General features: G+C 52.9%; 4 protein-coding genes across 4 annotated transcripts; all 4 read right to left on the bottom strand.

Moving 5' to 3' along the window:
• Nucleotides 1-8,988: 8,988 nt before the first annotated feature.
• On the bottom strand, nucleotides 8,989-43,758 carry BAHD1 (bromo adjacent homology domain containing 1). Its single transcript, XM_086749509.1, has 7 exons — nucleotides 43,657-43,758; nucleotides 21,952-23,604; nucleotides 18,697-19,058; nucleotides 16,879-17,038; nucleotides 15,863-15,939; nucleotides 13,437-13,528; nucleotides 8,989-12,244 (listed from the first exon to the last, which is right to left on the bottom strand). The coding sequence occupies exons 2-7, from the start codon at nucleotides 23,585-23,587 to the stop codon at nucleotides 12,055-12,057; spliced, it is 2,517 nt and encodes an 838-aa protein (XP_086605635.1). The 5' UTR covers nucleotides 23,588-23,604; nucleotides 43,657-43,758; the 3' UTR covers nucleotides 8,989-12,054.
• Nucleotides 43,759-59,162: 15,404 nt separating this feature from the next.
• IVD (isovaleryl-CoA dehydrogenase) lies at nucleotides 59,163-75,487 on the bottom strand. The gene is made up of 12 exons (XM_086749818.1): nucleotides 75,341-75,487; nucleotides 73,236-73,325; nucleotides 71,365-71,416; nucleotides 68,446-68,615; nucleotides 66,897-66,990; nucleotides 66,295-66,431; nucleotides 65,128-65,224; nucleotides 62,549-62,642; nucleotides 61,807-61,888; nucleotides 61,304-61,408; nucleotides 60,560-60,632; nucleotides 59,163-60,419 (listed from the first exon to the last, which is right to left on the bottom strand). Exons 1-12 carry the CDS (start codon nucleotides 75,485-75,487, stop codon nucleotides 60,286-60,288), a joined length of 1,275 nt encoding a protein of 424 aa, XP_086605944.1. The 3' UTR covers nucleotides 59,163-60,285.
• A 122-nt stretch (nucleotides 75,488-75,609) lies between these two features.
• On the bottom strand, nucleotides 75,610-81,110 carry KNSTRN (kinetochore localized astrin (SPAG5) binding protein). The gene is made up of 8 exons (XM_086749354.1): nucleotides 81,010-81,110; nucleotides 79,831-79,963; nucleotides 79,623-79,679; nucleotides 79,294-79,393; nucleotides 77,564-77,678; nucleotides 77,182-77,243; nucleotides 76,961-77,035; nucleotides 75,610-76,010 (listed from the first exon to the last, which is right to left on the bottom strand). Exons 1-8 carry the CDS (start codon nucleotides 81,071-81,073, stop codon nucleotides 75,879-75,881), a joined length of 738 nt encoding a protein of 245 aa, XP_086605480.1. The 5' UTR covers nucleotides 81,074-81,110; the 3' UTR covers nucleotides 75,610-75,878.
• A 1,173-nt stretch (nucleotides 81,111-82,283) lies between these two features.
• On the bottom strand, nucleotides 82,284-101,424 carry DISP2 (dispatched RND transporter family member 2). The gene is made up of 8 exons (XM_086749200.1): nucleotides 101,339-101,424; nucleotides 94,567-95,013; nucleotides 92,164-92,193; nucleotides 90,043-90,166; nucleotides 88,955-89,070; nucleotides 88,360-88,478; nucleotides 87,319-87,416; nucleotides 82,284-86,689 (listed from the first exon to the last, which is right to left on the bottom strand). Exons 1-8 carry the CDS (start codon nucleotides 101,416-101,418, stop codon nucleotides 83,270-83,272), a joined length of 4,434 nt encoding a protein of 1,477 aa, XP_086605326.1. The 5' UTR covers nucleotides 101,419-101,424; the 3' UTR covers nucleotides 82,284-83,269.
• Between the last annotated feature and the right edge of the window lie 4,188 nt (nucleotides 101,425-105,612).

Here is a 105,612-nt window from a genome sequence, read left to right as displayed (position 1 = left end):
GCCGTGAGCAGCGGCTTGTCCTTGGAGCCAGCATCCAGCAGCATCTCTTTCTACACGCAGCCCTTTCCGCAGCACAAACCATTTCAAACCGGCCTTGTGCTGCATATTTTTCCTTCCGTGCGTTTTCAGAGCGTACCCCAGGGCTTGTCTGTCTTCACTAGCCTCGCCGGGACTCCCTCTGTCAGAAGCTTTCTTAACATCAAGAAAAAAACAGCTTCCACTTAAGTTTTCTTTGATCAAAAGCCAAGAGCGTTTTGTCAGCCAAGGCAGACAAAGCATTTGTAGTGAAGTGCGAGAGCCTGCAGCTAGATGATTTTACATTTTACCGTTTTATTTTGATGTAAATACAGCATTAGCTCTAGGAATAGCCAGTACGTTCCGCCCCACCACCAGCGGCACGGCTGTACCTCCGCACGCTCTGTAGCGTCACCAGATTCCTGCTCTCATTTCGGAGGACGGGCCCAGGGATCTGACCTTGGTCTCAACTGAAGCTGCACCAACGGACATAATCTGTGGCGCCGAGATGAGACTCAAGCCTCCTCGGAAAGCCCTCGTCTCAGGGAAAGAGGCTCTGCTCACAGCACACTCCGGTACGGGCACTAATGCTAGTGCCAAAGCAGCCAAGGGAAAGGTCTGTTTCTTCGAAGGCACGTTAGCCTGGCACTGCCTGTCCTCTGTTCTCCCCTGACATCTGTGGGTCTAGAGCAGTTAGGTATCATAGCAGAGTGGTTCTGAAAGTACATTCCAGACTGCTAGCAGCAGAAGGCTGCCCACGAGGTCAGTGGGTTTCCTTTTCTCCTAGGTGTGCAAGGTGAGGGCTGCTCTGAATAGCACAGACAGCTGGCAGGACGCAAAGTCTCTACAGGAACAAGACAGCCAGGCAAATACATGGTTCAGGGGCTGTTTTGTTCATTTGCAAGGCTAAACTCCCCAAATAAGCTGTGCCTGTTGCTCACTCTGGACGTTAGTTAATTCGATTTTCAAAACAGTTAAAAGGAGCCTTGTGTTCACATTGCACACATCTACAGGAATACGTATTTACAGACAGATCCGTTTCTGCGGAAAAGGTACATCTGGAAAGTACCAACTTTAGGCCACTGTGGTTGCCCTGCAAGTTTATACCACGAAGCACAAGTGACGGAAGTGTTCAGTTCTTACAGATACACAAGGAGGATTTTTGCCATTCACAGCCCTTTTCAAACCCTGCTGTTTGTCACTTGGTTCCAAGTAGCTAAAGGCAAAACCCCCTTGTTTTGGCCGAGTCAATGCCCACCGTGCCTCTGCCACAGCTGCAGGAACCACGCAGGAGATGCACGTGGAGACAGAGGGCCCGGTGATGACAGCACCCGCGAGCGTCTCGCCCATCCTGGCGAGGAGCTGGGCGCCTGGGGAGGAAGAGGTTTGCAGATGTGCCGTTTCATCTACCCGATCGGCTGCCTTCGCGGTGCTGGCGCACTCTGGACAAACTTCCGTGCCTGTTTCTCTACCACGGGTAGGTATTTCTGCTGTAGCCATCACCCGGCTGCCAAGCCCAGGCCAGCGCTATCCACAGCAAACTCATGTTCTCGCTGGAGCTTGCCGGAGCCTGTTAAGAAACTACCTTCAACACGGCCTGAAATAAAGCGTACTGCGTTACTCAGCTGGAAAACTTCAGTCTGTCCCTTTCCTTTTCCGCATTTACCATGACACCCACAGCAGCTGTAAAGTCCTCGGGCAGCGCACGTGGCTGTCTGTGCCCCCACCAGCAGCACTTGCAGCTCTGCCCAGAGCAGCCTTCTCTGTTCACCGCGCTGCGAGTGCCCAGGAAAGCGGGCGGGCTCTGCAGCGTGCCCGACAGGTTAACCGACCCCGCTGTCAGACTGCGTACGGTAAGTCACAGCCCGCACTCAAACTGCGCCTTTCCTCCGTGGGACCCGTAAAAACGGTGCAGAAGAGAGGCCCTTTCACCAGCCCCAAGCCACAGCAAATTGTTTGCGTCCGTGGCGATACGCAGCTCCGTGGGAGAAGGAAAACCCGCGCAGCCCTGCCGTGGAGATGCCGTGCCAGATCTCAGAGCGATCCTCATCTACCCAGGGGTGTAGCAGCAGCCTGTTCCCCACAATTACTTCTTACAGGTCTGTGAGGAGGATTTTTAGAACTCACAGCACTTTTCAGGATGCTTTCAAACCCCATAAGAGCAGCAGAGCAGCAGCAGCCCTCCATCCCCAGGTACCCACCGGCTGGCGTCCGGTGATCCTCAGGCGTTCTCCTCCCTGTAACTCGCCTGAGCAGAAAAGCTGCACTAAGACGCGTTACCTTACATGCGTTACAGCATCACGTGCGTTACGCTGAGCTGGCCTCCCAGCGTCGTTTACCCGGGACACGCTCGGGTTTAGAGCAGGCTGCAGAATTTGGCTTTGGCTATCAGCAACGCTGGTTTAGTAAGGAAAGCGCCAATTCCTAGAGAGGTGCCAACTTTCCAAACGAGCAGCGCGGTGCTGCGCAGCGCGGCAGGACAGGGACTCCCGGTGTGGGCAAACGGGACCCCTCGGACCGATCGCGGCAGCTCCAGAGGAAAAAGCAAAACCAGCAAAGGACGAAGAGATCTGCTGCTGTGGCTGCGTGTCTAGGGATTAGCCAGAAATTTGGTGTAACGGAGCCTCTTCGCCGAGCGGGAAGCTCGTGGAAGCCATTTCACAGCCAGCTCACTGTGTGAGGCAGAGTTTCTTATCTCTAGGGAAAAAAAAAAAAAAAAAGTCTTTTTAAACGAGTTAAAGATGCTGGATGAATGTGCTAAATAATTCAGAGGAGATCGTTACGATAGGTTCAGTCTATCTCCCTCATAACAAAAATCACTGTTTTCAAGGAAAACATAGCGCTGAAGGATCTGCTGTCTCACAACGGCAAATTCGTTGGTAAGCAGCTGGCTGAACTGGCAAAGGCCTTACGCCGAGCTCAGTGTCGGTTTTCCCTGCTCCGTTGCGCGTAACTATGGAATTGCATTTGAACCGAGCCATTCCAGGAGGTTCGGTCCCTGCGTGCAAGGAAAACCGCCACGCTCCTACGTGGCCCGCAGAAGCCGTAACAGCTGCTCCCACCGTGGCTTTTTCCGGCTTCCCAGCACGGGGGTGGGATGCTGAGGCGCGGGGGTGGGATGCTGAGGCGCGGGAGGAGCGGGGCAGCGCGTGCGCGTCCCTGGGGCTCGCAGGGACCGCGATCTGTGGGACGAGACGCGGAGGCTGGCAGAAGCTGCACGGCTATACGTTCCCCCCGAGGGCTACACGCGTTGTGTAGGAGCCCGCGCCGTACGCTCCAACGCGCTCCAGCTGGGCAGGGGGTCAGAGAAAGTTCAGAAATACCGCAGGCGCCAGCACAGCGGGGCCGGCGTTTCGGCAGCCGGGTCTCCGCGAGTCACAGCTTTCCTGGCGCTGCCACCGGCAGCTGCTCCCGGGTCTTCCCCAGAGGACGTGCAGAAGCCGTTCCCAGGCTGAGCAAATTCAATTTTAGCAGGCAGTAACAACCACAGCTCCCTTTTTCTGCCCTTACCTCCTCGCACGCTTAAATCCCGCCGAAGCGCAGGGCAGCCGCAGCGATCTGCGCGAGCGGCGGCACTCCCCGGCTTCCCACGCGCGGCAGGGATGCTGTGGTGCCGGGGCGCGTCCGTGGAAGTGGCATCCCAATGGCATCCCAGTGACATCCTCCTGTGCTGGGAAGGGCCGCGTCACTGTCCCCGCAGGGCAAACGGACCACTGCCCCGAAAAGGGACGCGGGACAAGGCCAGCGAGCAAGGGCTGACTTCTACGGGGTCTGGTTTTAAAATGAATAAACACGTACAAAAAATCCTAACGTTCCTATAAATACAGCACATTTGGAAAGACGTTTCCAATGTTTTCAAGCCTTAAATGTATCAGTGTATGGGTGGTTTTGAGAAGGAGCATTGCAGAGAAGAAAATTAGGGAGGAAACTCGGGATCTCGGTAAAAGGAAACAGAAAAAGGTAAGCCAACTCCATCCCTCGTGAAAAATGAATTCTTATAAAACATACACCGCTATTAATGAGATCAAGTAGTGAAAGCGGCTCGAGCAAGAATTCCAGTCTGATGCCTGTCCCAATGGGATTAATTTAAAATAAACATTAAGAGGAATAAGTAAGTAAGTCTGCCTCCTCTTGCTTCCTTACCATGAGAAATGAGTCTTTCTGCAGAAAAGCCTCAAAATGTATTTTTTCCCCCCAATCTATAAATAACGTTGCATTCTCTCCAGCTCGTAGAAGAAAACTCACGAGGAATCTGTCCCAGGTGTCACATTCTCCCAGCAGATGACCAAGGGCTGCGGTTTTGACCCTTTAACAACAAACTCCTCTCCCCCAGCTCTGCGACACGGTCGTACCCGTACCCGTACCCTCCCCGCAGCTCACACGGGACGACCGGGGCAGAGCCTGCACCCAGCACCGCGGCCCCGGGAGCCCCGCGGGTCGCTCTGGGCGCGTAATCCCCACCACCGCCCTCCCCAGGACCTGGAGGTAGCGGAAAAGCGGTTTGTTCTCCAGCCGGGCCCACAATCGTCCTCCTGAGATCACAATTCCAACGGATACCCCTTCGAAAGGAGCAAACAAGAAAACTTTCAAGTATTAGGAAAGGAAAAAAAAAATCACCAGTTGGGAGCAAGCGGTCTCTTGTCACCGGGTGAAGTCCCTGGAAATACGGCCACCGCTTTCCCAGATCCCAGTGTCCCAGCCCACCCACCTGTGCGGGGTCGCTGTCGGCGGACGTTGAGGCGACTCCCGGCGTTCCCGAGACAGGGAGATCCCTGCGGGAGATCAATTCCCACGGGGCGCCCCAGCTTCCGTCTCGCGGGGAGGCGAGCACAAAGCCCGGCCACGCTCGTTTGCCTGCACGGAAACGGCTAACGCGGCAAAACAAACGGCGCTAACACGCCATATAATTCCCTTTTTACAGGCTAATTACGCAACGCGCTGTTAATTCAGCCCTACTTAGGCACTGCGCTTCCTTGCTGCGTGGCAAACCCCTCAGGAACCTCGCACGTCTGACAGCGTGAAGTCTGTGGGGTTGCAGGCACCGGCTGCCGCCGGACCCCGGCGCTCCCAGCCCTGTTTGCTCGACGCCCTTTTAAAAAATCCCTCTCCGCGAGAACAGTTTGTCCGTTCTCTCACAGGCCTATCCCAGCGCTCCCGCCGCTACGGAGAGCGGAAAAATATTCGAGATGCAGGGTTGGATTTTTTTTTTTTTCCAGCACCATTAAACTGATTTGCTTTTAAGAATTACTGGGCGGTGGAACCCGCTCCGACTGCAGCTTGCTTCTGCAGAAGGCTCTGGAGAGGTTTATAGAGATATTAAACACGACGCCGCAGAATAAACGGAGCTTCCACCCAGCGTATCTTGTAAATGCAGGTTAAATGGTTTCCTTTATTAAATATCCTCTCCCCTTACAAAGGGATTAACCGCTCTCGCCGGAGGGCTGTGGCGGAAGAGCCACCTCCTCTCCACAGCAACAAGTGACACCAGGCCCCCTCGCTCCCCGGCACGCCGCTCGCCTTCGGAGGAGCCGCCCGCCGTCGCATTCCCGATGCCCCCATCGTTCCTGGCGCGGATCCCCTGCGGGGCGGCGAGGCAGGCGGATGCCAACCGGAGCTCTCTCCCGTTCTCCTGCCTTCGGGCTCATCGCTGTCCTTTTCCTCGACAACCGCCCTTGATTTTTCCACGCCGGCATCGCCGTGGCCCTTGGATTGCCCTCGCTGGCGGCCGGACGCAAAGCTTTGCCCGGGGGGATTTAAAGCTGGGGCCCTGCACAGCTCTTGCCCTGCGTTGGAAAGAATTTACCATCAACCCTGCGGTTAAACACGCCCGCGGCATCACGGGGAGAACTCTCCTACAAAAGGCTGATTTAGGCGGATTGGGGGGGTTTATCGGCCACGCCTTTTTCCTTCGAAAAGGGAAAAATGGGGAATCGCCCGCGTTTCAGGTCCTCGGGGACACCAGGTTAACGCGGGGACGCGCGTCCCTTCCCGGGGGCCGATGCTGCCCCCTCGACGCGCCAAACCTCACTGCTCCGGCGCAGCTCGTTTATCAGCAGCCGCTTACAAGGAACGGAGCCGGGAGAGCGACGGAGCGTTCCGTCGCGTTAACGTGACAGCCTGGATTGCTGCCGTCTCTTGGCTGGGATGAGTTTTGGCACAATTACAGGCAATTATATCCAGCGGCATTAAAGCAGCAGCTAAACGTCACCGAGAGCTCGCGGCTTTCGCGTCGCGTGGGACGAGACCTCGGCAACCGGAGCGAGCCCCGAACGCCGCTTCGCGTTTGCTCGGCTGGGAGCGAGGTGCGCGGTGGGAGAGCCGCTGGGAAGGGCCCTGCCGCAGCGTGTGCCGGGAGCCCGGCTGGCACCTTCCCTGGCAAATGGAGCCGCGCCGACACAAAGCGCTGAGCCACACAGCCAAGATCCGTGCCAGCACCTCCGAGGCCGCGGGGAACCGCAGCAACGGGCCTCTCTGCCCTACGGCCAGGGGAGGCCACCTTGCCGATGCGCGGCGTCACCTCCGGGGGCGGCAGGGACCCGGTGGGATCCACCAACGCGGTGGTGAAAGTCGCTGGCAGCACCAGCCCCGGTCCAAGAGCAGGAGTTTGTCAGATGTCAGATGCTGGAGAGCCGGATACCGCTCAGCGCAGCTCCCTCGGGTCGCAGATTTCAGCAGTAAATCCAATTTTCTTTGACGTTAATCCCAATTTTTCAGCCCGCCACAGCTTATCCTTTTGACGATGGCTTGCCACGTGGGAAGAGCTGGGACAGAAAAGCTTTTTCTCAGTTTTTGTTGTTAGTTGACCCTACACGAGAGCGGCCGGGCGCTGGAGCTGGCCGGAGGCGCGGGGCGCGCACAGGGCGCAGGTTTCCGCTCCGTGTCTGGCACCCACGTTGCCGATGGCTCTGGGCAGTCGAGTTGCATGAAATACAACTGGGAAATTTCAAATTGGTTCTTCAGCAAAAATCCAAGGCCCTGGGGCCAGGAATGTCTGCCCATTGACCCCACACCGGCTTACAAATTCACGTGTCCCAGGACGAGCTCTTCACTCCCTTTGGGAAGGGAATTCACAGCTTAACGCACGTCATTATCAGCATGGTTTCCTTTTTGAGCCTGAATTCTCTCGTTTTCATCACTTCTCCAGGTTTGTGCCTGACCTGCCCGCGTTCCCCGTGAGGAGCTGTGCTGCAACCAGGCTCCTCGTTAAACGTGACGGGCGCAGAAAGCAAGAGGCCAGGATCCTCCAGCAAAAACCCGAATCCCATGAAGAAATCCAACCAGGAGCTTAAAACCAGGCTGTGACGCTGGCAGGGCTGTAAGGGGACAGCGACCAAAGCCGCCCGGCAGCGGCGGTCCCTGCCCCGCTCCCCTGATGGGACCGTCTCCAAATCTCCTGCTCAAGGCGACCCGGGCGGGAAAGATGCTGCAGTTCTGCTGCTGCACCGCTGCCCGCGTTGCGGAGGCAGCAGCCTGGGGGCCGCGTCGCGGGAAGGACGCCGTTACCACGCCCAGCCCGTCCGCGTTCATCCCACAAACCGCGCTGGCCGCCCGCTCCCCTCTGTAATTAGGAGCTAATTCAGCGTCGGTAGCAGACGTTACTTTCTCTTCCCGCTCATTTTGTTCCCAGAACTCATTCTCTCCCTCCGCAGGCGCGCAAGGGTCCAGCTCTAACTAAAACACACCATTAATTATAGAAACAGCCAACTCCAAGGGCCAAGAACCCAGCCGAGAACCAAACCGCGTTGCCTCCCCGCCCCTCGGCGCCCACCCGTACCTGGCTGCTCAGCACAGCTTGGTCCCGGACAGGGCACCGAGCCCTCGCCGAGCTCACCGCGGTTTTAGGGTGAATTCCCCCAGGTCCCAGTGGAGCAGCCTGCCCTGGGACCCTTCCCTGCCCGTGCTGAGCATCCCCGGCCTGAGCACAGGCAACACCAGGAGAAAACAGGCCGCAGCCCCAGGAAGGGGCAAGCAGCTCAGCAGGAAGGGAAAAACCATGAAAGCCGAAGAGGAGCCTTTCCTGGAAACCGGGAGGCAGCTAGACATCGTTAGGCGTTCAGTTAGCGCTGCAGAGACCAAAGCGATCAACGCACAAGGGCAACTGCAGCCACGGGAGCCAGGCTGGAGCAGAGGGCTCCCAGACACGCCGGGAGCTCTACGGGAGCCGTTTTACCGCGAGGAGAATTCCCCTGCGGGCGGTGAACTCCCCGCGCTCACCCAGTGCCGTGAAGGAAACCTCGGGAAGGCCTTTCTGCTCCTGGAGCAGGAGCGCAGAGCCTGGGAGCTGCAGCGGAGCCACAGCCGGGACCGTGCGGGAAAGAGCCGTGCCGCCAGCCGGGGACGCGAGGGGCGGCTCAGCGTTTGAGCGCGCAGACGTTTCCATGGGGCATCCCGCATCCCGCCCCTCGCAGGGGCGCTGGCCCCCATTTGGAGCAGGTTGTTTCATTCCTCTCCGCTCCTGCTCCCACCTGGGCTCCTCCCGGCCTTTTCGGGACAGCCCTGCAGCTGCACGGCCCGACTTCAGCCGTGCCCGGAGCCACGGGGCCGGGACACTCGCCCGCGGGCTTCCAGGGGCGGCGCTCCCAGGGAGAGGCTTTTGGAAAAGCACCGTTTCCAAACGCTGCCTTCCAGGGCTCCTCCAGCACGGGCTGGTACACCAGGCTTTGCAGAGACACAGGCTTTGCCACCAACATCTTCCCCCTATTCCCACGGCAGCAGCTGTCAAGAGCAGATTGGAAAAAGAAAAAAATATAAAAAGAGTAAAAGCCGACCTGGCAGCCGATGCTCCTTCCGCTTGCTCCGTGCTCACTGCCCGCCTCAGCGGCTCCTCGCCTCTGGGCCGCGTCCACACCGCTCACCCCAAGACCCCGGGCTCCCAAGTCCGCTCCCGCACCGGCACCTTCCTCGCGCTCGACTCCTGCGCCCCGCGGGCCCGAGGGGACAGTCCAGGCAGGGAAGAGAAGAGCACAGCACCGGTTTGTTTTCTAAATCAATACCATTTTTCAAATTTATTTTTTAAGAATTACTTCTAATATATCTTTCTCACAGAAGGAGGGCATAGGGAATGTTCTCATTCCGTCTGTAAACACTGAAATACAGATCCGGGAAACCAGGGAAGAGACACAAAAAAAGTGCATTTTACAAAATTATCAACTAAAATATATTTTACATGTATTACGTTTCAATTTAAATTCTACCGACTGCATTTTCAGTTTCAAAAAATATTTCCATATCTAATAGATTAAAAAAGCATGAAATATTCTCGCTGTGGATAAGACATTTCCATTCATTTCCATGCTGTCTGCACAACAGCATCGCAGCCACGGGAACCCCCAGCGACCTTCTCGGCCCGGAGCAGGTCCTAACGCGGGAGGAGCCGGGCTTTGGCTCTCCGGGCAGGGCTGGAGCCCCGTCCAGGCGCAGGGCAAGCGCGATGCCTCTTCTCCCCGGAGAGGAGCCAGGACAGAGGTGGGAGGCGGGGAAGAGGGGCGAGGAGAAGGCGCTCCGGCGAGTTACTGTGGTTTCTGGGGCGTGGGGGTGTCAGCCCCCTCCCCGACTGCGCGGCCACGCTCAGGGATTGCCTGGCAGGGGGGTCTTCAAGCATCCCGCGTCCGATGGCGTCTTCGCTGGAGGACCTCCCTGCCTCGGGCTGGCTGCCACGGGAGTCCCGACCCACACAAGCGTTCGCATTTAGGGGGATGGCCACAATCGTGGGCCACGGCCCCGGGGCGCAGCCGCTCCGGCCCCGTCCTGCGCCAGGCAGCTCTGCTTCTCCAGCAGCCTCCCTCCTCGCCAAGGAGGGCAGCCATGCAATATCCTCTCCCAGCAGGGTCAGGGGCCACTTTCTCCATCACCTCCTCGCACCCCCATGGTATTTCCATCCGACAGCCGCGGAGGCGCTCCCGACTCCCACCCCAATGCCGCATGGCCGATCAGCGGCCCAACCGCACCGTTCCAAGAGACCACCAGTGCCCAAGCTAATTGTTAAGGAGAAATCTGAGCAATTACTTTGACACCAACAGTATCTTGAGGTATAAGTGAGACAGGATGCTTCACCCGCGAATCCTTGCTCGCACATCTAGGATCAAACCCCCCGGAGCTGGGTGCTTCCCCCCGGGCTACGCAGGCAGGAACGGCGGGGCTTCTCCAGCATCCTCTGCAACACTGAGGGGGAATCATCCACCGACAGCCGGGAGACGCGTGCCCTGCTCACCCGCTGTGGCGGGCGCCGGATCTTGTCATCTCCCGTCAAGTCATCTCCTCCTAGACGCGCTCCCCTCTTTGGTATGTAGGGCAGACCTCTGGAGAACTCCCGCGTTACCGAGCTGCCTCCGCGTTACGGATTGGATGCCGTGGGGCTCTCTCTCCAGGCCAGGCAGGTGTGCAGCCAGCGCTGCTTCCACTGACAGGACGACACTAAAGCAGTAGGAACACTTCCACCGCTGGATATGGGCTCGGAAGCCCCAGCAGGCTGGGGAGGTGCAATTCCCTGGTTTCGAGGAGCGGCTCCGGCCAGCAGGAACGTGGGCTGAGATGATGTCGGTTCTCCTTCTTTAGTTAGTGCAATCTAGAAACGGATTCCCAGCTTGTGTGAGTGACTCAAGGGACTGTTACGCTGTCCTTTGGTTTGCTTTAGGATTAACTCAAACAGTCCGCGTGAAGATAAACCAACGTCTATCTAGGATCTGTACACGTAAGGCAAGAGGCAACAGTATCTGTGGGGCTCGGGTCGCTCTCGTCGATGCGAGCCTTTCCCAATGCTCAGTTCCTTTCCGGAGCCGCGAAGCCACTTTGGTGAGCTTGCTCGGAGGCCAGGACAGGGCTGGAGGGCGAGGCTGCAAGGCAGCGCAGAGGCAGTGCCGCGATGGCTTCAGCAGTGCCCGGGGCAGGACAGTCACACGTGGGGAGGGTCGAATTTAAAAAAGCCAAAACCACTCAAGAAAACGGTTTGCCATTTCACCTGCCAGCCTCGAGCTTCTTCACGCTGAAAGATGTATGGGGTTAAATGGGAGACTGTCGACGACGTTACAGGAAAACAAACTGGGAAGAAAGAGTAAACCCACTTCTGTCGCTACGGCCCCTAAGCCGTCAGAGGAAGAGCAATACTCAGAAGAGAAAACCTGGTTCTCACCAGCAGAGCCCACTTCGTGAGATCCCAGCTTCAGAGGGACACACGCCTGCTGGCGCTGCGCTTTCCGGGCACAAGATCCTTGGCGGCCAGGTCAGGGCACCTGCGACAGGCACAGCTCTCGTAACGCCGCGCCGGGACGCGGCGCCTACCATCCTGCCTCCGCGCTCTGCCGTGGAGCGGATCTCCCAGCCCGGCTGCCGAGCCCCGGTCCAGGCGGTGAATCGCCAAACAGCGAGGGGAGGGGAAGAGAAGGACGAGGGAAGAGAGCGGGGACCTCTTCCCCCACGGAGTGAAACCTATTCAAGCACGACACAAGGCCGCTCTGCATCCAGGCAGCTTCCCGAGCCACGGCTGTGTTTTGCAGCAGCTCTCACCCACCGGGAATCCTCACAGTCTGTCCTGTGGGACCAAAGGAGACTCCTGTGCCCAGCCAAGGAGCCGCTCTCAGTCCTCACGCTTCACATCAGGGCAGGAGAACCCGCAGAACTGTCACAGCTTGGCTCACACAACGCGCCACGGCGCCCCTCCCGCACCTTTCCCCCATCCCCACCAGCAATGGCTCTGGACTCAGTTTACTGGCTTTTATCCCCTGCAAATCCCTCCCGATATATGCATCTCTAGATACATATATAGATATAGATTTACATATGCAAGTACCTATATCTATATACATATATTTATTTTATACGTATATATTTTCATTTATGCTTTTAACGAAGTGCTGTGCTTTCAACCGCTGCCTTCCTCCCTGGGGATCCGCTCCCGCGCACGCTTTTCAGTCCCAGGAAAGAGCGCTGGGCGCTCTCGGCTGCAAGCAGCACAAGGTGACGTCGAGACTGCACAGATGTCCCAGACCGGCCGCCGGCTCTCCGGTGCCATCATCCTCACCGCGGTCCGACCGAAGGACGGTGCTACTGCGGGTTCTTCAGGATGCGCCCGTGTCTGAAGTCGTAGACGTGACGACAGAGGAAAACCAGATCGGGGTCAGTGTCCTCGGGCACCTTGCGGTGCAGAGGTGTGGAGTACTCTTCCGAGGGAGGAACCATAATGGTTTTCCTGCCCGGGATCCCTTCGACACGACGCTTTGCCAAGGCACAAAATCTGCAACGCAATTACGTTAGAGGAGTTAGCACGGACTCGTTCGCGTCAGGCTGTCTCGCCGTGGCTGCCCAAGGACGAGGGCTGGGAGGGGAAGGGTAGGAGTGCAGAGAATTCAGCTTTGCTCAAGAGGAGGACACTGCTTTTGGTCCCAGCCCGAGCTGTAGGAAGCAGCACAACGGGTTATGTTTCTGTACTGGTGGGTGCCACAGAGTACACAAGATGACTGCAATCAATCCACCTTGCTTTTACTGCTTCGGCCTCGTTTTTGTTAATTAGCCCCAGAAAAGGCTTATCCATCAGGCTGTTGTTTAGGCAAATGAACGGTTTGGGTTTTTTTTCCTCATTTTTAGAGTTTTCAAGAGAAAGAGCAAAATCCAGCTTACAATGAGTCTGTAAAGCAGTGCGTTTCAGAAATCCAATGAGCAGAGGAGGACTGAGGAGAGTGCATGAGGGGTTAAGCATCCCCTCGGCGGTAAGACTGCACCATCAACACAATGCGTCTCGCAAAACTGAGGAGATCGAAAGGACTGCTCTGCGTTATGGATTTGTGTGCGCACTCAACCCCATCCTCATCCTGCCCTGCGCACCCATCCGTCAAAGGACGCAGCCGTGGACACGGATGCTCGGAAGCTCTTACTGACAGCTTCAATGGAATCAGCAAGAGCTTACCAGCAAAAGCCTTAGTCACCCTTGTGAGCCACGCTGCTGCCAAACTCCCCCCAGATCCGCGAGCGGACACGCTCGTGTCTCGGAGCGGCGCTGACAGACGCCTATCGGCGGGCGCTGTGGCTAGCTGCGGCACCCCTGTGACAGCGGAAGGGACGACTCCCTGCCCTGCCGCGCTTTTAGCTCCAAGTTACGGGGTTTCCTGCACTGTCCTCCACCGCTGTCCTCGTGCTGCGGTGCCAAGGTCACACAAGTACAGACATTTGTGAGCCCCGTAAAGCAGATCTGCCACACAAACAGACCCGTAACGAATCCAGAGCGGAAGAGGAGCTCACAGACTGCGGTACCAAACCTGCACGCAGAGCGAACATCGCTCGCCCAGCTCCAGCTGGAGCCACGTCTGCAGGGCCAGGACAGCTCTGCTGGGAGATGGCTGGAAATGGGAAGGGCTGGAAGTGGGAAGAGCGAGAAGAGCTGGAGACAGCCAAGGCCTGGCGAACAGCAGCAAGTGAAGAGCACCACCTACCTGCAGTACTCTGCAAAGGTCAGCACGTAGCACTTCTCCTCTATGCAGGCAACGCTGTTTTCGTCCTGATGCCGGGATGCAAAGATCTCATTCTGGAAGAGAAGGAAGGAGGAGGTCACCCAGCTGGCCAGGAGCCCCAGGGAGGCAAGGCCAGCTCCACACCTTCACCACCACCAGAGCCAGCATTTCACACGATCCAGACACCTTCCAGGTGGTGTGTGACCTACAGTGTGCACCAGGATTTATCCAGTGACATGTGAGCAAAGCATTAGGAGTTCTCCCATCACTGAACACTGCCCCGCGCACTCTGTGAGGCCAAGCATCCAAATCCCCACACACAGTGCCAAGGTTACAAAAGCACTTCAGCAGCACGGCCGCTACCAGCTACACCAGCCTCCTCTCTCCTCCTGGCATGGCAGACAGCTCGTGGCCAGCGCTGAGAAACGTCCAAGGAGATGAGCTTTTGCAATGCTGCACTGGAAAAAATAAAAGCAGCATTTTGAAAGCGCTATTGCAATGCCTGGGAACGACAACAAGCCACACAGAGGGAAGAAGGCCGAGATCATCACGGGAGGCAAACCCCTCAGAAAACCCCTGCACGACGTGCCTTTGCCCCAGCTTATCTGCGATCTGACTGTGCGCAGACTCCACGTGGAAGGAGCCCTCAGACCACAGCCAGCAAACCCAGCGAGCCACGCTCCCGCGGGCAGCGGGTCGGAGCACTCCCCACCCGCAGGCTCCTCCGAGCTCCTAGCGATGTTCTTCATTGTTCTCCCTTCCCTGTGCTGGAAGCCTTCCAATTTCCACAGCCAAGAACTGGAGGCTGAACAGCACTTTGCTGTCTTTACTACTATGCCACGACACACGACCAGTCTTCCTGACCCATCTCTGTATCAAAGCTAAAGGCACTCCTCCTTTTCCAAGCCTTTCCTCATGCCAATTCAATTAAAAAAGCTGGTTTAGTGAGGGAAGCAGCAATAGCCTTTTTTCCCAGGGTAATTTAGGAAACTTGGCTCCACAGCAGGCAGGATTGGTTAGATATGGGGCAACCCAGATGGAGCGATCTGAAAGAATTTCAGGTGTGGTTAGATCAGCGGAGATGATCTTTGAGAATAAGGATGCTCTGCCCAAGTCTGGCAGCATTACCCGCGGGCTTTGTTTCTGCTCACAGCCCCGAGGAAGCAGGCTGGAAGGAAAGGCTCCAAAAAGGGTCACCGTTTGTGGGCACGCTTCATCAGAGAAACCGAAAACGCCACACCTTCCTTCTGCGCGTTGGGGTTTTGGTCTACTCCTTAAATGAGAACTCTGAGTCATCTCTGGCAAGCCCTTCCCAGCTACTCAGCCCAAACGGCACTCTCTCATTTGAAGTCTTGTGTAATTAAGCAGGTGTGCAAAAAACTGGCTTAATTCCTCCCGGCCAGACTACTGGTGCTCTCTCTACACTAAAGTGCAACTGGATCCAGTCACGCTTCGTTTATGGACCAGAAAACCATAAGGGACCAGGCTGTGGTTTAGGAACTCACGCGTGCCCTGCGAGTCAGGCAGGTACAACTGCCCGGCTGTTCCCAGTCCTGCTCTCACCGCCTCCCTCCCCTTTTATTTAAAAAAAGTAGGAAAAGGAAAAATGCACCGGGTATTCTGGTGGGTTGAAAACAGCAGTAAATTCCCCATTTTTGGTTTAAAAACAGCTTGTTCTGTCACCCAGCACAAGCCCATGCAAAGCAGAGCAAGGCGTGAAGTCATCATGATTCACACGTTTTTCTCTTTAAAAAGCAAACTCGATTACACGGGCACAACATCCTCAAGCCAGTTTTTAATTCCCATCATAAATCTGCAGAGGGGAAGGAGGATGCATGTGCGTTTCTGCACAACCCAAACCAGTTTCTGGGGTTTAAGAGGCAGACGAAGGGATTTACGCTCCAAAGGCGGCACACGATGCAGGTACCCCAGCATCTCTACAAAAGCTCCTGGAGCCTTTGCGCTGGGCGCTGCGTTTCTGGGTGAGGTAGAACGCCCGCTCCGGGAAGGCGGCCGATCTCGATTCGGTATAAACTCACACCTCCTTACTACTAACGCGGCAGTCAAAACTTTTCCCTTAGCGCAGGATTTTCTTAGCACAGATGAAAGGGAGAAACATTAAAACTCAACAGAGGCGGCGAGGCAAAGAACGCAGCAGCTTCTGTCAGAGCCCAGAGGCTGTGCACACGACAATAAACTGGGGAAAAGCCCATCTGTAGGACACCAGCCAGCACTCCTCACATCTGGCAACAGCTGCGTCACAGCCAGGAGGCAGCTCCGTTTCACTCAGACTAGGAGCTCAGCCCCCTGGCTCTGAGGCCACCCAGGAACGCAGGAAGGTACTGGGGCTAATCCTGCAGGAAAAGCGGCGCAGCAGGACGCCCTCGCGCCGCGTTCGGACGGCTCACCTGGTGCATACTGGGATTGCGGCCGCCCTGCGTGTGCTCCGGTCTGTAATACCACAGGAGGCTCATCATCAGCTCCCCTGCGAGAAGATTTATTAAAATACGTCAAGCCTTGGTTTTCTCCTCGTGTCTTCCCTCTAATAGCCAGCTTCCCACCCCCCCCGTGCCTTTCATTCCCCCAGCGCTCGCGTGGAGGCAGCTGTGCGGTGATAAATATTTCATGCTGAACTAGGTGTCCTTTTGTTACAGCAGGGAGCTGTCTGAACTCAGTCACGTCACTATTCCATTATACCTTCACCCCCTTCTACTTGTCTACATCGTCACACAGAGGTCCAATAAGCACAAAAAAAACCCCACCCCAAAATCTAACATTTCCATCTGAAAAAAGTATCCATCCAGATCTGCAGCATTAACGCCCAGGTTAACATCAGAATTGCTGTCACAGGATGACGTGACGAAGATGGGCCTCACTGCACGCTCACACTCATCACTTCTTTTACACGGCACTGTATTTTTTTTTTTCTTTCACTTTTAAGCAAGACCTGTACTTCGCAACACATGGCACAGCTCCTTGGCTCAGGTACCGCTGGCCAGACACGGGACCTTGACATCAAACCCACACGACTCCAATCGCCGCCTGTGCTGGGGTCCCCCCAGGAGCTCCTGCAGATAAGCCCCCTGCTCCACACCAGCTCCAGCCCAGACGCTGGATAGAGCCAACAGCGGCTCCCGAGACGTCTGCTGCACTGAAATAACGCAGGAGATGGTTGCCAAGAGGGGCACTTGGCAGACACTGTGTGCTTTCACGACCAGGAGGATTTTGATGACCAGTCCCAGGCTAGCGACTAAAGAGCATTCCAGTTCCAGTTCCTGGCACAATCTGAAGGAAAGCCACAGAGCTAGTCTCTGCCCCTCCAGCACCCTTGGCTGCAGCTCTCCCGACACCCATCACCGCCCCGGTCCCAGCCCGCCCTCACCCGCCACGCACAGAGGCGAGACGTCCTCTTTTGGCACGGTACCTGTTTTGGGGTCTTCCCACAGTGCCGATATTTTCGCGACGTACGGCATGGATTTCTTCCGGGGTCCTGATTTCAAGAGGACAGTGTCCCGTACCCGGATGATCTCCCCATCTCTCTCCACAGCCTGGTAGCTCTTGCGAACAGCTGGCTCCGGTTCGTTCTACACCACGAGAACACAAACAGAAAACAAAGCAACCTGAGCAACGGGCAAAGAGTCAGTTTATTGGTCGCTGCCCCAACCCAAGGCTCCTTCGGTCCTGCTGCGAATGAAAAACTTCCCTAAGCCTACTCAGAGCAAAGTGCTTCCTTATTTCAATCTGAAAAAAATTGTTCCTTCAATTCTGCATGCAAAAAACCCCAGCCTTCGGAAAAGCCACCATTTTGCCTGCCTGCAGGTGTGCATTTCCTTCAGGTTCACAGGCGAGGAAAACTAGGCATGTTCTGAATGCTCCGCGTTTCTCCGATACACACATTGTAAGAACACAAATAAAACACGAGACATTTCAGGTGAACAGGGCAGGGAGGCCGTGGCATAAAGCTTTCCTTAACGAGACTGCTCACATTTAATTTGCACCCTGCAACATCACAAAATGATGACTTTCTGGACTATGAACTGGGGGGGGGGTATTCTATTTTTGCTCTGGAAACTTGTCCCAGAACGGCTGGGCAGGACGGGTTTAGCCTCCTGCCAGATCGCCCAGGCGAAATGGGGAGCGTTACGCGCCAGGACTGCAGGAGGTGAACGGCGCGCTGCTCCTTCCCAAGCGTCCAGGTCTGAGCAAGGGATGCAAGAGGCGGGCTTTGAGGGCTCCAGCCCTGCGCAGCCCTGGGTGCCCATGCACCCAGGAGCCACAAACCCACTCCGGGCGACGCTCTCAGCTGCTCACGGAGACACCGCTGTGCCCAGGGCGGCACAGGCGAGCCCACCTGGAGCGCCGCTCCCCTTGCCGCTGACATTTACCGCACGCGGTTCAATGCCGTGTCCCACCTTCCCCGACAATACACAGGTCTGGATTTCAAGTCCTCAGCTCTCGTGTTTAATAACATGAAGGATATTGCCTTCTCTCTCAATTGAAGTGGACTTTGCTGCAGTTAATTAAATTTCCTGACAGGAAATCTCTCATCTTGCAGGAGACAGTCTCTGCCCCTGAACACAACAAATGGGAAAGCACAGACAAGAAATCCTTGAAGGAGTGACTGGCCACGACACCACATAAACTACACGAAGCGGAATACTGCATGCTAGGAAAATTCCATCTGGGAGCCAGGATACCGCCTCAGTGCTCACCGGCTACAGACACCACCAGCGAGAAGAACCGCCTTACGAGAGCCACCTTTAGACAACGGCTCCTTACGCACGGCTAAAACCCCTCTTGTTTCTCAAACAGGTTTGCCCTATGCCGGGAGGAAGGAGCTGGAGGACGACCTCTCCGCAGGATGGACTCAACCGCGCGCCGGGTGCCACCCTTGCAAACGCCAAGGCCAGAAGCACTCATCATCACGGCGTTCCAGCTGACGCTAGCAGAGGAGCGGCAGGTTCTCCTTCCTGCCCAAGCAGCCTGTCGTGCTGCACGAGGTCGTACCAGGGCGCAGGAGAAAAAACAAGCCGGCAGCAGACCGGCCTCAAAGCCCAGCCAGAAGGCACTCCTTGCTGCTCCGATCCGCCATCTGTCCCAGAGGTTCTGGACGGCACCCAGTGACCATCACCACCTCAAAGCAAGACCCAAAACGCTCTCAGGACTCCACGAGCGTAGCCCCTGAAGGGGCACAAACGGGGGGAGCCGCACGCACCAACACCAGCCCTCCGCAGACACCTACCACGACGTAGACGGCCTTCTCGCAGGCGGTGCCCACGGGGATCCAGCCGTTGGTAGCTCTGCGCCGGCTGATGCGCTGCTGCTTTGGATGGGAATGGCCTCCCGCCGCTTTGCTGTCGGAGGCGTGGAGACAGCCCGTGGTGTTTCGCAGACCGGATTTGGAGCCGCTGGGAGGCTTCGAGCTCTGCGGACATTCTCGGGCCATGGTCTGAGGGTCAGAGTTGGGGGTCTGCAGGTGAGGAACGGGTTCCGCAGCCGGCGGCACGCTGGGTACAGGACATCCTGAGAGCGGGTGGGCAGGTGACGCGGGGTGCCCTGCCACGGGGATTGTGAGGTTCAGCTGGTCCAGAGACTTGCAGCCTTCTAACAGAAGGGAAGAAGACAGACATGTATCTCATCTGAAACGTAAGAGGGCTGCACAACCATGACTGTCCCAAACTGCCACCGCTTTTCCCCAAAATTCCCTTTATTGCATAATAGCAGCAAAGACTGGTGGTGTAATTTCATTTTGCACCGTCACTGCATTCTACAGGCACGGACGTTTCTAAGCCCGCAACGCTCCAGTACATTGCTGCCGATGACACCACGCTACAAACTCGTCCGAAATCCCCCAAAGTGATGCCAGCCAGTAACACGCACGTGAGGCTGCCCAGGGTCCAAAGCAGTTCCAGCCTGCCGACACGTATAAAAGAAGTAAAGGGCTTATCAAAACGATGGGAAGGATTAAACCATACTAGCAGAAGCAGCCAGCTTCTTTCAAAAAGGCAAATTCTGCTCTTCAGGGAAAATTGAGAAGATTCTCCAAATAAGCTCCAGAAACGTGAAACAACGTGGAACAAAACGATGTAAGACGATGCACGCTGCTGCCCTCAGCAAACCACGGCCCCAGCGCAGACGCGTTCACCACAACGGGGCAGCAAGGCGGCCGACGCTGCCTCTCAGAAGCAGCCCAGAACGCCTCGCACCGCTCCGGGAGCCGCGAAACGAGCCCTCAACCAGCGCCTCCGACCGAAGAGCACATCGGATGTGAATTACCTCCCGTCAGCGGGATGACAGCTCCCAGGCCGATATGAGACGCACCCCTGTTTCCTAAATGTGAAAGCGGGCTTTTGGGGGCACCAAGGGCAGCTTCAGGCAACCTCCAGGAGACGCCCCCGGGCTGGAGCACGGCCTAGCAGATCTGTGGGACCGCACTGCTGCAGAGCTGCTACAAAAAAATTAATCTAAAAGTGAGAAAACAGCTGAAGTCACTGAGCTCCAGCTGAGTAACCGCTGCGATCCCCTCGCAGTTAACAGGAAATCACTGCCTCCGGTCTCCCACTTGACCCTCCCCGAGCGGGCAGCGAGAAAGCCGCCGCTGAGCCGCGCGGGCCGCTACGGAGCGTCACCAGGCGCTGCCGACGCCGCTGCAACTCCCCGCGCGAGCCGCGACGCGAGGTCAGGTGTCCCGCCTGGCCCCGGCGGGCCCGGTGAATCACCCCTGCAGTATTCTGCTTACAAAAGCAGTTTTTCAAGCCCTGTTAACATCTAGGAGACCTCCTTATACACTCCAATCCGCAAAACAAAGTCTAAATTATTCCAGTGTTGTAAGCTTTTGGGGAAGAGCTGCTCACAGGCAGGAAATCCGAATCACTGCGGCATTTATGCTCAGAGCCAGCTTTAACCCAGAACGCATCGCATCCAAAAAATGTGCTAGAAAAAGATTATCCTGCCACTTACAAACCTACGCCGGGGAAGGTCTTCGCAGGGGGGTGACGCATGGCTAGTAAATCCATGCCCCTGCAGCCACAACCGCCCCTGCCCGCACCATGGGGAATTCCTGAGTTTGCGGGGAGGGCTGAACCCCAAAAACGCTCCCTGCACCCTTCTGCCCGCACAATGTCAGAGGCGCTGGCGTGCAGAGCATCAGGAACAAAGCCGACCGGCAGGACCTCAGGGCACTGTCAGGCAGGAACACGCTGCTGAGCTGGTCGTCTTGCAAGCATTCGCTTCCAAGAGCGCCGGAGCCACCAGCCAACGCTGCCGAGCTGCTGCTGCGGGAAGCGGCACCGTGACACCGGGGATATTTAGGGAAAACGGAAATCACGCTTCAGCGAAACGCTCCCAAGGCTCAGCAGCTTCCTACAACGGAAGATGACAAAGCTTCGCTCACACCAAGTGCCGAACCAAGACCTCGCCCACCCGAGGAGCTGTTTGAAGCGGCTGCACCGCTCCTCCTTTGGGCTGCAACACGTGGTTACCTGACAGCCCGACCTTCACGCTCCCGAGTGGCGGCCTCCTCCACAGACCGTGCCGGTCGCAAACGGCAGCGCTGCCTAGCCCGACGGCTTTCACACAAAGTACCGGTGTCTGATAACCCCGCACAACAATCCAGTTTTACATATTTCAAAGGCTATTTTTCAATAGCAAAGCTCCAAGATAAAGCACGCTGGAGGAGAAAATCTGAAAGACAGGGGACAGAAGAGAGCCAGGGAAATAACTGCATCACCTCTTACGCCGTCACCCGCTCTCACTTTCAGACTTTGAAGACCAAAGATGGGACCACTAGTCACCAAACTAACAGCTGCACTTCAATCGCCGCAGGGAAATCCAAGCATCTGCCTGAGCAGCAGACTGGAACTGACCTGCTCCACAGCCCTGCCAGAGCCCATCTATAAAATCCTGGCTGTCTGCATCCCCCGTACGGCTCGCACCAGCGAGAGGCTACCGACCGAGGCACCGCCTGCTTCCCCACACGCTCCGCAAGGATACTTCGGTCCCGAGAGCCAGCTTTTGGGAACTGCTTCCCCACGCGCTACGCGAGGATGCTTCAGTCCCGAGAGCCAGCTTTTGGGATCAGAGGAGCCACTCGGCCCGATGCGCTCTAGACCCTCGCTCAGAGCGGCACAGCGGGACGCGAGAAGCCTCGCGGAGCACGCAGGAACTCAAAACCACTCATTTTCCACAGATCAAAGCGAAGCGGTTAGCTCCAGCATGACAAGTCATGAGTCACCTTCTCACTGCCCAAATCCTTTCAGCGATTCTCTGCTTTCCACACCAATAGGACCTTTCAGTGGGAAAAACCCTCAGGGCTAAAAACGCGGGAAGGGGAGGTGAAACGCGGATTCTTTCCGAGCCGCAGCTCTGCCAGGCTGAGAGCACCAGGCGCGGAGGGAGCTGGCCTCCTGGCAACCAGGCGCCCTCATTAGCCACCGCGCGAGCCAGCCCTCCTCTCCTAGGAACGCCGAAGGAGACCTGCTCGCACTTTGCACCTTACCTGCTGCAAAAGGCATTTTGTAGGGGTAGCTGTTCCGTCCGGCGCGCACGCCGCCGATCCTGCCCTCCGGCACGTGCAGCACCCCGCAGACGCTGTAACTGTTAATGGCCGTTCCTTCCCCGCAACAGTACGGGGAGTTACACCAGTGCAGTGGCTGGAAACGAGCACCTGACTGCAAGGAACCGGGCGACACCAAGAGCCCCTCGCAGGCAGCGGGTTGCGAAAGCTCGTCCTTGGGGTAAACAGAGCAGTGAGAGTAGCCACTGTATCCGCTTTGGCCGTAATAAACGTAAAACCCGTTCAAGGGAGTCAGGTCGGAGGATTCGTAGAGACAGCCGCAATCCGTGTGGTTTCCGGGCACCGGCAAGGGAGGGAACTGCTGCACGGGGAAGGAAGGCTGATGAAACTCCTGCTTGGGCGTCGGGGATTTTTCTCCGGGTCTTCCGTACTCTGGCTTCATGGAAGCTTGCCCACCCATAAGCAAAGGCAGTCTGTGGTAGAAGCTCTCCGTGCTAGCGTAGGAGCTAGACAGCGACTCGTAAGGGACGGGTTCTGCCGGCCCGTAGAGCCTAGAGGAGTCCCGCGGCTCCCCTTTCCCGAAAGCGCCCAGCGCGAGGCCTCGCCAGCCGTGCCCACCTTCCATTTTTAAGCTGTTCGTTTCCTTCTTGGATTTGACACAATTCTTCCTACCGGCTTTGGCCCACTTGAGCGTGGATTTTGAACAGTGGTTCTCAGACTTGCCCTCTCCGTCCGATTTACTCCTCTGCTTCAGGGGCTGGTCTTTCTCGTGGGTCAGCTTCAGGAAGGCCACGGCGTTCAGGCTGGCCAGTCTCTTTGGGGTGGGATGATAGGAGACGGCACCGTCCTCCCTCTTTGTCCCGTCGTCAAATACCTCGTCCAGTGAATGGTCACAGCTATTGCATTTCTGACCGGGCTCGTGCCGGTTTTTGCCTTTACCTGTTTTCACAGCTGTCTTTTCCAGCGCAGGCCAGTTGTCACCAGCTTTGCAAGGCAAGCTCTTAACAGTACAGTCTCCACCGGCTTTCACGGAGTCCCTCCGAAAGCGCCTGCCGGATAACAAGCCATCGTCCCGTTCAAAAAGCAGATTGTTCACGGCCTCCGCGTTCAGCGAGGCCAGCCTGCGTTTCCGGGGCTCCGACGGAGCCGTATCAAGGTCTTGCTCCGTCCCCGGATAAGTTATTGTGCACTTTTCCCCAGAAGAATCACTCTTCCCCGCTCCCCCGGGCTGAGCCTGCTCGGAGAACAAAGCAGGTCCCAGCCCCTCCATCCAGCTGGGAAGGTCCTTTTTTTTACAGCTCTGGGTCTGTTTTGACAGAGACCCAGCCACATCCTCCAGCCGGGTGAGGAGCACCTTGCAGGTCTTCTTGTTCACCGAGGGCAGCAGACGTCTCCGCAGCGGGTAAGTCTTTCGCACTTCACGCAAATTCTTGCTTTTGTTCGTCCCCGCAAACCCGCTCGGACAGCTGGGCGCCTCGGCGGCGTCTCCATCTCTCCGCTCGCCGCCCTCCGCGTCGGCCCTGTCCATCCTCCTGCTGCCCGGTGGTGACGAAGCTCGGCCAGCAGAACCAGCTGGATGTTTCAGAAGGAAAAGTTGTTTCTTCCGGGCATGCGTCATAGGATCAATGTCCAATCCTGGGAACGAAGAGAAGAAAACATCTATTAATATCGCTGAGAGGGACCGCTCCTCACAACGCACCAACTGCCAATTAGGAAATATTTGGAGAAGCTTGTTTCTATACACAGCAGAGTCTTTTTGGGTGGCGGCCAGTTAAGCCAATTAAGAGAGAGGATGCAATGAGATGCGGTTTAATATTAAGCCACAGAACACGACAGCAACTAAAAGCAAGGCGGTGACAGCAAATGCCACAGCAGCTGCGAAAACCAGGGTACGGCCAGAAAGCTGTTTCACCCAGCTCCCGGCGCCGCCGCCGCCGTTTCGCACGCGGTACAAACTCCCATCCCATCTACCAAAGCCGCGCTGAACGCTGGTCCGGGGCACGCGGCAGAAATACGTCCCAGGTATCTGACTGCCTGCGTGTCGATACAGGCAGGCTGGTTTATCGTCGTTTTCTGAAACAATTAGACAAAAGAAAAACAAGAAGTCCACCTACTCATGTGAAAAGTCAACTCTGTCTACCAAGCAGAGATGTGCCAACATTAATAAATTAAATACATGCAAATCCCCGTGCAGGTTGCAACCTGGCTACCCGCTGCTGTTCCCTATGGTTGCGTTTTATAAAGGCTGTGGACATTAAACCACCAAATCGTCACGTTCGGCAGAGACATCCTAAAAATACGTTTAAGGGAGGAATAAGAGTTACTCATCCGTATGTCATGCCTGACTTTTCACCTAGATGCTATGTCAAGTCACTGTTCAAAACCAACACAAATTACTAGAGTATAAAAAGAAAGTGATAAGAATCTGCACCCGGAGCAGGCACCGCCTCGCCGAAGGCACGGCTGAGCAAACCGCCGCCCAACGCCCTCGCAAAGCTGCTGGCAGGCCGGCCAGCCTCAGCACATCTGGGCTCTCCGGGCCGGGCAGAGCGTTACAGGAACCATCCCGCACCGATCCACCGTCAGAGGGAACTTCCCTGCAAAGGCACACGGCATGCCAGCCTCGGCAGGAGGACGGCTCGCTCCGAGCAACACGTCGCAAGAGGTCTCCGTGGAAAGGAACGGAGGAAGCGTCAAACTCAGAAGAAATGGAGGCAACCGCAGATTGCCTTCACCCAAAACATCAGTAGCAGAGGCTGGCTGCTCACCTACAGATGTGAGACGCACAATGAGAAGATCCCAGGCTTTCTGGCCACACCACGAGCAGGAGCTTGCTACTAAAAGGCCTCTATGTAGTTCACACGCAAGCGATACGAGAGGAACCGCGCCATTCGGAGAGCCCCTTCAGCCAGGCGTTGGCTCCCCCTGTGATCCAACCTAAACCTGATTTTTAGTTCTCCTGTTCCGTTTCCAGCAGATGGGTCGCCACATCTCGCATCTCAACTTCAGCAAGCGAGCTGCGGCAGGCTGGCGTCAGGTATTTGAGGAACTCAGTGATTTTGCGGTCTGGAGGAGCACACACTCACGTAAGAAGCTGTAGGGCTGATGCTAAAGGAGGGTACAGGCCGGTGACCCCAACTTACACGCACGTAAATAAAGTCAGCCTACCTGAGCGGTACTGGAACAGATCGAATTAAGCCTGCACCCGAGCATCAGAAGCAGCAGGAAAGGACAACTGCTTGCATTTAACGGTATTTAATAAACAGTCAGCTTGCCTTTATTGGCACCAGGGAGTTGGTCTTCACATCAGCAGCCTGGGAGCGGCTCGATCCTCCCTGCAGCCAGGTACGTGCCGGATCCCCCCTCAGTCGACACAACCGACGCTGCTCTGCCACTTCTGAGGCGCTTAATTAAAGCCACTACTGCTTCTGCAGTGATTAGAACAAAGCTACCGAATTACAAGAAGCGTTCGCTTGATATGGTTTAATCAAGCTGATAATTAGATTATCTATTTGAAATAAGCCCAATGTGTTTTAATTGGCTTGCTTATATATGCATTAACTAAAGGAAACTTTGGAACGAAAACCACAGTGGTTTGCACATCGCTCTCCCAGATGCCAGGCTCCTGCCGCCACGTTTTGGGGTAACCGAGCCCTTACACCTCGTTACAGACGGGGTATCTCCCATGGCTAGTGCCCAAACGGGAGCGCTCCGGGGAGTAAATTTACGTATATTCACGTTTTTCTGATAAGACAGACAGGTTCTGGAAACGAGGAGGACGCTTACCAAGCCAGCCAGCCAATCTCCCTCAAAATGGCAACTCTTCTTGCACCAGAGGCCAGCCTGACCACACAACCCCTGGAGTCTGCAAGAGGACTGTAATTTAAGAAAATAAACCCGGCAGAGCGGGGTTTGGCAGCGGCAGACCAGGCATCCCATACAGCCATGCCCTGGGGAGGAGACCTTCTCCCAGGCTCTGTGGACCAGCAGTTTCCTCACAACCCTCACCCTGTTTTCTGTTGTCCCCACCCAGAGACCGAGCCTCTGGCAGCAGTGCTCAGCAGAGGTGACAAACCCCAAATAAACCACCGTGGCTGGCTTTCAAAACCAGGCCCGGCCGCCCCTTCCCCCTCAGGGTCTCACCAGCAGCAGCTGGCCTGGCCGCTCACCACACGTCCCTGGCTCGCCGGGGCTTCGCAGCCCGGCCGTGTTCGGGTGGGTTAGAGATCTGCTGGAAAGTGAGCTTCAGCCGTGACCTCGTTCGTACCGCACCTGCCGTAAGGTTTCTGGGAGAGACCAAAAGGAAGGGGATTTTTCCAGCAGGAGAGCAGAGTCATTAACAGCACAGCGGCCGCCTTCCCTGTTTGACCCCACGGGGAACGCCAAGACAAACGATAGCTCACATAAAATATCTTTTCTGGAACCTAAGTTGGCTCCATATCCCGCAGAAGCCAAGTACAACGTTTTAGATCTGTTCCTCAACATCTCTTTTGGAGAAACTCGCTCACCCCACCACAGAAGTCTCTCTCAGCCTGGAGAATTTCCTGCCTTTTTCTGTTCTCCATGATTTCTCATACACATAAAGAGAGCCAGCACAAGACCTGCAGAAAGGAGTGGTTGCTACAGGACCACTATGGCGATGCCACTGCCAGTTTTGGAGAGGTGTTGTGAAAGGCATGAAGAAAAAAAAACAAACAACCAACCAAACAAAAAAACCCACAACTAGGAAGGGAGAACATCAGGGCTCCTCAGCCTCCATCCGCCTCTGTATTGCCTCACAAAGCAAGGAAGAAAAACCAGCTGTGCCCAGAAGTCTCCAAGAAATCACAAGATAAGCTGAAGAACTGCAAGCAAAGATATTTAAGCTGGAACTGCCCATTCACCGCTTGCAGCTAGGAACCGGGTTGACGGCGAGAAGACGTTTAGGTGTAACTATCGGAAACAAGAGTTCCACACGGTAGTTCAGTCTGGCGGCACCCAGAGCCCACCACGCATCTCAAAGCTAGCTGGAACTGCTGCCTCCTTCCTCAAGCGGGACTAGCTCTGAAAAACTGTCTTGACAGCTGTTGAACCCGAACCAGACTGGAGCAAAGAAAAACTAAAAACCCCAACACCAGTCCAAATTTCTGCTAAAACAAAACCACTACCCCAACAGCAAAATCAGAAGAGAGTTGACGCCTCATCAGTAGGAAAATAAGCAAGTGTGTTAACAGCTGCATCTTCTGTAATCACGCAGCTGCAGCATCTGTCTCTCCCTCTCCACCACTCGATTGCAGCGAAATGAGAAGGAACTAGCCTGGGACTGCCTGTCCAAGCACCGTTTCCTTTCCAAGGCTTCACTGCGGAGACGCGCTCGTTCCAAGGAGGCGATGCCAAAAGCACAGAAATTGAAAGCTTTTAAAGCTCCTAATCCACTTGGCACTTCAGTAACACACAACGAGTGACGACAACACGGCTCTTCCTCTCCGTGCACAGCATCATTCTGTCGGCTTCCAGCCCCGGTCTGTTTGAAGAAGCTCTATCCATGTCAATTGGCGCAGCTTCTGCTATGACAACAGCCCTGGAACTGTAAGTGTCTGGAGGATTGGCTCCTTTCTCCCCGCTGCTTTCACAGTCGAATAACTCTCGGTGCTGCAAGGAGCGCGTTGCACGAAGGAAGCCTCCCAGGAGCTCTGGGAAATCCGGATAAATCACAGCAGTGTTAGGTATCCCAGGCTGAATTACCTAAACGCTGCACGAGTCCCACAAGCGGAAGCATCGTTTCCATCTCAAACATTTAGAAAAACTGTAATTGTTGCAGGCTGCAATTTGTCTTCCCGGGGTCCAGCCCCGGTTTTTCTCCAGAGGGCTATCGAGAGCTCCATCATCCACATGCTCCAGAGAAAACTGTTTATACAGAGCTCATTAGTCTGCAGAAAAGGCTCGTTTCCCTCTCTCATCAACACAACCCGAACCATTCGCCAGCACTTCCCAAAAACCAGGTGAATACCGCACCGGAGGACGCAGCCTGTGCCTCCTCCGCTTCAGAACGGCTTGGGAAAAGGGGACGTGGGGCAGCTCTGGCACAGTGGAGAGAGGAGCTCCGGAGGCTGTTCGGGACTGCGCTCTGCTCCACTCCCTGCTCCAACACCAGCAATTACAACTTCGTTGCGAAAGCCTGCGCTCCAGCCGCATAGCAGGGAGCGCTGCAGAAACACGCGGCGGTGATAAACGACAGCGCTCAAAGAGCGGCGATTATAACGTGATGCTTTAAAAACAGAAGGGCTGCACCTGTCTGAAAGCGACGGCAAGCCGAGAACGAAACACGCTGGGGTGCCGTCCCTACCTGCACGGCTGGCCGCTCGCACAAACACCAGCCCGACCTGCTAACGCCCCGGCAGAGGCTCCTCAGCTGGCTTCTGCGGAGGGCCTGTCCCAGCCTCGATGATCTGGTTTCAGATCCTGCCCAGTGGCAGAGCTCTGAAGTGCTTTGCAGGGAAGCCAAAATTAAATTTCTCCGGCTGTTTTCACACTTTCCACAGCCCCAGCGCGCAGCATTCACAAGGAAATAAAAATGACCAGTGCCGCCATACACAGTTCGCCAGCCCCGGGGGAAAGCGGCCCTTTTAAAGCCTGAAACACGGAAAGCAGAATTCAAAATTCCCCGGCCGAGATGATCTGAGGAGCCCGGGGAGGCTGCGCGGGCAGGGAAGGCACCCCGTATCCACTGGCTCTCCCCCGCCGTGCCGACGCGGCAGCGATGCCCGTGCCACACGGCAACGCCTGCAGCCACAGCGAGGTGTAGGTTCGGACTTTCACGTCTGTCAGCAGAGGCAGGCGCAGGCTTTCAGGTCCGGAGAAGAGATGGTATCAAGATCGGCTCAACTAATTCACTTGCTGAGTAAGTTTTTTCTCTTTGGAGCAAAACTGCTTAAGTCAACTCACGTCCCGTTGAGAGAAGCCAGCTCTGTCAATACCAGCGGGAAAGAACGACGTACCAGTTTGGGGGAGAGTGGGAAAACGCTTCCTCAAAAGCGATGACAAGGTGCGTGGTTCGGGGGACTAATGCGACACCTGGAAAAAGCAGATTCCTTCGTGGAAAGGCACCAGCTTTCCTTTCCCCATGGCTGATGCTAGGAAGCCACATCGTGGTTAGGCTCTCAGTGAAAGGCTGCCACTTAGGCGGAATATTCTGTAAATGCTATAGTAAAAAATAAACGTGGGACGTAATATCTGACCACTTAGGCTGCATATTCTGTAAATACTACAGGAAAAAAAATAAGTGTGGGACATAATAGGTGACCTCAGCAACTCAAACATCCGTCACCAAACCCAGACCCGGCTCCACAGCCACAGCCTGCTCACACGTGTGTGTTACAGTACAACCAAAGTCTCTGTACGCGGAGCCTTGGCTGAACACCGATTTGTGCAGCCGCGACCAACGCTTGCAAAACCCACTTCCTCTGGCCTAGGAGAGCTGAGGGTTTCCACAAGCCGCCTGCCTGTGACCCCACCACAAAGCAGAGCCGTTCCGCGCGCCTGTGGGCAGTGCCGGTGCTGCTGCTCCCAGCCCTGCCAGGCAGCACCGTGAAGTCGGTTTGGTGAGTTCAGAGCTCCAGGGGCAGCGGCACAGCCACGGCTTCACACTCGCTGTCCGGAGAGGAGATGGCAAAGCGGTGCTCATCTGCACGCAAAGCCACCCTCGTCCCCCCAGAACTCCAAACCCACGGAAAACTGGAAGCAAGCCGAGATGAGGATTTTGTTCTGCGCCCTTAGTTTGCTCAGGAACAGACAAAATGACCGTCTTTCCTCACCCAGAGAGGACCGCTTCTCCTGCCTTTCAGCAGGATGAAAGCAAAACACCGAGCTAACAGGCATCTTACGGGTGTACAGCAATTCCTGCACAGCGTTTTAATCCCGCACTCATTGCACGTTCCTCCTTCCAGTAGCCACCAGCTTTGGATGTTCTTCTCTAAACTCTGTTTGCACACTGAGCAGCTCTGGGGAAAAATAACACGCAACCGTGTCATTAAAGACGCGAGCAAACAAGCGTACACGCAGAAAGCCAACCCCCTCCTCGCGCAGAAACCGCTCCTTTGCCAATGCAAACACCGTAATTATTCCCGCAGCGCAAAGCCCACCATCAGCTTCTCACCTCTCAGAACCAATCTGAAAAAATAAAATAAAATAAAGAACGAGAGCCGTGGGTAACCAGACCTAACCAGGCTGCTGCAGCGAAAGCCAGGGTGAGGCAGAGGAAATCCCCGGCGCCTGCGAGCGCAGGAGATGAGTACATGGAGGCGAGGATGAAAATCAGGCTCAACTTGTCTCCAGGCCGACAACTTTGAAGAGAAGCACTCGCGCTTACGAGACGCTTTGACACGCAGCCTTTGCTATTATCACTCCCCAGTCAGCCAGTCATTAGTGTTTCCTTTTAACGAAGACGGGCAGAGGGGAGAGACCAGGGCAGCACCGGAAGGGCCGGGAGGTGCACAGACTGGATCACCTGAGGAACGGGAAGGCTAGAGTTTACAGGGATTTTGCAATTCTTCTGAAACATCCCAGAGAGCATCAGCAGCAACGACTGCTACACACGAAATACCAGATACCTCACACGTTTACAAAGTGTTGCCTATTTGAGCTTTAAATAAGCTCCGCGGAAAGCTGCCCACGTGCCGGCTACGCTAAAAACGCCCCGTAAGACGCCTGTAAGTAGTCTGAAACATCAAGTCAAAAATATCTCGGGACAGCTTTGACAGCCGTGTTTTTAGAAGGAGCGCAGGCTTTGCCAATCAAGTTAATCAAGGTTTAAAAAACAACCGAAGCCCTGCTCATCTGATTTTCCATATATGCAGAATGCAAACTCAATTCCTTCGCGGCAGAAGGCTGAGTCTGGGAAAATATCAATCATGTGTCACTCTGCTCAGATAGCTCTGGCACCATTCCTGCTTAGACGGACAAAACGGAATAAGAAATTATTTCCAAGGCTTTATTTTGAAGAAGAAGGTGCAAGATTTTCCTATAGTAAATATTAAAGCTCTTCTATATATGATAACCACGCTCTTCCACAACCGCTTTAGGAACTTCCTCCAAGCTGCTCAGCCTAAATAATTCAGGATGCACTGCGGTTTCATGTATTACACGTGCAGCTGCAAAACTCTGCTGCCTTTGGGAATTTCAAGGGCAGGCGCACCCCTGCCAGCTCCTCTCCATATCGCGAAGCTGTCGCTGCCATCCTATCTCTGGGTCTGGACGTCCCTTCTCCTCGCTCCGGTACGTCTGCCTCCACAAAGGTCTCCGTTCACTCGCAACTCTTTCGACTAGAAACTGTCAGCGCAGCACCCTTGAGATCCAAAGACAACATGTTACTGCTCAACAAGCTCAAAAGTTGCTTTAGGGGAAAAAAGAAAAACGACAGCGCAGGAAATTCAGGGCAAGGCGTTCCTTCAATATAACATTTAATAAACCATCCTCAAATCTGACCCAAAATGTAACTTCAGGAACTTTTTTTACCTTTTAACCTTATTTTCCTCACCGCAGAGCATCCCTCAAAACTGTCTGACAGCGGGGAGCCCCACCTCAGTGTCTGAATCCTTGGCACTGCAGCTCCAGGCACCGACTCCATCAGTTATCCTCTCTGAGAGGAACGCCAAAGAATGCCTGGATTTCAAAATTTAACAGGCACACAAGTTTACAACTCCAACTTAAATTTACAGAAGCCTTAAACTCAGGCAGGCAAAGAAAAAGTCCGCGTAATATTTTCGAGGATTCCTGTGTTCTGACTCATCCCCAGCTGAAACACATCGACCAGAACTACCTCTTCAGACTACAACTATAATCTGAAGGTATTTTCAGTTCTAGAATAAGTACTTAAGTCAGTATTGTCTTTCATTTGGAAATACCTACTGCTTGTACGCAGTTTTAAAAGTAGCATCATGTTACTTTAACCTCAGCTTGGTCTACACAAAGCAAGCTGTCCGTAAAGCAGAACACCCTTCTGGGATTTCTAGTTTCCTCCATCATTGGTTTTGATTCCTCTTTATATTCAAAGGGCAACAGAAATTTCAAAAGAAAATAGACTTTCTAGTTCTTTATTCTCACTTCTCTACCACCACTTGAAATACCACGAGGACAAATACAAATGAGGACACGGCTGAGAGGACGACTCACGCTGAGCGGTTTTCCATGTGAGAGCTTCAATCCCAATCCAGAATTCAGGCCAAAGACAGGCTTTACAGAACTCCTGCATTCCCACGAGAATCCCTGAAAACACACACCCTCCTTCCCTGGATGTCTTCTCAACCACCGCGCTGCACTGAACGCTAAGCGGAGCTTAAATTTGAAGCAGACCAGCCTGAGCCTCCACCAGCCACTAAGGGTTGCCAGCGGTCCCAAGAGCTGGGAGAGAATTTCTAGCAACCAGCAGCCGGCACAATGTTGTCATCAGAAACCTGATGAGAGAAAACTCTGGAGCAAGACAGTTGGATGCCGTACGTCTCCGCAGAAGAGCCGTGAAGTGGTATCAAAACAGAGACCACAAGCCAAACGTAGGCAATTCAGGCACTTTCGACAGCTAGAAGCCCAAGCACTGGAACACCGCTTCCAGGAGAGCCCATTTAACTCCCATTAGAGGCTGGCCCAGCTCTTCCATCCCTTACCCATATCATTAGGGGGATATTTGAATGCACACCCTTGCTTGCACCCGGGGTTTGATCAGTCGTGGCAGCCAATATCACCGCTAAACAGAGCGGACGGCACTCGCAGAGCCGTGCGGGGAGCGATTTGTTTTACATCCACTCATTAACCTGCACTTACCTACCCACACGTGCGTGACGCTGTCAGGCTGTTCAGAAAGGGAGCGATTAAACAACTCTGCTTTCAAGCAACACGTTTGCAATGAGGTGAGCCATTTAAACCGCATCACGCTAAAGTACCGCTTAGATTTGGCCACATCTTGCGCAGCTGGAAGGAAAAATATACTTGAAAAACAAATCAGGAACAATGAATAAGTTACACACTCAGTCCCGAGAGTGCTGGATCGAATTATTTCGGTTGAAGAAGGCGCCCCGTGAGGTGCCAGCGCAGACACCCCTCTCTCCAACACGACCTGCTGCAGAAAGCGTGCCCTGAGAGCGACACAGGAGCAGGCCCTGCGAACGGCAGCTGTCTACGAGGAGAAATGTTTTAGAATCACCTACTAAACCTGCCTGGTTACCGCTGCTTAGTACGCCTAGTGCTGTGCCGGAGGAGCAAGACATCGGATTTTAATCCTCAGTGATTCTGAGGCTGCTCCCCAGGACGTCCCCGGGAGCCAGCGAGGGATAGACGGCCTGAAGAAAACTGCTGTAAGGTAGGGTCACACGTGGCCCTTCCCCAGCCCTAGCGATTCAGGGACAAAACACAACAGAGTCCCGGGGCAGGCCTGCCACTATTCAGTATTTAATTAGCAACTCAGAAAATATTTTATTAGCAAGTCACAGAGGCACCTGCAGGTAACGCTCGGCAGACAGCAAGGAAGGAGAAGACCACGCGATGGGTTCACAGATGATCTTGATGGACCAGAGAAGCATAAAAAACAAACAAACAAAAAATAATCGAAGAGCCCACCAAAAGGGACAAACACACCGTCCAGGCAGGAGTCATCGGTCGCACAAACGCAACAGGGGCAGCAGCCAGCAAGGTACCACTCTGCAGAGAGCAGCTGAGGTTCATCGAGGAGCACAAGCTGGATGAGTCAACGACATCCCGCTGTCGTGGAAAAAACAAACAAAAAAAACCCAAAAACCAAAAAATCAAACCTCATCCTGGGGCAGATGCCCAGGAGCACTGTGTGTCAGAGATGGCATACGCAGCGTGGACGGCGTCCAGAGGGGAGCAGGCTCCAGCTGGCCCAGGTCCTTCCACGCCATGCGCAATGCTGGACGGGCGGCCAGGGCGAGGGCCTTGGAGGTGACCAGCAAGGAGGGGGCGTAGGGGCTTCGTCATGCGATTAAAAATAAAAATAATAAAAAAAAAAAAAATAGGGTGGAGAAAAAAAAGTTCCTAACATGTAGGAAGATGGTGATACGGCATTCTTTAGGGGCTGAGAGGAGAAGGAAAGGACTGAAACTGCACTTAGGGAGATCAGAAGTCTCTTTCTACATCTTTCCTTCCTGCCAGGCTGGAAAAAGCATGAGATTACCCGAGGAAGTTGAGCTTAAAAACAAAACAAAACAAACAAACAAACCAAACAGTTAGAAGAACACCCATCACCAATGTTTTGGTACAGTTCACCCCCCACCCCACAGCAGGGCTGACTACAACCACTCCGAGTTCCTCCTCCGAGTGCAGCTGGCAAAGGTGCCCCAGTGCTCGACGGCCATTGCCACCGTTTATTGTGAAGAGCCTGCACGTGCAGTATTCCATCCCTCCCCACTGCCACATCCGCCTAGCACTGCGCTGTCGGGCCAGCAGCACGTCTCCCAAGGCTGCACTCGAAGAGGCTGGCCAACCCAAACAAGCGCCGCGCTACCTCAGTACCGCACGTTACAGGAGAATCGCCAGAAGCAGTTCTGCTCACGGAATAATGCCGATTTTCTGCTTTGAGACTCAACCGGTTTCATCACGTGATTCCACCTTCAACGCAAACCTCACCTGCAGTTACACTGCCTTGACTCAACCCGGACATTCCACGAGCAAACCCGCAGCTACAAGAGGAGCCCATTTAGACGTCTGCTCCCCAAGCAGAGGCACCGTCTCAGCTCAAGGGGAACCCAGCAGCAACAAGTCTTTGAAGACTTCCATTTCCACATCAACGCAAGGTCACCGCAAAGCCAGTGTGAACTCCAGAGGATAAACCATCAGCTCTATGCCAGAGTAGCACAATTACAAGTTCCTCCTGGGAACCACAAAGCTTTTCAACAGCTCAGCCTAGTTTTATGGAGGAGTCATGGGTGCCTTCAACTGGATTTTCAAGAAGGTCCCTTGAAGTCAGGCTGTGGCTTCAAAACAGCTAAGTGTGTTGAGTAGTGGGGACAAGAGTCCTACAAGTCCTACGCTAGCTGTTCTTCACAAATGATGCTTCAAAGACACCCCTCCATGCTTCCTCCAGCTCAGGCTTCAAGGAGAATTTATTCAAAACAAGGAAGAAAAGAGCAAAATTTTTGAGGAACTCCTAGCACCGACGAGTGGAGAAACAAAAATAATCAGTATTACCCCTTGTCAGCTACAGGCTCTGAGAACACCGTGATGTTCAACACATGGAATAGATGGATGGGGAAGAGAAAAATTCCCTCACACACTCAAGCCACCGGTTCAACAGCACCAGGGTAAAAGATGCAAACGGTTTAGAGCTCCAGACTCCAGCGGGCTGGTGTACCAGTGGACAAAGTCTGGAGCCAGACCATCGTAAATCTGGCCAGAGAGGCAGAGAGGGATGCCCGCAGCTGCGAGAGCCGCCAGCTGAAACGGAGCCAGAGTGGCAGCGGGAGACGCTCGCAGCTACCGGCCGAACAGCGGAAGAACGGGTAGAAAGTTCCCAGAGCCGCTGGAAGATAGAAGCGAGCCGCAGCGAGCTCTGCTTTCCCAGGCTGCGCGCAGACGGGGAAGGGTAAACAGCCGATAAGGAGGTACGCGCCGCAAAGCCCCCTCCGCGGCCAGAGCCGCGCTCCCACCCACCCGACCCCCAGCGCCCGCGCCGCGACCCCACCTGCCCGCAGCCGGCTTTGCCAGGGGCAGCCGAATCTCTGGAGATTTCGTCCAGAGAGGATCTGACGCTGGACAACAGCTGCGAGGAGCTTTGAGCCGAGGAGTTTCTGTACGGCAGTTCCAACGCACGAGGACACAATATACCCACGCAGGATATCCCAGATAGCAGAATGCCAGCCTCCGCTTCGGCTCTTTGTCTCAGTAAAACATTTTAAGCCCAAGCGCGCTAGCAGCATTCTTTAAACGAAAATGACAGATAATACTCTGCTTTAGAGCTCCAAAGCCAGAACCTCGCTGCTCATTTCAATAACCAAGATAAACATTTTATTTAATGGCTGTATTAACAGGCAGAAACACACTTCTCTCTGGAAAGCAAGGCAGACTTACAGTTCTGGCTTCTGCAGAACTTGAACTCTCAATTTAAGAAAAATTCCTTTAAATGGAGAAAAAAACCCTCATTTCTTCTCAACAGAAAGCAAGCATCAATTCTGCCTTCCAGTCTCCAGACCACTCCCGGGCTTCCCACCCCGCTCACACGGCTGCCACGCGGGAGCGCTGAGCGATGATGCTCAGGGCCCCACGGGCACACACACGTCACGTCCTGTCGGTTCTCTGCTGTGGTGGCCACAGCCCGCTGGCAGGGTCTGCCAAACGTAACCAACACCACAAACCCACGCGGCCTCGTGCTCAGTCCACCCTTACAGGTTTCCTTTCACAACTGGGAAAGGCCAAGCGTGCTTGACCTGGCACGCGTCTTGGAAATCCTCACGCCTTAGGTCACAGACGAGCCCTCGGGGTGCAGCAGCACCTTCAGTTGGGCTGAGCGATCAGAAGCAAATCTCCGAATGTTTGTCCGCTTTCCTGCTCCTCGGGCAGCACACTGCCCTCCAAACCAGCGCAGAAACACACCGGCGTGCAGCATGGAGATGCTTTGTCGCTCTTTTAGCACGACCAGGACACTGATCTTTAACCTTCCTAAAGACTGCCAACTTGTATTTCTTTGGAGGGTCTAAACATACTTTGGGGGGGGACAGGGAGAAAGCATTTACAGCTTGCTTTGTTCAGCTGAGGGGCTGGACAGGTTTTTACACAGCTGCAGGAGTTTTCCAGCCTTCTAAAAATGAAAAAAAAAAAAAAAATTAGGACTGCACCATGCAAAACCATCATCTATATGGGAAAGCGCAAAGCTCTAAGAGCTGGAACGAGACTGAGGGGTAGCACACGAAGCCACTTCCCCCTTTTTTTAATTTTTAAATTGGCAATGTTTCATTTACACACAAGGCAGACTCCTCCAGGAGGAACCATCTGACCTTGAAGCACTCCCCACACTGCCGTGGGCAGGGTGGTTTCAGCTAACCAGGTTCCATTCACGTTTAAGTACCGAAAAGCAAAAGCGCTGCTGTTGCGCTTGCTTCCCTGCCCCTCCGCGGTCCATTTCTCACCACTGCCTCTGATGGTTTCCGTGGAAACATATGCAAGCTTAAATTGGATTGACGCTCACTTAGCGGACAGATGGAGTTTGGAACAGCCCAGCGCCGGAAACTCGAGGCCAAGTCTTGAGATAAGTCATGTTATCAGTATAAAACCACCCCCCAAGCTCCCCAAACCCCCAAACTTTGTGGAGAGGTTAAGGACCACCTAATTATTCAGTAATGAGCTTCGAGGTGGCATCTCAGGCAAGGTCAGCGATCACCCATTGTGCTTGCGTGAAAGCGTCGGGCCAGGCACGCGACAACATTTTTGTTGGGAGGGAAGGATTTAATTTTTGTTAAGCGCCGAGAAAACAGAAGAGTTCCTAAGCTCATTAGCGGTTTCAGGCAGGACAGCCGACGCAGATCACACGTACCCCGAGCGCAGACGAGAGCCTCGCGCAGGTAACGACACGCCGTCCACGCTGCAATTACGCTACCTGCATCAAAACCTGCGGCGCAGGCTGAAGTTATTCCCCATGACTGACGCTGACCCTTCCTCCCCGGCAGCACGAGGGGCAGGTTTTTTATCACGCCTCCATAGCCCCGGCGGCGTCAGAACTGCGGTTTCAGCAAAGCTGGTAATTTATTCTGAAGTGGGAAATATTCCCCGGCTCTTCTTCCACTCTATGGGAAGAAACGGCAGTGGCAAGAAATGAAAATAGCTTTTTTTTTTTTTTTTGGAAGGCTGGTTAAACAGTGCTGTCCCAGTCACGCTGTCTGTCCTCACCAATACGATTTGAAAGGATTCACCTCTTTGCAACCAGAATGCAAGGAGGACAGTAGAAATCCCAAATAACTGTGTTCCTAGAGATCTTCCAGGAAATCCAGCATCTCAGTAAGGGAGAAACAAGACGCCGGGGCTCCGGCGAGGGAAAAGGTGGGCAGACCACAGCCGTTACACACTGCCTCGCCGCACACGGGCTCGGCTGCTGTCCGTACTCCTCCGGGATGTGCGAGAGCGCTCGGCTTACCACGCGGCTGTTCAGGGCACCGACCCCCCAAATGCCCGGGTCGCTTCCAACGCTCCTGCAGCTTGCTGCCTCCTCACCCTGAACACCTCTGGCTTACCTGGACTAGTTTTGACTGAGCTAGACAAAGAAACACAACCAAACATGTCTCTTGCATCGGTTTGGGTTTTTTTTTTTTTTAATTAAAAAAAAAAACCCAAACCTCCCGCTGCCCACTAGTTTCCTTCGCAAGCCTGCGCTTTCCTCCTCCTTCCAAATGTCCCCCGTTTATCAATACGTGATTATTGTCACTTATTCCTCGCTGCCCGCTTTCCCCCGTGCCTCTCCACCCTCCCTCCGCAGAGGGAGATGCCTCAGTGCCCCTCTCCACCCCCCCCGCCAACCAAATTCTGTCCCTTTTTACGGCATTCCTAAACCTAAATCGCCGAGAACGCGCTCGATCTACCGGCTGCCCTACTACTCACAGCAAACGACCGCGTAACGCGAAGCGCCGAGCCCCCCCGGCTCCGTTCCGGGGTCTCTTCAGTCGGCACAACTTCCCCGGCCAGGATTCGGCGCGCGAGGGTGCTCGCCGGCGCGGGCAGCGTCCGCCTGCTCTGCCAGCGACGTGCTGCTGCAGCTGCTCGGCCCCGCGGCAGCGCCGTCTCCCTCCCAGCCTGCGAAAGTCAACTCCACCACCACCTCCTCGCCCGCCCGCAGCTCCCCGTTTCTCCTCCTCGCCGCCGGTCTGAGCCTTTCCCGGGTATCCCGCAGACCCGGGGAAGACGGGCGGCGGCGGATGATGCCGCGCCGCGCGAAGGCTGGCTCCCGCTCGCTATTTTCAGCGCTTTGCACAGGCCACAGCCGGGAACAATAGAAGGCCACGCACGGTGTACGTTTGAAGCAGCACAGTTCAGCGGTGCCCGCGGATCTCGATGCTTCTCCAGCGCTGCTATTTTATTTCAAGGATGATAATTCAGACATTGAAAAATAAGCCGCCAGCGAAGCTGTTTCATTCAAATCAATGCTAGGAAAATGCCTTCTTTGTATTTCTAAGAGCATCGTAAATAATTTGAAATATTGATACACTTGCAGTCACTAGAAGCCAAGATACTTATTTAAAAAATAAATACATAAAATCAAGCCTGCTGAGCTGGGCAAGCCGTACAGTTTCAAAGCTGAGCAAGCCCTTCAGAAAAACTGCTTGAAGAACAATGGGTGCCAGCAAGCACTCCTGTGATGTGGCTTACAGAGGGGGAGAAAAGAAAAAAAAAATAAAAATCCTAATTCTCTTGGTTAGTCACACCTTTGTTCGAGAGAACTGGGACACGAGGAATACAGCAACCGGCAGCTCCGAGCGGAAACGTTATCTTATTCCTGAGCACGATGCATGTAACAGAGATGCCACGCTCTCCGACGCCAAAACCGCTCCCGCTCGGCCACGCAGGAGCCCACCTGCTTCGCCGGCAGTTTCCAGAAGCCGTTACATCCACCACACCCGGACAGCGCCCACATTGGCAACACACACACACACAAAAATTAAAAAATCCCACCCGGGGTTCACAAGACCCCTCGCGGCAGGGAAGCTTCACCGAGCGTCGTTAACGGAGACGTGCCTACCATCCAAGCCCGAAGTTCAGAAAGGTGACAAAAGCAGCACCCCCGGCCACGCCGCGCGCGAAAGGCGCGGGCGCGAGGCCCCCGCCGGGCTCTGCTCCCCGAGGGCCCGCGTGCGCCGGGGCGCGTTCCCGGGGGGTTGGTTGGCTGCACCCCAGGGCTGAGGGCCCAGCTCGGCCACTTCACTCAGCCGGCCGCTCTCTGCGCCCCTCGCCAGCTCCCCGCTCCCCTGCTTTGGATTTATAACTGCATGTATTTACGTGGGTTTTCACCCGCGCTGCGGCAGAAATAACACGGACCAGACCAATTCAACTCCCGTGCCACAAGTACTGACAGGGGACAGAGAGCAGTGCAAAATTAATTCACTCAAATCAGATTTACCTTTATTCTTCTTAATGACATCCTTTGGTTTAACTTCTTAATGACAACATCGGTCCCTCATTTCGCTTTCCATAAGTCAAAGATTGCCATTCTCCTGTTCTTCTAATGGAAGATTTGGGTTTTTACGCTCACGTGAAGCGTCACTGCGACTCTTACTGTTTTACACTAAAGCCCCGTGCTAGAACCCCACGTCTGGACAGTGACTGGATAAAGGCCTATCGCACGGCCCCACGCAGTCACGTTTCCTTCTGCCGTAAGAAACAAAACCAGCAGCACTACCTCTAAGCGCATTTTCCCCATTTAAAGAATACCAGCTGCCAGGACGGGGGTCACAGGTGCAAAAGTAAGAGGGTTCAATCGCCACGGTCTTGTTGCAGGTAACACATTCGCTCACAGTAGCGGTCTGGCCATGAATTTTAATTTTTTTTTTAATCACTAAAAGCACGCCTTTGGTCCGAGTGAGAAGGGAGGTTGCTGCACTGGACAGCTATGAGCATCCCTGAAAAAACCCACCCACCCCGACGCTGAGCGGCCTCCGCGCTGGGGCGAGGGGCACGATCCCTCCCTTTTTTCCCCCCTTCGGCGCAGTTTGCGCGCAGAAGCTACGAACGCTGCCCAGCCTTCACGCTGCCAGCAAATACCTGACGGCAGGCACAATTCCGCAGCCGCAAATACAGCCCGTTCACCCGGAGCCCGCCCGTAAGCCGGACCGGAGGGCGGGAGAGCCCTCCGGATTGGGAGGGGAGCCCCCGGTACACGCAGCATTCCCCAGCCGTCGCACCCAAGGCCACCCTGGCCCGCGACGGCGCGGCTTGCCTTTGAGGCTATTTTTAGTTTTACGACTTCTTTGGGGCGCTTATATTTTTGGTTTTTGTATTTCCCAGTTACGGGAACTGCCGTTTCATGCGTTATCAACGCTACGATCGTTGCGACTTAATTAGTTCGACCGGTTGGGCGCGAAGCGGGGGCCGTTCCCCTCGCTGTTCCCCGGGGTGTATGGCCGCGGTCAGCCGAGCATTAGATCAGACGGGGCAGGAAGGGCCCGCGCAGCTCCTTTTGGACGCGATATTTGCACATCCGAGCACACCCTCCTATTTTTGCACCACCAGATATAACCACTCATTCACTCTCGCGTGATCCGAGCCTAATGCCAAACAGCGAGTGCGCTTTTCCCGACGATTTCTAATTATTTTTCAGTTGTTTATTTTGGATAGATTCGCTGCTAAGGGCTTATTTCCAGCGCTGCCGTAGCATTAGAAAAGCATTTGCTGAGGGGTGTACTTCCCCCAAAACAATCACCAAGCGCTATCCAAATCGGATATCCACAGACCGCACCAGCCCGCGCGTCCCGCGGTGCGTACGGCCCCCAAATCACACAGTAGCAATTAACACCAGCACAGCAAACAAAATTAGCTTAGGTATTCTGCCCAGAGAGGTTAAAAACCCACATAAATAACATGCTGTCAGACAGGAGACAGAAAGGTGACGCAGGTGACCGGCGAGAAGGACAGAGTGCCGGCGCTGGGCTCGTTTTAGCTGGATGAGAAAACCTCAGGGGCTTCTGAAATATCAACATTTCTGCCACGGGACCAAGGCTGCACCTGTTTTTCCCCCAAACGCTCAATTTCTCAGCGGTGCTATACTGTTCTGTGCGACCGTCATCGTCAGCCTGCCACAAACGCAGCGTCCAGAAAGGATTTGCTCTCACAGAGTTGAGGGAATCCTTTTCGCCGGCAGGTTTGGCGCTTTCCAGCTGGTTTTACACCCCTAAGCGACGCTACGCTTCGCCGCGGCAGCGACTCTGTCCTCGAGAACAGCGGCTGGAAAGCCCGTGCTGCCGCTGCTCCATTTAAAGTGCTGCGCTGAATTCATTAGGAAAACAAACAGAAATCAATGTTTAAATCCAAAACGTCCTGCTAAATCAGACTAACGCGCAGTTTCCTATCGCAGGCAAATATTTAGACAGCTCCAGCCGAAGCCGGAGAGCGATTCAGGTAGCCGGGACATGACAAACGTGAAGGATGGTTTGGGATGAATACGTTAGCAGGGTATTTCTGCTAGAGCGATCAGCAGCGTGCCAGTATTTAAACCACATTAAGATTTCAAAAGCGCCGGTCTATCACGCAGCTCGTGTCACCCTGCCTCTCACAACCCTCAGGACTGGAAACCTTAAAATTAAAAACCCGGGACCCCGCCACCGCAGCCCCAAAGATCGCGCGGAGCCCGCCCGTCTGGAGCGAGCGCTCTCTAATTGCGGCCAACTGACGGACAGATCAATTAACCAGGCGAGCAAAAGCCCAGAAAAGCCTTTCGCTGGGAGGTTCGCCCGCTCCCGACAACGATGACTTCAGACGGAGAGCGAGCACCAGGGGCAGCTGTATTCTTTAAAACAAAACAAAACCAGAACCCCGTTCAGATCAGCACTCGCGGAAAGAGAAAGGGCAGGAGGTAAACCCAGCAGATCCCAAACGCTCGTATTTTTACAAGTTTTTGCGGCTGCTCTTTTGAACGAGAGCGGGGTCCCCGGGACTCCCTGTGCCGGGGCGCGGGCATCCCCGCCCGGGCGGCCGTCTGTCCGTCCGTCCGCCGAGCCGTTTCTCTCTGTCTGCCCGGAGAATCTGCCCAGTCACAGGCGCTGGCTCCCGCGCCTCGTAGAAGCAGCTGGAAAAGCGGGAGCCGGCGAAGCCGCCTCCATTAGGAGCCACCGCCACACAAAAGGAGAAGAGGAAATACGCTCGCAGCTACCGACGGGAAGAGAGAGATGTCCAGGGCTGCGGGAAACGCGCGGCAAGTGCAGCCGGGAGGCCGGGGGGGTCGGAAGAGGAGGAAACCCCAAAGTCGGCCGCCGTCGCCCCGAAGAGGCCGGGTGCCACCTGCGCCCGGGCAGGCGACGCCGCGTGCCATCGCCGACGCCTCGCAGCCAGCGGCGGGACAGCCGAGGAGCTCGCCCCGGCCGGGCCGGGGGTTTTATTTCCGCGCTCACGAGTGGGGACCCCCCCCTACCCCAAAACCACCCACCCGCCGCCGCGCCCGCCCGGAGCAAACTTTGGCTGGGCAGAGCCGGTTCCGCTGCGGGCTGCCGCCCCGAAACACACCCCCCCCCTGCCCCGGGAGGGGGTTTTTCCCTAGGAATCGCCTCAAATCTTCCCGCTGCGCGCACCCCCCTCCGCCGTTAAACCCCCGCACCGGCTCCGGCTCCCGCAACTTCCCCGGCGCGGGAGGCCCGGGCCCCGCACCGCCTGTCAGGCGCCCGCCGGCCCCGCCGCCTTTGTCCTGCCGGGACCGGACGGGCTCGCTCCCCACCCCGCACCGAGGAGGGGGCGGCGGGATCGTGGCGGGGGGCGGGGGGACGGGGAGGGGGGGTGCGGCTCGGCCTGGCACCGCCGGGACCGGGCAAGTTAACGGCCGCCCGCACTCGGGGGCGGCCCGGCCCGGCCCACCTGCCGCCGAGGCCGCTGCCGCCACCGGAGCCGCCCACCCCTCCGGCCAGAAAAGTTCCCGGTGACCCCACACTCCCCCCCCGCCGCCTCCCACCTGCTCCCGGCCCGCCCGCAGTTACCGGACGGGACCCACGGCTGCGGCGGGCGGCCGCCTCGGGGACTCACCGGGGCTCACCGGAGCAACCGCAGGCCCCCGGCTGGGGCGAGATCCAGCGACGGGAGCCCTCCCGGGCTGCCCGGTTCCCGGGCTGCACGCTGCTGCGTCAGCGCCGCCGCCGCCGCCGCCGCCGCCTCCTCCTCCTCCTCCTCCTCCTCCTCCTCCTCCTCCGCCGCCCGGCTGCGGGATGGGGATGAGGCGCCCCCGCCGCCGCCGCCCGCCCGCCCTCGCCGCAGGGGCGTCGCGATCCGGCGCGGCCCGGGCGGGCAGAGGCCGGGGGCGGGCGCCGGGGAGGAGCAGCGGGGGGGGGGGGGGGGAGCGGGGGGGAGGCACCGCCGCCGCCGCCGCCGCGAGCTCCCCGCAAGCCGCTCGCCCCTCCGTCCTCCTTCCTGCTTCCTCGTCCGCAGCCAATCGCCGGCCGCCGCTCTCGCCGCTCCGGCCAATGGCGAGGCCTCCTGGCCGCAGCTAGCAGCCAATCGCAGCGCTCGCCCCCGCCCCTCGGGCCCGCCCCCTCCCCCCGTGAGCCCCTCACGGCCCCGGCCGCGCCCGGTCCCCCCCCCCCCCCGCGAGCGCCGCGGTACCGCGGGGGCCGCCCCCCCCCCCCCCCCCCCCCGCCCGTTCCGGACCCCATCACGGGACGGGGAGCGTGAGGCGCGGGCCCGCCCTCTCCTGTCAGCCCCGCACCGGGTACCGGCCAGCGGCGGTTTCCCCCGCGCTGCCCCAGGCGCCTCACACCCCGCAGCCGTTAGCAGCGCGTCCCCGCCCGGCCCCAGCGCCGCCGCACCCGGTCCCGGCGGTTTGGGGCTCACCGTCGGGGGGGTGTGCGTGCCCCCCGCCCCCGCACCGGGCCGTTAAACCGAGCCTCTGCACCCAAACTCGGGAAAAGTTGGGAATCCCGGGGATTTGGGGCGGCGGGGCGTGAGCCGGGAGCTGCCGCCGAGGCGAGGGGCCAGGCCGCGGGGGTTTGGGCGCCCGTCCTTCCCACCCGCCGCCTCCCCGCAGAACCGGCCACGGGCACCGGCCTACGCGAGGGCGAAGGGTCCCGAACCTGCGTCGGTGAAACGCCCCGCATCTTCCGGGGGGAAAAGGCCAACGGGGGATTGTCCGGTGCCCCAGAGCGTCCCCCCGAAGCCCCTCCGCACCACGACACGTTGTGGTGTCCACCAACGGGTCCTAGCCACGGTAGATGTTCCTTCTTCCCAACCAGGAGAGCGGCTGTCGCTCTCCGTATTCTCCTGGAAAACGGGTTTGAATACCCAGACACACAAGCCTTGGCAGCTCTCCCGTCGGCAGTGTGCTATCTTCGGCAGGACCGCCGTCCCCTACCCCTGCGGTGGTGGAGTCCCCATCCCCGGAGGCGTTTGGAGAACGTGTAGACGTGGCACTCCAGGACGTGGTTTGGTGGCCATGGCGGTGTTGGGTTGATGGTTGGACTTGATCATCTGGAGGTCTTTTCCACCCTTAGATTCTATGATTCCAAGTCTCTCCATCCGTTGCAGAATGAGCGTTTTTGTTTGTCCTATTTCTTTTAAACCTGGAAAACTTCTGAGGAGCAAGCAACTAGGACATGGGACAAGCAATCCAGAGTGCCCCAGCAGAGAAAAATATCCACAGGATGAGCTAAACCCCCCCAAGCCCCGGGGGTCTGCTCGCAGTACAACCGAACTGCAGGAGAGGCGGGAGGCTAAAATGCTTTCTCTGCCCTGTTCCCGTGGTCCCTGTTCCACGAGCAAGGGCGCGATCAGCTGCTGCCACGATGTTTGCAGGACCCAGGTGCTGCGCGGGAGAAGGTGGAGGGAAAACTCAGCTATTTGGAGACACTGAGTCCAAAACAGCGTGGTTTTATCTGAATATCTGAAGTTTCTCTCCCTTCTGCCTACAAGATGAGCGACAAATCCAACGGCTCCCGTGCGATGACCAAGTAACACGGTGGACAGCACAGGCTTGGCAGCACTGCCTTCAAGCAGGGTGGCACGCGCAGGGGAAGGGATCAGCGTGTTTTTCTTGCCCGGCCAGACCGTACCTGATGGTCTATCGGCGAACGTGGGCCGGGTGGATAAATTGCGCTCGCCATCGTGTTTCTGGAGCGCCCCGGGTGAAGAGGAGGCCCGTCTGGAGGGCCAGAGCTCGACGTGGGAGCAGCAAGCACCGCCTCTGAGCGTGGCGTACAAATAAACCCGCAGCCTGCCTGAAGCAAATGCCGAGCGCTGGTGATGCAGCAGAAAGGAACGGAGCTACGACATCCGTAGCAGCTACCACCCTGGAAGCTCTCAAGGGCAACGTGCGGCAGCATCCGCGCCGTCCCGTCGTAGCGGGTCCCTGTTTTCGCACGCTCGGAGTACACGCTCGTAGAGGGCTGAACAATAAGCTTTCCCGGCTGTTCAGGCAGCGTTCAGATGGGGAACCGCTCATGCGAGGCAGCGTTTGTGAAGCCACCGCCAGATCGCTATCAGACGAGAAGTTAGGAAACGGTTACGTAGCCAGCAGAACGTAAAAGGTGGAAAACCAGGGATGCATCGCCGGGAGAGCGTCCCGGGGCGCGGTGATGGTGTTTTACAGTGCGCTCACTCTCTGAGTCGCTCACCGAAGCCTGCGCTGGCGGGGTAAGTGATGCAGCCCCGAGCGGGACTGTACTTGTTTTGTTTTAAAAATAAGTGGGTTTGTGGCAAAAAGCACATGACAGCCCGCTCAGCGCTGCACTCACCCCTGCTCTCCGCCGCTTGCCGTAGGGGTTAGCGATTCTCCTTAAAACCCCTTTTCCATCACCCCATTCCGCCGTTTCCTGCAGGGGCTGCGTTGCAGGCGTGCCCCCTCCGCGTGAGGCGTTCACGGACCCCGGTTAACGCAGCCGGGCGTCACCAAGAGCCGCTCCACAAGCGCGACGGCTTGCCTCTGTCCTCAGCCCAGCGCTGCACCGCGCTGCTCCCCATCCGACACTCGAAGGCAGCTCGGGGTGCTGCCGGAGCGGCCCCTAAAAGTGACATTTTTAGTGGAGACCTCCCCTCCGGCTGAGCCCGGCCAACAGGAGGGTGGCTAAAGCGCTGCTGGGCACCAGAGCGAGTTCCGTTTCAGTGTAACGCAGAGCAGCGCGCCCAACGCCTGCCGATTCAGAAATCCACCGCCGTGGACGCCCTTCGCTAAACGAGACCGATCTTTGGAGCAGGACAACAAAGAAACTGGCAATTACAAAGTTTCGGGAACTGTATGTTGCCGCTCTGGTGTCCACTGTGTAGATAAAATAATTTAGCAGGGATGCTCAGGGCTGGTTTTGCACGGAAAGAGGGCCAGAGCCCTCAGAAAGGACTTGCCCCTCCCTGGGATCAAACGGCCGCGGCAGGGTTGAGGTTTCCTCTCCCCCAAAAGAGGAGAAGGGGGCCAGGAGGCTGAGTCAGGGCTACGGAGACCTCGTCCTGGCCAACAGCCTTCTGGCCACTGAAGCGCTTCCCAAAATCCTGCCTGCTCAGCGATTCGTTCCGTGGGACAAGGGCAGAGGTGTGCAGTACCTCCCTCGCGCACACGCTGAGCTCTTGCGCTTCGCGAAGGAGCAGAGCGGGTGAACGAACTCCACGTTTTAATTAGCGGTTCGTTATCAGCCCCCAGCCCAGCCCTACGCTCCGTGTTGGACGCGGCCGCAGCCGTGCTGCAACTCCAGCAAACCAGCAACAAACCGACCGCTTCCCGGCGTCCAGGAAGCAAATACCTGGAGAAAATTAAAGCTGAAGTTTAATGAGAAATATCAGGCATTTATCAGCTGCTTTTTGGGGAAGGCGGAGGTGAGGCCGCCCCCTCTTTTCCAGGTGTTCGGGACAGGAGAACATCTGGAGCGTGGCCGGGTTGGGGACGGAGGGCTGCGCGCTCCGGAGCTGTACGAGAGCACCACAAAGCCATCTGCAGAACTCCCTCCCTTCGGAGAAACGCATTTATTCTTAAGTGGGGCCTTCCCCTGTCCCTTTCTCAGAGGGACGGGGGGGCAGAAAAGATAAAGCTAATTGCTGATTACAGAACAATATGGCTGCGCGCCGCTGCTCCTCACCCTCTTGGCATCGCGGCGCAGACGAGACATGGGGTTTGTTTTTTTTTTTCCCTCATGAACCAAAGTCCCAACATGAGATCTTCCTACCCGACTAAACACAGGGCTGTGGGGGAAAAGGGCCTTCGGATTTCTTGACCCTGAGTTTCAGGATTAAAAGCTGGATTTATCCCACGGGAGCCTGACCGCGGAGAGACCGGGGAAGAGCCCCAGCGTCACCCTGCTCACTGCGGATCAGCAGCCCAGGGAGAAGGGGCATTCGCGCTACGCACCCCCAGAGCACTCGGAGCTCCTCCGGCCTTCAGCGGCAGCTGCGGCAAGTTTCGAACAGCCACAGAAAAATCGAACGGGAGGAAAAGAATCCCGCAGCGATGGCGCAGGGACAGAGAAAGGAAGCTCCGAGCTGCCGGTGTTTAGGTACGCGGCACACCGGCTGTGCTTACGTAGGCAGCTTCCTTTGAGATTTCAGTTTAAACAGTGGCTGTCGCTCATTCCTAGGTGGGTGAAATGTTTCCCTTTTGCCATCGAAAGATGTCGGGGGGGTTCGGCCTCGATGAGAGGGGTCTGCCAGCACAGAGGTGTCGTATGTGATTTCATCACCTACCTGCAAAAATGGCAAATAGAAAGCGCTGTGTTTGTGTCTCGTAATCACCTGCCGGTCTTTAGCTTTGTCGCTGCTGCGAAGGTTGGATTTCTGGTTTATTTTCCTTTTAGAGAAGCTGGTGCTGCTTGTGTCAGGTGCCGTTGCCCACCGAACACCAGCGCCAGGCAAGTTCAGCCCGCGTGCACTGCGAAAGAAGGGCGATTGCTGTCTGGTGTTTCTCATTTCACCTCTCATGTTAACGCTGTGAAGTGCGGTGCTGAGGGATGTGTGAGCACCGTTAGGCAAATCTATCGATGGAGAGAAAAAACGCAGGGACAGTGCATTTCACTGGAGGTGAGCTGCGTGGGACCTGGGTTAAAATAAAGCAGAAAATCACGGGAGGAAGAGTTAAAAACACCTAAACGTTGTCCTGGACGGAGGTGTGCTTAAACATGTTGCAGGATAAGGATTAAAACCGGGGACTCTGCTCTGTGAGCTGGGTCGAGGCAGCGCTAGCGGAGAATCCACGTGCGCGGGAAGAATGAAATGTTACGCCTTGCGTTCCCTAGGTAGCCATTATTTTATGAAGTGTGATTCACAAAACCAGGGAGGCTGGAGGAATCTGGACGCAAAACACGTGTCCCAAAAAGACACGATGGGAAAGCAAACAGTAATTACACGGCCATCTGCGAGCGGCGACGCTGGAGGCTGGGGCTTCGGCGCAGCTGCCTGCGATGGCTGCGCTCGGCCGGGCTGCGGCGACCGGAGCGGCTCCTTCGCCGCTGGGCTCAGGGCAGCGCGGAGCTACGGTGCTCAGCTTGGATCGGCCAGCGGGAACAGAGCCGTCGCTGCGCTTCCAGCTCCCAACGGCGGCTTTTTTTCCTTGCGCAGAGCTAATGCAGGAAGCCTGGTGAGAAATCCCGAAGGCGCCAGCTCGGCCGGTCTGCGTTTCCATAGGAAACAGCTGCATCACCAGCAAAAACCTCAGCCCCTTCTCTCTGTGTTCCTCGGGTGGACCGGGGCTCGCGCCGGTGCTGGGATGCGACGGTGCCGTGCCTCGGTGCGTCCGCTCCTCCGCGCTGCCGGGCGGTTGCGTTGAGCCGCCTGGTTTTGGTGGCCGGGCTGCTGGGAAGGAGATGTCTTGGGGGGAAAGCGAAAGCGGGGAGGATAAGGGGCGGCAGCTTTTTAGCTTGCTGCAGCTGGCCCCTCTGATCCCTGGCTCCCCGCGTTTAAGGCCGAGGAGATCACGTTGTTGTGCTTGTTCGAGGGGTTGCGCAAGCGGCTGAATATCCAAGGTCCCGTGCCAATGCCGCTGCCGCGGCCAGGCTCAGCCTCGGAGCAGGTGAGAGACCCTCGGGACAAGCAAAGAGCGGGACGAGAGGCTGAACGGGTAACGAAGCCCGCTGCCGCGCCGCCATCCCGCCCCAGCATCGGCGTCGCCGGCACTCTGGTGTCCCGGGCGAAGGCCAAATCGCGGGTTCAGGAGGCAAAGGAAAAACGCGTGGTGGTTGGGAGCATCCCTGCTCTCCCCACCGACGCCGAGCAGCACTTTCCCGTCAGCCCGGGGCCAGGACACCTCATTTCCTATCTGAGCGCTTCGAGCTGCTGAGGCCAATCGTTCCTCCTCCGTTTTTCCGCTCTGACTTGCGCTGGCGTCAGTCCGGGCTGCGTCCTCCAACCTGACACCAGGTCGTTGCCATCAAACTCGTACCCGCAAAAGCCATCCCAAATCTTACGGGCTGGCCGGGAATTTTGTGGCCTCTGCAGAAAAAAGCCCAATTTTCAGGTTGGTTGAGAGATGCAGTTGTGCAGAGCCTCGTTAGTTTGCGGTGAATTAGCACCTAAGCAAAGAAAACAGAGGAGAAAAGGAAGATAATGTTTCTCAAAATGGACTTTGCTCATTTATTTTCTCATTTGTAGCTTCGCTTGCATTATTTATGATAATACTTCGTGGTGGCGCCTGCAGCGTGTGTTGTGGAAATAACGAAATCCCCCCCACGAGAGATTCCCTGCTGTCAAATCCCTGCGGAAGGAGAGGAGAGCCCGCCGGGTGCGGGTGCTCTGGGTGTGGCGGGGAGGGGAGCCAGGGTGTTGCTGTGTCAGAGGTGCTGTCTGGATTCCAGTCTCCTCTGCATCCAGTCGGTTCGTTGCTGCAATAGAACCTCTCTGCAGCGGGACGGTCCTGGGCGCAAAGGCTGATTTTCCCCGAAAGCCCATGCCGATGCGGTGCAGCTCCTGAAAACGGGGGCTGTTCATCCAAGCTCAAAAAAAAACTTTTTCTTTTTTTTTGTGGTTTTTTCATGCGCATTTGCCCTTAGAAGCGCTGGTTGAAACGGGGCGGCGTTTCCCCGGCTTCCTCGCTCTGTCGAGCCGGAGAGCCCTGAGCGCGCGGGGAGCGCGTTTCCCTCGGATTGTTCTTCCCGGTGGGCTCGTCCTTCAGGCTTCCCCGCTGCAGCTGCCTCGGCCTTTGTGCGGCTGTTCGGCCCCGAAAGCGTTTTGCAGCGATCCCGGGGCTTTCTCACCCCGCAGGCCCTCCTCTGCTGCGGGGCGCGGGGCCCTGTGTGGAGCAGCGGTCCCAGAACCAGCCCAGCGATGACAAACACCACTTCTAGGATTCTTTCGGATCCTTTCTCTTGGTTTGGCCCCAGGGACTGTGATTTCCGGCGTGTGGCCACGCAGACCGTGCCGATGCGTTCCAGCTGGGATGAGCAGCCGGAACTCAGCAGGTGTCGCTCAGAAAGGCACCAGGCTTCTCCGTCACGTCCCTGCCCTCATCTTCCCTCTTTTATTGCAACAAGAGAAAAAAATAAAAAAAAAGAGGAAGGGACAATCCACCATTTCCTGCAGCGCTGCGAGACTCGCGTCGGCGTCGGGATCGGTTTGGATCCGTCAGCTCCTGCGGGAAAAGAAAAAACCGTTGTGGCTGTAGTACCTGGGAACGAGACGTCGAAATGGGAGGCAGGGCCATGGTCTCCCAGCTTAGGGGAGCCCCAAAATCAGGCCCGGCGTCGGCACGAGTGTCGCGGCGGTGTTACCGGCCTGGGGCATGAAGGGCAGGGGCCGCGCTGGGGAGGGGGTCGGTGAGCTGGCACGCGCACGGGGGTGCGCGCAGAGACATCCCGGCATGGAGACACCGGGCAGGGCAGCAAGGGCGCTTTCCCGAAAGGCCGGGAAACCAGCATCCCCCCACCGGGGATGTGGGGTGATGGGGGATGTGGGATGCTGGGGGATGTGGGATGCTGGGGTTGCAGGATGCTGGGGGATGTGCGATACTGGGGGATGTGGGATGATGGGGGATACGGGATGCTGGGGGATGTGGGATGCTGGAGGATGTGGGATGATGGGGGATACGGGATGCTGGGGGATGTGGGATGCTGGGAGATGTGGGATGCTGGGGGATGCGGGATGATGGGGGATACGGGATGCTGCGGGTGCAGGACGCTGGGGGCCATGGCACGTTGGGTTTGGCCATCGGGAAGGGCTGAAAGGGGCTGCCCGAGGAGACTCTGCGCCACACGGCCGTGGGGGGATCGCCTCGGAGAAGACCCACCTTGCAACCCGGGCGTGAATCCCCTGTTCCGGTCCTTGCATCAGCGCTCGCAATGAGCAAAACATTTCTGGTTGGATCACGCGGGTTTGTGTGGACACACAATCTGACAAGCTCGGAAAAAACCCGGAGGGTCCGTACTCAGCGTGGGAGCCGTGTCAGCATCCACCAACTTTGGAGAAGGTGGGTTGCCAGCACTGTTTGGCCAGAGCCTTCTATCAGAAGCCGTTTATTCCGCGATTACTATTCATTATTCCCTCCAGTGCTACCCGGGATGTTTGAGTTGGGATCTGCCTAATCCCGTAAAGCCCGGCTTCCCCTCGTGCCAGAACGGGGAACAAAGTCATAATTCTCCGTTTGCGGGCTGCCGGGCGGTTGCCATGGGGATGATGCAGCGTCCCCCGTTCGGCGGTGCCACTCGCCTGCCGGCGCAGGTGGGAGAAGACGTGCTCCCAGGGGAGACGGCCGCGGTCGAACGCCGCGCTTTGGCGACGAGGGAGCTTACGAATCGCCCAGGCGAAGCGCCCGCGCCGGCCTTGCAGGGCACCGGGCTTCCCAATTGTGAGTGAAGACCCGGGCTCAGCTGGAGGGATCCCAAGGCGCCGAAATCTGTACGTTGGGGTCCCCGGGCACCGGCAGTTCAGCTCTCCTGCTGGGTTTGCCCCCTTTGCAGCCTTCCCCGCTCCGGGACTCGGTTCTGCGTCTCCCTGCAGACCGGAGCCTGCACCTGCGCTGAAACTGGAGCTGCTGGAGACTCCTGGCGTGCAAAACCCCCCGGAAAGGCGCCCCTGGGGATGCTGAGAGTGCCGTTGGGCGCGGGGGGCTGCGGGGTGACCTGTCCTTGGGTGGGATGCACAAACCCCACCTGAGAGCGGCAACGCTGATCAATCCTCCGAGGTTTCATCGCCGCGGTCGGCAGTCGCTGCCAGACCTGCCTCGTCCCCCAAAAACAGCGGAGCGGGGGCACCGGCCGGCTCGGGGTGCGGGTCCTGGCCAGCTCCATCTTTCTGGATTTGCTGGAGGAAAAGTCTCTAAAAGCTGTCACTGGTGGTGTAAAATTTGGGGGAATTGGGAGCCAGGTGGGTTTTCAGAGCTAAAAAGTGGAACACAGCTGCTCCCGGCGCCAGACCTGTGCAAACCTGGGGGAAACCAGAAATCGCTGGGTCCCCCAGCCCCTCAGCACCGACGGCAGCAGCCCTGCGAGCACGGCGTGTGGATCCCCGCATCCCCTAAACCTCCCTTTTCCCCGGCAAGAAAGAGGCACTGCCAAAGCAAATCTTTTCTTTTCTTTCCAAAGCTCCTGCCATCAGCTCTGAACACAGGGCACCGCTCCGCGTAAGAGCGTTGCAGCTCTGCGGTGAAAGGAGCTGGGGGACAGAGATCTCCGGTAGATCTCTGATTTTTTTGTTATTTTCAGGGAAAATCTCTGGCCGTGGTCCACGTTGCGCCTCCTTACCCTTTGGTCGAGGAAGAGCATCCCGAACCTAGGACACCCGGCCCGCGGCATCGCCCAGCCGGCCGGGCTGCGGGTCCGTCCCGGCGGGGGACATGGGGCGGTCCCCAGCGTCCCTGAGCCTCCCTTCTCACCCCGGGAACCGACCCGCCGGCGTGCAGGCGCCTGGGAACAGCGACGAACAAGGTCCCGCTGGGTTCGGGCGCAGGTTTGAGGCGCTGATGGGGAGAAAGGCTGAGGCGGTGCCGGAGAGGCCGGGGCTCTCCCTGCGCGGGGAGGTTTGTCCCCAGCCGGAGGCTTGCCTTCCTCCCGCAGCGCCGCTGGCGTGGGGCGTTTCGTTAAAAACACGCGAGGTCCGTTTTGGTGGGCAAAAGGGAGAAGGCAGAGAGCTCACCAAAAATACCCCCCGGCCAGGAGCACAGCGACAAACCGGCCCTCCCTTGGCCCCAGGTGTCGTCCCTCACTCCTGATTTTGCCACCCGCACCGTGTTTCATAGAATTTTAACGCTAATGCTCTGCCAAACTGAAATGGCGCCGGAGCAGATGTTTAAGTGCAGCCCAGGATGAATAAATTATGGGGCTCAAGGATGCGGGGAAGGCAGGCGGGGCTGGACGGCTCTGACCGGGGAGATAATTGATTTAAATGACATCGACCATCGTAATCACCTGGGATTGGCGCTTTGGGCACAGGCGGAGTGAGCGATGCAGCAATTAAAGATACCGGTCTAACGACAGGGACGTCGTGCCTGCATGCAGTCCCTGCTCAGCCTTTTTTTGGCAGCTCTGAGGGTTTGCTGCCTCTTTACCCCCCCCCATCATCAGGCAGGGAGAAGGAAACGGGGGCGGTTTCGGGCTGGGGCTGCCGTAGCGGCACAGAATAGGTTCAGCGTTGAAGAGTTGTTTAATTTCACAGAGAAAGGCGCAAGAGGAATTGAGGGCTGGACACCGCATCCAGACCCCGCAGCACCAAGCCATGTTCTTTAACAGCGAGGCCGGGTGAAAAAATGATGGCGACTCGCGAGCCCGCGGGTATTTTCGCTCTACCAGAGACAACGGCAATGACCCCGGGCGGGTTACTTAACCCTCCGAGGGCGTTTGCCTCCGGCCTGAGCCCGCAGAGGAGGAGGGGACGTGGCGTGCTGCCAGCAGCACCTTCGGGGCGTTGATGCGCGTGAGAAGGACGCTGGGCACCGGGGGTTTGGTCCTGCCTACGGCGCCCGGGCGGTGCTGCAGTGAAGAAAATAGAGGTGTGCGGATGAAAGGGGATTTCTGGTGAGAGGGTGAAAGCTGCAGGGAGACTCCGCTGCGGGCGGTGGTAGCTGGTTTTCCAAATTGTGCTGAGTCAGCGTAAAGGAGGGTGCTCCCACGGGCACAACCATCGCATCTTGGCAGGGATATGAGCTGTTTTTTTAATTTCCCTCTTGATCTCGTGGGTCCCCCCCTCCATTTGCGAAGCTGCAGAACTCCATCGCCCCCTTCACCCATCATGTCATCTCCCCGTCCCGACGGGCCTCCCTGGGCACGGCCAGGAGCCCCCAACACCGGCCGGGCTCCGTCGCAACCCCCGCGCCTCCCCGGGGCTTGCACGAGTGGCTGGCGGCCGCGGTGGCTGGTTGCGTAAAGCAGAGCAGCCTCGCACCGAACCACGCCGGGCTGAAAACAGAATCGTTCGCTTTCCTCTCCGGGTCGGACTCACCAGCCGGCTGCCGCTTTTTCCTCTGCCGGGCTCTCGCGGTTCTTCAGAGCAAGGACGGGGCTCGCTCTCACCCTGGGGACGCCCCGTGTGCTGCGGTGAGGCACGGAGAGGACGCGGGCCGGGCGATTGCTGACGCCCTGGGAGAGCCGCTGCAGGGGACGGTTGGGAGAGCATCGAGCGGGCGCGTCCTGGGGCACGTGAGCCATTTTGGTCCCGTCGACAGCTGCGGGCAGCCGCTCTGGCCCCCGCCTCTGCGAGGGAGGCAGCTGCGGCGGGGCTGGAAAATCGCTGAGCGAGCGGGATGGCCTGGGCAGAGCTGACACTCTTCAGGGGTTCAGGATCGCCCCGCTTCTCCTGGACCCCCTTGGAACGAGGAATCCCCAGCCAGCCCCCCACCGCCGGGGCTCCCCAGACCTCCACGCGCCCAAGGGGAGCTGGCTCCTCTCACCTCACCGCCGGCGTTCCCCGCTGCATTCCTGCCATCGCCTTTGGCGAGCGCACCGCCCGGAGCCTTTTTTTCCCCCCATTCACGCTGGCAACTGGGCCTCAGCATCAGCTGCCTGTGGCTCAGCATCAGCCTTTCAGCGAACAGCAGGTGCAGGCGGCGCGGCCGCGGGCTCTGCTGCAGTAATCCCCGCTCCCCCCTCGCGCAATATTGTCCCCTCGGCTCAAGAATGGTTTGTTTTTTTTTTTTGTCTTCCCTTCGCAGTTGTGAATTCTTTTATACGTTGAAAAGACATCTCTCTCTAATCTCCCCGCCTGGCCGTGGCTCAGGGTGCACGGCCCAGCCCGGCGGCGCGGGACGCCGGGGATCGCGCCCCGGGAGCCACGCGGGCTCTCACCCCCGGCCCCGGCACAGAAACCGGCTCGCCTACGCGTGGGAAACACGGAGGTGACACAGCAGCAGATCTCTGCTCCATCATCGATGTTTAAGGAGCCCTGGGGAAGGCCGTACAGTGAGCAAAAGCCCGAAGGAGCGGAGCTTTGGAACAGGGCATCCCGCGGGGCTGATGAGGGAGGCAGGGACAGGGGGGTCGCTCGCAAGCAGGGATGCAGCAACGCGCTGCACGATGCTCGGGCTCGGCCTTGCTGCATCTCTGTACAGTGAAAACAAGACTCGGCGACACTTTCGTGATGCGTCACCCTGTACTGAAATCACGCAGCACGGCCCAGCGCGGGAGGGAAACGTCACCAAAGCCTCCCTTCCCCTCATGGACCGGCCCCGCAGGCAGGAAACCGCATCCTTCGCCACGCAGGCGCGCAGCCCCGCTGGGATGGAGCGGGCGGCACGGGGCTCTCCGGGGAGCCGGGCTGCAGCGAGGCAGGGGGCTGGAAATCCCAACCGGCAGCCCCAGCAAGCGACCGCGGGACTCGGGAGGTCGTTTTGGGGTGGGGGGAAGCCAACACACACAGGTCGCTGCTGAGAAGCGGGGGCAACCCCTGCTCTGGCCAGGATGCTGCACGAGCAGATCCCGGAGGTGTTATAGCCCATCTCCTCCCCTGCGTCCTCCGCTTGCCTTTTGACGGGAGTTTCTGCTGCAAACTCTCGTTTCAGTACCCGCTCCGGCAGCGCCCCGGCTCAGCACCAGCCCAGCTTTTCCAGGACAAGCTGGTTTTTCCTGCAGACAGCTCCAGAGAGGGCTGTGGCGCAAAGGGGCATTGATTAAGGACACAGAACAAGTTTCCCTGGGCGAGTGGCGTCAGGGTTTATCGCAGCTCGGTGGTGCAGCTGAGCAGCTAGAAGAGAGCAGAGCTGCAGCATCCGCAGCGGGAAGGCGGGGCAGGAGGGCACGGCCCAAGAACTCAGAACCGCTCAAGAACCTGCTCTGTGTTGTGGTGGCCCTGGCCTCGCGCGCCAACCCCGCTGCAGCCGCCCCAGATCCCCGGACGAGCGCAGCCCCGCATCCCAGCGCAGCCCGGGTCCCAGCGTGGCGGTTTCTCGGCAGAATGCCTTCAGCTGCAAAATTCACCTGCACGGGATCAAACGGAGCCAGACCTCGCTCCCTTCAGGAGATTCTGCTCAGCCTGCTCTTCCGTCCGTGTTGGACCGTGGGGAACGAGCCGCGGAGCAGCTCTGATCGCACACAGCAAGAAATCAGTCACCTGAGCTGGACACCCAGGAGCCAGCAGCTCCAGCGTGGGAACCCAGCGTGGCTTTTCTTCTTCTGAAAAATCGATAAGCTGCCAACGGGTGAGAGCGACCCGGCTGCTGCCGGCGGGCGCTTTACGGAGAGGAAAGAACGCGGGGAGAGCCCCAAAGCCGGCGCGGGTTCTCGGTCCTGCCGTGCCCAGGCCAGGCAGAATTTGCAGACGCCCGCTGAGCTGTGAGACGCTTCCTTATGAACCTGCCTCATTCAAAATCCCCCCGTTCTATACTCACTGCTTCAATAAACTCTGTGTTTACCTTCATGAATAATTCCCTCCGCTCTCCGCGCTTTCCCTGCTTAGCGGCTAGCTGCAAACAGGGCGAGTATCTTGAAAACCAGAGAGCAGCAGCACGTCCAACCCTGCCCTGCCACGGGCTTATCAGGCCAGGACAATTCCCACCACAAATTGGGAGCAGACACCGTTGAGATCGCGTCCGGAGGCACAGCGCCCTTGCGTGTTTTCCCTGTTAGCTCTGCTGCTCTCCAGAGGAGGCCTGAGGCATAGCCCAGCTGTATCACTATAAATCTATATATATTTTTAAAAATGAGAGTTGGGGAAAAAGCTGTGGTTGGTAAGAAAGAGGGAGGGGTGATGCGGGCGGGTGCCAGCCGGGATGCGCTGCAGTGGGTACCAGATAAGGGATCTGCTCTCTGCTGGGAAACACCCCACCAGCACAGGCCACTCAGCAAAAGCTTATTTTATTAGCATAATACAAAGATTAAACCCTTATCCCCTGAAGGGCCCTCAGCCCTTCTTTACCCCACATTGAAGCCTACTCAGCGCGAGGGAAGGCAGCCCTGTGCCTGGGCAGCCCGTGCGGTGTTGCTGCGGAAGTGAGAGACGCGATTAACATAAATACGCTTAAGATTCACAAATCCCTCCCTCCGCCTCGTCCCGTGATGCGTTAGACATTGATCCATTTTAGCTTCACCTCCAAGGTGCCGATCAGCCTAGAGAGTGAAGGCATGATTTGTTCTGTGTATTAAAAATCAGACCTCTCCAATGTTAGAGGGCAGCTTTAAAAATCTGCAGGTCCCTTCCGCCTTAGGAAAGCTATTTTTAATAATCTGAACCTCCCAGCAGCCTGCCGCGGCTCTGGCACGCGCCGGAGAAGCTCCCCAGCCGGAGATGGGTCACAACAGTGATTCAGTCCCTATGCTCCAGAGCCTTCAAGGCAAGCCGCAGGGATCCGCTCCTGCGCACAGAGCTGAAGAACGGAGGTGAAAGAAGGGTTTCCGATACGCGCTGGAGATGCTGCGCCGGCACTCCTCGCCGTCCTCTCCCGTGAGCTTTGCCCTGTTACCAGGACACAGAAACTGCGGCTGCCACAGAGAGATGAGCTCTGCAGCACCGCTGCCGCGTGCCCGCCCTGGCCACAGCCTGCCGGCAGAAACGCCGGCAGCCCACAGCACGGGGAGGACGAGGGCTCGCGTTCAGGGCTGCACAGCCGCCCTCGCTCATCACGGCAGGAATCTGCTACCCGAATCGCTCAGGCCCCTCGGTCTTCCACGGGACACTGGATTGGGGTGCAGCAATTGCAGCGGCTTTCCGACTTGCACAGACAGAAGACAACATCTGTAATCGTTCTGGGAAAAATGTGTCTGGTCACAAACACTTCCGTTAACGTACAGTAATGAACTTAGTGCTTCACACGTGAAGCGCACTTCACTTGTGCTTCAAGGCTCATTTCCAAAGCATTTCCAGGTGCGGCCCAAGATATTCTTGACCAGCCGCCTCTGTCCACCCTCTGCTGCCTCCATCCAGAGACGGAGGCTGAAAACCAAACCCCGGAACACTTCCAGAGCGACAGCCACCCGCCACAGCTGAGCAGACACAAAGTTTAGGAAGAAGGCGCTACTCCCATGACTTCAGCAGCTCTTTCTACCTCTCAGTGAGGAGAAGCTTTGTCACTGCTATGAACACTTAGTGACCTACCCGATGATTCAGGAAAGTGAAGTTTTCTTCAACCTGTGGCATTTTAAAATTCTGGTTTGGTGTACTGTCACCTAGTATAGTCAGATGTCAACTACAACCAAAAAACACACAAAGCTTTAAGCTCTTTTTTGTTAAAACTCCTGGGAGGTTGCCTATCTGGCAACTGTTTAATTAGTTGCTCTGTCATATTTACAACATTCAATCTTTCTTTGTGATTCACTCTTTAAGGCTGGCAGCGTACCGTGCAATTTTCTTCAATAAAGCTAGGAAACGTCAATTTGCTGTATGTAATACGCACTGAAACCACCCACAGGTACTGCTGCGCTCGCTCCGACTTCTCCGGCCGAAGGTGGAGTGTGAGTACAGGCTTTGCCAAAAGAACAACCTTCAGAAAAAAAAAAAAACAAATAACCCCAACCCAGAAAAGTCAGCCTCCTCCTGCCTGCTCCATTCACGGCTGTCACAATACGGGTCTGACGTTTCAACTGTTCCCAGAATGACGGATGGTGACACCTCTGGATGAATAACGCAGCGGGAGGCAGTCAGTCAGAGCAGCAGCGGCTTGGGGCTGCACTGAGAGGTCTCGAGAAGCAGCAGGAACAGGAAAGGCAGCATGCAAAGAAACAGATGTGGTACTTGAAGGAGGTTTTAGGAATCATCACCTAAAACACTGCTCGTGCGTCGATGACGCTTGAGTGTTCACCACAGCCGGCCCCACGATGTGGCTGGCGCTGAGCTCCCAAAATGGAAGTTATTAATCCCATCGGAAGATCGCAATGGGAAATTTCACCTCCCAGTGGCAATATGCTAAATGCTAGCTATTTAATGGCACTCAGGTTTGTTTTTTTTTTTTTAAAAAAGAACAAAATTATTCTCTCACTGTCCATTTCTTTGGGGGGATTGACTTCCTGTGCTCAGCAACCGCTGCCTCTTGTTCCAGGCACACTGCTCCGCAGCCTGCTTCGACAGCGGAAGGCCCCTGGTGAACCTCAGCCCTGTGACGCTGAGCATCAGGATGGCTTACAGACAGGATGAATCAGCACGATCACGAGAAGAGAAAACACACTTCTCCTTCCATGCTACCATCCGATTCACTTTGTCAAAGCCCAGTCCAGCAGCATCTGTTCACACAGCAGGCAGAAGAGAGTCCACAAGTGGCGATCCCAGAATCACAAGCAGGAAGAAAAAGAATTGTGCGCTGCAGCCTCTACAGTCAAAGGCCTCGTGGTGGTCAGGGTGCTGCCGTTACTTAAAAGTGGCGTTAAACGCCCTGCCGATGATCAGTCTGCGCACCTCGCTGGTGCCCGCCCCTATCTCATAGAGCTTGGCATCACGCAGGAAACGCCCCATGGGATAGTCATTGATGTAGCCGTTCCCACCTGCAATCAAACGGGAGGCAAGAGTCATTTCTTCTCTCCGATTTCAGGGGCTGAGGGTGGGAGGGGAGAGTGTGCTGCTCTCGCGCTGCGCCTGGCGCTCTCCAGCAATCACTCGGAGAAACACACTGCCAGCGACTTACCCAGGCACTGGATCCCGTCCAGAGCCACCTGGGTGGCACACTCTGCCGAGTACAGGATCACGCCAGCGCAGTCCTAAAGGAGACACACCGGTGATGCTCAGCAAAGGCCTCACCTGCCTGTCACCAGTCTCCGTGTTGCTCCGACCTTCCCGGTACTCTACAGACCCCTGCTAACAAGCCTGAACTACCCGACCACAAAGGCATGGGATTCATTCCCCTGCGAGCAAGAAGCTGCAGCAGTCTTTCTGTCGCTACAGAACACTTGGGTCAGGTCTGTCAAGGCCACATGAAGACAGAAAAAGAAAAGAAAAAAAGTGCACTGGGGAGCTGACCTCTCTGAAATGCACATCACACCCACAGGAGACCAATGCGATTTGATTTGGGATGCAGGGCTCTGCGCTCCAGCTGTCAAACACTCCTTCCACAGAGGGGTGGTGACAGCGTGGTTGTGGAGATGACAACACCTCGGAACGATCCCACAGCCCCTGACAATAGCCAGGATGTTGTGTTGTTGACAATAGCCAGGATGTTGTGTTTGGGCTGCCAATAAACACCTACTGATGCTGCGAAATCTGTTGCCTTGTAGAACAAGGCTTTCTTTTTGTTTGGAGGAAAAAAAAAAGCACTTAGGGCTGTAAGCAGGTTGTTTGTAACCCCCAGTATGGAACCTCCACCCTGCTCACATCTGGGACCACAGGGAAAGGAATTCCCCCGCAGACACAGTCCAGGCGGAAGCGCGCTCACCTTCGCGTTGAAATGGCCCTGGTCACAGGCCTTTGCCACGTTGTAGACGTACTGCCGGCACGCCATCAGCCGCGTGTACATATCGGCCATTTTGCCCTGCATGAGCTGCGGGTCGTGGAAGACAAGATAAGCCTTAATGTGAGCAAGGGGAAGATGGTTTTCTGCACGAGCGCTGGGGATCTCCCATTCCCCAAGCTATCTCAGAGAAACCAGCCAAGTGAGAAGGCGTGGATTCAGCAGACATACACAAGGGAGGTGCAGCTTCTGTCAATTCACAGACTCCCAGACATCAGCCGCAGTCCCTCACCCACCAACAACGGCCGCAGCTAAACAGGCTCAGAGGTCCTTTCACCTTCTCACCACATCATTACCTCACGCAGCCCTAGCACAAACCCCAGGCCACCTTCTCCATGCAAAGCCCTCCCACAACAGAGCTCTTTGTCTTCTCATTTTTAAAGGGAAAAGCAAGACAATAAAAATCTCTAATTCCTTTTCTGCCTCACCTGGAAGTGCCCAATTTTCTGTCCAAATGCTTCTCTTACATGTAGGTATGGAATTGCGTGGTCAAGAACAGCTTGCATGAGCCTAGGAAAAGCAATGATATGCAGGAAAACAACAGAACTATTAATTAATAATAACTGGAAGCGCAACCTAAGGCAAAAAGGTTCTCATACCTAAAGTGACGTGCTGCTGTCTTCCTCCAGCTCCACTCAAACAACGCTAAGAATAAAATCCAGAGGTCCTATTTTTCTCCCTCGTGCTCTACATATTGCTCATCTGGGACATCTTGTGGTAAGGTCTTAGCTTCTTAAGTCAGGGGACTGGGAGGAAGAGCTGAAGAGCTTTCTTACAGCAGTAACCAGGACAGTTTCTGGTGCCTTGCATCTCCAGAGACCAGCTCAAGGAGTACAAGCCAATACCAGAAAAAGCACAGGCAAGCACTAGAAGGGTGAAAAATCCTCCTGCTTTGTAGAAGAAGGTCTTTCCACATGAGGATTAGTACAGAGACACCCAGCAGCTACGGGATCTTCCTGCTCCTGCCCCCTCTGCAGCTGGCCTCCTACCCACAGCTCTGACCCAGCCACCCCCTCCCAACCTTTCCTTGTCTCAGCTGCCCCAGAACCTCAGTTCTCCATCCAAGATGCATCCCACTGAGAGCTGCAACCCCAGCTGAGATCCGCTGGGCTTGGTGACTGTGAAGGATCCTTCTGGCCCTACAGCCTGTAACAGAGGACAATCCCTTACCCCAGCGGCCCGCCAGACAGCACGAGTCTCTCCAGGTCCAGTCCACTCATCAGAACGTAGACTCCTTTGCTTAGCGTCCCCAAGATATTTTCAGCTGCAATCAGCAAAGGAAAGTGATTTACTCACGTGCAAAGCTAGGATAAGCTGTAGTCTGAGGGCCTGTGTTCGCTGGGGAGAGGACTCAATCTTTCAGGCCCATTCACCTTTCTTTTTGGCTGGAGACACAACCATTCAGGATGAGCTAGATGGGCGCTGAGTGTTAGTACACACGCTCCCTGCCTCTGAAATGTCTTCTCAGTCCAACTGAAGCCAAAATGGAAAAGGCAGGAAAGGGTCATAAAGTGCACCTACAACCGCTGCCGTTCTCTTGCCTACTTGCTAAACAGTAAGGTGCTCTCCAGAGATCTCCCAGCTCAGCATTTGTACCAGCAGCAACAGGAGACTTAACAGCCTGGGAGGACAAACTGGGAGCCCCCTTCACCATCCCATTAGTTTGTGCCTAACCCAAACTGACAGCGTTACCATCCGATGCCTAACGAGCATGTATTTGAAATGAACGCAGATCCTGTCCGATATGCTTGGGTCGCGTTCCCAACACAGGAAGCAAAGCAGTCACAGCTCACCACTTACCACACGTCGGAGGGGTATGTATGAGTCTTCTGAGACTGGAGAATACAGTCGTTATCCCCCCTTCTGTGCGGGGGGCTGAGCAGAACACCGCAGCAGTTACAAACAAACACGTTAAAAGACAAGTCTTATTGCTGAGAAAATGGAACAGGAAAATAGCCACACTAGATAATGGGCTGAGAAAAAACCTCAAGAAACCGTTTCACTTTGGGACAATCTAAAGCACGCGCTGATGTTAACGAGTACAAGAAGAGAAGCAGGAACAAAAGGCTCATCTCAGCAAGGCTGCACTCCTACAATCAGGAGAGAACTCCAAAGCCTAACAACTGTGCTTTGTAGCTGGACAGAGATTATCCACTGATCACGCCACACATACATTTCAGGCTTTGATCACAGGAGATCTGAGGGGTGTGATATGCAAAGTGAGAATGAGAGAGGACTTGGGCACATGCAGTCTCCTGCAATGAATAGTCTGGTTTTCGGTGGCAGAAGCTCATGGACTGCATTGTCTCCTGCTTACTGAAAAGCATGTTGATGTAGCGTACGGAGAAGTGCAGCCTCTGCAGAGCCGTCACCATGATACTGGAGCTAGAAAGAGGAAGAAGAATGAAGCTTGCTTTCACAGAAAAAGCTCAAAAGCCCCACGGACAAGGAAGAAAAATACTAATAGCAAACATTACTTTGAAGAACAGAACACAAATGCCAGCATCAGTAACAATAAAGTGACAAAGCTCTTCAAGAGTAATGACATCTCTCAGCTAAAAAAGGGCTGAATGGCCTGAACACTTTCCTGTACGTCCAGGGAGAAGGGATGGATAGGCGTGCGGTGAACTGAAGGACACGTGTGCTGACTGCACAAGGGGGGCAGACCTGCTGGCTGCGCATCACAGAAAAAAAAACCCCAAACTGGGGGGCTCCAAATCAACTTTTACCAATGCAACATGATCAAATGAATCCATGGACAGCACTTACTGTGACAAAAACATCAGCCACGCAGTGGAACATGGCTGACAGTGCAACCTACATACTTTACAGGGGATGCAATTTCAGCGCTAGAGGACATCTTGGTGTGAGAGAAAGATCCTGCAGACATATGAAACGACATCAAACTGGTTCCACTTCCAAGGCAGAAGATCAGAAGCAGCACTAATGGCCAGAGAGCAAAGCGTGTTAACTTTCAGCAGTGCAGTGATGTGCTTCTCGAAGTGATCAGAAAATGGAAATGCCGTTACCAGGAGAACATGCTGTTCTGCACGGGTGATTACCCAGGAGATGATCTGAAGAGTGGGGCACTGGCCTTTCTGATTTCAGAGTGAAGGCATCCAGTAAAGTTAGAAATGTCAGATCTCAGCTGAAAGTCTTCCAGTTACTGCAAAGCAGCTTTGGTGGTGTGCGGGGAGCAGGAGAGTTACTTGCTCTGCACATACGCAATTAGGATTTTAATGAGTTCAGATAAGGCACGTCCTCCGCTTGCTATATAGTGTCTGTAATTTTTCTATCAACAAAAATAGCCACTGGGGCAACAAGAGTGGCCCCTGCTGTACTAACTAATGGGGGAAAGGATGTCAATTTTCAGGCCCTGACCCCAAAATAACTCAGAAATGTTACAGGCAAGGCAAAAAGGCTCTGCTATGTACAAGATGGGGAGCTCTAATGGAAACAGGTTTTTTCGGAAGCCTCATGTAGGCTGTGCAGGAGCAGTGGTTAAGAGTTGGGTCCACGAGGGTGAAACAGGAGTGACCCAAGAAGGCTGTGCTCATTCACTGCAAGCCAGCGGGCTGCCCTTTTCCAGCAGCGCTAGCTCTCTCGCCAGGCTGCCAGAGAGCAGATAACCATCTGCAAAGCCCTCCAGGTCACAGTCTGAACACGCACGCAATTAGCGATCCAATTTATCTGATCAAGAGGACAGGAAACCACCGCATGCATACTGCCGTGATTTGAACCCAACTCACCGGGGATCTTGCAGTCTTCAAAGATCAGCTCGCAGGTATTAGAGCCTCTCATTCCCAGCTTATCGAGCTTCTGGGCTGTGCTGAAGCCCGGCATTCCCTGCAAAGTCAAGACAGCAAAAATACGTTTCAAATCTCAATTCTGACAGACTAAATAAAATCCCTAGAGCTGTGTGAAATTTCCCTGGCCACCTGAACACGTGTAGGGTACCAGAGGGGAGTCAGAGCAAGCTGCCCACCCTGGGAACCAGGTGTAAGCGCAAGTGCAGAGGAAGCAAACGGGCAGAGAAACATGCACACGTGGGGGGCACATAGAAACTGAGTGCACCCATTTTCCAATGCACATAAATATTAAATAAATACATTACTTGCAGAGCTGCCAACACTGACTCTGCTACAGTACGGGTTGCAAGCTTTGCCAGTATCTGAACTGTTCTAACTGCTGTCATGTTAAGTCCATCAGAACATTTACTGATCTCTCAGATTTTATATTTCCAGTACCATTTATTTTATTACAGCTCCCTATTTTCCTTCCAGTGACAGAGATGTGCATAGCATAGCCTCAAATAATTAAAAGGGAAGAAAAAACCCAATAGATTTGTTTTCCAAGGGCTCCCCGTTGCACAGCCCGTTTCTGCTCCCTTTGGCCAGCTCTGCTTTGCATCCATGTTCAGGATTCCAGAGGGGCAGTGCAAGAAAACGGGGGGAAGAAATTAAGAGCTATTTTAATGTCTTGGCTTAAAAAAAAAAACAAAACCCAAAAAAAACCCTCCCAAAAAAAACCAAAACCCACAAAGATAGATAATGGGATAGTAGGACATATTTACAAGGCCTACAATACCTCTGACAATTCTGGGCAATAAGCAAGCCCTTTTATATTACAATCTTGTCCATTCTCTCTACATTTCTAGCCCTAAAGACTGGATATATGCTTGGATACCAAAATCCAAGAGCGCCGAGCTGACAGTGCAATGTGCCATGTCACTGGATCACTGGGGCAGAGAGATCGCACAGATTTATAAAATTCAGGCAGAAACTAGTTTGTGTTTGAGCAAGAGGCTGATAGCTACAGAAAGAAAACCAGCTAAGCTTCTAAGCGAGCCAGTTAGGGTGAAGCGGTTAGCTTTAAAAACCAGACTACAATAAGCTTGTGAGGATTATCAAACCTACCCTCTCCACAATGAACGCAGTTATGCCTCGGGAGGCTGGAACGGCATTAACGTCAGTTTTAGCATAAACGATGAGAACATCTGCATCTGGCCCGTTGGTGATCCAAAATTTGTTCCCATTCAAAACAAAGTAGTCTCCTAGAAGCAAAGAGCTTCAGTCTGTTAGCTCACAAGAGACAACACAGCAACAGCATATCCTCACTCCATTTATTTCAAAAGAGGCTTCCAAGGATGCTCTTCAAGACTCCCACAAACAGCATGCACAGATCTTTCCCAAGTTTAAGAAAACTCCTTGCCTTCCTCTCTGGAGTTCATAGAGAGTTTAACAAATGCCTGACAAACCAAGGCACCTAGCACTGGTCTGTCATACCACCAATCTCTACCACCATAATCAGAAGTCCACTTTTAGACCTTCAACCATCCACCTTGTGTCTTCACTTATCACCCGCTGAACCTCCTGGGAGGCAGCACAGCCTGCAAACATGGCCTGGAACACCCAAGACTAAGCGCCGTACCTCAGTGCTGTTGAGGAGGTTAGTCTTGATTTACAGGAGACGTTACGTACACTGGCTGCCTACCCAGGCAGCACGTGACAGGCTTTACCTTTCTTATCTGCTTTCAGCTTCATGGACACAACATCAGACCCAGCATTGGGTTCGCTCATTGCTAAGGCTCCAATGTGCTCCCCGCTGATCAGCTGGAAGACAAGACAGATATAAGAAAGGGAGGAAGAATAGCACCATTGTTTCTGTTCCCTCTTCAGCCTGCCTTCCGTCCTTTTTTCCTGCACTGAATCCCCACAGTAGCTGCTCTACGTAAGAACTGCAAACGAGAGCCGTTGTTCCTGGCAGAGTCCTAGCAGGGAGCTCCCCTGTGCCGAGGAACAGAACCAAGTCACAGTGGGGTGAGGAGGATGACTCAACCCATGGCTGAGCTAGATTACAGCCCTGCTTATGAAACACCATCGCCAGGCAGGTGCCAAAAGACCCACGCAGGCAGCCATATGCCTTTCACAAGCTCTAGTTCTGCGCTTTACCACTGCCCTTTTACATAAACAAGGGTTGTCAAACACAAAAGGCCAATGAGGGGGACGAAAAGAGATTGCAAAGTTCTCAGCAACGTTCCCACAGCCCGCTCCCCCCACACTCGCACTGCAATAGCAGATGGACACCCTCCTTCTGTGCCTGCCCATACCAGGCTCTGGCATAGCTGTGGCTTCCTCTTCAATGTTCCTTTCATCCTGCCCTTTTCTCCTTGCTTCCCCCCCTCACCCCCCCCGTGTACTTTTATCCATCTTCTCCTCCTTTTGATCTCTTATTTCTTTAAAAACAGACTCAATGCTTCAGATACAGGTTCAACCAATTCAATCCATCAGTGCGCTTCTACAGAAGTCTCCGTGATCTGCTCAAAACGAGTTAAGTGCCATTAAGTGCTCTGTCATGAACCAAGACAAGTAAGGACTAAAGCAAGCGCGCATCTCATTGAAAGGCAGCGAATGAGAGCATTAAAATACACCTGAGCAGCAACGAGGACAAGTCGGGGTCATATACTAGTGGGCTGCGCAGTGCTTTGAGGAACCGACGCTGTACTTTGCATGTGGTTTAAATCACGTTTCTTGCGCTGATAATTTCAGTAGCTGGGATTCAATGCACTAATTAAGTTTTTCCATGCATTTAAATACCGAAATCTGTTTAACACGCTTTTGAGTCACAAACATCAATGCCCCAAACAATGAAGTTTCACCTGTAGTTAATCAGCATAGACAAACCAAGCATTTGGGCGGTGAGAAACGGAGAATATAAACCAGGAAAGCTGTGACTTTCATTCAGAAATCTCAAAACGATTTGGGAAGTTGGGAGAACGTTATGCAGCGTCACTTCAAGGCCTCATTCAGTAACACAGCTCCAGAGAGCTGGACTACGCTGCCTACAGTCACGGACCTCAGCGCAGGCCAAGGTCGACATGGATTAACAGGACAAAAATTAACTAACTAGATAGTGAAGGGCAACTTTGGCAAGTACGACGTTTCCTGAAGGCTGGGTGACTGAAATCAGCTAGTGCTTAAAATGCTACACACCGTGAAAGACACTCATCCTCGCATGCAGCCAAAACCCAAACGCTTTCCAGTTTCCTCCCTCTTGCAGCCACACACCTTGGGCAAGTACTTGTTTTTCTGGGCCTCATTGCCGTTACGCACGAGCTGGTTGATACAAAGGTTTGAGTGGGCACCGTAACTAAGCCCAACAGCTGCTGATGCACGAGAGATTTCCTCCATCACCAGCACGTGGTCCAGATACCCCAAAGCAGATCCACCATATTCCACTGAAAAGAGAAGAGAAACCTCTCGTTAACCACCATGGCGGATGGCACACACGCACAAGATCCCGAGCTCGGGCTCAGTCTTGAACGGCATCCAAGAGAGCTCCTGGTTTTGACTGGCACTGTCCCTGAGCTGGGCACCTCTGGCTTTCCCCATCCTCTCTGATGGGTTTTCTTATCTCAAAGGCACAGTGATATTACTTACTTGCACTGGATAGTTTTATACATATAACATGCATAAGGATACATCTCAAACACGCTATCAACACTTGCACAATAGTGAGTCCTCCTTGTCAACCATCCTTAAGTGCAACCTTAATACTATCACAAAGATTGAATCACAAAGTGGCAACCTGCATTAGGTGAGAGGATAAAGGAACACAGGCAAAGTTTGTAAAGTTCACCCGTATCTGTCGTAACAAAGACCCCTAAACAAGTGAGGAATCCTCAAACTCCACAAAAAGTGGGGCACTGGGGACTTTTCTAAGCCCACAAACGTGCAGGAGACCAGCATTTCGATGGGTGGCCGACTTGGAATGAGAATGATCCGTAAATGTAACTGCTATAATTCACCAGTGGCAAGCATGTGGATTTCAAGAGAGGATGAAGTGAGATAGAGCAGCACGATCATCATAACTGGGAATCCAGCTAGGCACACTGAGCTGAGTCTAAAACCAGCAGTAAAGATGAAAGGCACGCAGCAGAACAGGGAAAGAGACAAGGCAGGAAAAAAGAGAACACTGAGAAACGCTTAACGGCCTTGAGCAGCTGACAGCCTACATAAACACATACAGATACATACCCACACGCACAAATACAGTCACATCCCACTGTAAAAGCTTTGTTCTACAAGCAAGAAGCAAGTGACTGTGCTGCTAAGGGAAGAACTAAAAACAGGAAGACACAAACACTGGGAAGTAGTCAGGGAGGTAATCCGGGAGCACTTGTCACCCACAGGAATGCCGTAAGCAGGCAGCAGCAAGGGTAAAGGCAAATACGTTTGTCTGCTCAGAGCAACCAAAGAGCTGAGTGCGCAACCTGGGCTCGAAGAGGGCTGCCTTCCCCAACTCGTCAGATCACCCCAACGGCCACCGGCCCTACATGCAGCCTTTCCTCCCACGTCACTCATTCCAGCTCCTGTCTTTATCTGCAGGGTTCTCTATCCTCCGAAACCACCTCTCTCTACCACAACTCAGAGTTCGGTGTTTTACTATCAATATGCTGAAGGATGGGTTTAACAATTTCTCATATACGTCAAAACAAGAGTTTCTAGTCATTCCTATAGAATGGGTGGGTTTGGTGCTATTGCCTCAGGAAAGGAAAGGTAAGTGCCTGCTGTAAGCTGTGCTGGCCCATGATTGCTTTGTGCTGCAAGAGGTACAAGAAAATAATCCTGTCAGACAACTTCCCATATAATACAAACCATAGAATGATGCTAGCCTTTCAGGATTACTCTTTCTATATGACATGCCTGTATTATCGTTCCATGGTAACTAGACATTTGCACTTCTTAACTTAGCTCTTTATAAAATAAATGGAAAATTACAAACCAACAGAGTTTTCTTAGTTTTAAGAAGAAAACGAAAAGCACTGTTATTTAAAAAGCTCCCTTAACAGACTTGATCCACTGGTGCCCAAACATGCCATTTAATTGAGCATACGCCCTCCTAGGATTTCACATGATCTTTACATCCTAACTCCCAGTCTCCTGGGACCTCCTATAAAAAAAAAAAAATCAATGCCAACAGAGAAAGTGCATTCAACTATACAATCAAAAATAAGGCAAAAAAATTCTGGGCATAGGAGGGTTTTAGAGGTAAATCTTCAAGGAAATCAAAAAGGACAGGACTCACGAGGGGTTGGCTTATTTATAGTGTGGGAAACTGCTGTAAGCCTCAGGCACAACATCAAAGAAGAAAGAAGGTAAGAGGGAGAAAAAACAGGAGCAGCAGTAAATTGGGAAGAGTAAAGAGAAAGAGAGCAGAAATACAGACTCTTTCAGGCAGACTCAGTGCCACTGAAAGAAACGCAGAGGCATTATTTCAACACATTGCTATTCAGCTTGCTTCTGCAGAAGCCTTTGCAGACGCACATCTAGAAACACAGACTTTACGATGGGGAAATAAAGGCCCCATTGGCTGCTTTTCTCCACTAAGGGCTTCTCCTCATTACACTGCGTCAGTGCATTCAGCACGCCCGTCGCAGCCTCAGTAATCTATAACATTAATCAAAACACTTTTCAACCAACCTGGACAAGGCTGAATAGGATTTACCCTGATTTTTTCTGACTGGTTGGATGTGGTCAGCTCTCCATTAGTTATCACAGCTTTTCACAGCATTGTTTTACCCGCTCTAACTTCTCCTATTAGAGATGGATGTTTGTTCTAGGATACTTTTATCTATAGCTCTTGTTCTTCAAAACTTGCAGCAAACGCTTCATATTAGAGAAGTACAAACACGTTTGAGTTGCATACGCTGTATCTGGAGAAACCATTTCCAAACGGCACTTTTAAACTGTAAAAGACATTTTGTAATCGGCCAGAAGTCTAACAAGGAAAAAGGATTCTGAGTCAGTGAAGAATAACAAAAGTTGCGAAACAGTTTTTAAAAAACACGAAGATAGGCCCTTCTGCACAAAACGGATGTCACATCACACACAAGGTTGTTACGAACTGGAAAGCGTGAGTTTAAGCAGTGTCTCTTCTGTTTCAAGAATCACCCAGCAGAAGGTAAAAGGTGGGAACAGACTTACCAGGAGCTGTGATCCCCAGAACTCCCAGTTTCCCAAGTTTCTTCCAAAACTCCTACAAATACAGAACAAGCAATCAGTCTAGACTCGCAGTCAGGATATCGGCATAAGTTTTCCCAGGCAGCTCACCAGACACATCAATTTACCTTAGTCTCGTGATACCTCAGAGATAAATACATCAACACCTATCGCTCCTGCAGCAGCAGCTCCACCCTTTGGACCAAGAACCCAGACAGACTTAAGGACACTAGTTATGCTACACATGGGAGCAGTCTGTTGACTACAGTGAAAATTCACAAGCCTAAATTTCATTCTGGAAGGACAGGTCATAAGATTTAACTCATTGCCCAGTTTAAGGACAATTTTGATGAACTAAAACCTCCGATCAGTTTAAAAAAAACCTGCACTTCTAGCTTTCATGTACTATCACTTGCTAAAGATGATTTAGGATGTTATGACTTAAATTTAGGCTTGTCATTCACCCCATGCATCCTTGTCGCTGTGCTTTGGCAGCACTCTGTAGGCCTATCAGCCTGCGATTTCCGCAAGAAGCGGTTAGCATAAGTTACCCATGACTGAAACCCTGGAAATACTTTGAAGAGTCGCTATTAGCTAGCAATTTAACTCTTCTAGGAAAACAGAAACTGGTAAGTAAAGCCAAGGAGGGGACGTTACAGCTGGGGCAGACAGAAGTGCTGCCCACCTTGCAGCATAACCTGCAGATTTTCAAGTCTGCCAGAACACGAGACACACGTGGGGCTTGGACAGCATCACAGAGGTTTGGACAGCTGGACACATATGCTAGGAAGTTCACCTCCTGGAGGACAGGCTGTCCTCCTTGACCGCTGACTCCTCCATCTGCCCGTTACCCAAATATATCACTCTGACAGTGCCACCACTCAAGTGACAGCAACACAGTTTGAGGCCCAGAGCTGCCAGCTGACTTGAGACATCCCCATCAGCCGTGTCTGGTGCACAGCACCACAGAGTAAGAGGGAAGCCGTGACATAATGCAGGAGCAAAGGATGTCACCAACGAGGACCACACGTGTGCTGGAGGGGCCACCTCTTTGCTGCTGCTTCAGACTGCAGCGTCTCCTCCACTAGATGATGGACACACAGGTGAATGCTTGTCACATGGCCTCAGCGTCCAGCAATAAGACAATTATCAGTGAATAGCCTCCAGAGACTTCAAAAAGTATTATTCAATCACTCTAGATGACATCTGGCACACCAGACTAAAGTTACATACTTAGCTTCAAAGCTGCGCGTGTATCTCTGAAAACATAGCATCAGAGCTCTAGGAAATCCTAGCAGATGTTCTGAGCTTTTTAAGTCTTACGGAGTTTATGAAAACCAATAGTCAGATCTCTCAATTTCATCAATCAAGCCATCCCATTGTACATAATTTGTTGTTTTTATTAGGAAGGCATGTTTCAGCTCAACAGTCAAACAACTCGACATTTCAGCATTTGCACATGATACTTTCACAAGAAATTTGAGAGGAAACTCAGATGTCCAAGAAAGGGTCCTATAGCTAGGAGAATACAAAGCATGTATTACAGAAGTAGTCCAAACAGAGCCAGGCAGAAATCCAGGGTGAGAATGCAAACAAGATAATTTTCAACTTTTTTTTTTTTTTTCTCCTTCTTTCTTTTAATTGGATTCTGGCTGGGTTCTGCCTCACATTGCTCAAAGTTGTTAGCAGGAAAACAGGAAATCAAAAAACTGTTCTCTACGGCTTTCAAGTTGGAAAAGTTAATGCACATGTTCCTGTGGTGTGGACTGGGGTTCTTTGTCTAGACTAACGTACAGATCAAAGTACAGAGAGGCTTTCACTACCATCTGATTTAAGTGCACACATGAAATACTTGCCCGCATGCCTTTGAATTCGTTTTCTTGGTCAATCTGCTGGGCCTTCGGAGCCAAATGCTCTTGGCAGAACTTTGTCATGGTCTGTCTAAGCTGGGGACAGAGATGAGGAGAAACACACACGTTACATCTCGTCAATACTTGCTGTCTCTTTCCCTAGGATCCTGCCAGGCAACTCCAGGAGCCCAAACCCAGAAGCGCAAGACCGTAAAGAAACCGATGTTTCAGGTTACTGCCGGAAAGACCACATTAAAGGCCCTTCAGTCTTTAAAGGAGAAGGCACTGATGTACTTACCTTCCCCTCAGCATTTAGCCTTCACAGCCTTATCCCAACACGAGAGAATGATACTCAACTACTGCCTGCACTAGGGCTTCAGGGGGTGTTTGGGTCAGGAAACTGAAAGCTGACGAGCAGAGCTTATGATGTATTATCCCCATCCAGTAGCTGCTTACAGTTTCATTTAATTACATGCAGATGCCTGTAATAAGCACGCAGACTAATTAAAATGTGTAAGTGTATCAAACTGGAGCTACATTAGCTATCCCACTATTTTCTTCAGAGGGAAAATTTGATAGTTGGGTACGTGCATTGTTCCAAGTGTTAGAAATCTCAAAATCTTTTTCTAAACTTTACAATCTGAATACTTACATACACATATTCTGCAGAAGCCTATAAGCCTACTAAGAAAATATATACAATATCTTTTCAAGTCTTTCTAATATAAAGATTTTAAAACTTTGTCTAGATATTACGGTAGAGCTTAATACCATTTTCCTTTTGGCTCTTTATTCCTACAGATGAACGCTGGTGGAGGAACAGTCTTAGAGACTGAAACCCTCTGCTGTATAGCCAGAGCCTGTAGAAGGGACAGCAGCAGCAAAACAAAATACGCCCATGCTTCTCTGCCTTCCTCTCAGCCCCACAACCAAAGCAGCCTCTTCTGTACAGTTAAAAAGATACCCTAGTTTCCATGGATACCCAGACCTCGGATTCCGGTATCACCAAACCAGTTTCTCCTTGTGGATTTTTTTTGTTTTCAAACATTCTATGTTTCCAGTGTTACAAAGTTGATAGCAGGAAACTGGAGCATAAAGTTTAAAAGAAAAAACATCTTAAAACAATAATAAAAAAAAAATCTTAATCCATTAGAGACTGATGGACAGGTTCAGACATCCCTGATGCTCTAAAGGCAGTTTATTAGTTACAGTGCTGTTAATTCACAGCTTCACTGGCATTATTGAAGACTTATTTCTGATTTTTTCAGCTTTTCCAACAGATAGATATGAACTACAAGAATATTTTCTGCCTCTTACACCTGCTGAATGTAGAAGCACAGAGAAACGACACGTTAATTCGAGCTGATAAGGCTATAAACCATGAACCCAAACCTGATAAAGAATAATTCTGCAGTAAGAAAGAAGTGACAACGAGTAAGTTTATTTTGTACATCGGTATGTTTGCACTGTCATAATGATCTAGAAAGCGTGGCCATAGCTCCAGAGCTGAGGAGCACCAAGGAGAAGCATGGCACTGGCAGAAACCTGCCTGGACCAACCCTTTGGAGACAGCGCCTTTCACTCCGTGCCCTGGGGAATAAAAGTGCCCTGAGGGCTGGCATCAGGCTCCTGTTGAGCCCAGGAGGAACCAGTAAAGCAAAAAACTGTCATCCTGAAGCTTCAGGCACCCACTGGGCAAGAGAGCAAGCTGGGAGAGCTGCAAGGCTTCTGTTGAGAGGATGTGACAAGACCCAGTCGATTCGTTTCTCCGGTGATCATACTCTGATCATTATTTTTGACCAACAGGCCCAAGGTGAGCACAGGGGACATTTTAATTTTTTTTTTGTTGTTGTTTGTTTGTTTGTTTTGGCCCGGTGTTCCACCGTGAAAAGCTGCCTCCCCCCGGCGAGGCAGACCCAGAGGCCGCCGGCACCGCCTGCGGGGTGCGCCCCGCCGCCCCCGGCGGACACGTGTCCGCAGCGCGCCCCCGCCACCGGGACCGCGCGGCGGCCAATCAGCGCCCGCCAACCCCGACACACCCCCGGCGGGGCGGCGCGCCGGCGCGAAACCCCCGGCCCGGCCCGGCACAGCACGGCGCTGCCCGGCCCTACCTGCCGCTGCTCCTCGCTCAACCCGTTCACCGTGTCGTCCACCGCCAGCCCCGCGCAGCCCCGCCGCCGCAGCAGCCCCAGCGTTTGGTGCCGCCGCGCTCCGCGCAGCCCCGCGCCGCCCGCCGCCCGCCCCATCGCCGCCGCCATGGCTGCCCCCGGCCCGGCGCAGGCGCGGCCCGCCCCTCCGGTGGGGCGGGAGGAGGAGGAGGGAGGCGGCAGCAGCCCCGGGGAGGGGCCGCGCAGCGCTTGGCAGGGCAGGAACAGCGAACGGCATCCGGTACGTTTAATGGGTTAAAAACCACCAACAGTTACAACTCGGCGAGACGGAACGAGACGGGCGAGGGGAGCAGAGTCCAGGCCGACGGGGGATGAGCAACGAGAGCTTGGAGCGCTGGACGGGCGGGGAGCCGGGCACCGCTGCCGGAGAGCACTGACCCGCTCGTTGCTTTCGACCAGACAAGAACGAGGTTTGCAAACTAGAGATCACCCAACTAGGAGTAAAACAAAACACACCACCGCTACAGTCCATCCTCATGCCTCACATAACCAGGAGCTGCTCCAACTCATCAAGTATCACTGAAGATTCCTTAATTTCTGCTTGAAAGGAGGAATGCTTCTCCAGGGACTGCTGTCTGCCTTCTTCTGCTGATTTCCACTGAGCCATCGCTGCCTGCGTGGAGAAGTCAGTGTACACAACGTTCAGAGAAGTCAGCATATACAACATTTTATTTAACACAAAAGCACAGAATAGCAAAGTCAAGTTCTAAAGCAGCTCCAGCTGTATTTGAACTCTTCAGCAGGGTCTCACCTGCTAAACTCCGATTAGTCTAGCCTGACTGGGATGTCTTTTACCTTTGTTGTTTGATGAAAATGGCAATTTATCTGTAACCAGAGTTTAGGCAGTCTTATAAAACAGTGATTTCGTTAATTAGCTCTTAAACTTCTTACCAAGAATTGTAGAACTGTAATTTAATTACTATTTTAATCATATTTGATTAAATATATTATAAATATATTTATATTTATATATTATTTGATAAATATATCATATTTCAGTGTTACTGAAGCTGCTTGTGCTTGCTTATTTCTTCGTTCCCAGAAAGACTGCCCAAGTCTGGCAGAGCCGGCAAGTCTCAAGTTCAATCAAGCATTCCCAACTCCAGTGTCACAGCCAGACTGGCGGTGTTCACAACCACCTCCAACACAGCCTCGAAAACTCTTGCGAGAAGCTGGTCTAAGCAGAGACCGCTCCATTTCCAGGACTGACAGCCATCTTTTCTTTGGAACTGATTCAGGCTAACTTGGAGGCTCAGTCACTAATACCACCTTCACCTTCTGCCTGGTTTCAAGTTCAGTTGGATGTGACTCAACTTGAAATGGCAGATGAGAATTAACGTTGTCCCACCATAAACTGTGCTTTAAGCCCTCTATTTAGAAGAGGAGTAACACAAGCATTTTCCTTAATGCATGGATAACAGAAGATGAGTAACACTGCAGGCTTGCACTGTCTAGTTCATTTAGAGAACAGAACAGAACTGGGAGGAGTAAAATAACCTCCAGAATCTCACTCAGCGCAGTGCTCGTTACCTGGTTGAGTCTGAAACAAAGTCACAGTCTTACCTGAAGCGCCTCCTTCTCTTTTACAACTGTTTGATTAAATAGCCTCAGATCTTCTACAAGCTTCTCAGTTAACAGCTGAAGAGCCAAAAGGAAAACAGTTTAATATAATGCAAATAAATGCAAGTCTCAGCCGCTGTTTCCACAACAGCCATAGAAAAGGGCAGTAGCACAGACCTCTCAAAGCCCATTTAACTCCTATCGTTATTTCAAAGCTTTCTTACCGTTGTCTGCTTCTGGCATTCTTGTGCCTTTTCTTCCTCCTCCAAAATGTTGCTGCCTGTAACTAATTTATGAGATGCATTAGTGAACCTTGAGTATACAGATAGCTTTGCTTGTAAGAACTAATAGCTTTTCAAAGTAACTTTCTACAGTAAGAAAGACTAAATAATTTTCAAAGTTTATCCAGGACAGGGCCTACTACAGGAAGCAGTTTTTTTTCTTAAGCTAGAAAAAAATCCCCTGCAGTTACAGCAGTATTTCCTTAATGAGGAAGCAGAGTCCAAAAGTCTTATGACAGGGAAGAAAGAAAAAAAAAAAAAGAAAAAAAAAGAGGTGTTCTGAAGAACAAGTACCAGAATGGTACATGAAGTGCACAGTCCTTACCAGGATCAATGTTTCTGCTTTCTAAAATCACCATGCAAGTCTCCTGAAATTTCTTGAGCTTCTCAACTTCCTGTACTAGACCGTCATTCTCCTCCTTTAACTCCTTTATGGTGTCCTGTCATTAACAAGGATGTAAGCGAATTAAGTTTCCAGAGAGATTTTTCTTCTCATTAGTCAGTAATACCGAGTGTGGTGCTAACAGCTTAACAAGTGCTCTGCTAGCACCAAGAATCAGATCTTGCCCTTCTGTCTCTACCACTACAGCAAATGAGTCTGTTGCAGATCCTTACTCCCGCTTCTTGACAGGATTAATACATTTATCACATCCACATGTCACCAGAAAAATGTGATCCTAGAGATAAATTCCTTTTAGGCAATCCTAGCATCTCTTTTCTTGTGCTCCCTCCCATACACATAAATAATTCAAGAGTTTGACGCATTGAAGAGCATACAAACATTGGGAAGAAAAGAGCATCTCAGAATCTTCAAGGCACAGCATTATTCCCTACGCAGTTCAGGTATTACCAGGCAATTGGATAAGCTGATCAACCTCCCAAGTTGAATGCAACTCTCCAAGAGAATCAATAAGCATGTGGATTAGAGTGATCCAGCTGACAGGGTCAGAAGCTTTTTGAACATTTCATAGGAGGTCTCAAAGGCTCTTAAAGAAATCAAGCTGTGAGATAAGAGGAAAGAATCTCACAGATTAGTAATTGTTTGAGAAGTAGGAAATAAAGTGAGCTTTTACAGCTGAGGGTTACCAGTAGGCCCTCTGGCACATGCCAGGAACTGTGCTAAGTGTGTCCTAGAGCTAGAATTTAATTCAAGAAAGTTTCTCCAGGCCCTTAATCATCTTAGTGGCCCTTTACTGGACTCTCTCCAGTATGTCCGTGTCTCTCTTGCACCAAGAACCCAGAACCAGACCCAATACTCCAGCTTTGGCCTCACCAGTGCTGAGCAGATGGAGGAAAAAAAAAAAAAAACAAAAAAAAAAACCAACCTTGTGGAAGAATACAAAGACACCAAGAGATTAGGCAACAATATGACAGAATACTGCAAGAAGAAACATAAGTTATATAAAACTGAGCTCTGCATTAAACACTCAGCAGAGAATGAGGTCACTGTCCCTCAAACTTAGTGCACAGTACTGACCAAAATCCAGGTAGAATGCTCTTCATTACTACAACACATTCCTGAACCCTCATCTTCAGTACCCTACGCACTTTCACACCACCCTACGCGATGGGTTCACAAAGCTAGGAGAGGCTGGGCAAAAGGAACAAGGAAATTGAATAGCTTATCTACTATATGTTAGGAGCTACAGAAAAAAAATAACAATAGACCTCAAGCCAACAGTGGCAAGGGATTATTTACAGTTTCTCTTGGTGTAGCTAGGAAGCACCTGGCAATACCATGTTTTAATAACATTTTATACAAGTGTATAGTTGTGAACTTGACACGTTCCCACAATGAGTTTAAGACTTAATTAGAGGTCTGATGACTATTTAACAGTGAGCTGCATGCATTATCTACCCAAAGACATCCACAGCTCCGCTGATGTCCAGGTTCTAGCAGATATCATGGGTGTCAGACAAGAAAAAACCAGCTCAAATTCTACTGACTTCTAAGGGAGACAGGAAAATGAGCAAGACAATCCTTTGATCTGACCTTGTAGGGACCAGAATATAAGAATTACTTAATGATTTATTTATTTTACCCTGTTTCCTTACCTGTGCTCCTGTTAGTCTGGAGTGTAGCTGTTGTTTGGCTGTTTCTAACAGCTGATTCTTGGTCTTTAGCTCTGCTTCTAGTTTGTATCTGTTGAGAGGTCTGTAGAGTCAAACATCAAAGATTTAGGGTCAAAAATATCAGCATTACACACCTTCTCTTTTACTCCCATAAACATACCCTTTTTTGAAGCATTTGCTCTTGTTTCTGACCAAGAGCTTTAATCAGCAAACTTGGCAAGAAAGCTGTACATGGGTGAGAGCTCACCATAACCCCACAAGAGGGAATACTACTGCATGAGGGCAACTAACAGAAATTTGAGGAAACATACCCTCTTGTAGCTGTCTTCTTTGAAAGCGGCTCCACTTTCTTGGCAGATTTCGGCAACCTTAAAAGACGGGTAAAATCCAGTTACCAGAAGACCACTGCATTCTTCCAGATTACCAAGTCTGTTAGTTTGACAAAAATCTACAAAACGCTAAGCCATCTTTAGGACATTTGCCAAGTAATAAATCCATCAGCATTTTACTTCTGTTTACCCTTGGTTTGTAGCTTTGAACACACCATCTGCTGGAATGTTTGAGCTAAAGTTAAAATTGGGATCTTTGTTGAACTCTACATCTGCTGTTTTGCTGACGCATTGTTTCTTTGAAGGGAAAGCCATTTGCATTTCTGCAAGAAAAAAGACAACAATGAAAACACTACAGTCTACAAGAGATCACCGTAACATGCAGAACTACTGGATCTCCTAAGCCTTCAGTCTGAGGTAAATCACAATTGGATCTGGCTACAGTGGAGAGTTTAAGGTAGCGACAATTAATGGCAGTCTTCAAACTTGGCCCAGTATTACGGGTCCAGAACAAGCCCCAGACTGCTCAGATAGCACAGTGTTAAGGCATGGTTACCAGGCTAGCACTAACGAGGGAAAGTCTGAAAGTGAATATACAGGTACGATAACAAAGGAGGTCTCCACATCAAGCAGACAGCATGCCACAGGGTTTCAAGCAAAGTTATTCAATACTGGAGGCACAAAAGCACAGCCCACCTGAAATTAAGAGAACTTCCTATTTCAATTCACTACAAGTAGATACACTTCTAAAATAACACTGTAGAGAACTAGCTTTCTATGTGACGTTTATTTGGCTTTAAAACACAGCTGCTCGAGTACATAAAGCTTTGATCGCATAGGGGTTTTAGAAAGTTCCTCCCCCACCCCCCGAGTTAAGTATTTTTCAAACGACATTCTGTTAAACCTCACACATCCCCACAAGCACACCTGGACTAGAGTGACATGGCAGCTTCCACTGACACAGGCCAGCTCCCAGGCTTTTAACGTTAAGCCTAGGCATCTCTAAAACGCTCTAAGTAGCATGAAAAGACTTCGAGGAGGAAGAGCCCCGAAGGGGGGCCCCTCTCACCCCCGCGCAGGCCCCCGCTCTCCAGGCCCGGCCCAGGGGCCGAGCCGCGCTGCAGCGAGCAGCAGCCCGCCCTGCTCCGAGGCGCATGTTTAGCCGAAAAAAAAAAAAGCACTAACTGGAGTCTTAAATCGAGACAAAACAGTGGAATAAAGGCTGCAACGGCCACCACAGACTGGAGCTCCCTAACAGACGCGCCCCCGCCCCGCGCCGGCCTAACCCGGGCACCAGCCCCCCGCGGCCTCAACGCCCGAGGGCAAGGCCCTCCCTCTCCTTCCCGCCGCCCCGCAGAGAACTCCTCACCCGCGGCCGGCCCGGCGCGGTGGAGCGCGCCGCAGACGGGGATGCGGGAGTACTCCCCCTCCATGGCGGCCGCTCCGCCGCCGTTTGAATCCGACCCGCCGCCAAACGGCTGTGGGCGGGGCCCCGCGCATGCGCAGCAGCGCCACCGCCTCCGCCGGCAACGCGCGCAGGCGCAGTGCGCGCCTGGGCAGGGCGGGAAGGGGCGCGCGGCGTCGCTGTGCCGCAGAGGTGGGGGCGCCCGAATGGCCGGGCCGTTGGGCGGGAAATGGCTTCCCCCCAGGGGAGACGGGCCTTCTCCTGCCTCCCGCTGCTCCGTCCGGTGCTGTGGGCACTCGAGAGCTGGGGCTGTTCAACCTGGACGTGAGAAGGCTCCGGGGAGACCTGATAGCGGCTTCCCAGTACCTAAAGGGGGCTTACAGGAAAGCTAGGGAGTGACATTTGACAAGGACCTGTAGTGACAGGACAAGGGATAATGGCTTCAGCATAGAAGGAGGTAGATTTAAATGAGGTATAAGAAAGAAATTTTTTACACTGAGGGTGATGGAACACTGTCCCAGGTTGCCCAGAGAGGCGGTGGATGCCCCATCCCTGGAAACGTTCCAGGCCAGGTTGGCCGGGGCTCTGAGCACCCTGATCTGGTTGGAGATGTCCCTGCTCCTTGCAGGGGGAATGGACTGGATGGGCTTTAAAGGTCCCTTCCCAACCAAACCAGTGTGTGATTCTATTACTCTGCACTGTGCTGTGCCTTCAGGGTGCCTGTGCTGCCGCTTGAGGCAGCTAAATTTGCCCTCCCACACTGTACGAGGAAAGGAAGCATCTGTATAAAATGCTCCCCGACTTTCTGTTTTCACAGTGCTTTCTAACAGTTTTCGATATGAGTGTGAGAAGTCTCCCCAAACAGTAATGTGAAAAGCTTCTGTGTGGAGTGGGTTTCAGTCAGCATCGACTCACAGCCCAAGGGCAGCTCTGGTTGCCAGAACACCCACCGGAACACCCAGGGTAAGAACTGCACTATGAAAACACAAAATTGAAATATGGTGTCTATTTCAAGCATTTTTATTAGTTTTAAAAGAGCATATTCCTCACCTGCATCAGGCAGTTGGGGGCTGTCTCCCATACAGCAGGGAGAACTACTGGTGGGTGTCAGAAGGAGCGAATCTTTTTAAGTTGTATACTTTCCTTTTGCTGGTTATATTGCAAAATATATTAGGCACTTAAAGTATGAAGAAAATGAACCACAATGTTCTCAGTGAAAATGAAGCGTCACACAGATATAGGAAAGTTTGTCATAAGCATTTATTTTATGTCAACTTTTGTAGAGAATGATTTCTCTTTTTTAACAGATAAAGGCAAGGACGTATTTGTTTTCCTGTTTGTTTCTGGTAGAGAAAAAAAAAATATGTAAAATTCAAGATTCACCAGATACGCAAATTTTAAAAAGTTACGTGTTTGTAGGGAATGCCTTGAGTGGAAGCAAGCTATGAAGATGACACACAAAGCACCCACATCACCGAGGGGACGAGGATGCTTCTCTCTATGGGGGAATCTCATACTGAAAATCTTTGGCAGTACTAGAATTTCTTCTGATACAATAAACTGAAGTTGCTACTGAAAATAGATTTAGGCTGGATTCTGCAGCCTCCTCCAAAAAGGTAAGAGACTGTATCAACTCAGAAGTCTCAATGAGATTTTTTTTATAATATCTGAACTATTTGGATGGGATCTCTGAACCTGGACTTCACGTAAAGCAGCTTCTGATTCAGTAGAAAATGAAAGACTTTCTTTTTTAATTAACAATACATTCTTCACTTGATATCTAGATTTTCAATATTTTTCTGTTGTGGGTTTGGGTTTTGGATTTTAATTTTTTTTTTTACAGGAACTCTCCTTCTGTATTGTTAAATATGTGGGGAATCTCACCTCGTTATTTCTCTCCCATGTGACCTTGACAAGAAAACAAAATCTAACCACCTTGCAGGAAATGACAAAACAGGTTCACTTGCTACGTTTCGCAGTACAGCTGTGAATATGGCACCAGACACGGAAGGTCAAAGGGCTTGTACTCCACCTAGATCCATCTCACATCCTCTCACTAGTATCAGGTTTGCTGGTTCTGTGAAAACACGGGTATTTGCACAGCTGAAATGCTGAGAAATAGTCTCAGCTCTAGGAGAGGTGGGAGGAAAAAACTGATATTTACAGTTCTGAGGAGATTTGAATTCCCCTTTCCTAGCAGTACAGTTTTGCTTTCTGCAAGGTTTCAACTGTTGTAGCCAGAACTTAGTGCGCTAGATCGTTTGATCCAGACATCAGGCATGTCTGGTTGGCTGTTCGGTAACACAACCGGACCTTCGCTCCCTAACCCCAAGCGATTTTTCCATGAAGAGCTGTTCTGCTGCGATGCTGCTGGAGAGATATCAAAGACAGTTTCCCTCAGGTCCAGCCGCAGGGTATCTCTCTTCCCGTTCAAGTAGCCTCTCTCTGTTTGACTGTACGAATCAGACAGCTCTAAGACATCAGGACACGAACTGGCTGATTCAGGAATCTTTAGGCCTTGCTCAAAATCACTAATCGACGTCTCGCTGGAGATGTTGAGCATGTCAAAAGAGCTGCCAAGGGAACAAAGGCATCTTTGAATTTTGTAGATGTCAGCAGCAGGGAGATGGCTGTTGTCTGAGGTATAATCCGACTGCTGCTGGGCAGTGTCACAGGAGCACTGAGGTTTATTGAGCTGCCCTTCTTCCTTCGTGCCAGCTGGCTGGATATGGTCCAGCCCAGACCCATCCCAGGCTTTCGGGCCATACTTTCGACACCGACAATCTCGGCAGAGTCTCTCCCTGTGAATTTCTGCTCCTGAGCTGCTGTGCTTGTACGGAGAGGAAGTTTGCAAGGCAGGACACTGGCACAGGCCAACCTGCTGGTCTCCAAGAGTCTCCTGCAGATTCTGTCTCTCTCTTTCAAAGGAAGGGTGCATTCCTGTTCTGGGGCATCTGTTGTCTTCAACTTGTGTGTCTTCAGAGAGCACCGATGGGCGGTTGGACAGCTTGCTTGTGGAAGTGCTGTTGTCGAAACTGTCGCTGAGTTTTCTGGACAAGGGCTGGAGTTCATATTGCTCATTTGCAGTGTTGGACTCCTGGACCTTCCGCAACCGGTTTTGCTTCTCGCTCCCCCCACAGGCAAAGCTTCCGTTCAGCCCGGAGTCATCAGAGTAGTCTTTCATGGTGTGGGCACAAGGCCACAGGATCTGCCCACAGTTCTTCTCAGGGCCGAAGAAGCAGCACAGTGACTGGAAGAAGAAGCTGGCAAACCCACAGCTGATACACTTGATCATCATGATGAATATCCCCAGCTTCCGATACGCCAGGACCGTCGCAGGCAACATAATGACCCCTGCAGAGAAGAGAGCAGAAGCTGCCATGGCCGTGGCACAGCTCATCTGCTTCAGGGAAAAGGCCACTCGGCTCAGGCGGTCAGAATGGGGGCACAGATGGTAGGAGATGCAGTAGTTGACGGTAAAGTCAACAGAGAGACCGACTGCAGCTGAAATGAAGAGAGACTCCACTGCGTTGAGCTGCCACTCCAAGAGGACCAGTAGGCCAATGGTTACCAGGACAGAGCCCGCGATGGCAGTAACAGAGAAGACGCTAAGGAGAACGTTCCAGGTGGTGAGCAGCAGCACCACGAAGGAAATGGCTATGGAGAGCCCCATGACTACCATCGTTTCTGTGCTCAGACTGTGCTGGAGGTTGTATAGCTCTAGTTTACTGGTAAACCATCCGTTCTGAAGCCCCACGGGGGCGGTTTTCATTTCCTCTGTTACCCAGAGGTTGATTTCCTCATAGAATTGTTTGGCTTTGCTGTAGTTGAAGGTATAGTGATAAATAGTTTGAAACTGCAGCACTAAGGCAGCGAGATTTCCCTCCCCGTCAAACCTGAGGCCCAGATCGTACGTTTCTGCCCCTTCCCTGCCTTGTTCCAGGAGCATCATTTTGATGCAGTGTAGGAAGACTTCGCTTCTGTAAGGGAAGGAGAACTGGTTACAGCAAAGGTTGAAGCTGTGGTCTCGCTGGGAGCACTGGCGACTGTCCATCCACCTGAGGAACTCCTCCATGAAGCACACAGTAGATTTCTGCTCTGCGTCGGCGTAATAGAAAGTTTGGTTCTTTACTTTTTGGCAGAATTCAAGGAGCCACTTCTGGGCCTCGGGGTTTTGGATTGTGAAAGTGACGTCTGTCACTAGAGTGCCGTTGCTTTTTGGATTGAAATGGTCCCCATTATCCACGGGCAGAATGCCCCAGACTATCGTGACAGGCATACGCTGCCCTTCTCCGTGCTCCAGCCTCTCAAACATGAACTGGTGGCAGTACTCAGAATCGTACCTCTCAAAGGGGTGGCTCAGCCTAAAGACCTGGACAGACGATGTCTCAAGGGTCGGGAGTTTGAGTTTGGGGTTGGAACACGAAATGTAGGCACCTCCTATCGCTAAGGCAGCAAACCAGCAGATCCAGATGTACCGAAACTTGATGACCCCACAAGGCAGAAGCTTCTCAAATAGCAGCTTGGAGGTTTCAGACAGCGTGTTCTGGAGACCTCTGAGAATGTAATGGAGGGACAGAGTGACTCTCTTCTGGCCGGTGTTGTTCCAGTAGTCTTCTGGCTTGTAAATGCAGGTCGTTGCTATGTAGCGCTCATACAGCACAGCCGAAGAAGGAAGCCAAGTCATCATGAATACCAGGTTCACCAGCACGGAGGTGCCCATGTAAATAGCAAAGCAGCGGATGGCTATTATATTGCTAATGTAGCTGGCGTAGAAGGCAGCGCCCATTGTGAAGCAAGATGCCAGCATGAGATACGCAAAATGGTGCATGGTTTGACTCACCCACTGCGAAAGCCCAGCGGAAGGGTTCTGGTTCTTGCTGAGGTTCCAGAGGTCAAAGAAGACGAAGGTGTGGTTGGCACAAATGCTGCTGAGGATGATGACTGCTGTCAGGTTTACAAAAGGGAAATAGGTGAATCTGAAGGCCACCTTGTACAAGAAGTAGGAGATCATTAAGGAACTGACAACAGCGAGCAGGACCATCAAGGTAATAAAGACTGAGCGTAAATAAAAAGAAATGCTTAGAAAAATAGCTAATATTGCCAGGACTGGATACTTAGTATCCAGTAAAAGATAGTGCTGGAATAGTTTCTGTTTAAGGCCCAGGTCCATTCCAGTGATAGATGTGTAGTTATCAAAGAGATCCCAGGACTCCAGATTGTCTAGGTAGATCCCCATCATAGACGCGCCTTTCCTTGTAGGCAAAAACAGTAGGCTGTATTTGAGAGATGGCACTTGGTACTCTATCGTCTGGGGACTAAGAAAGTCTCTGTCGACCAAGAAGTGAAGCAGCTGGTAAATGGCATTGAAGCGGGTGCATTTTTCGGGGACTTTGGCACACTGGGAGTGTTTCTGTCTCACAGTCTCGGGACCTATGCAGGATGGAGTGAGGATACCTTTGTGGTAGTCTGGAGCACAGGCGCGAAGGAGGGCCAGGGTATGGGAGATGTCTCCTTGAGTTATCTCCAAACACGAAGACCTGTTGTACAGGACAGCGATGTAGTTCCCCAGAGACCAGCTTGGGCAGCATTCGTTGGCGTCGGTACGTTGGCAGAGGTCTCTAAAATGAACGTGTGAGCGGATCTGAAAAACAGACGAGGGAGCATCATGTCAGACCCTCTCTGCACACTTCCTCTTGCAGCCCCACAGTGCTCCTTGCTCCATGCAGCAATCCTTCCCTCCAGGCGTGCAAGCCATGGCTTGCCGTCCTCCCAGTGACAAATTCCAGATACTAAAGCTATTGAAACACGTTAGCCTTTTGCAAAAATGAAACCCTGTCCTTTATTTATATCTGATATCCTCTGATTTGAAAATCTGGATCCTGTGACAAACGCAGCTAATCCAATTAAACTTCCCATTTGCAAAACTTGCTGTCACAGTCCCCAAGATGATAGCTCCATTTCAGTAATTAGGTTCTGCTGCCCAAAATTCTCAGCAGCTTCTGATGGACGCCATTGGCCTCTGGACCAAGCTCTTGTCCAGTGTCTGGTTGTTCTTGTTTAATGGCAGCTGCTACTTTGCAGCTGGACTTTAGTGACACGTGGAATCATCCCTGTATTGCTCAGGAGGTAAAATGCTTTGGACGCCTCTAGACTGAAACCTGTTCTGTAGCTTACGTTAGTTTTGTCTGGCTTCCTTTCAGCTAGAGATCAAAGATTACAGCAGTCAGAAAAGAGACAGCATGTGTATATGTTCCTCCTGCCATCACTAACCTTGTCTTGTTCAATTTGACACATGGACTGAATAGCTTGCAAGTTCCATAAGCTCCCAGCAGTTGTGGACATAAATACCAGCTGGGAATAGCTCTTTTCTGAAATAAAGGAAAAAAAAAATAAAGGATTAGGTAATGAAGATGAATCAGCCAGGTTCTCAATAAACTCTCTGTGCATAGAAAAAAACCCCAAACATATATCTCGCTGCCTATACGACTGCTGTGGAGGGCTCCCTGCGAGGAAGCAGGTCACAAAGACGGAAGCTCGTACTGAGTGGTAGCATCTGCCTCGTGAGACCCGACCTCTGCTCCTCGCCCATCTGTCAGCAGCAGGAGAGCAGCGTTGGGGCTTTCAAAACACACTCTCTGCTGTCAGCGTGCTTTTAGTGAGTGCTGGCATCTGGGTCTGCACCCTGTACGATTGAGGAGCTTGAGTTCAGGCAGAGCCTCCCAAGGACCTGGGGGTTTGGCGTTTGACTGCTTTCAGAGGTGGAGTGGAGGCAGGGAAGGGAGTAAACATATCTGCATGCTGTTCCTGTTTCTCCTACTTACTAGTGTCCATCTGGGGATAACTTTTGGGTGTATTGGAGTTTTCCTCTTTTTTATCTCCAGCTTTTACTGCAACTTACATTTTTCCAAGAAAAGAAGGAATAGGGAGGGAGTGGGAACAGAGAGGCAGTGGGGCATACGCCATTTTTTCAGAGCATTCCCTTTTGAGATGGGTAAATGGTGAGAACATAAGTTTTTTTAGTGATGCTTTTAAGGCATATTTCTAAAAGGGAAAAAGAAGTATGGCAAAAAGTTAAGGCGAAGCCACTCTTCTCCAGAATTTCAGAACAAGCGTTTTCTAACCACTCAGTTACGAAGTGCTGGAAGATCACTATCTGAAAGGTGGCTTAGCTTTCACAGGGTGGGATTGTATGCGCTGCTTTCTTAGAGCACTTTCAGAATGTTTCCCTGTCTCCTAACCCACTTTGACAATTCCGTATGCTGTTGAGTTCTGGGTGTGTAATACTTACTGCCCCATCAAGCTTTCGCTCACCTGGGGGACCACAAAAGAAACCATCTGCTCCGTAGATTTGTTCCACCATTCTCCGTGTCCTCGCTTCTTGTTCTCCCTGAGCAGCCTTCTGTCCTCTGCTGAAGCCAATGTCATCATAGCTAGCAAGAGATCAGATTGTTTGTGTAACTAGAGATGACCTGGCTATGAGTTATGTTCCCTGACAAGGCTCTGGTGCCACGCGTGACACCGCTGGAGCAATAAGAGTTGTCATAGTCTGGAAAGAGCTTTGCTTGGATGGCAGCTGTTCGGTATTGTGTTGACTGTGCGTCTTTATAGGGAAAGGCATGAGACTAAGGGAGAGGCTGCATCCCCTCGTGCAGACATGCCATGTGCTGCTGCAATCTCTTAAAGGCAAACAGTGAACTAAACGCATGAAGAGTTTAGAGTCTAGTTCCTGGTTTCCGGAATAGGGAGCCCAAGTCCATTGCAGGCGAACAAACTTTAAACTCTCCAGTGCCTTGGTCCCTTTTAAGTGTAGTGTAAATGTTGTAACTCACATAGATATCTTGGAACATTGAATCTGTAACTTTACAGCCAACATCTTCCTCAGTCCCCCCAAGCCAAACTCAAATACCTTTTCTTCTCAGCATAGGGAGAAAGGGAAAGGGTCTTCTTGTAGCCTGTATGGCTCTCTACGTTCCTCCACACAACGAGCTTTCTGCCAATGTCAGTATCTCGTGGCTCGAAACCCTGCAGCCAAGCAAAAGGGGTTTGTCATCAGCTTGCATTTTAGTTTAGCTTAGCTTTCCTTAATCCTCCTCCTACGCACAGAAACTGTATGAGATTATTACTGCATCTTGGAGAGATATACACATTGCATTTTCCCTGGAAATACTGCATCCCAGAGCTGACAGAAAAAAATATCTCTCCTTTCCTTTCCTTTCCTTTTTGGGAAACAATTCTCTCTCCCTGATCTCATAAGACTCTTCTTCTCTTCAAGTAAAATAATCACTTACAGAAATGGGAGTGATTTTCCTCTTCCTGGACCAACTTTAGTCTATTCTTATTTTCTCAGGATTCTTCCATTAATGAGAGACAGGGATGAGTTTAGAAAATGTGGGGTCCTGCATGGAGAACAGGAGCCTGTGCAGCAGCACTCAGAACAAGGCAGTCCCTCCATTTCAAGAGCCCTGCACACAGGCTGTAGGAGCCAGAGCTAGATCCTCCGTCCAGTCTCCGCCCAGCCTCGCTAGTCCTTTTGGGGAACCCCAGCCTTCCAGCAGTGGAAGGGGAGCAAAAGGAGCAATCCCGGTTTGTGCCGGCAGTGTCTCCACACCAGAGCGAGAGCACAAGTGTGAGCCCACAGCAGTGCTGAGAGATGGGCTGGTGGCTGCCATTGGCGTGGGCTGTGCCCTTTCTGTGGTGTCAGAGAAACAGCAAGTCCTGTGCATTCCTCTGACACGTTATGCTCGTCCTGAAGGAATCTTGTTTCGGTTGCACGCTGTGAAGGTGTGGGTTAAGGACAGCAGATGACTGATAAACATGGCCATTTTTTTCTAGTGGCTTTAATGTCCTTCTTGATCTGCTGTCCTGCCTCTCTGCCTCTATCTGCAGAGAAGGAAGGCAGCACAGGCTCATTTCATAGGGCAGAAAGAATATATCACTGGTTGGCCTGCAGATTTTCCTTGTGTTCATGTTGACACATCATGTGTAGGGACTTACCATTAAGGGTTCTGAAAAGTCAGGCAAATTTCCAACGAGCAGGCCAGCTACAGTGCAAACCACAGCTGTCACCGAGCACAGCACCAGGACGGCTATGGGCCACTCCGCGATCATTTGAGAATAGCTGGAGGCAACAGGAGAGGAAAAAATGCAGCTGTTAAGGCGCTTCTGCTATTAGAACGAAACCTGCTGTTAAACCAATGTAGTGTTAGTAAAAGGAAGTAAAAGTATTAGGGCTTTCTGGTTTGAGCATTTATTTATTGAAAAGCTTAGAGGCTCTAGTACAGCTATTAATGAACATATACCTCCAACTGGATGTTTGCAGGCAGTTCTAATTAACTCGGATAATTACATTTTGCCTCCCTACATTTTCCTGCTTTTTCAATCAGAAATAATAAAAACCAGACTCTTGCATCCCAGGGCAAAATGAAGCTTTAAATATTTAACTTAAAAGATTGCATTTAAAAAGAGCTGCTTCTTTTTTTTTCCTCTGCATTGTGCAATCCAAGCTAGTAGCTGCCTAACAGTTTGGCCTGCAGATTTTCAACCTGTGGACCCGGAGACCTCCGAAAAAAAAAAGCTGGAAACCACCAGCCTGGTGTGTAACTGATGGCAGGATTGCCAGCAGCATCCACAGAGTGGACGAGTGGCTTCTGCATCCACAGGATGAGTGAACCTGACCCCGATCTCAGCCTCAAAACCAAACGCTGAGCCTGCAGCGAGAGCATCTGCCAGGGCAGCGGAGCCGTTGCCCTTCCGGTCTGGAGAGCGTATACAAGCCCACGGGCCAGGGCTCTGCCTGGAACACGTCTCAGTGTGGTGTGGTGGCACACACATTTTTAATGACATTCCTATACAAATAAAACCCTTCCAGAGAAGCAGCTTACTCTAGCCAAAAGTATTTTTGCCAGTTACTTTTGTTCTTAAAAGCTGGTCCAAAATTTTCCATCCAAGTTCTATGTTTCTTTTGGGACAAACTGTGTCTCCTGTAGGATGATCTATCAAAGTTACTATCCCACAATTTTTTACCAGTGCAGGTTTACTGCCTCAAGATTTTTGTCTTCCTCAAAAAAATCTGTTGAGATATAAGATACTGGAATTGGTTCCTGCTCTGGTTTGGCAGGTTCTAGGTAGTTCTTCTGTATTCTGACGTATTTCTGAAATATAAGAAATTCTTTGTTCAAGAATATAGACAAATACTTGAGCTTCATGGGGAAGTGAAATATTTACGAGCTTCAGAGCGGCTGTGCCAATGCGTGTCAGCCTCAAGGTGTAATGTTCCTGCTTGCCTGCTCTTTTGCTCCTCTTGCCTCCAGCTTCACTGAGGCAAATAATGCAGCTATTCCTGATAATTAGAAATCATCACAAGCCCTTCAAACAGCTTTTCACATGACTTTTGGTCAGGCTTGGTACTTTTTTTTCTGTTTAAGACTGCCTTATCGAGTTTGTTTTCATAGATGAAGTCTTTATTATGAAAATGAACAAAAATTGCCCTGTATGCATTAACATACCTAATTTCTGGAGGCTGTTTTGGGTGGTTCCATGTCCAATTATCAGAAAAAAAAAAATTAAAAAATCAGCTGCAGTATCTGATGGTGGAACTTACCTAAACCTTCCAGAAAAAAATGGTTTACAAAAATCAGCTTTTAAACAGAAGTTGATAGCAATCAAATTATTTTAATTTTGAGAAATGTATTAGAAATCCTGTGTCTTTTGAAAAAGTGAAGTTATTTCATGGATGGGCTATCCTCCTGTGCTTATCTGGTGGGCCAAGCTGGATTAATCCTATATATAGATGTAGATGTATATATGTACATACATTTGTGTAGGGTTATTTCATAGATATAAAAAGCTATTGTGTGGACTAGAGCCAGGCACCCACCCCAAGAGTGGCTACCAAGACAGCGTTGCTATTCTTTAATGCAGGTTGAATTCATCTCGCAAGAAATGGAGATTTTCCCAAGCGGATGGGAAGCCCGCGGCGGGGAGCGCTGACCTTTCCTCTGAAGCTGGGCCTGCTGGGGATGTCGCCAGCGAAAATACTCTGCATTTCCTAATGGCAAGGTAGGAGAGCAATGATAATGGGGTGGAAGGACAGGAAGCTTTTGATATGAAACATACCTTTTTGGCATCCTGAACGATTTGTCATGTCTGCAGACAGAAAAAAAACAAAGATGCATTTATTTGTTATTTTCCTATAAACGCAGTGCTGGGCTGTGAATGTGTGAGGTCTCCCTTTCAGGGGCTGTACAGCACCAAGCAGAGCCAGTGCTGCAAGAGTACTGGCACGACATGAATTAGTCTCATGAGTACCAGAGTCTTTTCCTCTCCTTTGGCATTTTAACCAAACAGGATGGGAAAACATGCAATCACTCTTCATTTTGCCCCTCTAAGAAAACCCTGTAGAAAGTAATAGACATTAGCAATGTAACCCCACAGAAATCACACTGCAACTTTATCCATGAAAATCTATCTGTTTTAAGCACTTTCCTACTGAATTTTAAAATTGTTTCTTGACAAGAGCATACCTCTTTATTAAATTTCATCAGTTGGGCTAGCCATGCCTATAGATAGTTTTTCTTTCCTATTTAGCTCAGCAAGGCTTTTCCAAAAAGGTGACTCTCCTTTGTTTCCTGGGCCCTTCCAAAGACAGCATTTGCCCAGTCTAGAGGAGCAGAAGGCCAGTGGAGCTACTCAGAATATTTTACTGGGGTTTCCTTCACAGAGAAGCATTTGCCATTACTCCTTGTAGAGCTCTGAGGAATGAAATAAAGAAGCCTTCCCCAGGCAGTCCAAGGTTATGTTTGTTAATAAATCCCTCAGGGCAAGCTTTCCACTGACGTCTTAACAAAACAGCAGCACCTCAGTGGGTCACCATATCTGAAAGGCTTTTTGTTCTGCCCTCTATTTCCACTGAAATGTCCCCTTGGGATGTGCCCCAGCCTGGCACGGCCTTGGGTTGCAATGCAGCTTCCACTGAACTCCTCCCAGCTGTGGCTTCCTCCTCTCTCCGCAGCCATGCCAAGCTCAGCTCGGCGAGCGCTCCCTCCTCCCTTCACCCTCCTCCTACGCTCTTGGCTTAAACTGGGAGAAGGAGCTGCTGCGCTCTGACATCTGTGTGGGGCAGATGGCCCTGGGTCCCTGCTCCATCCCAGGCAGCGACTGGTGACCCTGTGGCAGCTCATCCTTCCTGGCAGGTTGTTATGAAATGAAGAAATGAAAAAGCAACGGAAGAGAGTTCTCCACGTCACTCTCAGTGGCATGTGTCATAAATCATATTGTGTTTTCCTCATCACGCTAATGCTCCGTAGATTTGGGAGAGAAGGGAGCAAAGAAAAATCTTCACCAGATTATTAAAGAGAGGTCTCTTTCTGGCAGCACACTGCCCACCCTCTGCTAATTCTCTCACAATAGCTTCTCAAGCAGATTTGTTCGGATTAAAAACCCCATTCTAGCATTATTATGTTATCACTTTTCTGTCTGCTAGTGCCGCACATTCTGCCAGGGATTTGCAATCCAGCTGCGTTTCCGACTTAAATAACCTGTTACAGAGAACGTAGTTAACAATTTTGTTGATAGCATACGAGCTAAAAAGGATCCAGGCTCCACTCCTCTGACTGTAATTGCTCTACACTGCAAACACAAGCAAATTAAATCCTCTGTTAATGGCTAGAAAATGGGACCATAAAGGGCTTTTGTGCCTAGCTCTGCACTGCTGTGCGAGGGCAAGGAAGGGATCCTCTGCCATCTTTTAGCAGGCTTTGGTGGCTGTTGCTGTGGTAGCACTGAGATCAGGGTCTTTAGTGCCAACAGTGGGCTCCAACAGGCACATGGAGCGAGGAAGGATGGTGCTGCAGAGGAGCAGAGGTTGTAGCTCAGGCTGTTGAGGATGCCCATCCTGTGTGCATCCTTGCAGCGCTGCCCAAGATCCATCCAAGCAAGTCACCGGGGTGCTCTGCACACAGATGGAGTTTACCCCATTTGGCATGGCCAATACAGAATTTATACCCTCTTGCTGCCCAACCTGGAAAACCAAATCTTCCCCACCTTTGTATTTATCACTGCCCAGCTGTGGCCAGTGCTTACTCTCTGCTGCCTCTCCCTTCCAGCACAGGCAGCAGCTTCGGTGGGGGCAGAAAAAGAAATTAACTGAGAAACTCTGCCAAGATAAAGGATTAGCCAGCTGGATGCCTCACAGTGCAAAAGGAGAAAATACAAGGATCACAGCTGCATGATCTAGGAGCAACTGAGTGATCTTGGCATTATCCAGTGAGTCACCTTGAGAAGCGAATCCTGCTTCTTCCCGCTGTGGGAACGGCAGCTCTCTGTACACCCTCCACAGAGGTGGGGAGAACAGACTGGGTGCCTTCATGCATTTTTGGGCAGCTGCTGCCCCAAACTGAAGAGCAAACCCCTGTTGCACGCATCCCCACTCAGACCCCTCTCATCCCCTCCCACTTCCCCCGACAAAGTTCAGGAGATGCTTTTTGAAAGCCCCTGAGCTGCTCTCTGTGTGCCTCCTACCTGACTGTTACAATGTGATGCTGCACCGGCCGTCGCTGCCCAGGGGACCACTGTTTCCAGGGGGTTTCCGAGGCTTCGTGGTGGGAAGCTGGCATAGGATCGCTGCTGGAAAGGTGGGAACACAACACGGGCCTCTCGCCGTGCCCAGGGAGTGGGGGCAGGCCGTAGCTGCCTCGGGGCTCCTGCTGGGCGCAGGGGTAATACGGGTGATGCTGCTGTGAGTCCTGGGAGCTCAATGGCACCTGCCCGTTGGACTGGGTGGAGACTGGCCCAAGTGTGTGGCTGGAGGAGGGCAGGTGGTCTCCCCCCAGCCTGGGGGATGCTGGAACGGGGCAGTGATGGACCGGGCAGATTCTTTCCCAGGAAGTGCCACTGTAGCTGGGCTCGGTGTTCCCAATCTCTGGCATGGCGAGACAGGTCTGGCAAGGTCCTGCATTTTGTTTTTCTCTGTGAGAGAAAATAAGAGTGTGATAAAACCTTCTCTGGTAAAACAGCAGAGCAGCAGAAAGGCTACGCAGGGGAATCGCATCCCAAGATATAAAACCTCACCCACCATTGCTGTACCAAGAGCCAGGCTCAGGGCCGAGCTGGATTACACTTTTTATAAAGACATCTGTGACTCGGTGGAGGATTCCAGCTGATGGAGAATCCATCACATCTTTGTGCATATTGTTCCAAAATTTTGAAAAATGGGGTAATATCCCCTCAAAGAGTCCTTCAAGATATTTCCCTGTGGAGGGGGCAGAACACACCGTCTGGTGATAACGGCGGGGTCCTAACTCAGGACCACAGAGTGATTACACAGGTCTGGGGAAACAGAAACCAAAGGAGACTGCATGTGAAGAAGACACTCAATTATCTGCGCTTCCTGGGGAGATGAATTTGATTGTTCTGCAGAAGGACTGGCTCTGCTCCACGCTGGGAGAGTCAGAGAGTGAATCATCCCTGGCACTAAAAAATTGCAGTGAACCTGATGGCTGTGACAGTGTAAAAGGGGCTTCAGCCTCCAGCCCGGCACATGCCCTAATGGCTCCCATCTGCCGCAGACTCTCCACTGGGCTCTTCAGGAACATTTTAGATGTACATCTCCCAAGGATGTCAGCAGCAGATGTTATTGTTCTCCGTATGCAGGAAGGGGATGGACTAGGACCTCTCAAGATCTCTTGAAGCTTGACTTTCCTGTGCCTGCTCAATTTACTCAGACAAAACATTTGCAGACTTCAGTTCCCAAGTAATGAGGTCTCTGCAGGCTATGCTCTCTTCTCTCCAGGGAATTAAAATAATTATTCCACAACAGTTACTCTACAACCCAAAGTACTAGTAAGACTTGAGCTAGTTCAATGTAGCAAGAGAGAGTGCTGTTGGCCAAAGCAGGAGCTCCTGGACCGATGGTGACAATGCTATCCCATTCACCCGCAGAATTTGTCACAAGAAATAATATCAAGCACATTGCATGGACTCCTTGCTGTCCTGTCACAGATGGATTAGTGGCAGGATTACCCAGACTTTCAAGCGTGTGATTGGTGTTACAGCTGTTTATAAGGGTAGTTTACAGCAGAAGAGTACAAATTTGTCCCTGGTATATATGAATGCAGTGCAGGAGATTATAAATCAAATGCCAGCAAAGCTGTCCACGAGACATAATCTGAGGTCTTGTCTGGACTTGTTACAACCTTGTCAGAGCCATCCCTGCGCTGGGAGGGATTCGGGTTCAGCTGTGCTGCTGCAGCACAGGGCAGGCGCACTGCAGACAGACCAGAGAAAGGTTACGGGCTGGGGCACTCAACATATAAAGTGACATCTTTAGTCATTGCCCATCTATACTAATTATAGAGCCAACTTGACGAGGAGGTGCTCACCACCACATCCCCCCCGGCTCTGGTGAGCGGCAGGGGCAGAGTTTGTTTGGGAGAGCTGACATGGAGAGGCCCCCAGTCCGCACTCTCAAGCTTAAAGCGTAATTCAGCTCGCTCTTCCCAAGGGTCCACTGACTGCAGTGCAGGTGCCCCCTCTTTGTAGTTTAGTATGAGTAGTCCTGGGTTGGGGAATTTTCATCAGGGGATTGTGTAGTGTTTTGTTTTGGCAAGGTCTAGACCTCTTCTCACTCCCTTTTTGATGCCTCTAAGTTGCTATTTTCCCTCTATCTTGATCTTGTTGTTTCTCCTAATTTTTGTACACTTTAAATAGGTGATGGTTTCCTACAATGTGTAATAATTCACAGAGACACTGCTGCACTGGCAACTTGTGCTTTTGGTATTTCCACACCCGTACGATATTTATGTTCTTTTTTTTTTTCAAAGTAAAAATCCTTTTTTTGGTTAAACTGTGGGATCGGCATAGCAGACTGGGACCAGAGGCTTTTCATAACTCAGTCTGAGGGCTACGCTGCCGTGTCTGCCTCATCTGATGGTGGATAAGTAGCACTGCACAGAAGAGAAAGGCTTTCACAAAAAACACTTTGAAGATGGTCAGGGAGATGCAGGAAGCGTGGAATGAAAAATTCCTCCTCCAAAAACCCCTCAGCTACAAATCTCCTGGTGGGGAAACCAGATGACAGACTCTTGGATATTGCAGGTTGCCTCCAGTTTTTATGCACATATGTTAATATATCTGATTCTAGTATTTCATATGAAAGCCCAATCTTTTTGTTTACCATCTTTGCTGCGAAATACTGTTAAGTTCCGATCTTCCCCCGCATGTTGACTCTTAACTCAATCCTCTGCCTGCTCAGAGACTTCACATTTTAGAATAACTTTGGCTAGTTCAAATCATTCACTCGTGACTCTTCTTCATTATCCCCCTTTCAGACTAAACAATTACAGTTCTGCCAGTCACCCTCCGGATATGAGTTGCCTTATGCTCTTCTCCCTCCAGCTCCATGACGATGTGACCTTGGTTATCCAAAATCTCCAGGGAAACCTGGAGCTCGCAAATAATGATGGGTTTGGATAATCACTGCCGGCAGTTCTGCAGAATTCAAGTCTTCACTCGCTACACTCCCAATTAGCCATAGTGCTGGCGGGCTTAATGTTTGATATGCTGAGGTCTGCACCAGAGACTGGTCTTTGTTTGCCTGCAGCCAGGTCGCTATTACTTTTCTGGGCCCGCAGGACCCCGAACTATGCTAGCAGAATGGTTGTGGAGGATTTTCTGATGTCTGTTTATTGTCAGGCAGGAGAAGAGGTGGGCAGAGCACCGAACCAGACTCTGCTTGCCACGCTGACACTAACAAAGACTGATATCGGGTGAAGAGAAACATTTTTCTTTAACAATCATTCCCAGTCTGGGCCCTGTCAGATATTTGATATTTGGGAGTGAGCAGGCAGAAGTGGTCTCTCAGCCACAGAAAAGCCTACGGAGGCAGCCTGACAGCCTCCATTTTCTTCTTTGAGCTCAGCTGGATGCAACTAAAGAGGTGCTGGGAAAAGAGAGGATGAGGAGGTGTGGGGCAAGGGATGGACTGGAGTTAGCTGGTCCTGTTACCCATGACAGTGAGTTGTGCTTCTTACACTATTTGCTTCCCTGTCTCTTCCTTTGAGTTGTGTTTCTTACGCTATTTGCTTCCCTGTCTCTTCCTTTGAGATGTCTAGACAGTGTAATAACCCAATTTATGAAACTGCCCGAGTCACTCTGAGTGCAGCAGTGCTTTTCTGAGAGGAATACCAGTGCAGAGGCAGCCTACTTCACGTGGGGGAACCAGCAAAAGGACTGAAGCTTCTTCTCACAGGAGAACAAGCAAGATGAGGTCAAGATTTCTAAGGAGACAGCTTTGTGCTGTTCCACCTCTGCTGGGGTGCGGATTAGTGGGAGGCACTGCAGAGCCCGTGGCCGGAGCCAAGGGCTGAATGCTGGGAGTGGGCTGTCTCCCTGCCCCAGAGACCAGTGTCCTGCTATGAAGCTCAGACACTGCCCCGCAGAAGGTGTCAGCAGGACGTGGCTTTAGCTGCCCACCTTCCCACCAGCCTGGGCATCAAAGCCCCAGCGAAAGGGTTTGCTGGAAGCATGCCGTGCTGGCTGCCTGCCCTCAGCTCCTTCCCACTCGGGACGGCTTCGCTCTGCCAGCACACGGAGCTGAGCTCGGCCAGGGGAAGGTTTGTGGGGCAGGGAAATGACAGCATATGGTCACCTTCCCTTTCCTCAGCTGCATTTCTTTGGCGTGTCTCTGGTCTTGCTTCCCTCTGAGCCACACAGCAGGAGAGCTCCTGCGTCTGAGAGAGGAGAAACGGGCCAAAAATATTTGGCATTTTGCAGGAAAGGCTTCTTTAGCGATCTGTCTAATTCAACCCTCATGCCCAAGACCATTGCTATAAGCACTTCTCTTTTTTTTTAAATGGAAAGATTCTCTTACCATTTGCATACTAAGGAGAGGATCAGGAAAGCAGCACTTTGCATATGAAAGCTGGGAAACACCTACCAAGTGAATGGAGCTGTCGGCTGCCTGACTCAAACCACAACTTCTCCTGTTGGCAGAACAATCTCAAGGGGAAAGGAAAACAAGCAAGAGAAAGGGCAAAAGTCTGTGTCTTGACTACAACCAGAGCCCCTTTTTCCTGGAACCTTTGCTCAGTCAGACATTAAGCACTGCAAAATTTCATTCATAAAAAGAGAAGCTCGTTTTATTTTCTTTCCCTTTTTTCCTTACTCTAGCAAGGTCTTGCTTGCGTATCAGTTGTACAACTTTTCCCAAATGGAAAAAAAAAAAAGTCTTTCTGAATTAAAACCATGTGCTATAGGTCAGCTTCCATCCAGATTAATGGCTTTTTCTTTGAGAGCTGCAAATGACTTTTTAAGAATGGGTTTTTTAATGGAATTTAAATAGAGGTTTCCTCTTTGAACATACCACCAGCAAAAGAGCAGTGGAGCTCTCGAGAAAAAAAAGAGCCTCTTTGCTTGTGTTTTCTAGGAAGATACGAGTGCCCTTCGTCAGAGATTAGGGAAGGGTTCATTGCGTTTCCCTCTCACCTCGTTACCGGGCTGCCCGTCTAGCTGGGAGGGAGAGACGGGCACCTCCGGAGCCATTCATCTCCTCCTCAGGCAGGGTCAGATTCTCATGCTCTGAAAAATTGCTGTGTGGTTGCTATTTGGTTTGCCTTTTTGGTCTAGCAGCAGGATAGTGCGTATCCTTGAGCAGACCTGCGATCTTTTTGTTAATGAGACTCCTGAGTATGTTAAATCATCATGAAAAATTAATGAGACTGCAAAACCCTGCTTCCCACGTAGTCTGCCAAGAAAAAGTTTAGTTTTATAATCCTTTCCATTGACTCAGCTGAACTGCTGCTGCGGGTACAGGGGTGTGATGGGACACAACCAGACACGCGGGGCTTGATCCCCACCCAGGCTTCAGTGCCGGAAAAGGTCTGGATGTAGTTTGCTGCCTGCACCGGCAGTGTAAAATGCGCTGGTAAAAGCGTGCTGGCTAAGCCTTCTTTTGAAGAAAAAAGAGACGAAATGAAACGAAAGGGGAAAGAAGAAGAAAACGCCTCCTTGCTATCCAGTCTGGAAGAGGCCAGAAGGAAGGCGGTATTTTCAAACATCTGTATTTTTCTGAGGACGAATTGAGCATTGATGATAAAGAGCATGGCCTGGGAGCAGAGGATGGGGGCTACAGAGCAAACCCTTTAGTGGCTATAGGAAGCGCCTTGCATAAAGAAGCATTTGCATATACGCATGCTCAGGAGTGAGAGAGCTATCTTCTTGTACTTTATTGCCACAAATTTTAGCTCCAGAGTGAGCAGCATGAGTGAAATTCAAAATACACTTGTTTCAAATAGCTTAACTCAGCTCTGTAACTTAACTCTTACAGGCAGCAGCATTCATTGCGAGGGACCTGTTTGAATGAGCGAGCAAAGCGAACGGCTTCAGTGACACCTCAGAGCCCAGCGAATGCCTGAGATGTAAAAACCTGGTCACTCAGCGAGCACCGAGACTCGGCAGCACACCAGCCTCTGGCTGAGCTCGTCAGAGCTGGCTAAAGAGAAGTGACTGTCCCGTCGGCTCCCCCCGGGCAGTGGGGATGTCTCGCCGTGAATATCCTCTGCCAGTCAGAAGCGAAAGTCTTTGGCTTTCAGAAGGAATTTGTGTGCTGTTGGCCTCGGGGTGTGCTGTGATCAAATAGAATCTGAAGAGCGCAGAAGATCTGTTGCCTCCGGTCCTACAAATGGCAACATGCGTGCAAATTTGAGGATGGCTCCTTGCCCATGATTATGGGCTTGTTGCCGTTTCCAGAAAATGACCGTGATTGTGGCTGCCAACCTGGTTTAAGACACCAGGTAAGGGAGCATATGGTGCGTGGGGGAGAAGATGAGAGCTGCAGGGTTTTATAGAAGAGATCTTTGGAGTGACAGCCATGCTTGCCCACAGCCTAGCGCAGTGAGGACTCTCAAACATGCTGAGCTTCACCAACAATAGCTCACCCGTTGCTGCAGAAGGGAGAGCTCACCATCTTGCCAGATAAAAACCTGCCAGGGCGGCCAAGCCAGGCAGTCGCCGCCACGGCACGCTTGGCCCCGTGGTGTGCCTGGCCCCAGGCTGAAGCACCCAGGGCACCAGCCGGGCAGCACAGCCCCAAAACCGAGGGGTGGGCATCCAGGCAGGCAGCGAGGGGCTCGGGACACACCTCGGGGGGGCCGGGAGGAGCTGTTCCCCGGGACCTCCCACCCGCCGGGGCACCGGCTCCGCCGCACCGGCCACAGCCGCGGTACCGGCTGCCGCTCCCGCCAGGGGAGGGAAGTCTCCCCCCACCCCCGCCGTCTCCCGGCCCCCCCGCTCCTACCTGGGCGAGGCGGGGCGGCGGCCGCGGCGCGTCCCCTCGGGCCGCTGCTCCCGGGGCGGCGGGCCCGGCGCGGCCTCCATGGGCGGCGGCGGGGCGCTGTCCGCAGCCCGCGGTGCTGAACGCTCCCGGCGGCGGCGGGGCGCTGTCCGCAGCCCGCGGTGCTGAACGCTCCCGGCGGCGGCGGAGGCTCCGCGCAGCGCTTGCGCGGCCGCGGAGGCGGGCCCGGCGCGGGCGGTCAATAGTACGGCTCCTCCCTCCGCCCCCGGGGCCAACCGGGATGGGGTTGAGGGTGCAGCACTCAGGGCAGGAGCTCCGCGGGACTCAGCGGTACCAGGAAGCGGGGGCTTCTCCAAGCCTGGAGATGGACCAAACCACCTTGCCCAGCCTCCAAATCCCCTTCCGATGTCACGCGAGGGGCCCTGCAGGTTCAGTGCACAAATCCCTTTGGGTGGCAGGTCCCTCATCTCAGCAGAGTTCTGCTTCTGCTGTGGCCCCAGGTGGGAAAGCTCTCGAGGCACTCCCAGCCCTGCGTGGCAGGTGCAGGGCAGCATTTTAAAGTGTGTGTGTGTTCACCCTCTGGATTTTCGCAGCATTAAATAAGGAAGCAATTTGTTGAAATAGATGGTGGTTTTGAAGCAACTGAGTTGAAAGACATAAGGAAGAATTTTTTTACTGAGAGAGTGTAGGGCACTGGCACAGGTTGCCCAGAGAAGCTGTGGCTGCCCCTTCCTGGAAGTGTTCAAGGCCAGGTTGGATGGGGCTTTGAGTGACCTGGTCTGATGGAAGGTGTCCCTGCCCAGGGCAGGGGGGTTGGAACTGAATGGTCTTTAAGGTCCCTTCCAACCCAAACCATTCTATAATTCTATGAAAGCAGAGAGAACACAAGGAGGTCAGACACATTCCCCTCCTGCTATCATTGTCTGTTGATATAATGAATTTGCCTTGAGTTGTGTGGCAGCCATGCGTGTCCCCTTGTGCTGTGAGGAGAGCTTTCCACAGAGCTTGTGGAAGGTGGCAGCTCCTTCTGCAACGTCTCCCATACCAATGACCATGACATTACGTGTGCTAGGAGGAGCCTGGGCCTTTCTCGTGACTGTGTGTATGGCCACAGGAGTGGCAGTGACTTCCTCCCTTCTCATCATCCCATGTGTGGCCATGGTGATGGCTATAACCTTCTCCTTTCTCATGGCCGTGCCTGTGGCCTTCATTGTGGCAGTGCCCCCCTTTCTTATGAGGGTGGCATCCTTTTTGCTTCACGTGCTACAGAAAAGCCAAAGCAAAACCAGAGAGTATTAGACCGGAGAGTATCCAATAACTCCCACTAATCCTCTAGCTGCTTAGAATAAGCCCTTCCTGCCTTAATGACTTAAATGCCTGAGAGAGTTTAAAGAACAAAAAGCTTTTCCTAATGCCAGGGTGGGTGACTCTCCAACCGCAGGCTGACGCCTCTCTGAACCCATCAAGAGGGAGTTTCTGAGGACAGGCTGCAGGCAGCACTGGTGTCCCAGCACGATGATCCCTGCTGGGCTGGGCCGCAGGGGACCAGCCCGCCTTTCTGAGCCTTAGCCACAGAAATGTTGCTTGCCTGCTGGGATCAGACACGCTGCGAGGAGCAGCTACAGAGCAGCTTGTATTATGTGACCCAGCAGGAAAGACGGAAACCTGGTATCTGCTGAAAAGATTGGCTGACATTAATGTGATGACAAGGACATGGGTGCTATTTCCTTTCCTTTCTTCCCGATGCTAAATAATAATACGTGCAGCAGGAATGTTAATGATAACGCCACGGGAGCTGAAGGGATGGTGGGAATAGGCTGAACTGCAAACATCCCACTGCTGCTGACAGACAGCCGCATCTTACAGCTTTCAGTTTGGCTCAGCCCAATGTGTGAACTCCTTGTCTGTGAAATGGGGGTGATCACGCTTCCTCACTCCCACAGCTTGGCAGCTTTCCTCTGAGGCCTGAAAAGTATTTGACACATGGATTAATTTTTTTTTAATTGCCCTTAGCCAGGGAGTATAGCAGGGCTCCTGCTCCCAGCCAGCTGCAAAACACTGCAGCAGTCAGTGGGGCTGCCCACGTCCCTCCCGGGGCTTTTGTGACACGGCTGGGGCTGGAGTGGTTGGTCGGTACATCACATTGCCTTTTTTTCGTCATGTTGGCTTTTTGTTTTCTCTTCAGCAGCGCAGGAGCTGGCTTTTTACCATGGCAACCCACATCTGAGACCTGCCAGCATCAGATGGGTCCAGCTGGTCCCCAGTGTCCCTCTGACGGGAAAGAAGGAGGAAGAGGGTGAGTGAGAGGGACAGAGAGGGAGAAATGACCAAAAAAACCCTAGAAGTAAAGAGAAAAATGGAAGAAAAAAAAAAAGAGGTGTAGGGTCAGGAATATTTTAAAAGCTGACAAACAGTAATGGGTATGTGTGGAAAAGAGAAAAAAGCTGGTGAGCAGAAAAAGGAGGAGAAGGGAAAGGACAGGGAAAATATATGAACAGGGGAATGGGACAGTGATGCACGGGGGGTGATGTAAGAGGTGACTGAGGGGTGAGGGAGGTTTCTGAAGCTGCTCTGCTGCAAAAACCCCTCTGTCATCAGAGATAGCAATTTTCTGATGCAGATTCTTAGAAACTTAGGGGCTCCATCAACTGCTGCTCATTTAATGAAAAATATCTAAGAGCAGAAAGCTTACTGGCTCCAGGCTTGAGCTCCCCAGGCAGGGCTCAAAACCTCTGCTAGTCCAAGGCTGAGGTATTCACACATGGAAAAAGGTCAGAAAGCCCTGCTCCCAGGAGAGCCAGGACAAACATCTCCCTGCCTCGTACCCGTTGTTGCCGCAGGAGGCAGGGTGAAGTAGGAAGGCTGCCAAGGGGACTGTGTAACAGAGCCCCAGGAGAAGAGTTGGGTATTTTTGTCACTAATTGGTATTTGTGGCAATTAAAGACCGATTTCTTACCTTTCCTGCTTGACTTGTGAAAGGGTAAGAGAAAAATACTTCACATTTGAGCTTTGATACCTTTTTTACTTGAAGGATCTCTTTTCTTCATTGCTTATTGATTCTGCTAGCCCTCCTGCTCACCATCCACTCTCTTTCACAAACAAAAAGCAAAACGTCTCTGCAGCTCTCCTCTGTCTCGAGAAAAGTCTGAGTCAGAAGTGAACACAGCACTACACTTGATGTGTGTGTGCAAAGTCCCCCCAGTCTGGAGGTTCCTCCCTCTCCCACCAAAGTCGATTGCAAGGCTCCCTTTATCTTTAGGAGTGCAAGCCAAGCTTTAGGATTTCAAGCTGACCATATCCTTATAGAAGTCTAAGTAGGCAGAACAAGGCTGACGGGCCAACAACAACTTGATGGGCTGGCAGATGTGACCAAGAGCATTGCCCAGTGGATTTGCTTTGTGCTGCAGTCACAGTTCAGCGTGGCTCATTTCACGGCGCCCTATCTGAGCACAGTTCCTTTCAGCACAATTCGTTTTCCTTCACCGTAAATCAACATTTCCCCAAGCCAAATTTAGCTCGGTTCACGATGTCCTGACTCCTGTTAGCAGAGCTCAGCAGTTCACGCACCAGTCGCGGCTGGCTCAGCGAAGCCCACGCAGCACCGGGCAGGGCAGGGTGCTGGTGCTTGGTGGTCCCGGGCTCGCACTGTTTTGCAGTCTCTTGGCTGATTGCTATCATTTGCCATCGGCTATTTTGGCTCAGATCACGTCCCTTCACCTCCGCTGATGCTGCCACAAGACAATCCCCCCTGGGCTCTGCCCTCTCTGCTTTTGCTCCTGTTCCTCTTTGGATCACGAGTGACGCGTCCATACGGATCAGGGGATGTCAGCTCCTGGTAGCCCACTTTTGCCACTCATGCAGTGCTAGGATCGCTCTCTGAGGTAACTGCAGCTGTAGGACCCCTTATTGTGGGTCCCTGAGCTCCAGAATCCCTCTTGCTGCACTGCAAATAGATTCAGTTAATATAAGGCCTCGAGCTGTTTTAGCAAAGTGGGCCTGCAACCTGCTATTGAGTCTTGGGCATCGGTTTTGGCATCTGTTTCTCCCTCTTGCTGCCCCAGGAGATGTTTCAGGGTTTGGCTCCCCTGGAAGAGCAGGCCAGGCTGTTTTGCTGTTCTGAACTATATAACTGCTTGTTAAAGAGACTACACCGGCTGGCATCCCTCGGGTGGCACAGCGAGCAACAATAACACCTGCCCCTGGAGCTACATGTGCTTTTCTTCCAGTGGCTGCCAGTCATTTTCGGTCCCTCTGCAACATTTGGCTCCCTCAGAGTA

Source organism: Chlamydotis macqueenii, chromosome 5 (assembly GCF_036417535.1).
Source record: "Chlamydotis macqueenii isolate bChlMac1 chromosome 5, bChlMac1.mat, whole genome shotgun sequence".
Lineage (NCBI taxonomy): Eukaryota > Metazoa > Chordata > Aves > Otidiformes > Otididae > Chlamydotis > Chlamydotis macqueenii.
This window is presented reverse-complemented; position numbering and strand designations above follow the sequence as displayed.

Coding starts and splice junctions, on each gene's coding strand:
- DISP2 (XM_086749200.1), bottom strand. CDS start 101,418: ATGGAGGCCGCGCCGGGCCCGCCGCCCCGGGAGCAGCGGCCCGAGGGG. Junction 90,167..92,163: donor TCGTTCAGGATGCCAAAAAG/GTATGTTTCATA, acceptor TGTTGCCTCCAG/CTATTCTCAAATGATCGCGG. Junction 89,071..90,042: donor ACTTTTCAGAACCCTTAATG/GTAAGTCCCTAC, acceptor GCTTGGCTGCAG/GGTTTCGAGCCACGAGATAC.
- BAHD1 (XM_086749509.1), bottom strand. CDS start 23,587: ATGACGCATGCCCGGAAGAAACAACTTTTCCTTCTGAAACATCCAGCT. Junction 17,039..18,696: donor AGAAGGCCGTCTACGTCGTG/GTAGGTGTCTGC, acceptor CTCGTGGTGTAG/AACGAACCGGAGCCAGCTGT. Junction 12,245..13,436: donor ACCTTTGCAGAGTACTGCAG/GTAGGTGGTGCT, acceptor ATTGCGTTGCAG/ATTTTGTGCCTTGGCAAAGC.
- IVD (XM_086749818.1), bottom strand. CDS start 75,487: ATGGCGGCGGCGATGGGGCGGGCGGCGGGCGGCGCGGGGCTGCGCGGA. Junction 66,991..68,445: donor AAAACAAGTACTTGCCCAAG/GTGTGTGGCTGC, acceptor CTTGTCTTCCAG/CTGATCAGCGGGGAGCACAT. Junction 62,643..65,127: donor TGAAGACTGCAAGATCCCCG/GTGAGTTGGGTT, acceptor TGCTGATTGCAG/CTGAAAATATCTTGGGGACG.
- KNSTRN (XM_086749354.1), bottom strand. CDS start 81,073: ATGGAGGGGGAGTACTCCCGCATCCCCGTCTGCGGCGCGCTCCACCGC. Junction 77,244..77,563: donor AAGCAGAAACATTGATCCTG/GTAAGGACTGTG, acceptor CTCATAAATTAG/TTACAGGCAGCAACATTTTG. Junction 76,011..76,960: donor AAGAGAAGGAGGCGCTTCAG/GTAAGACTGTGA, acceptor TTCTCCACGCAG/GCAGCGATGGCTCAGTGGAA.